Below are 141,827 nucleotides of genomic sequence, written 5' to 3'. Positions count from 1 at the left end.
CCCGAACGACACCTAGTGACAGTGTCCACACCACTCTCGGGAAACCCTGCGTCTCCGTGCCTGACGTTCTTGTTGGTGTCGCTCGCCAAGATGTCACCTGTTTCTGCCAGTTTCATTCCACAGTCATTTCATGCACGGTGGTGAAGGGATCTGGAACCATTTCAAGGGTTGCCCGGATTGTATACAGAAAAGGGAACGAGTTTTTAAAAACGCTTTCCAGTTTGCCCACGTTGCTAGACACGCAGCGTCGGTGACAGGAGGTCGAGGCCGGCCTAGCCCACGTTTGTCCTGGCACTGATGAGAAAAACGCTGCTACAGAGCTGGAGCTGCAGATGCGTGCCCGTGTGGTTTGTGTCATGCAGAATCCATCACGCATCTGAGACACCTGGTTGATTTATTACAAGTCATGCTTTGAAAGAGGAAGTTCAAAAGTTGAGATTTTTCCAGTGTGTCGACTCTGACCTGCGTGCTGTCTATATTTAGATGCTGCAAGGTGAAAGCCATCAAGATCAACAGCAGTGCTGCCTCCTTGTTCTTCGAGGGTCTGGCGGGGCACCCACTGGACAAAGAGCTAGAGGGACTCATTGGTCCAGAGCTGACCCAGCTCAGAAGCAACGAGTGCAGTTTTTGAAAGGAAAGGCTCTGGCCGGCACCCCGGCTCACTAGGCTAATCCTCCACCTGCGGCGCTGGCACCCCGGGTTCTAGTCCCGGTCAGGGCGCCGGATTCTGTCCCAGTTGCCCCTCTTCCAGGCCAGCTCTCTGCTGTGGCCCGGGAGTGCAGTGGAGGATGGCCCAAGTCCTTGGGCCCTGCACCTGCATGGGAGACCAGGAGGAAGTACCCGGCTCCTGGCTTTGGATCAGCGAAGCACCGGCTGTAGCGGCTATTAGGGGAGTGAACCAACAGAAGGAAGACCTTTCTCTCTGTCTCTCTCACTGTCTATAACTCTCTCTGTCTCTCACTCTCTCACTAGGCTCTGAGAGCAGACATTGGGCAGAGCATTGGGTTGCTAGCAGTAGCAAGGACACCCACATCCCACATCAGAGTGCTCAGGGTCAAGTCCAGGCGCTGCTCCTACTAATGTGCACTCTGGGAGGCAGCAGTGGGGTCCTGCCACCCGCGTGAGAGACCCAGGTTGAATTCCTGGCTCCCAGCTTCTGTGCGGCCCTGCCTCCACCATCACAGGCATTTGGGGATGTGAATGAGCAGATAAGAGCTTTTTCTCTCTGTCTCTGTCTCGCTCTCGCTCTCTCTCTAGTAAATAATTTTTTTTAATTTGTTAAATACATACGTGAATAAAACAGTCACAACCCAGATGTTTGTGATCCATTTAAAAATGTTTCACTGACTCAGCTTCTTTTGAGGTTTGATGGAAGAAAAACAAAAGGGCCCTGTTGTTTTCGGAAACTCGGTCCCTTTGTTTTGTCCGGAATCCTTGGCGACCTCTCCTTCCCAGGGCCATTAGTCTCACGGATGACACAAGGCAAAATATGTGTAAGATTTTAAAATATCATCCGCCCACTCACAGGAACCTGCGTGTGACTTCAAAGTTCTCGATACATTTGGGCAATTACTCCGCTCACTCAGAACTGAAATTTGTCCACTGAAGTTTAAAGGTTTCTTCACACTGAGATTTCTCTTAGGAAAAATTAAATGAAGCACTAATGATAAAAGTCAGCAGTATAGGTAGCCAATTTGGATTTTCAAATTGTAAATCAATTTGAAAAATATTAGCTGCAGGTTTCTCCCGGGATCACACTGTTAAAAATCCCATGTCTCCATTTCTATTTTGCCTCGTTGTCATAGGGTTTGTTGATGTTAATATTTTATATTTGCCAGCATTTGTATTTTCTTTTTAATTTTCAACCGAACAGCTTTATGAAGCCCTAAATTAGGAGTCAGTTTCCCTGACGCCATCACATCATGGGGGCAAACTATTTAAACTCCCCCGGTTTCAACCTCTTTACCTTTGGGGTACTAACATTTATCCAATATTTCTCAAAAGAGCGTGTGTGTGTGTGTGTGTGTGTGTGTGTCAGCCATCAATTCAGATGGCTGACAACATAATTCCTTCAGATTCAAAAGGCCAAATAGAAGGCCAGCCTTTTTGGGGTCCATTTGTACTGCTTGGACTATTTTTCCAGTTTCTTCTCTGTTCTAAATGGCCTCTTTCATAGAATTAGAAAAGTAGGGGCTGGCGCTGTAGTGCAGTGGGTTGAAGCCCTGGCCTACAGCACCAGCATCCCATATGGGCACCAGTTCAAGTCCCAGCTGCTCCACTTCCGACCCCACTCCCTGCTGATGGCCTGGGAAAGCGGCGGAGGATGGCCCAAGTGCTTGGGCCCCTGCACCCATGTTGGAGACCAGGAGGAAGCTCCTTGCTCCTGGCTCCAGCCCCGGTCATTGCGGCCATTTGGGGAGTGAACTAGCAGATGGAAGACCGCTCTCTCTGTCTCTGCCTCCCTCTATAACTCTTTCACATAAATAAAATAAATCATTTTTAAAAAAGAAAGAAAAGTAGGATTTCAGAAAAATGATTTTTTCTTTTGTATCATTTTAATAATAACTATATTAAGCATCCCTTTGCATGTTGGAAGAAACACACTTCAAATTATTGTCCTGAGGGTCTCATACACTCCCCTAGTATTTATCATGTGCCCACCATGTCCCGGACACTGGGTTTGATGCCCGGGGGCACTGCTGGGATCAAAATGCACACAGCCTCCACACTCTTGGGTTTTCCTTGCCAGTGCAGGAGACAAACACTAAAGTAAAGACCGCAGGCTGGTGCCGCGGCTCACTATGCTAATCCTCCGCCTTGCGGCGCCGACACACTGGGTTCTAGTCCCGGTCGGGGCACCAGTTCTTTCCCGGTTGCCCCTCTTCCAGTCCAGCTCTCTGCTGTGGCCCGGGAGTGCAGTGGAGGATGGCCCAAGTGCTTGGGCCCTGCACCCCATGGGAGACCAGGAGAAGCACCTGGCTCCTGCCATCAGATCAGCACGATGCGCCGGCTGCAGCGGCCATTGGAGGGTGAACCAACGGCAAAAGGAAGACCTTTCTCTCTGTCTCTCTCTCACTCTGTCCACTCTGCCTGTCAAAGATAAAATAAAAAATAAAAATAAAAAAAAAATAAAGACCATGTACACGGCCCAGCCATTGAGATGCTGCCTGGGTTGCCCACATCAGAGTGCCTGGATTCAAGTGTCTGCTCTGTTCCCTGTGTCAGTTCCCCGCTGATGCCCCCATTGAGGGGAGCCCAGAGGCAATGGCCACCCACAGAGGAGACCTGGATTGAGTGCCCGACTCCCAGCTTCAGCCTGGCTCAGCCCCAGCCACTGCAGGCCTTTGGCAAGTGGACTAGCAAATGGGAGCTCTCTGTGTCTGTACCTTTCCAGTGAATTGTTTTTAAATTTTTTAATTACATATATGATGCCATGTGTATAAACTGCAATAAATACCATAAGAACAGCGTGAAAGGGTGATTCAAGGTTATAAAGAAGAGCTTGGATCCGGTGAGTAAGGAAAGACGTTGCTGAGAAAGCAACAATTAAAGTGAGCCTTCAAAGATGAGGAGAGAAGAACAGGGCTATAGGCAGAGGGAGTTGCACATGCAAAGGCCCTGAGGCATGGGGCACAGCTTCAGAACACCGGTGTTCTTGGGGCACATCAGCAAGGGCCAGAGTCCCAGGTGAGGTCAGACAGGTGTCAAGGACAAGATGACAGGACGTTTGACAAAAGTATATCTTTTTTCCTGAGGGCAGTAGAGGTCATCAAAGGTTTCTAAGCTGGAAGGAGTGGGGAGTGACTGCGTCTCTAAGCTCACTTTGTCTGCTGTGTGGAAATGATGAGAAAGTCACCATGCAGAGTGAAGGAGCCCAATGTGGGAGACCCCGGGGCACCCAGGGAAGTCAGGCACAGTCGTTAACTGGGCATCAGGACGCAGAGGTGTAAATAAGAGTTGCAGAGGGATTCCATGAGCAGGCTGTGGCCAAAGCCTGGAAGGGAGGAAGGAGTGAGGGCAGTGTCGGGGCGACTCGAGTAGCTGGCCAGAGCAGGTGCGGTGGTTCCATTTCCTGTGAAGGGGAGCGCTGGAAGGGGGATAGAACAGAGGTGGAGAATTCCAGCACCCTGCTCTTGCGAATGATACAGTGAGGTCCTCGTGAGCCGTTCACGTCCAGATGCCCAGAAGCCAGCTGGACATTCGAACTTGGAGCTCAAGTCACTAGCACATGGACCAGGACAATGAGAGCGAGGAAGAGCCTGTGCAGGACAGGAGTCCTCAGCCGTAGTCACCCCAGCATCGGCAGCTCCAGGTGAACATCTGGTAACTTTCCTTTCCCTCTCCTGAAATCAGACTCAAACATCAAATGGCCAACCTACACACACACAGTTTCAAAGAGGGGTCATCCAATGCCATGGTCATATGGTAAGAAAGAAACAGAGCATTTGGGTGCAAAAATGCCCGAGAACAGGGCTTCTCTGCCTTCCCTGTGCGTCAGAAGCCCTGGGCATCCTGGGAAAATGCAGATTCTAAGTCAGCAGGTGCAGGCAGGGTCCAGTGTTCAGCATTTCTGACAAACTCTGTGCGACACCAGGGCTGTTGTTTCGTGGGCCACACGGAGGACTGAGGTCCTGGGAGGCAGAATGAGGAGGTCAGGCGTGCACCCTAGAGGGGCGTTTCCCGGTGGTGAATGCAGATCAATGCATTATGTTGAATGGGCGTCTCGGGTACCGTGAATAGCGGTGCCAAAGGTGACTTGGCCATGTAAAACAGCAAAGAACTCCCATGAGAATTCCAAATAAAACAAAACGCAGCTTCTCTTTGATTGTTACATTGCTTTATTTCTGGAAAACGCAGCCTGTGTGAAACTGGTTAAAAGACTTGGAGTTTATGTGTCCAATGGAGCTGGGTTCCAGGCCTGAGCCATTATAAAACCGTTTTGAGCCAGGCACAATTTTGCCCTCCACCCCCAAGGACCATTTGGCCGTGTCTGCAGGCGTGTGCGGGGCGTGGGCGCTGCTGGGGTGTGGTGGCTAGAAGCCAAGAAGCTGCTCAACGCCTGCAGTGTGCAGGACAACCCCACAACAGCGGGATTTGGCACAAAATCTTAACAGTGCCACGTTTGAGAAACGCTGGCCGACACAGAGACGCTCAGAAGCGGTGCAGGATGAGGGCTGGTCCCACCTCGTGTGAAACTGCCCCACACATCGCAAGGCGCCTGACGTCCCCAGGCCCCCGCTGTGAAATACCAGGGATGCCCCCATCACTGTAGCAGCCACAAAACACAGCCGAAGGGGGATGGTGCGACCCGACAGTGCAGTGGAGAGGGAAGAGGGACCAGGGCAGACAGGAAGGAAGGGGAAAGGCTGCCCCAAACCACGTGCCGGGGAGGAGAAGGCCTGGCGTGGCCAAACAGAAGTACGGAGAACTCTGTGCACCTGTTGGTGGCTCTGTAGTTAACACACAAATAATTACAGCTCTTGCCTGGCACTTCCTCACAGCCTCTACTTGATGACCATTACCCATGACTTTCTAGCTATGTAGTTAAAATTTTACTCCTTTCTGTTTTATTTCTACAGTAGTCACTCAGCAGATTAGCAGACACCCACACGCAGCAGCAATGCTGGCTTCAGCTGCCAACTCAGTGGCTCCAATGGGATGTGCTTTCTTCTTCTTCTTCTTTTTTTTTTTTGACAGGCAGAGTGGACAGTGAGAGAGACAGAGAGAAAGGTCTTCCTTTGCCATTGGTTCACCCTCCAATGGCCGCTGCGGCCGGCGCACCGCGCTGATCCAATGGCAGGAGCCAGGTGCTTCTCCTGGTCTCCCATGGGGTGCAGGGCCCAAGCACCTGGGCCATCCTCCACTGCACTCCTGGGCCACAGCAGAGAGCTGGCCTGGAAGAGGGGCAACCGGGACAGAATCTGGCACCCCGACCGGGACTAGAACCTGGTGTGCTGGCACCGCAAGGCAGAGGATTAGCCTAGTGAGCCGCGGCGGCGGCCATGCTTTCTTCTACTTAATCTGTTCTGAACAGTGAGAACTAAAAACACCAGTCCTCGTATTTCCTCTCCCTGCATTTTCTAGTTTTAGTTTTCTGCTGGAGTCTCCTCTTTAGACCTGGAGAACAGTAAGATTTGTTTCCTTCTTTTAAGATGGAATAGAGGCCGTCACTGTGGCACAGGGGGCTGAGCCAGCACTTGCTACTCTGGTTTCCCGAGTGCTGGCGCAAGTCTTGGCTGCTCTGCTGCTCATCCAGCTTCCTGCTGCTGCTCCTGGAAAAGCAATGAGTGATGGCCAAGTACCTGGGCCTCTGCCACCCATACGGGAGGCCCGGGTGGAGGTCCTGGCCTCCGGCTTCCGCTTGCCCGGGCCCTGACTGTTGTGGCCTGGGGAGTGAATGAGGGCATGCAAGGCCCTGCCTCTCTCTCTCTCTCTCTTTCTCTCTCTCTCTCTCTTTCTCTCTCTCTGACCCTTCCACTCGTTGCTCTTTCAAATAAATAAATCTTTTTTAAAGAAAGGCAGGGAATAACGAAAACAATGTGTGTATATTGAACCAAAGTGACCCCAACATACAAGTCCCCTCCTTACCGTGTGCTTCCGGTGCAGGGGTGTGACTTTCCAGGAACCCCCACTTCCGCCCCCCATGATGGGGTCTGAGGGGACTTTTCAAGCAGAACTAGCCTCGTAGCCAGCTTTTAACAGGAAACACTCACATTTGGAATTTAAAACCAACTGCACTGAGATGCTCTTGGGGAAATGCCTCTAAGTTATTAATGATGCTGGTGTGTAACTCTTTAAGGCATCACCAAGCCGGTATAAATGAGGTCAGAAGCCGTGGCTTAAAAGACCAGAATGGGGGCCAGCGCTGTGGCGTAGTGGGCAAAGCCGCCACCTGCAGTGCCAGCATCCCATATGTGTGCCAGTTCGAGTCCCAGCTGCTCCACTTCCAATCCAGCTCTCTGCCATGGCCTGGGAAAGCAGTAGAAGATGGCCCAAGTCCTTGGGCCCCTGCACCCATGTGGGAGACCTGGAAGAAGCTCCTGGCTCCTGGCTTCGGATCGGCACAGCTCCAGCCCTTGCAGTCATCTAGGGAATAAACCAGCAGATGGAAGACCTCTCTCTCTCAATCTCTCTCTCTCTCTCTCTCTCTCTCTCTCTCTCTGCCTCTGCCTTTCTGTAATTCTGCCTTTCAAATAAATAAATAAATCTTTTCAAAAAAAAAATCCCAGGCAGAACAGTCAAGGCCTTGATCAAATCTGCAGAGCGTCAGCGAAGTGGTCAGTGAGAGAAGATTGGTATCACGTCCACGTCGACATCGGGGCGGAGGAAAAGCCTCAAACAGACCTGGGTGAGACCACACCCTCCAGCCACGCCTCCCACAGGCTCCCTGTGGCCTGTTTTCTCCTTTTCCTTCTCTCTCCTCCCAGCCACCTGGCCATCCTTCCTCAACCTTCCAGACCTGCCGCGGGTCCCATTCACAGGTCGCTGGCTGCCAGAGGCCCTTGTCTCTCAAGTGCACACCTAAGGTCCAAGGAACATGGCTCCCGCACTGCTGCCAGGAACCCAGGCAGAGCGGGGCCTGGGTGAGCAGGCACGCTCACAGCCAGCCATGCTCTGCTCTTGTGTATATGTGTATATGTGTCTGTATATGTGTGTGTATGTGTATGTGAAAGTGTGTGTATGCATATATGTGTGTATGTGTATATGTGTATGCATGTATGTGGATATGAGTGTATTTGTGTGTATGTGTGTTATAGTATGTATATGTGTACATGTGTGTATCTGTGTAGGTATATATGTGTATATGCATACACATGGGTGTATGTGTGTATGTGTGTGCTGTGTACGCATGTATGTGTGTGTTTATGTGTGCATGTATCTATGTGTATACATGTGTGTATTGTATATGTGTGTGTGCATTTATATGTGTGAAAGTGTGTGTACAGGTGTGTATCTGTGTATGTGTGTATGTGTGTATATGTATGTTGTTGGAGTTTTCTTTTTGGTTTGGTTTTTGGTTTCGTTTTTTGAGAAGCAGAGAGGCGGATGGACAGCCAGAGCTCTCAGCCGCTGCTTCACTCCCCAGATGCCCACAGCAGACAGGACTGGGCTGGGACCAAACTCAGGAACCTGGAACTCAGTCCAGGCCTTGCATGTGAATGGCAAGAGTTCAACTATCTGAGCTGCCACTGGTGCCTCTCGAATCTGTGTTGGCAAGAAGCAGGAGTTAGGAGCCGGCCCGAGTCCTCCCACGTGGGGTGTGAGCAACCTAACCACCAAGCTAAAAACACCTGCTCCCCGGCTCTACTTTTTGGCCGTCATTTTTAAGGATCTATTTCTATTTAAAAGGCAGAGTGACAGAGACAGTGGGAGAAACAGAGAGGTCTTCTATCCAAGGCTCACAGGGCAGGGGGCGGGCTCAGGCTGAAACCAGCAGCCTTGATCCCCCTCTGGGTCACCACGTGGGTGGCAGAGACCATCATCTGCTGCGTTCCCAGGTGCAGTAGCAGGGAGCCGGGTGAGCAGAGCAGCCGGGACTCAGGGCCCCCCACTGGGGGACGGCGGCAGCTCCAGCAGCAGCTTAACCCCCTGCTCCACAGCACTGGTCCCGCTCTGCGTCCTGTCGGCTGTGGCCCCGGGGAAGTCACTGCCCTCACTGAGACCTTTTTCCTCTCTTGCTTTCAAATGAGGTTGTTTAAAGAGCCATCGGTAATGCATGCAAAGTGCCTGGAATTTGATAGATATAAAACAACTGGTTGCTAGTATTGCTGTTAGATGCTATTCCTTACCCAGAAATCATTTAAAATGTCTGGTATGCTTATTTTGTGCACAATTTCTCTACACCTATCGTATGTCATATAACTTTCAATCCTATTCTCGTAGAAACTTGGAAGCTTTCCTTTGCCAAAAATACTTACTATATGGAGATCTAAGGTATTTTTCTCACTTGAATGAGCTCTACCACGAAATAACAAAATACCAACCAAGAACTGCACTCAGATTGGGCTCATGGAAATTATACTATTTCCACCCAGTAACCCAAAGAGTCAACTGGGGGGTGGGGCGTCGCTGGGTTACTTTCCTGCCACTCACACGTGCACGTACTGTGGCTCGGGAAGTCCACACTTGGAGTTTAGGCCACAGAAACAGCCCGACATACTGAAAAGCTTTAAGTACAGAAACATCCATTGGTACAGGTGATTGAATAAAATTGGGAGAAAATTGCATGTGCGACATTAGAAGGAAGATTTAGGAAAAAAAGAATGGTTTAGTAAAGGAGGCTCATGGGGGGAGGGGAGGGGAGGGGAGGGGAGGGGAGGGGAGGGGGAGAGGAAGGACCGAAATAATTTTTGAAAAACACAAAAATTGGTTTTCTTCTGTTTCTATGAGTCTGACTACATATCTCATATAAGTGAATTTATATAGAATTTGTATTATACAGAATTTGTCTTTTTGTGACTGGCGTAACATCCTCAAGGTTCATCCGAGCCATACAGTGTTAGAATTTCCTTCCTTTCAAGGCCCGATGAGACCCCACTGCACGTTTTGTCGACCCGTTCCTCCGGCAGCGGGCACACAGAGTGCTTCTGCCTTGGGCTGTTGTCAATAACGTTGCTAGGAACGTGGTGGACAAATGTCTCTTCCACACATAAATGTTCTGTGGTTTCCATGTTTCAGAGGTGGGTTTTTTCCTCTCTCTTGGCTCCTGCTTTCTGGTTGTTCTCCAGCCTGTGCTAGGCTTAACCATTCCAGGATATTAGCACAGGAGAAAAGCAGGTGGGCACCCCGAGCTCCTGGGGAAGTCGCACCTCGGAAAGTAACACGTCTTCTCTTGTTCTGATTCCCCTTGCAGGACAAATGCCTTAGTTTCAACTTCCCAGCCTGGACCCCTCCCACGGAGCCCTTCTTCGTCGCACCACCCACCACCCGGTCCTGACATGGAGCTCCCTGAACTCCTCCTGACACCCTGCTCTAAGAAGGCTGCCAAAAAAAAAAAAAAAAAATCACCCCAGCCATTTCTCTTCATCCTCACTAACAATTTGGTAATGAATTATTGATTTCCACTTCTCTGCTTATGGACGATATTAGATTTTCATTGATAAACTGCAATGGGGCTGTCTCGTCTCCACGGTCCTCTTTCCACTGTCACAAGAAAACAAAGTGCCACTGAAGAAAAATAACGACCGAGAACGCTGATGTACTGATTTTGTCAGTTTGTAACAGGAAGGGGAGGGGAGCATAAGTCTTCATAGTTTAATCTCCAAGTGGGCTGCCCTCAATGTAGACATTTGGAAGCTTGCTTTTCATGGTAATGTCCATTTCCTATTTATAACCCCCCTGGGAACGTTTGTCTAAAGGAAATGTTTCTGTTCAGTGTAACAATTATGGTTGCACCTGGATTGCCCAGTCCTGCCCCTGCACTAGGGAGCCATTAATCACTGCAAAGTAGAAGAATTATTCAGTTAAACCAGAGTTTGAGCCAAGAAGCCCTCTGAACCATGTTCATCTTCTGTGAAAGTTGTTCCCGCAGCCAGGCTTAACCGTGTTGCTGCCAAAGACTTGCTTCCTACGCAGTGGAAGGCATCCATAGCGTCATCATCCTCTTGATGGGTTTAAAAGAGAATAACGGATAAGCTTGCCCACTGTCACGTGAGATCTGCGAAGTGGGAGAGATGGGGAATGTTGGGGGAAGCAGGAGATGACATCGCCGCAGGGTGGCGCGTTCAGCCCCCACCTTTTCTGGTGGTCTCTTGTTTATGGCTCTGGAACACAACTGGCTTCGGAAGCGACAGAAAGCATGAAATAGGGTGTCCGTTGTAAATGTGTTCCTGCAACTTTTTTCATTAAAACTTTAAGGGCCCAATTTTAATTTGTGGAATATTCCCGTTAATAATGAGATCTAATTAAGACATCCATTAAAAGCCCGTTAAAGTTAATTTAACGTAAAAATTCCAATAGAACTGTATTAGATTTTCTCCATTAAATTAACGTTATGGATTTTTAACGGATGTCTTAATTATACGTTATTATTAACGGGAATACTGTATTACACAGATTAAAATCAGGCCCTAAGTCAACTTGGAAAAGCTAAGAGCATGTTTTAATATTAAAAGTCTTGCATACCTAGTGCGCAGTTTGGAAATGCAGGGGTAGATATGTTTACTCTAGTTAAGCATTTTCTATGGAACTGAAAGCAACCTATAATAGAAAAATCCATCATTGCATTTAAACAATGAATTTCCTTATTCTCAAGGGACAAATAAGTCTGAATTGTGTTGCAAACTGCTACTCTGCTATGGGTGAAATATTTAAACTGTTCTAGGCACAACACTAGAAGCTAGGTGACTTTGAAACAAAAGAAGTAGTTTGTGTTGTTGCTTCAATTATAAAGATTATCCCCCAAAAGAATCTCAACAATGACAAAATGAAACCAAATATATCCTTTTTTCTCATAGAGCCTGCCTGTTGGAATGGTTTTGGAAATTTTGACATGATCCCTAAATTCAACATCGGGATTAAAAAAAAAAAAAAAACTTCTTATTTACCTCCTAGGGAAAGTGTTGCCCTTATGCCACATATAATAGCAAATTGCTTTTTTTATGGCATGCATAACCTAGATGGGAAAAAATATGGCGCTTCAGGGAAGGAGGGAAAAAGTAAATGAAGTTCCAGGAATGTCATTCTGAAGTAATGAGGCATGGACAGAAAATATACCCCTCACATCATCGGATTGAGATGGCAGTCGAAATAGCTTCATTGAAGTGTCAGCACTCATCCATCAATCAATCACCCACAAGGAAAAATAGCAACAGTACAACGGGGCGGCTTTTATGGGATTTACTCATGGGCATAGGGAATAGCGGCTCAAATGTAGTTCTGACATGAAAAGCAAGGTGCTGATATTATTTTTTATGATGGGAGGATCATAAAGTGAATTGAGAACAGCGAGGTCTGTCTTTGCTTAACCTATTCAACCAGAAATGAATGGAGCTCAACTGGAAAGGAGCAGTCTTCGGATGGGTTAGGGTTGAAGGGTGGACTCTGCTGAGCCCGTCCCTCAACAAGGAAATTCGATTAAAGGAAAATCAGTGCATTAGCACTGGGTTCTTGGAGCTGTTTTTATTGCTTGCTCCAACCCAGGGTTATTAGATAAAGTTTCCTGATTCAGGTCCTACCACCCATGTCCCAACACAAGCTCTGGAGCTCTTGCTCCCACTAGGGTGAGGAGAAACACAAGTCTCAACTCCTCCATGGAAATTCTCTCCCTTCTAAGAAAGAAAAATAAATAAATAAATCGTCTGCCTCAACACATAACCTACATGGTTGTGCTAGTGCGATTTCTGTGATAGGGTGGGGTGGGAGGCGAGAGCCGGAAATATTGATGTGTTCGCTAAGACTCTGGATGGGCACCTGGCAGCAGTGAATGGCGCTGCCCAGGACAGCTACTGCTGTTCTCCTTAGAAGACAAGATCTGGGCTGAAACCGAGATCGCTGAAGCTCTCAGAACGCTCCTAGAGACCAGGCCTGCCTACATTTGTGGCTTCCAGAAACTTCTGTCTGGAGGGAAAAAAACGCATGAAGCCAGGAGAACGTTTTTATCTGCTTTCATACCCTTCCCTTCCTTCCTCTGGAACTTCACAAGTAACAAGGAAAAGGACACGCAAATATCATGCGAATCACCCCAGCGTCTAGGTCCACGGCCCCACACAGCCCCCCCCCCCCCCGGGTGCCTGTGCGAGTGAGAGAGTGTCTTTCCTTCCCTGTTCCCCCTTCCAGCTAAGTCCCCCAACCAGCTGCACATTGGGATGTCCATTAAAAGTACAACATTCAAATATTTAAATTTTACATATCTGGCCCCATTTTGTAGTCCAGCAAATCTGCCATATATACAGATGTCACAAAGCCTGGCAACACAAGGCACAACAGAAAACAACTATTTATTGCGCAAGTCCATTCCACAACAATTCCCAGGCACCTGCAGCACTGCTGTAGGCACCCCGAGAGTCAACAGTGAATGTGTCACACAGCACCCCAGGTCCTAGGGACAGCTGACATCCAGACACCTGAGCTGGGAGGGCGAGGGGGAGAGAGCAGAGTTCACGTGGGGTCAAATCCTAGTACTTCAAGAATACAGAATTTTCCTTCTGAAAAGCATACAGGGAGGAAATAGCTTTAAAAATAGGTCAAGGCCTAAAAACCAAAAATAATCATGGAATCCATTGGATAGCACCGTCTCCACAGTATGTCTTGCAGGCCACCGTTTAGATTTCTCAAAACTCGCCCCCACTATGTGCCTGCTTGGTTGTTTAAATCTTGCATAATTAATGCCATAGGCAAAAGTCGCTGGACTTGGCTGACTTGTAGGGAGCAAACAAATGCAGTGACATACTTGGGAAGCATTCTTGCAACTCTGGTTAAGTAGCAAGGTGATGTATATGCAGCTGGCGCGTGTGTGTGTGCTCATGTGTACATACTAGGCTACAGCTGTATACGCTCCACTGTCCTCGTCCAGGGTCGATGTGGCAGTAAGAGACTGGCTTCCTGAAATTTTCACAGCAGATCCAAAGATCGCAGGCTTTACAAGGTGTTTGCATTTTGCTGCCTTTCCTTCTGTCATTTCCCAGGCTTTTTGATTCTGTTCAAACCTTTTCTTCTCTGTCAGGTTTCATTTTTTAAGCTTGTTAAATGTTTTCATTAAGGAAAAAAACATTAAAAATATAATTTTCACACTTTCCTCTCTTCTCTGCAACAAGAATAGTAGTGTGTAGATGCACCTAAAATAACAGTACCTAGGAAGTACCTAGAAGGCTTTAGCACACACACACACACACACACACGTGTAGTTCTAAGGAGTGATAAAAGTAATATCTATTTTGAACATGCATTATGCAAAAAAACGAAATTCAAAACTGAACTTCCGGTTAACCCCTTCCCTTCCCCTGCCCCCCCCCCCAGATGTTAAAATGCTAATTTAGTTTTCTCTCTTCTTCTGTGTGGCACTTTCTCAAAATATTGATGAAATACTTTATGCAAAGATTGAGCTGGAGAAAGAGATGGAGACCTGTTTCCGTTGTGGGGAAGCGTTAAACATTGTGATACTTGTGAATCATCCTTAGAATTTCTACAGGGGAATTTTACCTCTTCCTGCAAAGCAAAAGCCACTTATCTCCTCGAGTTTTCTGCGACAGATGCAGAGGCACGGGCAGATACACAATCTCCAGACTCTAGTTCATCCTCTTCCAATAGTTTTGAACAATGGGCTAACGGGCGTGGGTGTTTCTCCAAAAATTACTCATGCACAAGGCAGCCCAGAGCTTCAGGGAAAACTAGAAATGTTTTATGGATTAGAATAGGACTGTTTTAAAATCTTAGTACCAGGTGGAACGCTATTTCTGCAACAGGGTTCAGTCCATTTCTTTTGGAAAAATATATTCCAAGTGAAGTGGCTCTTCCAAGGAATGACATCCTGACTTGACACCCTTCGGCATAGAAATGATTTTACCAATAGCCATATGATTAGCATTAAGGCCTTTTACAATACAGTCTGTTTGCAAAAAGACAAATTCAGGGCATCCCTTGGCATCGTGTTTATTTGCTTGAAGCAGCTTTTGGGAGGACAAGTACCAGCTCTTTGGTGAGCACCCCCAGAAGTTGAAAAATTTGCAAAAAGAAAACACAGTGCTAAAAGAAATTCTAACCACTCCTTTCAACCCCTTTAGAAAACAAATTTCGATGTGTTCACTGAATTATCTTGAACCTGAAACCTCCATTTGGATGTCAGTCCCCAGGCGATGGCTAATATTTACAGAACTTGAACAATCACACGATTATGTCTCCAATGTGAAGACTGTGCACAGTAATATTTTCATTTTCTAAATGACTCGTGTAACATTCAGGAATTATTAATGTGGATGTATATTTTTAAGTACACAAAGTTCGACCAGTCTTCAGAGAAGAGGTAAGAAACTGCCAGTTCTACAGTGAGCTGAGAACTACAGAAATGTCGCAGTTTTACAATAGAGCATTTTGGCTTTATCTCAGATGCTAGAATGTGCAACTCGAGTCACAAAAGCTAACGCACAAAACCAATGCTCATTTGGCTCAGGGTTCTTAAATGGCAAATATCCCCAGTTACAATGTTCTTTTTGGTCTCTGATGGTGACCTTCTAATCCCTTCCAACGTGGATTCCAAACAGGCAGGCACTGTGGACGTAAATCATAAACCTCTTTCAAATCACGAACAGTTGATCGCACTCCGTCTTTTTAACAGTCAGCCAGTGCTTGCTCTGCAGAGTTCCTGTAGCTTGTTAGGAAATCTGGCACCAAACACGTTTACATTTTGTACTTGCCCCTTGCATTACCTCCAGATTTTGCATTATCGTTGTTTCATTTAGGAAGGGCGGTGGGGGAAATGGGTCAGAGTGAGTTGCAAGAGCTGCCGTCACCCTTGCTCTAAAGAAACTGTTTATTTGCCAGCGAAGAAAGGCAAACGCGTTTTTATATTAAGAGAGCAGACCAGTCGTTTTCAAAGAAAAATGACTGCTACCGTACTTGTAGAATGTTCCGTGCAAGCCACTAATTTTCTATCACCTGCATGCTGTATATAACACACCTGCCTGTATACCAGGAAGAGAACCCAGGCCGTGTTGCTCGTGTGCAGTGCAGCTGGGATGGCTGGAAATGCAGGCGTCCTGAGCATTTTTATACTGTACATATGTGTATATACTAACTATATCGCCATGTATGAACACAGATTTTGTTATATTTGCTTGTTTCTGTTTCCTACCAAACTGGCCCACAATGAGAGGATTCTTTTGTATAGAAAAAAAATATGCTTGTAATTTTTTCCTGATCATTCTCTTTCAATAGCTTATGAAAGAATTAGATCTGAGTTTACAAAGAAACTCTAAGAACCAAGTTTCTCTGTCTGCATGAGTCCTGCCCGTCCAATTGCTGGATCCAGGGAGGAGCCGCCGTCCGAATCCAGAGTTTTCCTTTCAAGGCATGCTTCCCCCGTGGGAAAACTGCAAATTCATCCACGTAGGATTATCCTCTTTGTATTTTATCTAATAGTGCCTGAGCATTTTTTTAATGTCTTCTTAGAGGAAGAATTCATAATTGTCAAAATTTGAAACATTAGCTTAATTTTGTTTTTATGACCTCGCGATTCTTCTCCTTATTTATTCGGCTGCTGTTGTAATGGGGCCCTAGGCCATTCCTGACATCGCCGCGTTCTTCTTCTGCATTAAGGATGTTTTTAAAATTACAGAGATTATTGAGCCAACAGGCTGTTTTAATCAAAACCATGTTTCACTTGTTTTTGATGATTATAAATTGTCCTTGCAATGAAAAAAAACTTTTCTGCTGGGAAGACTATACCACCCTGTGGTCAAACAGGTTCATCACAGACAGGCATCCACGCCCACTTACTGGGGTCTGGAAAATTCTTCCCGGGACTGGCCACCACTTCTTCCACTCCCAGCCGTCCTGACCACGAGTTCCCTTTGCGGTCACGGTGCGCAGGTCTCCGGAGGCTTTGCCACATCATCACTGCCCAAGACCACGAGCCGGCTGGAAAGGGGGGCCTCCCTACTTGGAACAAAAGAAGGGGTCTCCAGAAAGGGGGGCTCCTCCTGTCGCCCCAGCGCCTCCATCTGTCCTGCCATCCCTCCTAGTCGCGAACAAGCTGGCCTTGATGTCCCATCTAACCTAAATCAGGTCAAGAGAGACTTTCAGATCAACCCCTGATCGCGTAAACTTGACTCTGTCTGGGTGCGCTTAAGACGCATGCCTGTGTGCGATGCCACAGCACTGAAATTCTCTGCGGAAGGCGAGTTTTTTCTTAATACCATTTTATCACAGAAATAAATTCTGATGGTAGAGATGAAGAAAACCCTTAAATTATATCACAAAAGCCATTATTTTTTACATCTAAAGAGCTTTTTTTTTTTTTAAGGAAAATCATTCTACTTTGAGAACTGTAATTAAAGTCCTAAATAATAGAGACTACTTCTTTTAGCTATTGTGGAAAAATAACAACACACTCACCGAGGTTGTACGGAGCCCCTCGTTTCCATCAAAAAGGTTTCTATACGTATATTAGTTACATTTTAAAACATGATAACTCTTTCTTTTGTGGAGGGAAAAAAAGGTCTTTTTTTTTTTTTTTATTACCACTCAGCAGTTGTTGGAAATAGACTGTTCCCATCTGAAACCTTATCGTCATTCGCATCAGGAAACCCAGCTGCCGACGTTAAGGACCTGGGTGTGTTCAGTGATGATCTGGCTGGAGGCTGTCCCTCATCTTAATGCTGCACATATTGAACCACCTTCTGAAACCCAGCTGATACGGTAGAGCACAGACAGGCCTCTCAACACCATCCGTTTTGCAATCGGCTTCATTTCAGTCAATGCCGACTTCCGCTCTGGCCAACTGAAAAAAAAAATGAAAATTAAAGGAGAGAGAGAAAAAAAAAACACAGATGCACTTAAAACATGAAAAGAATTATTTATATGATAATAAAAATATATTTAGATTTTCAAAGCACAAGACTGAGTAGAAGTGCTCTTTTTATGCCTACTGGAGATGTTACTGGTAATTGTCTTTCTACATCAGGCTTAATAAATCTGTAATGACATTTGATGCATTGACTTCTGCCTATGTGTGTTTTTTAAAGATGGCGAGACAGAGCCGGCGCCGTGGCTCACTAGGCTAATCCTCCACCTTGCGGCGCCGGCACACCGGGTTCTAGTCCCGGTCGGGGCGCCGGATTCTGTCCCGGTTGCCCCTCTTCCAGGCCAGCTCTCTGCTATGGCCAGGGAGTGCAGTGGAGGATGGCCCAAGTCCTTGGGCCCTGCACCCCATGGGAGACCAGGAGAAGCACCTGGATCCTGGCTCCTGCCATCGGATCAGCGTGGTGCGCCGGCTGCAGCGGCGGCCATTGGAGGGTGAACCAACGGCAAAGGAAGACCTTTCTCTCTGTCTCTCTCTCTCACTGTCCACTCTGCCTGTCAAAAAAAAAAAAGATGGCGAGACAGGAGTGAGGTGAAGGAGGGGAGGCAGCGCCCCCCGCCCCAGCCTGCCAAGGAAGACCAAATGGGGAAAGGATTGGGGGCCACTTCCCAGCCTGCACTCACCCCATCGCTTGGTCTCTGGGCCGCCTTTGCACACCGCCGTAACTGGACAGCGTGTGCCCGAGGAATGCAGGCTTCAACTCGACAGAAGCAGGGGCAGCTGTCTCACAAGTCCAAGGGTGCCAGGCAGGGGGCAGACATGATTGTGATGGCCTGGCCTCCCCACCTCACAGCGATGGCCCCCCCCAACACCCAGCTTCTCTGGGTGCACCCCTCCACTTCCTGCAGTGTCCCAGGAGAACATGCGGGCTGCCCAAGGAGACACAGACACCCCTGAGAGAGGCACTGTGGCCCACGCACAGCCAGCTTCGAGCAGCTGCCATGTCGCCCAGCTGCATGGGATCCGTACTCTTCAGTGGTGGTGGCGATGGGATCCCCGTTGGCCCACTTCCCTGCCATGGCTCCATGTCGAGGCCATAAAATACGAGAGGCCAGGCTGAAGAGAGCAAGCCAGGGGAGGCATGGTGAGGCAGCAGAGGAGGAGTGTTGGGATTGTGGTGTGGACCAAACCAAATATTTACTGAGCAACTACTATGCTCTAGGTCTGAGGTCTCCACTGATAAATCAACGTGGTGATCAGTAAGAGGGCAGGATTGCGCGTCAGGCTGTGTTAAAATCCAGTCTCTGGGGCGACTTCTCCCAGTGACTGAAGCCAAGACTTCAGAAAGATCACTGTGGAAGAACGAGCCCAGGGAGGCAGAGGCGCCCCTACCCGAGAAGCCGCAGGAAGATTCTCGAAGGTTAAATAAAACCTGTGGTGCCACCGCGGGAGTTAGTTGCTCAAGGTAAATTAGAAGAAGCAAACGCACACAAGAACGCAGGCCTCCACCACCTCCTCCTGAGCCAGTCCACCCAGCCCCGTCGTTTGTAACTCAACACCTGCGTCCCTGCTCCTGCTATTCCCAGGACTCGGAGGTGCCTCCTCTCTGGTCTCTACCTCTCCCCCGGAAGCCCTCCAACCCCAATCTCTCCACTCAGACGCTGGACTGAAGTCTTACTAGGATCATGTCCTTTGGCTCTCGGCCGAGTGGGCACCTTTCCAGGGAGAAGTCAAATAGCAGCCTTCACCCCTTGTGGCCATCAGGTCTCTGACCCAACAACCTGCCATTGTAGTGTAAAAGCAGCCACGGAGGGTAATACATACATGGGTGTGGCTGTGTTCCAATAAAACTTTATTTACAAAAACATCTGGCCCCCACACCACAGCCTGCTGCCCCAGCTCAAGACCCTCCAACACCCAGGTCCCGTTTGTTTTCAACCAATTCCCTCCCTGATGGGAGAGTTGGCCCTAGATGAGGCTGCAAGCTGAAGGAAGTCAGGAATCTCCAAGAGGGGAGAGGAGAGGGAACCAGAAAATTAAGATAAAGGTAAACAAAGAGACTTGGAGAGAACCGTGGGCAGCGTCCCCTCTCCGCACAGCTGACGACTCGGGGAGGCGTGGTTGTCCCGCCCAAGGGGCGAGAGAGCCGGGCTATGTGTACACCACCTCTGCTGAGTGCTTAGGCGACGGCTGCTGCAGGGTTGGTGGGCTGCATCAGCGCCTGGCTCTCCCAGCCTGGCCACGGTAGGGGGGAGTGGGCGTCAGTGGCCAGAGAACGTCCGAGGCATCAAGCAGGTGCTCAAGCCGGGAGCAGGGACGATCGACGTGCAGGGAAATGGGCAGTGCTGGGGCCCCGGGCGGGACTCGGCATCGGTTCAGACTCTTCCCCAGGCCACACTGAGACCCCTGGCCTCCCCCTGCCGGCTTCTCTGTTCCCAGCCGCTGCTCATGCACCCAGTCCCAGCCACACTGCCCCCTTTCAGCTCCGAATGAGGCCGGGCTGGTCCCCGGTGGCAGCGTCAGTCACCCAGCCTCCTCCCTGAGCCTCCATCTGCACCACCCTGCCGAAGCCCCTGCAGCCCCAGAGACAAGCCTGTGCTGATGTCATTTGGCCGTGCTCGGTTTTCCCCAGAGGCCACCATCTGAGGACAGAAACCAGCGTCTCACATAAGCTCCCTGTGAGAGGGATCCGGCTGGACAAAGTGGGGGTCCTCCAAGCCAGTCCCAGATGAGTCCAACCTGTGATAGGTCTCTCACATTGCAAGTCTGAATCCGGAGTCAACAAACTGAGCCCATACATCACATGAGCAGGAGCTGGCGTTGTCCAGCAGGTTAACCACCCAAACAGGCGCCGGTTGGAGTCCCAGCTGCTCCACTTCTGATCCAGCTCCCTGCTAATGCACCTGGGAAAGCAGCGGAAGATGGCCCAAGGGCTTGGGCCCCTGCACCCATGTGGGAGACCTGGGTGAAGCACCTGGCTCCTGTCTGCAGCCTGACCTAGCCCTGGCCATTGCAGCCATTTGGGGAGCCAACCAGTGAATGGAAGATTTTCTCTATATATCTCTCTCTCCCCCTCCCCCACCATTCCTCCCTCTCCCCCTCTCTGTGTGTAACTCTGCCTAATAAACAAATAAATAAATAAATCTTTCTTTAAAAGCATCACAAGCGTAGTGTTGCCTTTTTTTTTTTTTTTTTTTTTTACTAAGTGCATGCGTTGCCTTTTCAGAATTGAGGAATTTCAACTGGTGGTGCAGCAGCCACGGTCACCTGCTGTTAGGCGTGGAAGTGTGCCGCAGAGCTGCAGCCACGGTCACCGCTGGACTGGCCCACGGTGAACAGACAACTCGACATACTGGAACGCAACGTCCTGGAAGACGCTCGATGTTTAAACAAGAATTTAGCACATTAGGAAGCTGAACTTTACAGCTGTGGGGAAACGGTGCCTCAGTATTCAACAAAGCAGCATTTGGAAAGTAGATAAACTTGCCAGGAAATAACGTAAGTTAAATGCCTATGCTACATATTAACTTTCATGTCAGATGAGTGGAAGAATTAAATCACAAAACTAGAGGAAAATTGGAAATGGGTAGCAGTCAAGGAAGTCATTCCCCACCTTACAAACCCTAAATTCTTGGACTTATTTCATTATTTAATGCAAGTAAGATATAATAATGAGCTTAGTAAAATGAAAACCTAGGAGTCAAAAAACAAGCAAACAAAAGGAAAACAAAAGGAAAAAAATTCAATACAATAAAATATCACAAGTTAGGGGGAAATTATTTGTATTCATATATGATTAATGGTGACTAATGTAATTCATTATATGAGTCATTTATCTCTAAGAAAGGTGAAGAACTATTCAAATAGAAACTTTGGGAAGAAATTTATGAACCAATAGTACAGAAATAAATAAATCCAAATGGTTGATGAATGTTTAAGAAAACGTCAAGTGACGGTAATGACCAAAGAGATGTATTCTTTAGCCGGCGCCGTGGCTCAATAGGCTAATCCTCCACCTTGCGGCGCCGGCACACCGGGTTCTAGTCCCGGTTGGGGCGCCGGATTCTGTCCCGGTTGCCCCTCTTCCAGGCCAGCTCTCTGCTATGGCCAGGGAGTGCAGTGGAGGATGGCCCAGGTGCTTGGGCCCTGCACCCCATGGGAGACCAGGAAAAGCACCTGGATCCTGGATCCTGCCATCGGATCAGCGCGGTGCGCCGGCTGCAGCGGCGGCCATTGGAGGGTGAACCAACGGCAAAAAGGAAGACCTTTCTCTCTCTGTCTCTCTCTCTCACTGTCCACTCTGCCTGTCAAAAATAAAAAAAAATAAAAAAAAAAAAGAGATGTATTCTTTTTTTTTTAAGATTTATTTGTTTATTTGAGAAGCAGTTACAGACAGAGAGACAGAGGACAAAGAGATCTTCCATCCGCTGGCTCACTCCCCAATTGGCTGCATCAACTGGGGCTGGGCAGACTGAAGCAGGAGCCAGGTGCTTCTTCCAGGTCTCCCACATGGGTGCAGGGGCCCAAGCACTTGGGCCATCTTCCACTGCTTTATCAGGCCATTACGGAGAGCTGGATCAGAAGTGGAGCAGCCGGAACTCGAACCGGTGCCCATATGGGATGCCGGACCCACAGGCAGAGACTTAACCTACTGCGTTACAGCACCAACCCCTAAAGAGATGCACTGTAAAACAAGGAGAAATCATTTTCACTCAACAAATTGACAAACGTGGAGCAGAACCCTCCCAGCGCTGGAGAGGGCCCAGGGGAAAGGCGTCTACACACAGTCTTGCCGGGCAAAAATGGATCGGAACTTCCTAGAGAAAGCATTAAACAGTATTTCTCAATTTCTCTAAAAATGCGTATCTTCAAGTGAGTCTTCTTCAGAAAACGTTGAAGAGGGGCCCTGAGGTGTATTTAACAATATTGTTCAATCATAATATTCGTGATAATTGGAAAGAACCTAAATGTTCTAACACAAGAGATTGATTAAATAGATTACGGCACCTCCAAGACAGAATGGACGCAGTCATGAAAATTCGTGTGCTCAAAAAGTGATCATACAAAGTACTCAACCCCGGGTCTAAATCCCTTCTGTGAAAAATGGGAATGAATGAATATTCATTTATTCCTTTCAGTGATGTGCTGCTCCAATAAAAATGATCCATGTAAAAATTAGTCATGGTATAGTTATTAAAAGATAAGAAGAAGATAAAAAGGAATACAGTCGGCTCTCTGTATCCACAACCTCCACATCCGCATATGGAACCAGCCACAGAGGGAAATATCTTCTTCAAAGGTTTAACTTGTTTATGTGGAAGGTAGAGTTACAGACAGAAAGAGGCAGAGACAGAGAGAGAGAGAGAGAGAGAGAGGAAGATCTTCCATCCACTGGTTCACTCTCCAAATGGCCATGGCGGTAGGGACTGGTCCAGGATGAAGCCAGGAGCCAGGAGCTCCATCCGGGTCTCCCACATGGGTGGCAGGGACCCAGCACTTGGGTCATCTGCTACTGCTTTCCCAGGCTCATTTGCAGGAAGGTGAATGGGAAGTGGAGCAGCCGGGACTCGAACCAGCGGCCATACGGGATGCCAGCACTGCAGGCGGCGGCTTTACCCGCTACACCACAGCGCCGGCCCCCACTTTGCATGCTCTCAAGTGACTAATGGCTGCTTCCTCACCCACACTGACATGAAGAGCTGGCGTGATAGCACCAGGAAGCCAAATCCTCTTCCTTCGGGCCTCACAAACGCCTCCGAGGGAGATGCAGCTTTCAGCCCTGTTCCTGGTTGAGATAAACGAGGAACAGAGGAGGCCAGGAGACTGGGCAGGGTCGAGCAGCGACCAAGTGGTGGGCTGGCTCCAGTGCTGTGGCCCTGGCCAGTTCTCTAGCAGAGCCCAGTAGGTTGTAGCCGGAAGGCCAAATCCAGCCCTCCCACCTGCAACCCCCGCCAGCTGTTTTGTTTTTAAATAAAGTTTTATTGGAACACAGCCATGTGCATTTGTTGACTTCCTATCCTCTGGGCTACTTTCCCCCATTGCAGCCCTCATGGCTCCATGCTACCGAGTGGCACCCTCTGGGTCACGTGGCCCTGACGTGACTGTCTTTTGTACCCCAAGGCCAGAGATATTTACTCTGGGCTTTTGACCAAAAAGGCACCTTGGTCCCCACTACACCGGCACTAGGTGGCCGACTCCAGTGGGACAAGAACCATATTGCCGCTCTACCCCCAACCGGCGACAGGCCCGCCCTCCCGCACCTGTCACATTCGCCGAGAGACTCGGCAAGCGAGTCCTGGCTCACGCCGGCGGCACAGGATTGTGCCAAGAACCATCCCAAACCCCCAAGGACCTGGGGGACCCTCTCGGCCCTCCGCACAGGGAGAAGCCTCAGGTCGCGCCGAGGCCCCGACCTCAGGGTGCGGGGTGAGGAAGCTCCTCGCACGAGGATCAGAGACGGCAAACGATGGCTTCTGCATGTGCTCAGCTCGCGGCAGCCTGAATTCTGTGGGGTCAGCAGCAGCACGTGTCTCGGGACTTGGGAGGGGACACCCCGCGGGCTGGCAAAGCCAACAATGTGACAGGTGAAGGTCTCTGAAGTAGGAGCTGGTGTCTCACCCCCCAACTGCGAAGATCGAGTCCCCTCTGGGGCTCCCCTGGATCCAGAACTGAGCTCCTCTTGTCCCGAGGGAAGCAGAAAGACTGTGGGAAAACACGGTGTCCCAGTGTGAAACAGCATGCACCCTGCTCCCCAGCCGGGCCGGCCCGCCCTCCCACTGCCCTGGGGTTTTGATCCTTAGCAGGCCTGTGACACTGCCTGGCCTGGCTCCTATCACTCCAGCATATGCTGCACCCCAGCCAAACTAGAGTGTCCAATTCCAGCACCCCAGGGGCTCTCCTGCCCCAGTACCTTTGCACATGCCCAAACCCTGTGTCTTCATTCACCCATCAGCTGCCCTTCAGGTAGACTTGACCCCCAGGCCAGGAAAGCTCCCTTGCCCTCCTGTCACACCCTGGACTTCCCTTTCACCAAGGCCATCACACCTGCAGGCACCTGTGCCCTGCCTCCCGCGTGCACCTGAGCCAGGGCCCCAGCCGTCTGCTCTCTGTGGCATCCCCAGGGCTGTGCCCAGTGCTAAGGCACAGTGGGAGCACAGTGAACGTGTGCTTCCTGCCTGCAGCTGGCAGAAGCCCTGATATGGTCTCCCTCCGCGTGTTCTCACCGCATGACAGAGAAACCGACTGCCACATGTGCCCAGCATGGCTGTGCGAGGTGACAGAGCAAACGAGAGCGAGCCAAGCATAACTTCCAATCCTGGCCCCTCCTGGGCAGCCCACAGCGGTTTCTTAGCTTCCTGCTCTCTGCTCACACCCACTATGCAGGATTTGTGCAGGGAGAGCAGAAATGGGCACGTGGACAGCTTGTGCTCACCCTGAACTGGAGTCTCTAACTCGCCGCTCGTGGTACAGTAACCCACCGGCGGGCACTTATCTGCGTTGCTCCCTTGACAAAAATTATCCGGTTTTAATTCTTTAACAGTTGCCCTAACACACGCATTTGCAACAGTTATCACTTCCAGAAAGGCAAAAATTTGTTCTTGGGAGATGAAAAATCGGAGCTATTAGAACGCTCCGTGGCATCCCGAGGAACCACAGTGCTCGGAGGTACCCTACATCTCCGGTACTGTGCGTTCACCGGGAGGGCGACAGGAAACAAATTCTAGAAGACGCTTCTCAGGGAGGCAGGCTTTGAAAAGTTGGGATGAGTTACTCACAGCTGGGTTACTGTTTAGGACCTTCCCACCTGCCACCAGAGGGCCTGGGTTCAAATCCCGGCGCCCGCTCCTGACTCCAGCTTCCTGCACATGCAGACCTGGGCGCCATGGGTCACGGCTCACCCAGGGGGGAGACCTGGATCAAGGCCCCAGCTCTGGGCCTCGGCCCCCAGGCTGTTGGGGGCGTTTGGAAGCGAACCAGCAGTCTCTCCACCCCCACCCCTGCTTCCTCCTTCTCTTTCAAGTATAGAAATAGCAGCAGGATCCCATGGAGCTAGTGGGATATGCGGAGTCTCAGGCCGCCCGGCCCAGCTGCATGAGCCGCTGTGGGGGCAGCGCCATCAGTGAGGCACTCTCCGCCCCCCAGCTACAGGTGTGCCACCCTCACCTGCCTCTCACAGCGGAGGCATCTGCACCCTGCCTGTTCCCACAGATCGAATCCCCAGCCCCGCTGCGAAATTCCCCTGTCAGACTAATTATACTTAGGGGTGTTCTGTGACTTGCTGTATTCCCAGAAAAAGAAAGAAAGATGAAGTTCTCTTTCAGGTTTGCAGGGTAGACAATGTCAAATATTTACAGAGCAAACATCACTGTAGAGGCGCCGTTCTCTGCCTGCTGATTAGGGCGCTGCCAATCACGGCTTGACGAGGGCGCCTGTCAGCACTCAAACCCGCTGTCATCTTGGCTGAGCCCTGCTGGGGCAGGCAGGGAGAGGGCTCTGCAGGCAGGCTCTGCCCGGGCGGCCGCCCAGGGCTGCTCACGCCCAGCTCTGCGCCAAGGGGTCGCCGTGCTCAGGCCTTTAGAGGAGGAGACCAGGGCCTGAGACAGGAGCACCTGCAAGGCTTGGTCCACCCACGTTGCCAGCGCTGGCCCGGGACACAGAGATCCACAGTGGGACCAGATCTGCAGGTCCATAGAGCGCCCAGCTTATGCTACCGATGGAGAACTAGGCTGGAGCCTTTGCAGTCTCAGGGTTGGTGTCACTCAGGAGTTTCTTGGGGCTGACCCGAGCTACTAGACACAACCTGCATTTCAGCAAGATCCCTGGGTGGTCACCAGGTGCATTGCACTTTGAGAAGCTGCCGTCTGCACGTGGTTACACGTCGGAACCAGGGCTAGGTGCTGCTACATGCAGATTCCTGGGCACCGCCCAGGATCCAAGCCATCAGAATATTTGAGGAACAGGGAAATGATATGAGGGGGTCTTCATGAAAAAAAAATATAGCTTGAAAACCTATCGGGGCTGGCGCTGTGGTGCAGCAGTTAAAGCCCTGGCCTGCAGTGCCGGCATCCCATGTGGGCACCAGTTCAAGTCCCAACTGCTCCATTTCCAATCCAGCTCTCTGTTATGGCCTGGGAAAGCAGTGGAAAATGGCCCAAGTCCTTGGGTCCTTGCACCCATGTGGGAGACCTGGAAGAAGCTCCTGGCTCCTGGCTTCGGATCGGCGCAGCTCCGGCCGTTGAGGCCAATTGGGGAGTGAACCATTGGATGGAAGACACCTCCCCCCGCCGCCGCCGTCGCCTCTCCTCTCTCTGTGTAACTCTTTCAAGTAAAATGAATAAATCTTTAAAAAAAAAAAAAAGAGACCCATACAAAGGCTCATGAAGTCAACCCCGCTGCTCCAAACAGTGGGTGATGGTGCACACTCCGGGACCATTTGGTGATGTGCAAATTAGATGCACGCCCTGTCATATGAATGTATGATGCACTTACGACTGCATCCCAGAACACGTGAAGCATTTCACACATACAAACACGCCCATATTCACGTGTGATTCCCGTGTTTTCCTCTGCTCACTAGGGAGCCCTTGCTCACTGCTCACTGGCTGCCACTGGGAACCAGAGGTGACTGTCGCCTCTGCCAGTTTTGCTCAGAGCCTCTCATTTCATCGTCGTCACAACTCCGCAGAGCTGAGGTCACTTGCCGACCTGAGATTCCGGAGGAGGAGACAGCGGCCCGGGGTCACTCACCTTGCGTGTTGCTGCGTCGGTGTTAGAGCCCGCGTCCAGCTGTGCCATCCGGGCCCTCAGCTGTGCTGCCTCCAGCCCCACTCTCTGTGGGCAGGGGTCGATACAAGCGACCCCCAGGACCAATAACCAAAGGCAAGGGATGCCTGAGAGGCACCACTCAGCCCCTATTAAACGCTAGGACCTGGGATGACTTTTAGGGCACGAAGATGACGGAGGCTAGCGCCTGCCCCCGCAGCTTATCTGCGCAGAGACAGATCTTTCCAGCACAACCGCACTGCCGCACGTCAAGGGCGTGAGGATGTGGCGCGTGCAAACAGAGGAGTGGCGCCGACGCAGCCCTGTGCCCATCCTGCTGCTTCTCTCCACTGTTACAGCCACGCCCTCTCCATCTTGAATGTAAGGGACCAAATCACTCCAACCCCCACTCCAAACCCTCCAGGGCCCTCATCTCACGCGTTACATCATCCCAGGACTTGCCCATAGCCACACGAGCCCGCTTCACCTGCTGCCCCACCACACGTCACATCCACCTCTTGTCCTGTCTAACCTCTTGGGTTCCCTGCCCACCTTCCCCCATGCCGAGTCATCCAGTCACAGGGCCTTTGCACTGGCTGATTCCTCTGCCCAAATAACTCCTTCTCCGGGTGCTGCTGTGGCTTGCTTCCACACTTCGTTCCCTTCTCTTCCTAAGTGCCTCCCTTTCTATCCCCTTAACCCACTTGAAAATCTTCACAGCTCCTATCACCACCTGGCATGATGTTCTGTAGTTACCTGTTTACACCAGTGGTTTCCTACTGGACAATCCTGTCTCCCAGGTGACACTCGGTAGTGTCTGGAGATGTTTTTGACACAGCAGGGAGCTCACCAGCTCCACACTGGGCAGGGCTGACGCTGAGAGCCATGGTTCACGCGGCATTCAGATCAGGGAGGGTGCCCGCCACTCAGCAGATGATCAGGAAGTGTTTGCGGTATGAATGAATGAATGAGTGAGTGAGTGAATGAGTGAGTGAACTCCCAGAGTTCAGAAAAGATACTACTCATTGCTCATCTCTCCACCCCTAACTCCTATCCGTCTTTCAGATCTTGGTTTAAATGAAGCTTCTCTGATTCACCTCTTGTAGACAGACAGACAGACACACACACACACACACCGGACGCACCATCTGACAGCAGTTTTACTTCCTCTAGTGGCACTGATCTGGAAGGATAATTTTTGTTGAATTTTCTGCTCTGTGCTTCACCCCCACCCAACTGTCAAGTCCATGAGAACTGAGTCCTGTCTGCCTATTCACCAATTAATCCCCAAAGTGTCTCCCTGGCAGGCTAGCCACGCCGTACCGTTGTACAATAAATGAAGATAATTTAGGGAAAAAGAGCTTTGAAATATGGCAACAAGTGTATCCACTGAACAAATGAATTTGTGGAAGTGTTATTTATTGAAATATTAATTAGTTGTGTGCAGCCTGCAATTCACAAACAGAAAAGGTATTTCCGTGGCCCTCACCCTCTCTAAGTAGCTGGGGTCCTGGCTCTCTTTTTGCCCTGAGAGAAGAAAAGCCTGTGTTCCCAGATAGAAGATGTTAGACATACCAGATCAGATTGTCCAGGGACAGAAAACTTCCAGGGGTGGGGGCAGGGAGCAAGGAATCATGGCCCAGCCCTAGGGACCAAAAGCATAGAGGGGCTGCAGTGGTGCCCAGCTCTCCCAGAAGGGCCGACTGCACCCAATAGAAGCCTTGCTAAGGGATCCTACTTGAATGTAGGCTGCTTGCTTTGCAGGGAGTGAAGACACTTTGGACAGTGGGTGTCTCAGTTTTTATTAAAATGCAGAAAAGACCAGTTTTCTAGAGTTTAGAAGAGTCTAGAAGCCTTGCTCAACTCTGGTGGGAGGAAGGGATTTTCCCTATAACTGAGCAGAAATACCCCTCCCTCTGCAGTAGCTCCATCCAATAGATGCATCCAATAAGATGCAAACCACGTTTTGTGTAAGGTTAAAACTTAGTAGCCACATGGAAATAAAAATAAAAACAAGTAGCTGAAATGAAATTCAATAATGTATGGATATTTCACAGTCCAATATATCAAAAACATTTTTTCAACATGGAATCATTTTGAAAAATACTAATAATTATTTTACAGTCTTTGTATTTGAAGTCTTCAAAATCCAGTGTGTATAGTATACTCACAGTACATCTCAATTTGGACTAGCCAGGGTTCAAGTGCCCAAAAGCCACATGTGCCTGGTGACAACTGTAGCAGAATGCTCAACTCTATGGCAGCACGACCACTGTGGCTTGCATGTCTCCCTGCAGGACGTTCCACTGCTATTATATCAGTATTGAGAGGTGTGCCCATTAAGAGACAATTAGACTCTTAAACAGATTGACACCATCATCCCAAGAGTGGGCTCGCCAGCCCTTGCTCTGTCTAACCCTCTCTGTGCCCTTCGTCCACGGGATGATCCAACATGAAGGCCCTCGCAAGATGCTGGCATCTGGACCTTGAACTTCTCAGTATCCAGAACAGTGAGCCAATAAACTTCTGGTCTTTCCATTACCCAGTCAAAGGTATTCTGTTACAGCAGCACACGACAGACCGTGAATGACTGAGGCTACCAGAAGTTAGGAGAGAGGCTTGGACCCCTCCTGGCACCTGCAGAGAGAGCAGCCACCTGCCGGCACCCTGCTTTTGAGTTCTGGCCTCCAGCGACAGTAGACTTCTGACGTTCTAAACCATCCAGTCTGCAGTTGGTTACAGTAACCCTAGCAAACTCACACACCACATAGCAAACTGCCCACACTTGAGCGACTTGAACAGCGAGCGTGTGTTACCCTGCAGTGTCTGTGAGTCAGGAATCCCAGCGGGGCCTCCTGGGCGCCTCTGGCTCAGCGGCAGTTGGGGGTGGTGAGGGCTGCAGTGTTCTCAGGGTTTTGCTGGGGAGGGGCTACTCCCAGGCACGGTCAGTGGTGCTGGGCAGGGCTCAGCTCACGGGCTGTCGGCTGGAAGCTTCAGTCCATTCCTTGACCCATGGGACTATCTTATTTTTTAAAAATTTATTTATTTATTTATTTGAAATGAAGTGTTACGGGGAGGAAGGGGGGGGGGGATCTTCCATGCCCTGGTTCACTCCCCAAATGGCCGCAATGGCCAGAGTTGGGCCAATTGGAATCCAAGAGCCAGGAGCTTCTTCTGGGTCTCCCGTGCGGGTGCTGGGACCCAAGGACTTGGGCCATCTTTTGCTTTCCCAGGTGCATAAGCAGGGAGCTGGGTCAGAAGTAGAGCAGCCATGGCTCAATAAGCTAATCCTCCGCCTGTGGCGCCAGCACACCGGGTTCTAGTCCCAGTCAGGGTGCCAGATTCTGTCCTGGTTGCCCCTCTTCCAGGCCAGCTCTCTGCTGTGGCCAGGGAGTGCAGTGGAGGATGGCCCAAGTGCTTGGGCCCTGCACCCCATGGGAGACCAGGAGAAGCACCTGGCTCCTGCCTTTGGATAGGCGTGGTGCACCAGCCGCAGCGGCCATTGGGGGGTGAACCAACGGCAAAAGGAAGACCTTTCTCTCTGTCTCTCTCTCTCACTGTCCACTCTGCCTGTCAAAAAATAAAATAACAAATGGATGGGTGATGGATGAATGAATGGATGGATGTGTGTGTGTGTGTGTGTGTGTGGATGCATGGGTGGATGGATGGGTGGGTGGGTGGATGGATGGATGCATGGATGAATGGATGGACATATGGATGAGTTTGAATCTCTATGACACATTTACTAGTCCTAATCCTGCCCATTTTCACAATAACTTTTTTTAACTTATTTTTTATTTGAAAGGCAGAGTTACAGAGAGAGGGAGAGACACAGAGAGAAACCTTCTATCTTCACTCTCCAAACAACCACGATGGCTGGGGGTGGGTCAAGCCGAAGCCAGGAGCCAAGAGATTCCTCCAGGGCTCCCATGTGGATGCAGGGGCACAAGCACTTGGGGGATCTTCCACTGCTTTCCCAGGCACATTGGATCAGAAGTGGAGCAGCTGAGACTTGACCTGGTGCCCCATGGGATTCCGCACTGTGGGCAGCAGCTTTACCCACTATGCCACAGCACCAGCCCCTGCAATAACTTTTAATATCAGGGTCATGAAAACATAAAACTTCCTATTTCACAGGCCATTTCTTAATTTGTATCTACTTGAAGCAGGATGAAAACAGTAGATGTGGATGTACGTGTGTGCAGTGTGTCCTCGTTTGCTCAGGTTTGTTGGCTTTCTTGAATATTCTGAAATTAAGTAGGCCTTCTAGGGGACATTAGTAAATATCTGGTCATAAAGTATCTTCAGAGAACCGTTTCCTGAGCGAACCACACCCGATAAAATCCTCTTGCATCACTGAAAGTCTTGTCTAGCTGTCAGGCAATGAGATCGTTTTATTGAAAAGACTCATGATGTAGTGAACAAAAGCTTAGGAAATAAACTCTAATCCCCCAAGGAACACTCAATATGACTCAACTCACACTAAAATATTCAATTTATGGCCTATATTGAATCCTGTGTCTATAATTTACTGCCCTAACTACAAGGAGTTTTTTTAATACAAACCAATTTCAATATGTTTTACTATTTTCCCTTGCCTCTGTTAAAGCAGAAATAACAAATTTTGCTGAAAGACTAGGAGACAAATGCAATAGAGATTCCCAGGGGTGCATCTTAAAGTCACCTAGTTTTCATCACCCTCTGACTGGGTGCCTATGATTGTGCTGGTGCCCTTGACACAGAAAATGGACACTCCTAACTTCACCGGACTTCCCAGGTACTTCTGAGAGACATCAAAGCACCACAGCTCTTAGGAAACACCAGTTTGTTTGTCCCAGAACCATTTCTAGGGGCACTTGCTGTGTGCAAGAGTCCTCCTCAAGGCTGGGTATACAACAGAGAACAAACAAGCAACAAAGACCCTGTGTTGAAGGAGCTGAAAAGAAGCAAATGAAATATACACTGCGGAGGATGATCCTGGGTCGGAAAAGTTCTCACCAAGAAGGTGACATTTGGGCAAAGATCTGAAAGAAGTGGAGAGAGAGCCATCCATACATCTGGAGGGAGACAGACCATGACTCGGTTTATATTTTTATTTATTTATTTATTTTTATTTATTTATTTTTTTTTTTTGACAGGCAGAGTGGACAGTGACAGAGAAAGAGACAGAGAGGAAGGTCTTCCTTTGCCATTGGTTCACCCTCCAATGGCCGCCTCGGCCGGCGCACCGCGCTGATCCGATGGCAGGAGCCAGGTACTTCTCCTGGTCTCCCATGGGGTGCAGGGCCCAAGCACTTGGGCCATCCTCCACTGCACTCCCTGGCCACAGCAGAGAGCTGGCCTGGAAGAGGGGCAATCAGGACAGAATCCGGCGCCCTGACCGGGACTAGAACCCGGTGTGCTGGCGCCGCAGGCAGAGGATTAGCCTATTGAGCCGCGGCGCCGGCCTATTTTTATTTATTTATTTGAGAGTCAAAGAGAAGAGAGAGAAGGCTCCTATCTGCTGGTTTACTCCCCAAATACCAGTGACGGCTGGGGCCAGGCAAAGGCCAAAGCCGAGAGCTGGGAACTGAATCCAGGTCTCCCACATGGGTGGCAGGGACCCAAGTCCTTGAGCCATCACCTGTTGTGATAAGGAGCCCCCGCACAAACCAGGCTCTCTGGTGGGCTGTGGGTATACCATGCCTCCAAACCTCCGTGTCAAACACCTGCCTCACCGCTGAATTCGTGCTGTACAAGTCAGACAGGTTGTAAGAATGACTTCGAGGTTTTAACCTGAGAAACAAAACACAAACAGGAAGACAGAGGGAAGGTTACGTTTCAGGACGAAGATCAGGAGTTCTGCTCTAAACTGTCACGTTGCGGATGCTGCACTAATTATCTGTTGCTGCAAAATAAAACTTCCTAAAACTTGGCAGCTTAAAATGACCGCTCTGTGTTGTCTCCCAGTCTCTGTGAGTGGAGAAATCGGAAGCGGTGTAGCCGGGTGGCCCCGGCTCAGGGCCTGTCCTGAGGCTGCCCTCAAGTTGCCGGCAGGCCTACGTCAACTGAGGGCTGGAGCGGGGACGCAGGCCCACCTTCGAGATGGCTGCCTCCCACGGCTGCTGGCAGAGGCCTGGGTTTGCTGCTGGCCCTCGGCAGGAGGCTCCGGTTCCCCACCACGTGGGTCTCTGTGCCCGGCCCACTGTGCGCTCCTGCTCCAGCGCAGGTTCTCCCGGAAGCCAGGCAGGCGTCGCAATGCCTTGAACGACCTAGACTCAGAGTCAGGACTGTCATTTCCACAGCGTTCTGTTAGTCAGAGCAAATTACTAATTCAGCCCACACTCGAAAAGCGGGAAATTAAGCTCCACTCCCTGAAGGAAGTTGTAGCAAAGAATACGTGAACATGTTTTTAAACCATGCCTGTCAGAAATTCAAACGGAGACATTGAATATGCGGTTGAATGTAGAAACCTGGCGCTCAGTGGAAATGTCTGGAACGGAGACACAGCCCAGGCGTGGGGGTTTAGGGTCCTTGTCGTCATCGGTGCCTCCTTCCCCAGTGCTGGTTATGAGCGTAAGATCTGGTGTTCCACCTGCGTTCAGATTCCAACTGGTGCTCCACTAGTTTGCTTGACCTTGGGCAACATGCGCAAACTCTTTTTTTTTTCTTTTTTAAAAATATTTATTTATTTATTTATTTAAAAGATAGAGTTATAGGGAGGCAGAGAGAGAAAGAGAGGGGGGAGGGGTCTTCCATCCGCTGGTTCACTCCCCAGGTGGCAGCTTTCCTCCTTTGCCACAGTGCTGACCCCAGCAAACTCCTTCTTTAAAAAAAAAAAAAAAAAAAAAAAAAAAAAAAAAAAAAGATTTATTTATTTGAAAGGCAGAGTTTCAGAGACAGAGACAGAGACAGAGGGATCTGCCATCCAATGGAACTTCCCAAATGGCCATAATCACCCAGGGCTGGCCAGGCTGAAGCCAGGAGCCTGGAACTCCAACTGGGTCTCCCATGTGGGTGCAGGGGCCCAAGCACTTGAGTCATCTTCTGCTGCTTCCCCAGGCGCATTAGCAGGGAGCTGGATGCAAAGTGGAGCAACCGGGACTCGAACCACTGCACCACAACGCCAGCTCCACGGGCAAACTCTTGCCGTCTCACTGCCCTTCTTTATAGAATGGGGGTAATGATAATATTTATTCTCAAAAAAAATACCTATCCTCATCCTCATGAAGCTTTGTTCCCCCAAAAAATCCTGAGAGTGGGCGAGCCGGCTCCACACTGTGGGACCAGGGGGAAGAAGGAGTGAGGTGAGCAAGATCAGCAGAGACCCCTGCAGACATTTTAAGGAGAGCAATGCCTTCCGAGTCCCCTGGGATTTGCGTGCCCGGGGGTTTGTCAAATCCTCCCCTGTCTGTCCCGAGCAACAGGTCACACAGCACGTGGCATCTGTGAAAGCAGTGATGGGAGTGGATTTTTGTAGTTAAAATGAAGGAAGGGTGGAGTTTCAGGGAGAAGAGGCAGCACCCTGGGAGGAGCCTGGCCCCACATTCCCCAAACAAACCCCGGCAGGAATTAGCAGAATTCGGAGAAAGCCTGGGGATCGGGGATCGCATCACCTTAGGCAGTGGGGGCCTCTTCCTGGATCCCAAGGGGCAGGGACTGCACTAGCTGTGAGCCGTGCTGTCATTACAATACCAAACACTTTCCCTACTATTCGGCCACCACACCCAACACGGAGTAGGCAAATTCACCTGAGTGCGGCCCTCTGATTAGGATCCTCTTTCATCCACAGGACTTGGGTCTCCTGGCTGAGAAGTGGGGAGGACAAGTGAGGACGATGAATGTTTCCAAGAAAACAAAGACGCGAGAGCAGTTTACGATTGCTAAAGTCAACACACGGAGCTATTCGGAAGGAGGCTTGTTCATTTTTTATAATGATCTTATGAGTGCCTGGGTGCTTTTAAGATCTATAAGAAGATATTAGAGAGTTTTAAAGCAAACACCTATGCTCCTGTTATCTGCTTATAAATAAGAAAAACTTTTACATAGTTAGCCAAGTTTATAGAATTGTTTGCATCTTTAAGCCATAGGCATGCTTACCTGTGAGAACCATTTTAAAAAGTTATTAAAAAGTAAAACTAGGGGCTGGCGCTGTGGCGTAGCGGATAAAGCCGCTGCCTACAGTGCCGGCATCCCATTTGGGTGCCAGTTCGAGTCTCAGCTGCTCCACTTCCCATCCAGCTCTGCTATGGCCTGCGAAAGCAGTAGAAGATGGCCCAAGTGCTTGGGTCCCTGCAACCATGTGGGAAGACCCGGAAGAAGCTCCTGACTCTGGATCGGCACAGCTCCGGCCGTTGCAGCCAATTGGGGAGTGAACCAGCGGGCAGAAGTCCTCTCTCTCTCTCTCTCTCTCGCGCGCGCGCTCTGCCTCTTCTTCTCTCTCTGTGTAACTCTGACTTTCAAATAACTAAATAAATCTTTAAAAAAAAAAAACTAACAGTAGACATAGCAATAGAAAAAATGCTAACAATAAAATTACAGTGGCAGCATCTTATGTACCAGAACTAGTTTTAAGCACTTTAATGAATGAGTAATTGCATCCAACTTTTAAAATAGACCTTCCATGAACCTGTTTCTCCTCTGATTTTATTTCCCTCCTTCTCCCGTAAGATAACTGATATCCCAAATTTGATAATTTTGGTGCCATGCATATGTTTGTGCTTTTTCTATTTTTATCCTTATGCAATATAAAAGGAGTATTCAAAAAAATCATGGAAAACATATATGTAGGGAAAAAAACTATGTATGCATTTCAAAACATTTTACACCAAATTGAACTGTTTCTTCATCCCAGTTTTTCCAGTTTTGAAGTCACCTGGCATGGTCCTGTCTCGTTCTCAACTTCCTGCCAGTGGCATCGTTCTGTACTGTGTGTTCTGCAGCCTCCCTTCCATGCCCACCATCAGCTTTTTTTTTTTTTTTAAAGATTTATTTATTTATTTGAAGGTCAGAGTTACACAGAGAGAGAAGGAGAGGCAGAAAGAGAGAGAGGTCTTCTATCCTCTGGTTCACTCCCCAGTTGGCCATAACGGTCGGAGCTGTGCCGATCCAAAGCCAGGAGCTTCTTCTGGGTCTCCCACCTGAGTGCAGGGGCCCAAGGACTTGGGCCATCCTTTACTACTTTCCCAGGCCACAGCAGAGAGCTAGATCGGAAGTGGAGCAGCCGGGACTCAAACTAGCACCCATATGGGATGCCGGCACTGCAGGTGGCAGCTTTACCCGCTCTGCCACAGCGCCGGCCTCACCATCAGCTCTTGAAGTGCATCCATGCTGATGAGCGTAGCTCCCACTCCTTCAGCCGCACAGTAACTTCCCTTCAACCAGCACAACAGAATGCACCTACTCAGGCTCCTGACTGTGAACTTCTGAGTTCTTTGCAGTGTTTGACTCCTGTCCACGTGTGTGAGTTTTCTAGATAACGTGCATAAGAGTGAAATCATTGAATCATGGAGTTGCCCAAGGAAGGCCTTTTAGCTTCTATCCCTAACATTTGCTATTATCAGCCTTTTTTTAAAAACTGTTTTTAGGGAAGGCATTTGGCCTAGCAGTTAAAACAGCAGTTTCTTTTTTTTTTTTTTTTTTTTAATTGTAGTTTTTTGTTTGTTTTTTTTTTTTTTTTTTTTTTTTTTGACAGGCAGAGTGGACAGTGAGAGAGACAGAGAGAGAAAGGTCTTCCTTTGCTGTTGGTTCACCCTCCAATGGCCGCCGCTGCAGCCGGCGCACCGCGCTGATCCGATGGCAGGAGCCAGGATCCAGGTGCTTTTCCTGGTCTCCCATGGGGTGCAGGGCCCAAGCACCTGGGCCATCCTCCACTGCACTCCCTGGCCATAGCAGAGAGCTGGCCTGGAAGAGGGGCAACCGGGACAGAATCCGGCGCCCCGACCGGGACTAGAACCCGGTGTGCCGGCGCCGCAAGGTGGAGGATTAGCCTATTGAGCCACGGCGCCGGCCAAAACAGCAGTTTCAACACTCGTAATCCACCTGAGAGGAGCTGGATTGGATCTGCAGCTCCTGCCTCCAACTTCCCACCAATGCAGGGCCTGGGAAGCAGTGGCGATGACCCACGTAGCTGGGTCCCTGCCATTCACATGGGAGACCTGGATTCACAGGTCACAGCCTAGGACTACTGTGGCAGGCATTATGGAGTTAGCCAGAGAATAGGACCTCTGTCTCTCACTCTCGCTCTCGCTCTCTCTCCCTCTCAAATAAATAAATAAAAATTTTATTGTGTTTATATTCTTAACATAAGATTTATTTTGTTGCTTTTGGCAGAGAGAGGGGGAGAAACAGAGAGAGAGAGAGAGAGAGAGAGAGAGAGAGAGAGAGAGAATCGTCCATCTCGTGGTTCACTCCTCAAATGGCTACCATGGTGGAAGGTAAGCCAGGTCGAAGCCAGGAGCTAGGAACGCCATCCGGGTCCAAGGGCAATCTTCCATTGCTTCCCCAGGAACATGAGCAGGGAGCTGGGTCGCAGAGTAACTGGGATTCGATTAGCACTCCCATGTGGGATGCTGGCATCCCAGACAGCACCAAACCGTACCACCAGCCCCAGTGTTACATTGTTTTAACATTTTAATTTCTAAAAGTGCTTCTTTTAGTTGCCAGTATCCTTCTGAGGCATGGGACACCATCTCACCAAATTGCTTAGCCGAGAAATCTCACGCCAGCCGTCTCCCAGGCCTCATCCACCCTGTCACCCCTCCGTCCCGTTCCTCCCTTCCTAACATCATGGACGCACTGCTCTTTCTAGAAAGTCCTGGCATCCATCTTTGCTCTCAGCCTTCGCCCTGCTCTGCAGCGTGTGCCCTGATGCCCCAGCACACAGTAGGGACAAGAAGCCTGCAATTTAAGTGCAGTCCTTACCCCGAAGGAGCCTCTGCTCCAGACAGAGAATATAACGCAAACCACATGTGTACTTGTAAATTCTAGCAGCCACGTTTAAAAAAACACAAGAAACAAAAGAAACTGGTTTTAATAATACAGTTGACTTAACCCAACATCCAACATCATTTCACCTTATAATAAACACAAAAATATATAAAATACGTTTTACAGGATTCTTTAAAACTGAATCTTCAAAACCTGGAGTGTATCCCACATTCACAGCCCATCTCAGCTGGAATTAGCCACATTTCAAATGTCCAAGAGCTATGTGCCACCAGAGACTACCACAGGGATGGCGGAACCATCTAGACTTTGTTCTTCACAGAGCAGTTCTCTAAACTGCTCGGGGCCAGGGCTGTGGCACAGCAGGTAAAGCCACCACCTGCAGTGTCCGCATCCCACATGGGCACCAATTTGCGTTCTGGCTGCTCCACTTCCGATCCAGCTCTCTGCTATGGCCTGGGAAAGCAGTGGAAGGTGGCCCAAGTCCTTGGGCCCCTGCACCCATGTGGGAGACCCGGAAGAAGCTCCTGGCTCCTGGCTTCAGATCAGCCCAGCTCTGGTCATTGCAGCTATTTGGTGAGTGAACCAGCAGATGGAAGACCTCTCTCTCTCTCTCTCTCTCTCTCTGCCTCTGTAACTCTGCCTTTCAAAGAAATAAATAAATCTAAAAAAAAGGCCGGCGCCGTGGCTCAATAGGCTAATCCTCCAACTTGCGGCGCCGGCACACCGGGTTCTAGTCCCGGTCGGGGCGCCGGATTCTGTCCCGGTTGCCCCTCTTCCAGGCCAGCTCTCTGCTATGGCCAGGGAGTGCAGTGGAGGATGGCCCAGGTGCTTGGGCCCTGCACCCCATGGGAGACCAGGAAAAGCACCTGGATCCTGGCTCCTGCCATCGGATCAGCGCGGTGCGCCGGCTGCAGCGGCGGCCATTGGAGGGTGAACCAACGGCAAAGGAAGACCTTTCTCTCTCTGTCTCTCTCTCTCACTGTCCACTCTGCCTGTCAAAAAAAAAAAAAAAAAACAAAAACAAAAAAAAATAAATAAATAAATCTAAAAAAAAAAAAAAAAAAAAAAAAACCAGCAGCTTCAACATCACCTAGAACCCAAGTTAAGGACCACCTCCACCAGAGCTGGCAAGGGAAAGGACAGACTGTGGGCCTGTGGAGACGCACAGGAGCAGTGATGTCTCCCAGGTGCAGGTGGGGGTGGTGGGGTTAGTTAGGACTGGAGAGGTGGATGTGCAAAGAAGTGATGGGTGGTTGGGTGTTCAACCTAGCAGGTGAGACACCTGTGTCCTTTACTGGAGTGCCTAGGTTCGAGTCCCAGCTCTGCTCCTGACACCAGCTTCCTGGTAACATGTACCTAGGGAAGGAGCAGGCGACGGCTCAAGTAGCTGGGTCCCGGCCACCCACATGGGAGACCCAGATGGAGTTTCCAACTCCTGGTTTTGGTCTGGCCCAGCTCTGCTATTGCAGTCATTTGGAGAGTGAACCAGTGAGTGGGAGCTCTCTTTGCCTGTATCTCTCTTTCTCTCCCTCTCCCTCTCCTTCTCTCTCTCTCTCTCTCTCTCTCTCTCTCTCTCTCTCTCTCTCCTGCTGTATTTGGTGGCAGAACCCATGGACACTGGACCTGCAGCTCAACAGAGAGCCCCACAGACTCTGCAGAGACCCTGACCTGGCCACGCCCAGATGCCACCTGTGCTTCCTCCAGACCCTGGCCTGGTAGGGTTAATGGGAGCAGAGTCAGCCAGGAGGCCAGGAAGGAGGCAGAGCAGAGCCCCTGAGCCCCCAGTCCATCTCTAATCACAATGATTGCTGCTGCCCAGTGATGAGCCACTGCCACCACCGCTGCCAGCGCTACAGAGCAGTCACCAAAGCTTGGAACGACTCCTCCAAGGGAAAAGCGAGACCCTGGCCCTGCACTGGGATGCACAGCAGCCTCTCAAGCCACACTGCACAAGGCCAAGGTCCCTGGCCCCCTGGGCCCCTAACAAGCAAGAGGGAGAGAGGAAGAGAGGCCCTTCCATGCGGGGACACATCTGCCTGTCCCTGTGTACACATGTGTGTGCATGTGTGTGTGTGTGTTTTTTGCACGTGAGCCTGTATGAAGGACGCTTAGGATTCAGATACAGTGGCTGTTGTGCACTGACCTGTGTGCTGGTCCCGTCACAGTTCCAGCAGCCCTGGGTCTCCATCCACAAACAGAGGGAGGGAGGGAAGCATGGCTTTGGTTTTATTCCTTATCAGAGCTTTTGTTTTTCTTTTTGTTTTGTTTTGTTTTGTTTGGATCATTCTCCTCAGGTGGCTACAACAAATAACCCAAATCACATGGCTAAAAGCCACAGAAATGACTCTCCCACAGTTCTGGTGGCCTAGAACCCCTAGAGCTAGAACCCCCAGCTGAATAACCCCCGCTAAGGCAGGTAGGTGTCCACACAGCGTGAGTTAGGGCTGAGAGCAGGAAGTAAAGCACCGGTGTGCACTGCAGAGGCTTTAAACTATGCCTTGCAAAATATGTTTCTAAAATTTTGAAACCCATGCATAATTCTTTTCTTTTTTAATTTTTATCTATTTATTAGAAAGGCAGAGAGACAGATGCTCCCATCCACTGGTTCACTTACCTGATGGTCACAACAGCGGCGCTAGGCTGGAGCCAAAGTCAGGGGCAGGAAACACAATCCGGCCCTCCCACATGAGTGGCAGGAACCCAATTCCTTGAGCCCTCACCACCACCTTCCAGGTCTGCAATTGGTGGAAAGCTGGAGTCAGGAACCAGAGTGGGGTGTTAACTCACGCCTGAAAATTTTTCACATTTTTCTCATCAAAAGGTAGAATCTATTTCCCTTCTAATTCTTTCTCTTTTATTTATTTGAAAGTCAGAGTTACACACAGAGAGAAGAAGAGGCAGAGAGAGTCTTCCATCCACTGGTTCACTCCCCAATCGGCCGCAATGGCCAGAGCTGTGCTGATCTGAAGCCAGGAGCCAGGAGCTTCTTCCGGGTCTCCCATGAGGGTGCAAGGCCCCAAGGACTTTGGCCATCTTCTACTGCTTTCCCAGGCCATAGTAGAGAGCTGGATCGAAAGTGGAGAAGCCAGGTCTCGAACCAGTGCCCAAATGGGATGCTGGCTCTGAGGGAGGCGGCTTTACCTGCTATGCCACAACGCCGGCCCCTCTAATTCTTTCTAATACAGTTCCCTTCTAAACCTGTGCACTTGAACATGGGCTGGACTCATTGCTAATCAGTAAGATACAGCAGAAGTGCTGCATTGCCTATTTCAAGACCAGACATGAAAGACAAGAAAGTCCCCTCTTTCTCGCTTTCTCTCTCTTCCTCTCTCTCCCTCCCTCCCATCACTTACCCTTAGAATCCAGCCACCATGATGCTAGGAACTGCATGCCGTGTGGGGAGCCCCTGAGCGAGAACCACGCCGTGAGCCCAGCCATCCCAGAATCACCAAATCCTCATATAGTAGCCATGAGTGATTGTAACCAAGACTGGAGAGCAGGGGAACTCTCCCCGGGAGAGCTGACTCAGAGCCAAGAACGCAGAATGAGGGGCTGAGCGAGGCGGAGAAGCAGCGCGGGCAAAGGCGCTGAGCTTGAGAGACTCCTTCCGGCAGCCAGTTGTCCCCAGATTTCGCAGGAAGCCAGAGGGCAGACTTGCAGGTCCACCGCTTCCACACAGGGCAGGATCTGGGCACAGCGGTGGAAACCTGTCGCTCCCCCTCTTCGTGGAGGAACGACACAGGACCCTGCGCTGTTCTTTTGTCTGCTCGGCCCTCCCCGGGTTTGCTGCTGGTTCTTCCCGGGTTGGCTACCGTCCCTTCCACCTCCGTGGAAGGGCGGTTCCCCCTGCCACTTTCCCCACTTCCGCGGGGGAGCGGCACACCGCCGGCCGGCTCTTTCGGGGGCTGCTCAGGTGTTCCTTCAGATAGATGTTCCTGGTGCATGTTGTCTCTCTCCTCCTTTATAGTCCTCTTCCACCAATCCCAACTCTGCTACCCACACGCCGAGTACGCTGCTCTCCTCCAATCAGGAGCAGGATCAGCTCCTGCAGGTCATCACTCAAGTTAGCGAGAGGCAGCTCCGTAGAAGTTGTTACTCCCTTCTCAGCGCCATATTGTGGGAGAGCAGATGCATAGAATAAGTCTTAATTCCAGTAACAATCTAGTCCAAGTTGCTCCCCACAGAAACCCACATCCCACATTGGAGGACTTGGGTCCGAGTCCTGGCTTCGTGACCTGACTCCAGCTTCATGATACTGCAGACCTGAGCGGCAGCAGAGATGGTTCAAGTAATTGGGTTCCTGCCACCCGCATGGGAGATCCAGATCGCATTTCCAGATTCTGGCTCAGCCTGACCCAGCCCCGGCCGTTGCAAGCACATCGGAGAGTGAGCCAAAGAACGGGAGGGCCCTCCCGCGCTCCACCCCGTCACCCATCTCACTGCCTTTCAAGTCAATCAATAAACAAAATGCACCTACAAGCCTAAGAATGTCATCACCTCCACAATCCAAAAGCATTCTGGAGACATCACTGTTTCAGAATCCCACTGCAGTCTCCCACACAGCTCCGGGTGTTTGGGCCAGTCTCGGTTTAGAAAGGCGCTCACGCCCCGCATCATGAAAACAATCCTTGCTTTTGCATCTCAAGGATGCTAGGCTTCAGTGATGATGAGAACTGCACCCATCATCTCTTCCTTTTGCTGTGCAATCAAAGCCCGAAATTAATGGCCCATTAACAATAAGTGCCCATGGGGGCTCCATCTCCATGGTGTGGTTTGAAGGATCTATGGTGGGTTCTGACTTCCGCCCGTCAGCACTTGCCAACTTCTCATTCCCTGTGTTGCCCGGTAGCCCGTCAGCACTGCCCCTTCCCAAGTCACATTGCTTATCTTTTAGGGGTGAGAAATGACATTTAGCTGCAAGAGCGTAGCTAAGTTCTCATTAACCAGAGAGAAGATGTTGGACAGTTGGCAAACCAGTGCTCCATGGTAAAAAGGGGAGGACAGGAAAAGGACAAGGAGATTTGGTGTCTGTGGTAGCCCCACGTTTATCCTTTTCTTGGGTTAGCAGCTTCCTGGTTTCCTCTAGGAGACCACTGTGCCCATTCTCCGTGGAGATGGCTTGGGTGTCACTGACTTCTCCACCCAGCGGCAAAGATGAGCGGTCAGTCCAGCCCGACCAATCAGAGCCCAGCATCTCCCTGGGTACTGTGACCCAAAATGAGCCAATGAGATTCTTACCTGGGACTTTCAGAACCCCCACTGGGAGGATGTAAAGGAATGGCTCTCTTTTTTAAAAAAATATATTTTATTTATTTGGAAGGCAGAGTGCTCGAGAGAAGGTGAGAGAGAGAGAGAGAGAGAGAGATTGTCCATCCACTGATTTCACGGCTCCCTGATCCCTCGCCCATGCAAAGCCTGCACTCCCCATAGCAGCAGCAGAGTTGAGTAGTTGCAACAGAGACCAGCTCGCCCACAAAACCAAATGTACCCACCACCAGCCCTTTGCATCTCAGGTGTTCTAAGCCTGGTGGCAAGACATGGGAAATGTGTGTCTGGAGACAGAAAAGCTGGGGACTTTGAGGAGTCTCAGGAGCACGTACTTAGACAATAGTTATGATGTCTGCGTCCCACATCCGAGTCCCTGGCTTCCACACCCTGCCCTGGCTCCTGGCTCCTGGCTCCAGCTTCCTGCTAATGCAGACCCTGGGAGGCAGCTTCGACAGCTCAGATGATTGCGTCCCCGCCACCCACCTGGGAGACCCGAATTGGGTTCCCCGCTCCCAGCTTCAGCTCCAGCCACGGCAGGCAGGCATCCGGGGAATGAACCGGTGGAGAGACGCATGCGTGCTCTATCTCTTCTGCTTCTCAAATTAAAAAAAAAAAAAAAAGTAAAGACGACTCACGTTCGGCTGCAGCAATTTTCATCAAGGTGATGTTACTCGTGACGAGCACCGCGCGTCTTCCTGTCTTCCTTTGCGGTTTGGCTGTGTTTGACTACCCTGCGTGGCTGATCTGATTGCAATCAACCCTTTGCGGCGTTATCACTCTGTGTGAGCCTAAGGGGGATCTACAGTTACACTTGGAAGTCTTCAGCCTGCTACCCGTCCCCATCCCTCTGTATACAAGCCAGATCCTCAGGCTTCCCGGCTACGCCCCGGGAGCCAGCCTGTCAGACCAGCAGCAAGAAAGGAAGGCAGCTGTGGGAGCTGGGGAAAGCAATGCACTTTCCAGAAACTTCCGGAAAGAACATCATTAATCCAGAGAGGGGGAGTACCTGACTTCACCATTAATGAACCATCTGCAAAACCTGGAGTCAGCCCCTCATGCTTTTCCACCTGGATGAATGACAAAAACTTTTAAATGATAAGGGTTTTACCTTCACTGAGTGTTTGCTATGCACCAGGCACTCTCCACTGGAGTAAATTAAGCCAGGATGTCTTCCCAACAGGGGGCGGTTAGTACCATCACTGGTCCCATCTCGAAAGACGGGGACACGAGGTTCCGGGAAGGGAAGTAACATGACCCAGGCGACACAGTCAGTAAGGATCAGTGTCAGGATGTGCACCTGGGCCCCAGCACCTCCACAGCACAGGGCACTTGAGTTGCTACTCCCGTTAGGATCAAGGTAGAAGCTGTCCTGCTTGTCACTCCCCCTCAAAACTCCTTTGTTGGGGCCAGTGCTATGGCGTAGCGGGTTAAGACACAGCCTGCAGTGCCGGCATCCCATATTGGCTCTGATTCGAGTCTGGGCTGCTCCACGTCCAACCCAGCTCTCTGCTATGGCCTAGAAAAGCAGCAGAGGATGGCCCAAGTGCTTGGGCCCCTGCCACCATGTGGGAGACCCAGAAGAAGCTCCTGGCTCCTGGCTTTGGATTGGCCCAGCTCCAGCCATTGTGACTATTTGGGGAGTGAAGCAGCAGATGGAAGATCTCTCTGTGTCTCTCCCTCTCTCTGTCTGTAACTCTGCTGCTCAAATAAATAAATAAATCTTAAAAAAAAAAAAAAAAGCTGCTTTGTTGAGGCTGGTGTTGTAATGCAGTGGGTTTAGCCACTACCTGCAATCAATATCCCACATGAGTGCCAACTCAAGTCCCAGCTGCTCCACTTCCAGACCAATTCCCTTAAAAGAAAAAAAAAAAAGAAGCTCTTCTGCTTCTCTGTTTGCTCTTTCTTTACATTTGTTTTATTTATTTGAAAGGCAGAGTTACAGGGGAGGGGGAGTGAAGGGGGGAGAGATTCCATCCACTGGTTCACTCTCCAGATGGCTGCAGAACAGCTATGGCTGAACCAGGCTGAAGCCAGGAGCTCCATCCAGGTCTCCCACATGGCTGTCAGGGGCCCAAGCACTTGGGCCATCTTCTGGAAATTCCCAGGCACAATAGCAGGGAGCTGGATCAGAAGTGGAGCTGCCGGGACTCGAACCAGCACTCTTGTGGGATGCCGGTGCCGCAGGAGGCAGCTTAACCTGCTGTGTCACATTGCTGGCCCTCTTCCCTACCTTTTCAACAAGCTGATAACAAAGCCCTGCCAGCTTGGATTTAGCCCAAGGGCCACAAAAATGAGTAAAACTCTGTACTATTCAGAGTCTAAAATTCCACCCAAACCCTTGGAGGTCGGATTTCTGCTAGCAAATGTTCTTCAGGGAGCCTTAAGCCGTGACCAGGTGTGACAGCCTCGTGTTGTTCCATAGGGACAGTAGCCACCCTCCAGAGTCAGGTCCTGTCCTCACAGTGTACAGCTGTGCTGAAGATGAGGTGCCTTGTCTTCAAAAAAGAAAAAAGCCAGAGTGGGGCCCAGCAGCTAGGCCGCCTGCGTCCCACACCAGGGTGGGTGCGATGCCCAGCTCCCGCCCCTCACTCCAGCTTCCGGCCAATGCAGACCTCGACAAGCCCCGGAGCAGGCGGCTCTGCGCAGGCGTCAGCGGACCCAAAAGCCCTTGATTTTGGATGGAGGAGGCCTGGGCCTTGTTGGTGGGACTCGTGTGTGTGTGTGCGTGTGTGTGTGTGTGTGTGTGTTTGCTTGGGGTAGATGGGTGCCCCACCCAGGAAGTGAGCTGGAAAGGAAGGGGGCCATAGGAAAGGGGGTCCAGGCATTCACCCTCCAGGCTGGGTTTGAAAGAGGTGACAGAAAGCCAAGGAGCCGGTTCACAAAAAAACTTCTAGAAGACTCAAAGCACAGGCAGTGAGGCTTGGCGGAACTGGCCAGAACGAGACAAATGAGGCTGAAATTCAGTCATTAAGAAACGCATTTGAGGGGCCAGCATTGTGGTGCAGTGAGCTAAATTGCCATCTGCAATACCAGCATCACATGTTGGAGCGCTGGTTCAAGTCCCGGCTGCTCCACTTCCCACCCAGCTCCCTGCTAATGAGCCTGGAGCGACAGTGGAAGATGACCCAAGTGCTCGGGCCCCTGCCTCCCATGAGGGAGACCTAGATGGAGTTCAGGGATCCTGGCTTTGGACCGGACCAGCCTAGCCCCGGCTGTTGCAATCATTCGGGGCGTAGGCCAGCAGATGGAAGATCTTCCTCCCTCTCGCTTTAAGTTTGCCTTTCAAGTCAATAAATAAATCCTTTTAGGGAAGAAAAGAAAGAAAAATATGTGGGGGCCGGCGCTGTGGCACAGCGGGTTAACACCCTGGCCTGAGGCAGAGGCATCCCATATGGGCGCCAGTTTGAGACCTGGCTACTCCACTTCCAATCCAGCTCTCTGCTGTGGCCTGGGAAAGCAGTAGAAGATGGCCCAAGTCCTTGGGCCCCTGCACCCATGTGGGAGACCCAGAAGAAGCTCCTGGCTCCTGACTTCAGATCAGCCTAGCTCTGGCCGTTGAGGCCCTCTGGGGGTTGAACCAGCAGACGGAAGACCTCTCTCTGTCTCTGCCTCTCCTCTCTCTGTGTAACTCTGACTTTCAAATAAGTAAATTAAATCTTTAAAAAAATTTTGAAAATAATATTTTTGGGGAGCCACTGCTGTGACACAGCAGGTTACAGCCCTGGTCTAAAGCACTGGCATCCCATATGGGCACCGGTTCTAGTCCCGGCTGCTCCTCTTCCGATCCAGCTCTCTGTTATGGCCTGGGAAAGCAGTAGAAGATGGCCCAAAGACTTGGGCCCCTGCACCCACATGGGAGACCCGGAAGAAGCTCCTGCTGCTGGCTTTGGATCGGCTCAGCTCCGGCTGTTGCAGCCATCTGGAGAGTGAAACAGCAGATGGAAGATCTCTCTCTGTCTCTACCTCTCTCTGTAACTCTGTCTTTCAGATAAATAAAATAAACCTTTAAAAATAATAATAATAATAATATTTTTTGAAAATCACTACCAAAAATACTACAATGAATAAAATTCCCAAATTTTAAATAAATGTAGAATCAGGAGCCTGGGGACCACAGGTGGCAATGAAATGGGGAGAGGCGCCTTCTTGAGCTTCCAGGGGGATCCTGCTCTCTCTGGTCCCTCAGGTCTTGGACTTTATTTTCTTAGGACGTGGACGTTTGAAGAGGCAGAAGCTGGGGTGGCCACTGTGCCACACCGGATGGAGCCACCACTTGGGACATCGCATCTCATATCAGAGTGCCCATTCTGCTCGTGACCCAGCTTCCTGCTGATGCACCCGGAGGCAGCAGATGATGGCCCAAGTCCCTGCCACCCCCGTGGGAGACAAGGTTGGCATTTCAGGCTGCTGGCGTTAGCCTGGCCCAGCCCTGACAGTTGCAGGCATGTGGGGAGTGAACCAGTGAACGGAAGCTCGCTCTCTCCCTCTCCCCCCACCCCTTCCCTTGCAGCCTTTCCAGTAGGTGGAAATAAACCTTAAAAGAAAAAGGCAGAGCCTTCTGTGGACGGCTCCTCTCCTCGGGCTCACTGGAGAAGGCAGGGCTGAGTGCCCAATGGGAGGGGCTTGCCAGCTTTGCTTCTGGGCCAGCAGGGACTCCCTGGGGACACGTGGGAAGAAGGGCGGTCCCTCGTGGGTCAGGAGCCTCTGTCACCTGGGCATCCGGGAGAACAGGCGTTCAATGGTTCTTTCAGTGAAGGCTGACACCCTTCCCCCGAGCAAGCTGGTGCAGGCACACGGAGCCGGACACCTGCTCTTCCGCACGGAGCCGCCGTGGGCGGGATGACGACAGGGAAGCCGGGGCCCAGGGTGCGGTGGCCGCGCAGTATGCAACAGCCCCTGTGCGGGGGAGAGAGGATCTCCGTGAGACCTGGGCAGGGGCTGGCCCCAGTGCCTCTACGTCTTCTCCCGCCCACCTCCCAGCGCCGTTTAGTCCCTTCTTCTCCCACCTCCCAGGGTCCTTGTGTTCCTTTTCCTCTGCTTTGGGGACCTCCCAGCCTCGCCCAGCCCACTGGTGGGGTTCAGGACTCAGCAAGTTCATTACTAAAATGTTTCTGATACAAAATAGGTGGGAAGCAAAGAGCAATGCACTCCAAGTCAGCACGGTGTAGATGACAGAGAAAACATCATTTGAAAAAAAGACCGGGCCAGCGCTGTGGCTCAATAGGCTAAATCTCCACCTGCGGCGCCGGCACACCGGGTTCTAGTCCCAGTCGGGGCGCTGGATTCTGTCCTGGTTGCTCCCCTTCCAGTCCAGCTCTCTGCTGTGGCCTGAGAGTGCAGTGGAGGATGGTCCAAGTGCTTGGGCCCTGCACCCCATGGGAGACCAGGAGAAGCACCTGGCTCCTAGCTTCGGATCAGCGTGATGCGCCGGCCGCAGTGGCCATTGTGGGGTGAACGAATGGAAAAGGAAGACCTTTCTCTCTGTCTCTCTGTCTCTCTCTCTCACTGTCCACTCTGCCTGCCAAAAAAAAAAAAAAAAGACCAAACAATGATCCCGGCCTTGGAATGCTGGGATCCAGAGAAATATGCTCCCTTCACTCTACACTTAGATTTTTCCCCCCAAGAAATAAAATGTAAATTTTAAAATGTTTTTGATTAGGGGTCAGCGCTGTGGCACAGTGGGTTAGAGCCCTGGCCTGCCGGCATCCCATATGGGTGCTGGTTCAAGACCTGGCTGCTCCACTGCCTATGCAGCTCCCTGTTAATGGCCTGGGAAAGCAGTAGAAGATGGCCCAGGCCCTCGGGCCCCTGCACCCCTGTGGGAGACCCAGAAGAAGCTCCTGGTTCCTGGCTTTGGATCAGCACAGTTCCAGCCATTGTGGCCATTTGGGGAGTGAATCAGCAGACAGAAGACACCTCTCTCTCTCTCTCTCTCTCTCAGCAGTCAGAAGACACCTCTCTCTCTCTCTCTCTCTCTCTCTCTCTCTGTTTCTACCTCTCTCTATAACTCTTTCAAATAAATAAAAAAAATACATCTTTTAAAAAAAAATGACTTGGGCCAGGTCTCCTGCCTCTGTCTCGTGCAGAGACGGTGTAGGGTCCGAGGCGGGAGGGTCGGGATGATGGGGCGTGCAGCTCTCCCCTCGGCCCCGTGTGGGTGTGCCTGCCTGCTTCCTTTCATTCTCTGTCCATTGCGTGGTGGTCAGCAATCCCAAGTAGCAGGACTGACAGTGGCGCTTTCCCCGCCCCTGGGGCTCCAGGCCGCAGTCTGAGGCTAGACGGAGGGCGTGCGGGGCCGTCACGCCCCACTCCATCCACGCCACCCATCACAGCGCGCAAAGCAACGACACCTAATACTCCTGAAACTTTCATTCCCCCAAAGTCTTCCTTAGCCCTGTGGAATGAGAAGCCGCCATGAAGAGGGTCCAGGACTAGGGACTGCTTCTTGCCCTCCTACCTCCTCCGCAGTGCCCCTCCAATATAAAAATGTAGAAATAAAAAATAAAGCCGGCGCCCCGGCTCAATAGGCTAATCCTCCGCCTGTGGCACCGGCACCCTGGGTTCTAGTCCCGGTCGGGGCGCTGGATTCTGTCCCGGTTGCCCCTCTTCCAGTCCTGCTCTCTGCTGTGGCCCGGGAGTGCAGTGGAGGATGGCCCAAGTGCTTGGGCCCTGCACCCACATGGGAGACCAGGAGAAGCACCTGGCTCCTGGCTTTGTATCAGCGCGGTGCGCCGGCCGCAGCGTGCCAGCCGCGGTGGCCATTGGAGGGTGAACCAACAGCAAAGGAAGACCTTCCTCTCTCTCTCTCTCTCTCTCTCTCTCACTGTCCACTCTGCCTGTCAAAAAATAAAAAAATAAAATAAATAAAAATTAAAAAAAAGAAATGAAAAATAAAATAAATGTCTTTGATTAGCCTTTGGCTCAGAAATGACCGAACAAAGAGAGAGACACCTCTTCCTTCACAAGAAAACCACACATGGCATTTGTGTGAACACCAGGCTGAGTCACACAGCCTTTGATTGTGACATGTTTTAGTTTATGTTCTGCCTCATTTCACAGAAGAGTTAAAGTAGAAGTTGGGACATGTTTTATGGAAATCACTATTTAGCGGAGACAGTACTTCATCACTGGGATAGCAGAAAGTTTCTTTGAGAACTGCATTTTCAGGGCGACTCGGGTGTTCTATGGAGGTGTTAGGTCAGAGGTCATGGTGTTCTAGGGAGGGGGTGTTGGGTCAGAGGTCACAGGTATCTAAAGGGGGTCAGAGATGTTCTAGGGAGGTCACATGGTGTTCTAGAGGGGGTCACATGGTGTTCTAGGGAGGAGGTGTTAGGTCAGAGCTCATGGTGTTCTAGGGAGGGGGTGTTGGGTCAGAGGTCACAGGTGTCCTAGAGGAGGTGTTGGGTCAGAGGTCATGGTGTTCTAGGGAGGGGGTGTTGGGTCAGAGGTCACAGGTGTTCTAGAGGAGGTGTTAGGGCAGAGGTCATGGTGTTCTAGGGAGGGGGTGTTGGGTCAGAGGTCACAGGTGTTCTAGGGAGGGGGTGTTAGGTCAGAGGTCATGGTGTTCTAGGGAGGGGGTGTTGGGTCAGAGGTCACGGGTATTCTAAAGGGGGTCAGAGATGTTCTAGGGAGGTCACAGGTGTCCTAGAGGAGGTGTTAGGTCAGAGGTCATGGTGTTCTAGGGAGGGGGTGTTGGGTCAGAGGTCATGGTGTTCTCGGGAGGGGGTGTTGGGTCAGAGGGCAGCAGACTGTTTCAGCGCAGGCCAGAGTAAACACATTATACCTGCTGGACATCTGGCCCATCGTCACCACTTAACTCCGCCTTTGTGCCACTGCAGTGGCCGTGGACAACAGGTGCACAAACCGAGGGGCTGGGATTTCATCAAACGGTACTCAGGAACTGAAGCTTGAATTTCATAGAATATTCACGTGTCATGCAGTACTATTATTTTTCCCCAATTATTTAAAAACGTGAAAACCACTTAGCTCGTGGCCGTACTGAAGCTGCCAGCAGGCTGGCTCTGGTCCCCAGGCCGACCTGGTCAAGCCTGCTCTGCGCACCAGTGTGCACACATCCTGGGACAAAACCCTTCCCTGGGCTGTCACGGGTGGCTGTGCACAACAGGAAAGGGAGGCGATCCTCGGTCAGACAAATTAAGATGCACCTGCTTGTGTATTTGCTTGAAAGAGCAAGGGAGAGACAGAGAGAGAGATCTCCCATCCTCTGGCTCACTCCCCAGATGGCCACAAGAGCCAGGGTGGGGCCAGGCTGAAGCCAGGAGCCAGGAGCTCCATCTGGGTCTCCCATGGGGGTGGCAGGGGTCCAAGTATTTGGGCCATCATTCTTTATTTATTTATTTTTTTGGACAGGTAGCGTTATAGACAGTGAGAGAGACAGAGAGAAAGGTCTTCCTTCCATTGGTTCACCCCCCAAATGGCCGCTACGGCTGGCGCTGCGCGGATCCGAAGCCAGGAGCGAGGTGCTTCCTCCTGGTCTTCCATGCGAGTGCAAGGCCCAGGCACCTGGGCCATCCTCCACTGCACTCCTGGGCCACATCAGAGAGCTGGACCTCAAGAGGAGCAACCGGGACTAGAACCCAGTGCCCATATGGGATGCCGGCGCCGCAGGTGGAGGTTTAGCCTATTGAGCCACAGCGCTGGCCCCTGGACCATCATTCTAAGCTTTCTCAGGTGCATTAGCAGGGAGCAGAGCCACCACGACTCGAATCTGCACTCCAACATAGGATGCCAGCATGGCAGGTAGTGGCTTAACCTTTTGCAGCATCATGCCAGCCCCTGGGTCAAATAAATTCAAAGCAATTCTAAAAGTAGTAAATTTCCATCCTCCATAATTCTTTAGAACGTTTGCTGGGTTAGTACGCACACTGACTCTCCGAGACAGACCTATTACTTAGAGGTTCCTCATTATCCTACTGCTAATAATAATAATAACAATAATATAGCAGTAGCTAAGGTCATTCGGGGATGACCCTGGAGCAGGAACTGTGCCGAGCATTTTGCAGAGATGAACAGACTCACTCTCCCCAGATTTAAGAATATTCTTGGAGTAAGAGTCATCACTCGCGTTTGATTCTGGAACATCAATGCACCAAGGAACAAAGCTTGGGAAACACGACTCCAGGCTCCAGTATAGGGCGTCCCCGGCACAGCACCGCCCACACTGCAGCTTCTTTCTTATGGGGGCCACGGCAGGCACCGAAGGCACCCCCGGCAAGCCAGGAGCACCCCCGCCCCGACAGGGCCAACCCACGATGTCTCCAGATACTGCCGGATCTTCCCGAGGACAAAACCTTTGAGGAGCGCTGCTGGTGAGTCTGGAGGCATGGGCACAGCTCTTTCATGGGGATTGCCTCAAAGTAATCTTGTACATGGACGTGTACAGACCTGGTCCTGGGACGAGCCTGTGTTTGGAAAGCAGTGAGGAAGCTTCTGTGATGCCCACATCCCACATCAGAGTGCCTGGATGCAGGTCTGCCTCCGCTTCAGATCCAGCTTCCTGCTAAGGCACACCCTGGAGGCAGCAGGTGATGACCCAAATAGTTAGGTGTCTATGGGAGACTGGAATGGAGTTCCCAGCTTCTGGCTTCTGCCTGGACTGGCCAAAGATGTTGTGGACATACAGGGAGTGAACCAGTGGATCAAAGATCTATCATCCAGGGGCTGGCATTGTGGTATAGTGGGTAAAGCCACAACCTGGAATGCCAACATCCCATATGAGCACCAGTTCGAGTCCTGGCTGCTCCACTTCTGATCCAGCTCCCTGCACGTGCTCCTGGGAAAGCAGCAGAAGATGGCCCCATCACTCACATGGGAGACCCAGAAGAAGCTCCTGGCTCCTGGCTTTGGTCTGGCCCACCATGGCCATTGTGGTCATTTGGGGGAGTGAACCAGAGGATAGAAAATAGCTCTCTCTCTCTCTCTCTCTCTCTCTCTCTCTCTCCCTCTTTCTCTGTAACTCTGCCTTTCAAATACAATAAAATTAAAAAAAAAAAAAAAAAAAAGATCTATCCTCTGATGCCTTCCCAGGTGCATGACCAGGAAGCTGGATTGGAAGAAGAGGAGCTGGGACTGGAACTTGTGCTCTGATTTGGGATGTGGGCATCCCAAGTGGTGGGTGTACCACAGTGCCCAGGCCTGGCCTTTCTTAGCACGCTCGCTCTCTCTCTGTCTCTCTCTCTCTTCTCTCTCTCTCTTTCCGGATTTGTTTATTAATCAGAAAGGAAGAGAGAAATCTTCCATCTGCTGGTTCACTCTGCAACAGCCAAGGCAGGTCCTGGCAGCAGCCAGGAGGCCAGAGCTCCATCGGGGCCTCCCACATGGATGACAGGGGCCAGGCACTTGCGCCTTCCCCCTGTGGGGTATCAAGGAGCTGGGCCAGAAGTAGAGCGGCTGGGACTCCAACAGGGCTCAGATGGGGAGCTTAGCTTACCACCCCACAATGCCTGTTGTCTTTTGTGTGTGTGTGTGTGTTTTAAGATTTATTTTATTGGGGCCCGGGGCAGTGGCCTAGTGGGCTAAGCCCCTGCCTGCGACACCGGCATTCCACACGGGCACCTGTTCATGTCCCGGCTGCTTTACTTCCGATCCAGCTCTCCGCGGTGGTCTAGGAAAGCAGTACAAGATGGCCCAAGTGCCTGGGCCCTTGGGCCCCAGTGAGAGAGCAGGAAGAACTCCTGGGCCCTGGCTTCGGATGGGCCCAGCTCCTGCCCTTGCCGCCATTTGGGGAGTGAACCAGCACATGGAAGACCTCTCTCTCTGTCTCTTTCTCTCTCTGGAACTCTGCCTCTCAAATAAATAAAATAAAAACACTTATGGTGTTTCTTTGAGAGGCAGAGTTCCAGAGAGAGGGAGAGGGAGAGAAGTGCCTGTTATCTTAACGCCCTTACACGGTTCCTCTCAAACCGGAGGCTGTAGACCTTTAGAATAATGAAGCCTTCACTGATTGGTGCTCTTTGAAAGCTGCTTTTTTCTTCTTCCGTAAAAGACCGCCCTGTCGTTGCACTCGTTTCTCCGTCTCGCCCCCCATCTTGGGAAAGGATGGGCTTCGTCAGCTGCAAGAGGTAGAATTCGCCCTTGCCTCTGACGGCCCTGGTTTCTAAAAGGATCCCGGTTCACAAATCCTCTAAAATCTGCAAGTCACCGCCCTCCCCCCCCCCCCCCCCGAAGTAAAGGTTGTCCCTGGCCGCTGGCCTCCGTCTGCATAGCTGCGGCCCCCAGAGAACAGGTGCGCAGGTCCGGCGCTGAGCGCGGGGTCATCCCCAGCACCCCGGCGCGGCTGCGCCCGCGAGCCTCCCCGCCCGGCACCCGCGGGGGTCTAAGCTGGCGCAGGGTCGCGTGCGCATCTGCTGACCCCCAGCCCCGCAGGGCTGAGACCCCGAAGGGCTGAGCAGGCCCAGCCCGGCTCCTCCTCTGGGCCCTGCAGGCTGTGCCCGCCCCAGGCCCGGCTATTCTTAGCTAACACTGCCTCCCGGTGGACAGAGGCTGCGTTAGCTGCCCGCGTCGGGGACCTGGCCTCGGAGCCTCCCTTGAAGGACTCTAAGGGCGGCTTCTTGATTAAAGTGAGAGTACGACTCCGGCCACCTGCGTGTGGTTCGCAGCGCTCTGCAGAGGGAAGGTAAGCCAGTGAGCTGCCCTGGCGCTGGAGCGTGAATCTGCACCCCAAAGCCCAGAGGGAGCCCCCTTGGCCTCAGTTTCTGGATCAGTAAAATGGACGCCGGTTGTGACATTGGGATGGAAAAATTAAAAGCAAAACACAGACTACTCCCCCCAGGCATAAAAAAGGTGTTCGCTGGGCACCCTTGGTCATTCCGTTCTTGGACGTAGATGCCCAGGCAGCAGAGCCTGGAGAGAAAAGGCGTCCTGGTGGCTTTTGTCATTAAGGGCTGCCTCAGCGCCTGTCGTCCGTTTACTCAGATATGTGGCCCTGGCAACCCCCGGGAGCGCTGCTTCCGTCCCGGCTGCCTTGTTCCTGACGCAGCTTCCTGCCGACGCACCTGGGCAAGCAGCCGAAGATGGCCCACGTGCTGGGGCCCCTGCGCACACGTGGGAGACCCTAATGGAGTTTTGGCTCCCGACTTCAACATCACCCAACCCAGGCTGTTGCAGCCACTTGTAGAGTGAGCCAACAGATGGAAGATTCTCTCTCTCTCTCTCTCTCTCTCTCTCTGTGTGTGTGTGTCTGTGTCACTCTGCTTTTCAAATAAAAAAATTAAATTTTAAAAAATCATTTCATATAGCTTTATAAAAATACACAATACAGGGACCAGCATTCTGGCGTGGCCGATTAAGCCATGGCCTGAGATACCAGCATCCCATACCAGAGGAGCGTGATTTCAGTCCCTGCTGCTCCACTTCTGATCCAGCTCCCTGCTAATGCACCTGGGCAAGCAGCCGAAGATGGCCCACGTGCTGGGGCCCCTGCACCCACATGAGAGACCGGAAGAGACTCCTGGCTCCTTCAGTCTGGCCCAGCCCTAGCCGTTGCGGCCATTTGGGGAGTGAGCCAGTGGATGGAAGATCTTTTGCTTGCTCTCTCTCCCCCTCCCTGTCTGTAACTCTGCCTTTCAAATAAATAATATCTTAAAAAAAAAAAAAAAAAAAAAAAACTCCAAAATCCACTCTGGTAGACAGCTACCTGCTGCACAGAACAGCAGAACTCGTAACACCTGCCGGATGTAACTCACTGCCCGCTAAGCAGCTTTTCCCGCCCTGCCCGCAGGCTCCCCAGCTGCGAGGAACCACCATCTGACTCTCAGCTTCTGTGAGGTTGACTTGGAAAGCTTTCTCTTTAAGTGGAAAACCCTTCTGTGAGCCGCAAAATGCTATGGAGGTGCCCTCCCAGGGGTCTCCTGGCCCCTGTGTGACCTCCAACCTCTGCCCGCCTCCCCGCCTCCCCGCCTCGCCCCAAGGCAGCCCAGGGTGCAGAGCTTCGAGCTACTATTTGATATTTGATCATTTCACCAAATTCACCAATAATGTTTTTAACAGATTTTTTTTATTTAAAAAATGAATACTTTAACAGCTTTAACAGAAAAAGCACAATCTTTTTTTTTTTTTTTTTTTTTTTTTTGACAGGCAGAGTTAGACAGTGAGAGAGAGAGACAGAGAGAAAGGTCTTCCTTCCAGGCCAGCGCCGCGGCTCACTAGGCTAATCCTCCACCTGCGGCACCAGCACACCAGGTTCTAGTCCCGGTCGGGGCTCCGGATTCTGTCCCGGTTGCCCCTCTTCCAGGCCAGGTCTCTGCTGTGGCCCGGGAGGGCAGTGGAGGATGGCCCAAGTCCTTGGGCCCTGCACCCCATGGGAGACCAGGAGAAGCACCTGGCCGCGGCGGCCATTGGAGGGTGAACCAATGGAAAAGGAAGAGCATTCTCTCTGTCTCTCTCTCTCTCACTGTCCACTCTGCCTGTCAAAAAAAAAAAAAAAAAGGTCTTCCTTCCTTCCGTTGGTTCACCCCCCAATGGCCGCTATGGCCGGCGCGCTGCGCGGATCTGAAGCCAGGAGCGAGGTGCTTCCTCCTGGTCTCCCATGCGGGTGCAGGGCCCAAGCACTTGGGCCATCCTCCACTGCACTCCCGGGCCACAGCAGAGAGCTGGACTGGAAAAGGAGCAACCAGGACAGAATCCGGTGCACCAACCGGGATTAGAACCCAGGGTGCCGGCGCCGCAGGCGGAAGATTAGCCAAGTGAGCCACGGTGCCAGCCGAAAAGCACAATCTTGACTACTGATTATGAAATGTAGTTGTCTTCATAGTAGGTAAGCCAACGCCGATGTCCCATCTGAGAAAGCGCTGGGAGGGGGGCCAGCATTGTGGTGCAGCAGGTTAAGCTGCCACCTACGATGCCTGCATCACATATCAGAGTCCAGGTTCAAGTCCTGGCTGTTCTTCTTCTGATCCAGCTTCCTGCTAAGTCACACGGGAGAGCAGATGGTGACCCAAATACCTGGGCCCTTGCCACCCCTGTGGCACACTCAGATTGAGCTCCAAGGCTCCTGGTGTCAGCCTGACCTGAGCTCCAGTTGTGGCCATTTGGAAAGTGAACCAACAGGTGGAAAATCTCTCTCGCTCGCTCGCTCTCACTTTCTGTCACTCCATCTCTCTGTGCCACACTACCTTTGAAATAAATAAAAATAAATCTTCTTTAAAAATCACAGAATAGTGCCCAGCAATGTGGCACAGCAAGTTAAGCCGTCGAATGCAGGGCTGGCATCCCACGTGGATGCCGGTTCAAGGGCTGGCTGCTCCACTTCCCATCCAGCTCCCTGTGAACACGCCTGGGAAAGCAGCAAAAAGTCCAAGTCCTTGAGCCCCCGCACCCACGTGGGAGAGCTGGAGGAAGCTGCTGGCTCCTGGCCTCAGCTCAGCCCAGCTCCGGCTGTTGCAGCCATTTAGGGAGTGAACCAGTAGGTGGAAGCTCTCTCTGTCTATCTGTCCCTCCTTCTCTCTCTCTCTCTAACTCTGCCTTTCAAATAAAGAAATAAAATAAACTCTCTAAAATAAAAAATAAACCTAGGGGGCCGGCACTGTGGCACAGCGGGTTAACACCCTGGCCTGTAGTGCCGGCTTCCTATATGGGCACCATCCCATATATGCTCCACTTCCCATCCAGCTCTCTGCTGTGGTCTGGGATAGCAGTAGAAGATGGCCCAAGTCCTTGGGCCCTGCACCCACGTGGGAGACCTGGAAGAAGCTCCTGGCTCCTGGCTTTGGATCGGCATAGCTCTGGCCATTGCAGCCATCTGGGGAGTGAACCAGCAGATGGAAGATCTCTCTCTCTCTCTCTCTCTCTCTCTCTCTCTGCCTCTCCTTCTCTCTGTGTAACTCTTTCAAATAAATAAATCTTTAAAAAAATAAAAAATTAAAAATGAACCTAAATAATGAAGAATATGTGATAATGAATCCAATCTGGATTCTATGCATCTTTATATCAACAACGTGGTAAAAGATGTCCCCTCTGCTTCTCCGTCCCTCCCTCCCTCTGGGGGCGGAACGCAGTGACACCTCACCTCTATTTCACTTTCCAGCCTCTGTCGCCTGTCATCCTCGCGGCTGGTGACCCCAGATTTGGGTTTGGAAACTTGAGCATGGCCTGTGTGTATTAACTTAGGCAGATTCTAAAAGCACACATGGAGGTGTTGTAGAGGGAGGAGGTGTTGTAGAGGGTGGAGGTGTTGTAGAGGCTGGATGGGCTCAGAACAGCGAATAAGTGCCTGGGGCCCAAACATGATGTGGCCCCCATCCACCTCTTTTCCAAGCAGCCCCAGCTCTGCCTCCCTCCCAGCATCTCGGAAGGGCAGGGCCAGGCACCAGGACCTGGGGCCACCAAGGCTAACAGAGCACGCTCCGCACTCACAGAGCCCAGTCTTGTGGGCAGGCGTGGACACGAAAATGCCCAAAAGCCAAAAACTAAAAGCCGGGGAAAAGAACCGATCATAGCATACGCAGGACTGCTCAGTAGCTGTCCGACTTCATAACTACTAACTTTTCAACTTTTAGAATAAACCAATTTTTAAAAGATTGATGGATTGATTTGAAAGGTAGAGTTACAGAGAGAGAGGGCGAGAGACATCTGGTTCACTCTCCAAATGACCTGGACTGGACAAGACTGAAGCCAGGGAGCAGGAACTCCATCCCGGTCTCCCACATGGGTGGCAGGGGCCCAAGACTTTGAGCTATCATCTGCTGCCTTCCAAGGCACATTAGCAGGAAGCTGGATTGGAAGTGGAGCACTCAGGACTAGAACCGGTGCTCCGATATGGGATGCTGACGTCACGAGCAATGGCTTCACCTGCTGTGCCATAATTAGTAAGTGTGGACCGTGTTCTGAAGTTTCCAGAACCTAAACCCCGTGTTGCCAGACATGGAGATGCACAGATGAGAGGCACTGAGAAGTGGAACAGGGCAGAGTGAAGAAGCAGGTGCACCACATCGCCCCACCATCCACGTGTGCAATGGATAAAAGCAGGGTGGGGACCCCACTCTCACTATCAGACAGCAAGGAGAGGCCAGGACAGGGTTCAGGGGGGTGAGACACCCCCACTCAGCCACAAAGGCAAGCAGAGGATCGTGGGTCTGACTCCGAGGCCACTGGGGAACATCCTCCCCCACTCACCCTGCGTGGGCGTGAGAGGCAGGAAGGCTCAGGTTCCATCTCCCAGCAGACAGGCAGCCCCGCACAACAAAAACTCCCTCGCCCCAAATGCCAGTAGCGCCCCCATGGAAAACCTCAGCCATGGGTGAGCTGGGGGTTGCGGCAGCAGGCAGGACTGGAGAGGCGCAAGCTGGCCACAGAGCACGTGAGCCCAGCAGGGCCAGGACAGCAAGCCTGGGGCCACGCAAGAATGCAAGACTCTCCTTTGCCCTTCTAAGCACAATTTGGCCGTTTCAAGATAGGATTCTAGGGGCCGCCGCTGTGGCATAGCGGGTAAAGCCCCCGCCTGTGACGCCAACATCCCATATGAGTGCAAGTTTGTGTCCCAGCTGCTCTACCTCTGATCCAGCTCCCTGCTAATGGCCTGAGAAAGCAGCAGAAGGTGGCCCAAGTGCCTGGGCCCCTGCACCCATGACGGAGACCTAGCCAGCCTTGGCCATTGCGGCCATCTGGGGAGTGAACCAGCTGATGGAAGATCTCTCTCCGTGTCTCTCCCTCTCTGTAAGTCTGCCTTTCAAATAAATAAACAAATCTTGTAAAAAAAAAAAAAAAAAAAAAAAAAAAAAAAAAAAAAAACAAGGATTCTGTGACCCTCTACCTACGCGGCAGCTTCCATGGTCTGAGAAAGACAACAAAGGTTCTCAGGGCACACACGGTCTCGGTGCTTTGTTTGCTTGGACGTCCAGACGCTCGCTCTTGCGAAATCACTCTTGGCTTCCGGGACAGACCCAGTTGGGGACTCCAGAGCAGCTGCAGGCTTTCCAGGGAAGAGAGCTCAGAACCAGAATGCTGGCAGCCACATGGTTCCTGGCTGCTCTGCACGGAGGGCCCCAGTTTCCGTTTACCTGGCGACGGGTGCCACCAAGTGGCCGGGATGCGAGCTGGAGCTTCCGTCCACTCTGAAAGAAGAAGGTTCTTGGAGAAGTCCTAAGGCTGTCGAGGCGCCACTGCAGAGTTGGTCCATACACTGGAACTATGGCTAGCACAGTTTTAGATCTGCAGAATTCAAATTTGCATAAAACAAGACCTCGCTGCGTTAGCAGGGGTCCAAACAGGCTCACGCGACTTCTGGGAGTCCCCACGTCTCGTCCCCAAGTCTCGTTCCTGGTGTTATCTGGATCGTAAATGAGATGAGGCTGTGGGACTGGCCGTGGTTTATGATTGTTTATTTTATGTCAAGAATCAGCAAAAAGCAGTAAGGAAGAGCCGTGAGGGGGCTGCATTTTCCGATTCGCTCCACCTGCCTGCTCACCTTTGAAACCCAACGGACGCTTGCTATTCCGCAGCCCGACACGCTTCCGTGTCGTCCTGTTGGTCTCAAGACAAGGCCCAACCTCCCTAACCTGCTGTCCCGCAGCTCCCCAGCCCCCTCCAACTCTTCCCCGGCAGGAAGCTCTATCAGGAAGTCCCCTGCCGGTGGCCCCCCGTGTGGGCCTGGCTGCCTGCAGCCTGAGTTCAGCAGGAACTGCAGGTGCACCCCATCTCGGGTCCTGGTGCAGGCCTCAGATGGGGAGGCTCTTCTTCCAGGAAGCCCTCCCGACTCTCCATGTGAGGGTCAGGTGAGGTCTTCCACAAGCAGGAATCAGGTCCCCCGCGGTGGGAGGAACCAGCCCTGTGGGTGTCTCTGCCACAGGACTGCCCAACCTCATCTGGAGGGGACCTCAGTGACCCAGTGACCCCGGGGTCAGACCCACGCCAGGAGCCAGGAGTGCGATCACATTCACCCTCGGCTCAGCCCCCAACAGTCCTTCCAGCGGCCGACGGGGACCCCTCGACAGCCCCCAGGCCTTCTCACTGCTCCAGAGCCCAGCAGGGCCTTTGCACCTGCTGTCCCCTCTGCCTGGGACACTCCTCCCCTATGTGCTTCAGCACCCCCCACCCCAAACTTTCCCCAGATGTCATCTTTTCAGCGAGGACTTTTGCTGGAAATCACACACACACACACACACACACACACCCCAGCCTGTAGCGTCTACACAGTTCCCATCATCTGTGGCCTGCAGCCAGATACCCTCACCGACTGCTCCCTAGGGCCGAGGACTTTGGGCTTTTCATACAATGGGTCCTCGGGCGCTGACGAGCAGGCCCTGTTCTCATGGAGCTCACAGTCCTGGCAAAAGAGAACCCGTCTTTGGCAGGCTCCACGAGCGGGCATCTCGCGTTGGCCCAACAATCTGCGGGAGCTTGCTATGTGGGGCTGCATCAAGGCTCCGTGGCCAACCACGCGTGGGTCTGAGTCCTGGCCCTGCCCGGGTCAACCTGTGCCCACAGCTGCAATACTGGGTGGTCTGGGCCTCAGGGGCGGTGCTTACACACTGACCACGCTGGTTGTAAGGTGTAGCAGAGGGCTGGGCGCTTGCTGCAGCAGGTCAGATGTCGCTCGGGACACTCACATCCCATATCAGAGTGCCTGGGTTTTGTCCCAGCCCTGTTGGCAAATCCAGCTTCCTGCTAGCGTGCAGGTGATGGTTCAAGTAACTGACTTTGGCCTGGCCCGGCCCTGGCCATCGAAGCCACTTGGGGAGTAAACCGACAGATGGAAAATTTCTGTCTCTGTCTCTCTACCTTTCAAATAAATGAAAAGGAGCAAAAAAAGATGCTTTTTAAAGTGTAGGGACCAGCACTGTGGTTTAAGCCACGGCTTTTCATCCTGAATCGGAGTGCCAGTTTAAGTTCTGATTGCCCTGCTTCTGAACCAGCTCCCTGCCAACATGCCTGGGGAGGCAGTGGGGGATGTTGGGCCCCTGCACCCACATGGGCAACTAGGATCGAGTTCTGGGCTCCAGGCTTTGACCTGGCCCAGCCCCAGGTGTTGCGGGCATTTGGCGAGTGAATGGAGGGATGGAAGACGTCTCTCCAACGCACAGGTGGGTTGCGCCTGCTGGTGCCTTTGGTGCGACCGAATCACGCAGAACTCAGCCTTGTGCCAGCAAGGCCTCTCCCTGTTACTGTGCTTCTTTGTGGGCTGCTAGTGCCAGGGCTGCCGAGCACATGGCTGTGAGCAAGTCCCACAGTTTCCTTCTCCGTTCTGTTCTTAGCAGGCTTTCAGGCCGTTTTAAAGAACCCACCGAGCAGTACTGTTACGCATGTATCACCATCATTTCTCTACTTTAGAAAATCTGGAACCAGAATCATCATCTTCATCGTGTAGCACACACAAGGGCGTGGCTGCGGTGTTGAACTTGCACCTTAACAGAAGCTTGGGGCAGGCGTGGCGGGGGGGTGGGGGTGGGGGTGGGGGTGGGGGTTAAGCCGCCAGCCACCTGGGATCCCCCAGCAGAGTGCCAGTTAAGTCTCAGCCACTCTGAGCTTCTGACCCAGCTCCCTGCAAACGCCCCTGAGACGCAGCTGATGATGGCCCAATGACTTGGACCCCTGCCACCCGCGTGGGAGACCCGGATGGAGTTCCTGGCTTCAACTTGGCCCAGTCCTGGCTGTTGTGGGTATTTGGGGAGTGAATCAGATGGAAGATCCTTCTCAGTCTTTCAAGTAAAATAAATTAACTCCCCAAAAATTTTTTTAAAAAGTCTCTGGATCACAGTCATCCCGTTTGGGGTAGGGGTGAGCTCCCCATTGATTCGAGTTCATCATCTTCAGGTCCCACAAGCCACACTAAGCCCCAACCTCTCCCAGCAGGTCTCAATGGAGTGATTTTGGAGTGGGGTAGGGGGTGGAGGAATGGAGGTGGGAGACAGGAAAGCAGGGGGAGGTAGAGAACAAGGGAGAGACTCCCTGCCCGCAAGACAAGCCCCCACTCCTGCTTCCTCCAGGGCTCGACCCCTCCTTCCCGGGATATTTCATTTTAACTTGCACCTGCCTGCCCCACAGCCCCGCTGCAGGCTAGTGGAGAAGGTCCTGGCAGCCCCAGTCCTCCTCCTCCTTTTTTTTTTTTTTTTTTTTTTTTTTTTTATTAAGCTGGGTTTGTGGCATTACCAGAAGTGCCCATAAACTCCAAGCAGTGGGGCTGCCTTACTCAAGTACAAGGTCCTGGCCCTAGGTTAGGATCATAAAGGCTACTTCGTGGAACTTTTGATTTATGAACAATGTTAGATATTCCAATAAAATTGTATCAACTGTCATATTTCCTGCAGCATTTCAAATAACACAAATGTTCATCTTGGAAAATTTGTCCCAAAGTGGAACACCAACAGGACATTTCTTGACACTAGCGCCACCTGGTGGTGACTCTGCACAGAGCTCAGTAAAATGGCAGCTTGGTCAGCTCCACGGGGAAAACAATTTCAGGCGTTCCCTTGTCCCTTCAAGAAGGAACCCTCTGACACAGCAGGCAGAGGCGCGTTGTGCACCTCACACCTCACCCATGCAATCAAATCCTCAGTAGTGCTTCAGCTAAACTCACAGAAACACCTGCTACAATGCTATCTCACCCATGAAACCGTGGCAGCCAGCTACCGGCATTGCCCCGTGTCGAGAGCAGAGACCGAGCTCATCCCTGGAGGAGTCAAGGCAACTTACTTCTCTGGGCCTCAGTGTCTTTGTAAATGGGGAGAACCATGAGATAACGCATGGAAATCGCAGGCCACCTCTGGCAGATAAAAGCAGCACGCTTTTATATAAAGTTGGGAGAAAAAGGGATAATTTTCAAAAAAGCTACAGGACAAACCCGTTTGTGTTGCTCATAATGGTAAACAGTAATATTAGGGTGTAGAGAAATATCTGGATAGATCCTAACTTCTTAGGAGTTGTGTTGTTTAAAAAATTCATTTTAAAGGCAAAGAATGATAGAGGGAGAGAGAGGACATGGAGGGGGCAGGGGAGCGAATCCTCCATCCACTGGCTCACTCCCCAGATGGCCGCAACAGCCTATGATGGTCCAGGATAAAGCCAGGGGCAGGGAGCTCCGGCCAGGTCTCCCACACGGCAAAGCACAAGCACTTGGTTCATCTTCTGTGGACTTCCCAGGTCCAGCAGGGAGCTGGATCAGAAGTGGAGCACCCGGGACTCAAACCTGTGACACGTAGATCCACTCTGCCCCTCTGGTCGACCTCCCCACCATACCCAGTCATCCTCCAACCTGAACGTCACCCTCCCCAAGGCTGCCCCAGCAAGAGGACACCTGACCCCTCAGAGTCCACACTGGGCTCTCACCCAGGCCTACAGACCCAGCCCAGGGGCCTCTGCGGTCCCGGGGACACTTGGGGCATCACAGTTGAGGGAGAGGGGCACCTGGCATCTGGTACTGCTGAACGCTCAGCAGTGCATGGGACAGCCCCCCTCACCCCACCCCACCCCGAGAATTATCTGGTCCTAAAGGTTAACAGTGCTGAGGGCAAGGCCTCTGCTCTCTGTCCAGGCCTTCGAGTCAAGGCAGCCTCGCTGGACAAGGTTTCAGCCAAGGCTCTTTGCTCCACTGCCACTTCTGTCTCGTAGAGGTCTGTGACTGACAGAGCCGGGCCTGCCCCGCTCAACCCCAGTCCCCGCTGGCTTCCTGGCCAGCACGACTGCAACCTGCAACGTGCAACGCTCGCCGGTGGGATGCACGCCCCAGGCACCCAGCACGAAGCCCACGGCGGCAGCGCTTAGGAAAAGCTCAGCAGAAAGTCCCAGGGAGGGTAAAAGCCAGCAGAGGCCCCCACCCCCGCCAGGCTCCCATCTCTAAGTTAGGGTCCTTCCCAGTCCTGTGATGTGAGGGGGACAGCGTGTGCCTTCCTACAAAGCCAGCAGCCCTGTGGGTGCCCCCCCCCACCCTGCTCCTTCCCATCCAACAGCGGGGAACAGAAATGCCCTTGGAGATGCCTGTGACTCAAAACCAAACTCACTCTGCACACAGAAGGCAGGGAGAGGGTGAGAAGCTGGACCTCGTGGACAATGCCTGGCCTTCACTACGGAGCCACATGCACATTCATTTACCCGGGAATGAAACGACATGAAGAGGAGGAACAAGGCACTTGGCAGTGGCTCCAGATGGAAGGTCCCGCATCTCGGGCGCACACAGAGCTGCTGGCCGGCCCCAGAGATGCCCGGCTCCAGCAGGCTGGGGAGGCAGCACCAGGGCCGCTCCCCCGGGCCCTCAGCAGGTCTGGGGGAGCCTGACAAGCTGCCTTTCTGCCCATCTCACCAGGGGCCACCACTGAGAGAAACCCGAGCGTGTCGTTTAGTAACCCCAGACTGTGACGTTAAATAAGAGGGAGGCTTCAAAAAGCTCATCAGGAGAGGGAATCTGTCCATTTTCTGTCAACCTTGTGAAGGGTCCTGCATGCCAGATACAGGTGGGGAGTCACTGTTAACGTCATCAAACGATCAGACCTCTCAAAACTGGAATTGGAACACAGCAGTGTAATTCACTGGAGAGATTTTGTTTCATGTATTTTATTTATTTGAAAGGCAGAGACCTCTTGTCCGCTGGCTCAGTCCCCAAATAAGCAGGCCAAAGCCAGAAACGTGCAGCTCAATCCTGGTCCCCCTTATGGTGACAGGGACTCAACTCCTTAACCTGCTGCCTCCCAAGGTGTGCATCAGCAGGAAGATGGCGTGGAGGGCAGCACGAGGACAGGAACCCAGGTACTCTGACATGGACTGAGAGGGACAGAGGTCTTCTGTCCCCTGGGCCACTCCCCAAAGGGCTGCAACAGCCAGAGCAGGGCCAGGAACTCCATCTGGGTCTCCCACGTGGGTGCCAGGAACCCAAGTCCATTGGCCATCACCTGCTTCCCAGCACGTGTGTGTGTGAGCAGGAGGCTAGAACCAGTGTCTAGACTTGAACCAGGCATTCCAGTATGGTTGTGGGTATCCCAAGGGGCATCTGACCAATACACCAGATTCCCTGCCCAAGTGGTTGTTTTTTAAGATGTATTTATTTGAAAGGCAGGGTTAGAGAGAGAGGCAGAGAGATCTCCCAACCACTGGTTCACTCTGAACTGGCTGCCAACAGCCGGGGCTGGGCCAGGCCGCAGCCAGGAGCTTCTTCCAGGTCTCCCATGTGGGTGCAGGGACCCAGCACTTGGGCCATCCTCCGTTGCCTTCCCATGAGCATCAGCAGGGAGCTGGACTGGAAGTGGAGTAGCCGGGACTCGACCTGCGCCCATGTGGGATGTCGCTGCCACTATGCCGATGCCTCCACTCGCTACGCACAGCCCCCGGCCCCAAAGCTGTCTTTATAAACAGTGAACCCGGCCCCAAAGCTGTCTTTATAAACAGTGAACCCAGCCCCAAAGCTGTCTTTATAAACAGTGAAACAAATCAAGCAACCGGGACCACAAGAAAGACCAAAACTCAAGACTGCAAAACACCAAATCTATATTTACATCCACATATAATAACATAACTTTAAGCTGAAATATATCATAAATAAAACAAGTAAATGTCTACTGTTTGACAACTTAAGTATCAACAATTAAAATAAATCAAACTGGAATGAAATAAATACATAAACAAAAATCCAACGAATTGTACCTCTATTATATGGACTGCTGTCTCAACGAAATAAAAACATACAAAACCAGTAGTATCCCGATAGTTAATACTGATGGACAGTACAAAGGGCTGTGGAAAATTTAAAAAACTGATATTTTTATGTATTCAGAATGTGGCTACAAAGGAAACATGTAAAAGCCCCCAAAATTTCAGCGTAACACAAATGGACTTGTTTTCAAATAGATTTGGTGATTTTTTTTAAAATACAGGTTTAAATTTCAGCCCTCTATTTATACCCCTCTTTTAAGATTTACATTTATAGTCACAGCAAGCTCTCTGGAACACTCGTCAGATTAGGCAAAGAGTGAGTCGATCATCTTGCAAAATGTGTTAATCCTCAAAAATAGGCTATAAAAGTGCAAAACTATGAACACAAAATCTAGGTTATGTACATATGGCTCAGCTTGTGAACAGGAAAACAGGCATAGTGTACAGGTTCCTGATACAAAGCACTTCACTGCAATGCCAGCAGACTCAGCTCACACACCTCCCAGTAACACGGGAGCGGAGACTTCCATCCAGGACGCCCCACGTTGCATAATGAAACAGAATTCGGATTCTTTGAGGCCTCTCCCCATGCTCCATGGAGAAGCGCAGGGCAGGGGAAATCAACAGTGCAAATTTACTTTTCAGAACAGTTTCTTAATAAAATATCTTGTGGCTTACTCAAACCACGGGCTGAGCACACTCAGCCACGGACAGAGTTTCCAACAGCCACAGCTGGGCTGACCAGAGGTGACAGTGGGCCCAGCTGGGGTCTCGGAGCTGGGCCCCTCCGCTCCGCCCTCAGAATCAGTGTGGCCAGACACGCCAAGATTTCCAAATACAAACCTAAAGTTTGCCCAAACAAAAAAATCTTCCATTCCCTTTAAAACTGCTTCCTTCTCAACGTCTGTAATTCACATTGTATATTTTAGCACTTACACTCGCCTATGTTTACTTAGCCAAACACCCCTCCCCCCACCAAAGTGAATTTTCCAACAGAAATGATCAATTTGATAGAAAACAAACTTAAGAAACTGCAAGCGCAGTTGGGTGTGGCCCCTGGCGCGAGGCTGCTCTGCAGAGGTGCCACGGCCCCGGCCCACAGCCCCCACGCCGCCAAGGGCCACGGGGAGGCCGGGACCAGGACGGCCTGGGCGCACGCAGCAGCCGCGAGGGACGAGGCTTTCGTTGACAATTTTGTTAAGACAACAAGGGACTGTGGACGATTCCACATAATACAGATCATTGGGAATTGTTTAAAAAATACATTTAAATGAAAGCACAAATGGCAGAAACTGCTCGAAGCGACGAGCTACACGAGAAGGGGATACACACAGCACTGAAACGAGCAGGCTAACAACGGAGATATTTACAGTTTACCTGAGGTGCAAGCGTCATAGACTCTCCCCCCCGCCCCACCCCCACCCCAAATGATTTCTTTTCAGCAGCGCTCAAGTATACAAAAACTCCACTTATTTGGTCAATTGTTAAAAAAAATATTATTCAGGGACAAAATAGAGATCTCTGGTCCCAACTGCTCCAACTAGTTTTTATTGCTATTTGGTACAAAAGTTAACAGAACAACTTTACAAAACTGTAGTGTTCCTTTTATGTTCCTTGCGTGTTGTATGTACAGTGCGGTCACAGCTTATTTCAGTAGCTTTCACCATTCGCTTTCCCAAAGGATGGACTCAAATCCGACCTCACGGCGCACGCGCCTCCACCCATCGAGACCTGCGAGGAGAAAGGTGTGGACGATGAGTGAGACGAAAAGGCAGCGGGCAGCGAAGCTTAGGAAGAGGCTCTAGAAGCACAGAGAAGTCCAGGGCTCTCAGCAAGGCCAAGGGTGCGTGTAAGCCCAGCCTTGACCAAGTCAGGACTGGGCTGAAGTACAAACGCCACTACCCGGCGGGTCAGAAGGCACGGCTACCACCGGAAACTGAACGCTTACACAGGAAGGAAGGAATCGGTCGGGCCAGTCAACGAGGCAAACGTGACCACAAGTAACTTCTGTCACCCAAACAGGCCAGGTGTCCACAAGGTGTCCACCCTCGGGCTCGGCCAGTGGTGGACGAGAACACTCATGTAAAGTGCTGGGCTGCGACAAAGCTCACAGCAGGTGACAGAATGCAGGTGGGGAGCAGCTCTGGAGCAGAGAGAGGTGGTCAGGCAGAGATGGAGGGAGAGAAGCCCAGAGCTGAGAGACAGAGAGACAGACAGACAGACAGACAAGAGACAGAGGTTGGGGCTGGCACACGGCCGTCATCTGTCATCTGCTGCCGCTGTCTGCTGCGAGAATCCACCAGCAGTTCCTTGGGGCAGCGCGTGCCAACGCCACCCACCCACTCTGCTTCTGGGACCCGGGAGTGACTGTCAGAGCCCCAGCCCCTGGGAACAGCACTCGGGGCCCCGCGGGTCCCACAGCAGAAACCCTGCCCTGACCACGAGCCGGCCAGCAGGTGCTCAGGGTCTCTGTGGCAAGAGTTTTAGGGACAGAGCTGTCCGCGAGGCCGGCCGTGAGGGGAAAATGAGCAGGTTCTGTGACTCGCTGCTCCAACTCTGAGTCAACTCGGCAGACACAGCCTGCTCTCGGGGACCGTTCTGATCATACGACAGGACAGGAACCAGCGGGTCCAAGTGAGCCTCTTGCTTGCTCTGGGCCCAGGCTCCTGCCCCACGCAGGCACGGCCCATGCCACCACAGCAACCTCAAAGCCACCACAGGGAACACGTGCACAAGTGGGGAGGGAAGGCAGTGGGAGGGCCCCCAGTAAATGCTGAGTCGGTTCAGTCGCTGGGACTGCCGGGATGTTTACTGTTCGCATCATCACTGACAGCCAAAGACCCTGAGCGCTCCAACATAAATGCTAAGATGCCCGGAAAATATTGTAGTTACAGGCACTTTTATTTTGTGTTACAGTGGACAAGCTAGATGTTTATTTTCAAATGAGGAAAACCTGTACAGTACATATTTAATTGAAACATATGCTTACCTTTCCCCCCAAAAAATAGGAAATCAAGTTTTTTTGTCATTTGGTCGGTAATGTGCGTTCCCAATAAAATTCTCATAGTTCCTCTTCTGCAGCATACTGCTGGACAGGTGCTGATACGACACAGGCCTCTTCCCTGATTGGAGAGAGAGAGAGAGATCGCTTAGAGTTACCGTGAGGCCACAGGGACGACGCGCGCACAGACTCAGAGGATGATTTTCAAACTTCCTACCGCAGGGTGCAACCACAACACACACGTCACACGGACGTCTGCACACTTATAGAACTGTTTGTATGAGAACATCTATTAGCACAGTTTCCTTAAGTTCCCAGGTCTCACTAATAAAGATTTAAGAAGCTAGAAGAACATGGCAGCATAAATTTTTTTTTAAATATTTTCATTCATTTGAAGGGCAGAGAGACAGAGACAGACAGAGCGCTCCATGTGCTGGTTCACTTCCCAGGCCAGAGCCAGGAGCCAGGAGCTCCATCCAGGCTTCCCCAAGGAGAGGCAGGGACCCAGCATGAGCCTCCCTGCTGTCATCACCTGCGGTCTCGCAGGAAGCTGGGATTGGGAGCGGAGCCAGAACTTGAAACCGGGCACCCGGACACAGGAGGCAGGCACCCCATGCAGCACCTGTGCCACAACACCCACCCCGCCTGGAATACTTTAAACACACACACAGCATAAACCCGAACTGTGAAGAGGAGCGACACCACGACAGAAGATTCCACTGCAGCGCAGCCTCCGCTCCCGGCCCGCGCTCCGACTCCTGTCTGCTCTACGCACCCTGGCAGGGTGGGAGGCGCACTGTGATCAAGACAGCAGGCCCTACTCCTTTCTCACAGGCCCTGGATCTGCAGTACATGGAAGCCGTTCTTCCACCACGAGCTATTCCTGGCAGACCAAGGGCATCAGGCCGACCGACGTCACGACAAGAAAACAGCACAGAAGCCAAGGGCTGAGGCGGATTTGCCTCTTGGAGCAGGCACTGCGGCTACTGGAGTCCCCGGGCACTCCCAGGTGAGCTGCCACACGACGCCACTGCCAGGAAACCCTCCCACAGCAGCCCCAGGACTGGCAGCCCACACACACCCTCTTCCCAGAGATGGAATCCACGGGACCCCACAGCAGCCCCAGGACTGGCGGCCCACGTGCACCCTCTCCCAGAGATGGAATCCACGGGACCCCACAGCAGCCCCAGGACTGGCGGCCCACGTGCGCCCTCTCCCAGAGATGGAATCCACAGGACCCCACAGCAGTCCCAAGACTGGCGGCCCACGTGCGCCCTCTCCCAGAGATGGAATCCACGGGCTGCTTCAGAGGCCAAGAGCAGCTCAACCCCAGGTCGGAGCACTAAGACCGTTCCGCAGCCCCCGGGCTCACTGCTCCTCAAAGCCACAGAGGGGCCAGGGACGCCCACACGGCATCCACGGAGCACCCCTCAAACACTGCCCAGCCCAGGGCTGCATGTGACTCAGTCATACGACACACGGTTTCAGCCACTGATGGCGTGGAGGGGAGGGGGTGACAGGACACTGGAAGAACCCAGGGACGCGTGCTGCACACCGCGCATGTGCAGACGACAGAGAAGCTAGGATGAGGGGAGCGGGGGGCACTCCGTGGGCCCTGGGATTCCAACAACAAAGCCAGAAGGGAAAGAAGGGATCACACCACAGGCACTCAACCACTTTCCCCATGATCGCTCCCACAGCAGAGAGAGAGATCACAGGCTCAGCTGCGGGTAAGACTGAGCCAAGCCCTGACCAGCTAAGCTCTGCGGGCCCACCAACCACTGTGCTAAGTGTCCCCCCAGGGTGTGGGTCTTGGGCGGCCAGTGCAACTCCAACACTGCGCCCGATGCAATACCTTCTAGAGCCGCGCTGGAGGCCGGGCCGCTGGCAGGTGCGCACGAGTAGAGCGGGCCAGCGCCGCTGTAGGGCTTCTGCACAGCCAGCACACTTGGAGACTCCCCCTCAGCAGAGCCCAGGAATCTGGGCTTGGGGGGCAACACCGGCAACGGCGGGCACATGTACTCCTGGGGCAGCAGGGACGTGATGCCCCGGACCACGTGGTACTTGGGCAGCTCGTAGCCCCTCCTGTAATTGGGCCCGGGCAGGTCAACGTCAAGTGTGACCACGCCAGACTTCAGCCTTTTCGGGAGCGGCTCGCTGAATTCCGCGGTTGTGGTGCTGCTTGCATTCCGGTTACAAAAGTAGTCTCTTCCCTGAGGGGCCCAGGGGCCATCGCTCTTGGGCGCACACTCGCTGGAGCCGCTGGAGCCGCCGGAGCCGCTGGAGCCATTGCCGCCGCTGCTGCTACCGCTGCCGTGGGCGGGCTGAGCTGGGGCCACGGGCAGAGGCTTCAGCTTCGCCTCGGGTCGTCTCGTTTTCTCCAGTGCAGGACCAACACTGGTTTTGGAAAAGCCCTCGGGCTGCTGCGGCCGGGGGGCGGCAGCGCTCTGCGGCGGCCTGTGCGACTTCAGGTTACTTGGGGCTAAAGTGCTGGAGTCTGTCCCTGACGTTGGAGGGGCTTTGGCCGGCCCCGAGGGGCTCTGCTTCGTTTTCTCTGGAGGCAGGGGCTTGGGCTGCGCTGGGAAAGCTGACCTGGGCCTGGGCTTGTGGAAACCAGACAAGGGAGGCACGTCTTTCCCCAGCAGGGCTGGCGGGCACCCAGTCCGTCTACTTCTAAGCAAAGCCTTGTTCCTACAGTTTTTGTGAATATCGGGATTGTACTTGTGCTCCAGTCTCTGGTGCATCATTAAAACCTCGGGGTAAAATGTCCTGAAGGTACAAAACGGGCAGGTGATACTTGGGATTAGATTTTTACTCAAAGCAATGGCCGGGCAGCTGTGCAGAGCACTGAGGGACAGGTTCAGAGGCTTCTCCTGACACTCCAGGCCAGTCTGGCACCTGCCAGCCCCTGTGGTATCCATTTTCGTCTCTGGGTGGCCGCCATCGGCGCACCGCGGGGCGCTGCTGTCTGCGGGAGGCACCCCCACTTCCGCTCTGCCGACAGGGTCGTCTGCCTGAGCTTCCCCTGCCGACCTCTTTTTCAGCAGATCCACGAACACAGGGGTGGGCGCTCTGTCCACTGTCTCAGCACTGCCACTGGCTGCGTGCTTACTGAAATCCTGAGTATCTTTGTGTGCTGGTGTCTGGACAGGACTGCCCAGAACATTCGGAAAGACAGAAGGCATCTCCTTAAGCTGCTTTGCAGGTGGACTGCCTTTAACATCTTTGGCACCATCAAAAAATCTTTTCAAATTTTTGGTTTGTGCACCGTCAGCGGCCACGAGCGCATCTTCCGCCTCCTGGTTCTTGCCGTCGCTCTTGCCCTCGGCGGCACCGTCCGCCTGCTTGTCCTTGTGGTGCCTCTCCAAGTGGTACCGCAGAGACGTCTTCTGGGCTGCAGCATAGTCACAGAATTCACATTTGTACGGTTTTTCACCTACAACAAGAAATGTCGCTACATTACAGAAGTGAACGTAAAGTTCCAGCACAGACCTCCGGGCACCAGAAAGACCCGTTCCAGACACCACAGCGAGCACGCTCCCCCCGCCTCTGTGTGGGCTTCTCCCGAGCTGCTCACTTCTCACCTACATAAATACTGGATATCTGAAATACGGCTGTGCAACAGTCACACTTTTAACTTCCTTCATCTCCATAAGAGCCCTGGGGGACGGAGCAGTCTAGGGGCCGGCGCTGTGGCACAGCAGGTTAAGCCAGCACCCCTATGGGCTCCAGTTCAAGTCATGGCACTCCGCTCCCCATCCAGCTCCCTGCCTATGCGCCTGGGAAAGCAGGGGAGGACGTCCCACTGTGGGAGACGTGATGGGGCTCCTGCCTGCGGGCTTCAAGCCTGGCCCAGCCCGGCTGCCGGGGCCATCTGGGAATGAAGCAGCAGGTGGAAGCGTGCACGTGCGGTCTCTTCCTCTGCCTTTCAAGTAAGTGAGTCTTCAAACAAACACAGCACAGAAAAGGGGGTATCATTATGTCACTCTCAGAGCTCAGAAAACTGGCACACAGAAAGGCTTCAAGGGCTGGCCACTTGGTGCAATGGTTAAACGACCGAGTGCAACACCCACGCTGCTTCTCGGAGCGCCTCCCTGGCGGTGCCGCTCCTCTGCTCCCGTGCCGGCTGCCTGGAAGGTGGGGGATAATGGCTCCAGGAATTCGGTCCCTGCCACCAACATGGAGACCTGGATTGAGTGCTGGGCTCCTGGATTCACCATGGCAGAGCCCTGGCTGTTGCGGGCATTTGGGGAGCGAACCAGTGTTTAAAATTGTCCCTTCCTGCCTGTCCGCCTTTGAAATATGAAAATAATTTTTTAAAAATAAAAGTTTTTAAAAATGGTTAATTAACTGGTCAGCTAACAGTCTGATGAAATTCGAATCCACACATCCTCCTAAACTGTTAATATTCTAGCTGCTTCTACTACTTAAAGAACAGATTATTAGGCCATATATTCTCATGAAACTACAAATTATCAAAATATTAAAAATACGTGGCCACACAGCGTGACAGAGGTCTGGGGCAGACCTGTCCGGTTCCCCACACCCCCCCGAGTTCCGGGTTTGTTCAGGCCCTGACCCAGCTTCCCACAGAGGCAGACCCGGGAGGCGGCGGTGGCGGTGACGGCTCCGGTGCCTGGGTCCCTGCCACCACGTGGGAGCCCTGGGCCGAGATCCCACAGCCACTGCAGGCACCTGGGAAGCCGACCAGCAGATGAGCGCGCTCTCTCTTACGTCGATAAATTATTAAAAATACTCAAGTGAGAAGGAGTGGTTTACTGATGGTGAGCGTCGGGATAAAGTGAGCGAGCAGCGGGCTGGCAGAGGGGCTGGACCAGCGCTGGTCGGGCTGGAGCAAAGGCGCGGCGCACAGCTACACCGCGACTCTGAACCAGTACATGCGTTAAAAAAAAAAATCAAAGTCTTTACCTGTATGCGTTCTGAGATGAATATTGAGGTAATAATTTGAACGGAAAAACTTTCCACAATAACTACACTCTCTCGAGGACGTGAGATGCTTTATTTTTCCTCCGTCATCATTTTTATCTTAAAGCAGAAAAAAAAACATTTACGTAAGGAGACGGCCGAAGCACGTGGATTAAGGCATGCTTACACCTCCCGCCTGGGATCGGCTCCAGAAAGCCTGAGAACCCTCTGCCGCCCCGCGGACAGCAAGCACACCGTCTGCCCTCATCCCAGGAGAGGCCTCGGCACAGTGGACCCGCAGGGCCCGCACACAGGCACTCCGACGCCACGCACAGCCAGCTTCTTCAGAAAGACAGAAAACTGCACCGACACAAACCGCAAACCAACCCCACCTCCGGCGGGAAACTCAGCTTTTCAACTTGAGATTAAACATGCCACCACTAGAGGGCAGCAAGCACAACCTAATCTGCGACAGGAGCGCAAGCAAGGCATTGGGCAAACACCTAGGAAAGTTTGTCAAATTTTAGCCAGGTTTTGGGAAGTACAAAGTCTGACAAGTCACAACCTGTCCCCCAGACGCCGACCTCTGAGTGCAGGATGATCAATGCAGGGTGCGAGAGCCCACTGGGGACGCTGGCCCGGCCAACACAACTGGACGTGTCCCAGGGCCTCAGCTGAAACACCCCTCAAAGGACATGAAGATATTTCCGGAAGACATCACCTCTTCCACGGCACTGTGGAGGGGCCCTCTGACTTCAGCACCCTCCCTCAGGTCAGCAAGGCTCAGCACAACGGAGGGCAGCCTCGTGGCACAGCAGGCAAAGCAGCCACCTGCGACCCCAGCACCCCGTGTGGGCGCGTTCACGTGCCAGCTGCTGCACCTCAGATCCAGCTCCCTGCTCATGTACCCTGGAAAACAGCGGAAGACGGCAAGTGCCTGGGCTGGTCACCCACACAGGAAACCCTGATGAAGCTCCTGGTTCCTGGCTTCAGCTCGGCTCGGCCCAGCCCTAGCTGTGGGGAGTAGATGGACAATCATCTCTCTCTCCCTCTCTTTCAAAAAAAAAGGATTCAGCATAATTAATTGAACTGGTCGTTTTGTCTTGCAAAACTTGTTATGTCCGATTAATTGGCCTGTTCCCTGACCCTCCCTCCACATTGCACATCTCAGACTGCTCACAGATCACTCATTTTAAAAAGCAGCTTAGGAGCTGATTCAAGTCCTGGCTGCTCCACTTCCAATCCAGCTCTCTGCTATGGCCTGGGAAAGTAGCAGAAGATGGCCCAGGTCCTTGGGGCCCTGCATCCATGTGGGAAACCCAGAAGAAGCTCCTGGCTCCTGGCTCCTGACTGGGGCAGCTCTGGCCATTCCGGCCATTTTGGGGAGTGAAAGAGTGGATGGAAGTTCTCACTCTCTGCCTCTCTGTAATTATGCCTTTCAAATAAATAATAAATATTAAAAAAAAATAAAAAGCAGCTTAGAAGCAGGCCTTGGTGAGCCTTCAGGTTTTACATTAGGGCAGGACTGCACCGTCTGCACTGCACCACAATTCCTATGCAGGGAAAAAGCACCCACATCTAAGACAGGAAAGACCTAAGAGCTGACACCTTTAAGGTGTCATCTGCTTTTGATCTTCCTGAAAGTCTGAAGAAAGCCAGGCTGATCGTACAGAAGATAAGTCTAGACAAACTCTGGAAAACCAATTTCCTGAGTAGCGAATGCCCAAGCTTGCTTCCTCACGCTCACGCCCAGCCAGAAGGCTTTGCCTTTGCACCTTGTCACAGCTTCCCACTTCCAACTATGCGTCCGGATTTCACCATGCCGCATCATGCAAGATAAAGGCATCGCCTAACTTTGGGACAGCAAGGACATGGAACCCGCACAGCTGCCTGGTCCAGGCGGCTCTGTACTGTAATGGGCTGGGAGCTTTTCACCTCCAGCCTGCTGAAACGCTCCCTGGCAGGTGGAAGGAGGGTCAAGGAAGCCATCTTGCAAACAAGGAAACTGGAGCAAAGATGGGCTGAGCAACACGTGGTGAGCCAGAGCACCACAGCACAGCGCCGGGACGGAGAGCAGGGCACCCTACCACGCCCAGCTGTTCCACCCCACCTGCAAATGACCAGCCACTTCCTGCCTCACATGCCCCTGGACAGAGGGCATCACTCGGACAACAAGCTCAGTGGTTAAGTTAAAGCCTGCTTTATGTCATCGAGCCACCGTTAAGTTTTCCTAAATTCCTGAAAACTGAGGATTTGCAGTGTGCTCAGAGCTAGGTTTCCTGTACCCCAAGGAACACAAAACATTATAGGGGCCGGCACTGTAGTGCAGTGGGTTAACACCCTGGCCTGAAGCGCCGGCATCCCATATGGACGCCGGTTGAGTCCTGGCTGCTCCTCTGCCAATCCAGCTCTCTGCTATGGCCTGAGAAAGCAGTGGAGGATGGCCCAAGTCCTTGGGCCCCTGCACCCATGTGGGAGACCCGGAAGAAGCTCCTGGCTTCGGATTGGCACAGCTCCAGCTGTTGCGGCCAATTGGGGAGTGAACCATTGGATGGAAGACCTTTCTCTCTCTCTCTGCCTCTCCTCTCTATGTAACTGACTTTCAAATAAATAAATAAATCTTTAAAAAAAATTATAAATATGAAAGAAAAACTACTGCCCTCACATCAAACATGTCAAACCATGATCAGAAAGAAGACCTGGGCACCAGCTTCCATGCAGGTGCAGAGTTCAAGGTGCTGTGGTCAGGTTCACCAGGGCCCACACACACACACAGTCCCTGGAGGACTTCAGTGAGTGAGGCTGAGAGAGGACAGGGCATCCGTCCCAACTGACAGCCCCTTGTGTGAGCGACCATGTCCCGGAGACCACCCCATGCTCTCATCATGCACCTGCTGACTGTGCCCACAGGTGAGGGCTTTTTGTAACTGCTCTTAAGCAGCAGAATCCTTTCTTCACACCATGTCCTGTGGCTGGAAGCTCAGCCGGCCCCAGGGATCGGCCACGTCAGACTTCACCAAGCAAACGGAATTTCTTCCAAACAGCCTGGTGCGTTCCCATTTCCTGTGTCTAACAGGCAAATCGTCAGAGCTCCTGGTCAGAGGGCACCAGCCTCCAGGACAGAAAGGACGGGCTGCCCCTGCCTAACGCTTCCTGTTCTCGCTCATGCCCAGTAACTCCTGTGGCCTCGGAACCCCCCTGGGATCCACACGTGGGAAGCCAGCCCCAACAGACACAGAGGGAGCCACAGGAGCTCAGGGCAGGGATGGGGTCTCTCGGCCATCACAAAACACCGGGTGGGGTGCCAGAAGCCCTGCGCACCATGCCCTGGCCTCTGCCCTGCGGGTGCCAGCATGTATGGGCACGCACAATACCACACACAGAGCTCTGACCACCAAGAATGTCACTACACATCACCAAACGTCAACAGAGGGCACCATCACCCAACTGTGAAACACCTGTGTCCCCTGAGCAAACAGACCACAGAACTGTCACCAACAGGGAGACAGACACCTCCACAGCCAGGGTCCACCCTGCAGCCCCTGTGTGCCCGGGACCCCGGGGATCAGCTCACCCAGATGGAGACCCTCGGGAAGGCCATCCTCAGAGCCATCCTCGGAGCCGCCTTCGCCTCGGTCTACGGCTCCGCCCTCGTCCAGGCTGCTGGCGAGCTCGGGCGAGCACGTGCCCGGCTGCCTCCCGTCCAGGGCCGAGGTCGGCGAGCCCGCCTCGGCCCTCCTCTCCTTCCTGTGCACCCGCGAGTGCAGGACCAGCTGGTGGTAGGTGCGGAAGGCCTTGCCGCACTCGGAGCAGTGCGTGGGCTTCTCTTTGCTGGCCGACAGCTTGGCGTCCACGTCCCCAGGGGCCCCGTCGCCGCTCGAGTGCCTGGGCTTCTCCTTCTCCTGCGAGAGCCCCGCGCAGCCGCCTTTCGCTCTGGACTTCCCAGAGCCTTCGGACTTGCCGCCGCTCCAGATTTCTCCCAGCTCTTCTTTCTCTGAGCACGAGTCGTCGTTGTCGGTGCTTCCTTCCTGCCCCGACTCCTTCACTTCTTCCTGGGCCACGGCGACCTTGCCCTTGGTGGCCAACTGCCAGGCCTGGTAGGTGGTGAAGGGGTCGAGCTGAGGGATGCACTGCACCTGCTTCTGCACGCGCTCCGGGTGCGCTTTGGGTCTCAAGTCCAAACACTGCAAGAACTCTTCCCTGGGAGATGGCGCGCCCTCGGGCTGGGAGGCTGCCTGTGCACTGCTGGGGCAGGACGTAGTGTCTTTGGTGTGCACTTTGCTATGCTCTATTAGACTCTCTTTGTTTGGAAACAGGAATCCACAGACCATGCAGATCTTGTAAGGCGACGAGATGCTCCCGGCCGCGTGCGCCTGGACCACCTCGTTGATGGTCACCGGGCTCTCCAGGCCCTGCTGCGCCTTGTTCCTGGCCCCCGACTTGCCGTTGTGTGTCCGCATGTGGTTCTTCAGGAACCACGGCTCCTTGAATCGTCTCCCACACAAGCTGCACCCGTAAGTGAAGGAGTCCTTGTGTTTCTTCATGTGGGCCTCGACGTCGAAGGCCACCCGAAACGCCTGCCCGCACACCTCGCAGCTGAACTCCTCGTTCTCCTTGCAGCTCTTGTCCTTCGGGGGCTCGGCGCGCACCTGACTCTTGTCCAGCGGGCTCAGGTACTCTGCTTCCACCCGCAGCACTGCGGGCTCGCAGAGGGTGGGCCGATGCTGCGTCAGGACGTGCTTGTTGAGGTCGTCGGCGTGGCCGAAGGACTGGCAGCAGAACATGCAGTCCAAGGGCATGCAGCCTTCCATCTGGATGACGCTCCTCTCCGTCGGGGCTCTGAAGGGCACGGCGGCGGCCCCTCGGAGCGCCACGGCGTCGTCCATCTCCACCTGGGTGCCCAGGGGGCTGCCAATGACCTCCGGCCCATCCATGTACACGAGGAGGGACTGGGTGGGCATGTTTCCTGTTGCCTCAGGGCTGGGCACAAGGTAAGAGTCGCGAGCTTCCTCTGGGGGGACTTCTGGAGTTGGAATAAGGCCACTTGTAACAAGACTCGTCACTGCCACCTCCAGCAGCCCCGGGTTGCAACGCCAGAGCGAGCGACCAGGACGACAGCGCAGGGAGACCGTGGAAGTTTCCGGAGGCTCGTGATGGAGACTGGCACTGGTCCTGTCCACAGACAAGGCATGCAGACTCCCCAGGGTTTTGATTCAAGTATGAGTCAGCACAAAGCCCTAGTTCTCGTCTCCATTGAGCAGGTGATTCAACTGAGCAGCAAGTCAATCCCAGCGACCCGGAGACGGGGTTTCCAAAACCTAGGGAGAAGCAGAAGTGGTCAGCTATGCTCAGAGCAGAGAGGCACGGGGGTGACTCACGTGGTCCCTGCCGGGTCAGAGAAGGGACCCAGCTCAGGTGCTTCACCTCTAACACACGCAATAATGCCTCTTGGTCAACAAGTGGTTAACTGAACCACGACCATCTCATTCAAGCTGGCACACTTACTGCATCAGCAGAATTTCATCTAGTTAAGAAAACGTCGGCCGGCGCCGCGGCTCACTAGGCTAATCCTCCGCCTAGCGGCGCCGGTACACCGGGTTCTAGTCCCGGTCGGGGCGCCGGATTCTGTCCCGGTTGCCCCTCTTCCAGGCCAGCCCTCTGCTGAGGCCAGGGAGTGCAGTGGAGGATGGCCCAGGTGCTTGGGCCCTGCACCCCATGGGAGACCAGGAAAAGCACCTGGCTCCTGCCACCGGATCAGCGCGGTGCGCCGGCCGCGGCAGCCATTGGAGGGTGAACCAACGGCAAAGGAAGACCTTTCTCTCTGTCTCTCTCTCTCACTGTCCACTCTGCCTGTCAAAAAAAAAAAGAAAGAAAGAAAGAAAACGTCAAGACGTGGCGTTCTACCGATCTCCCTCTAAAATATGCAACTTTTAGAATGCAACTCTTGAATTCAGCTAAACAAATCTGAAATGCCACTAACACACACATGAATACCCTACAAACAGCCTCTGCAAATTTAATGACCACAAGAATTACAGGAAATGACAATAAAACTACTTCAGGTAAAATTTTTAAAAGCCAGAGCCTGGAATTGTTTCACACACAAACCAACTCACCTACAACAGACACAAGTACCCCGAAACAAGCCCGAAGACCACACTCACAGGTCTACAACACTGCACTCCCCATCCAGGAAACGCAGGCTCCTCGGAAGGAGCGGCCATGGGAACCCGCACTGTCCTGGTCCTCGGGGCACCTGCACCTCCATCCACGCCCCCAGCCCCAGACTGCCTCCCACCAGCACCAACACGGATAAGGAACGAAGCGTGCACACACACAGCTGCCTGGGGAGCGCACACACTGATGGTAAAATCCTCAACATGGCCTAGTCCTTCACTAGAAAACGGCACCAGCGGGGGAGGGCCAGGTGGGACAGGGATTACTTGATTCCACTCTGCAGGCTCTGACCTAGAAGCTAAGTTTCACTCCTGGAGAAGAAGTAGCCCTCCAGCCAACACCCTGCCTCTTTATGGCACACATAGGAAGGTTTTCTTAGAAGTCCTAAGTCAGCAAAGTCCACCCAAGGAAACAGACACGCACACCACCCTCACCACAGCCCCTGACAAAACCACACCTGCTGCTTCCGTGCACTTCCTCCAAGAGCAAGGCCTGTGGGCTCAGGCCAGAGGGGGAAATCGCTCTTCCCCTTCCTTGAGATTCCAAAAAAATAAAACAAAAATTCTCATACTCTCTTGTTATCTTCAGTTCTGAATAAACTAGATCTTTAGCTGAGCTTTTCTAAAGGAGACTACAGAGCAGAGATTAGGGAGTGAATGTTTTATCTTAATTTCTCTCTTTTCTTTGTTGCAATCACAATGGAAGACAAACACCAGCTTGTGTGAGCTCATAGAACATTCCAGACACCTGGGTTCTAGTCTGGCTAAGTCACAGCCCCATCTTCCTACGGCGACTCCACGCAGCTGCTTGGACTCCAGGCCCTTACACTCTCAAACTCTAAGGTTTGAGAACAGAGCGAGACACTTTCAACAGCTCTGCTCATCAGGGCACTAGGTGGCATTTGGATCTGAGACTGATCATTTGGGTGCCCTACAGTCATTTACTCATTCAACAAGTATTTACTGCGTGCCAATATCCCAGGCAGTGTTTTAACTGAAGAACTAACAGCATACACTAATCAAATGGACACCTCTGATTTCACTGGCCAACAGCAAAATGAGACATGGAAACCAGTCCATCAATTTTGCACAAAGCCACATAGACTAATCTCAAGTTGATTAAGAACTGCCACTTATGATGTCCTTCCAAGTGTTAAAATACCCTTTAAGAAAGATGGAGGGCCGGCACCATGGCTCAACAGGCTAATCCTCCGTCTGTGACGCTGGCACCCCGGGTTCTAGTCCCAGTCGGGGCGCCGGATTCTGTCCCAGTCACTCCTCTTCCTGTCCAGCTCTCTGCTGTGGCCCGGGAGGGCAGTGGAGGATGGCCCAAGTCCTTAGGGCCTGTACCCGCATGGGAGACCAGGAGAAGCACCTGGCTCCTGGCTTCGGATCAGCGCAGTGCACCGGCCGCAGCAGCCATTGGGGAGTGAACCAACGGAAAAGGAAGACGTTTCTGTCTGTCTCTCTCACTGTCCACTCTGCCAGGAGAGGAGAGGAGAGGAGAGGAGGGGAGGGGAGGGGAGGGGAGGGGAGGGGAGGGGAGGGGAGGGGAGGGGAGGAAGAGAAGAGAAGAGAAGAGAAGAGAAGAGAAGAGAAGAGAAGAGAAGAGAAGAGAAGAAAGAGAGTGAGAGAGAGAATGAGAAAGAAAGAGAAAAAGAAAGAGAAAGAGAGAAAGAAAGAGAGAGAGAGAGAGAGAGAGAGAGAGAGAGAGAGAGAGAGAGAAAGATAGATGGAGGCTAGACACGTGGTGTAACAGGCTAAGCCACTGCCTGCAGTGCCCACATCCCATATGGGCACCAGTTTGAGCCTCAGCTGCTCCAGTTCCGAACCAGCTCCCTGCTAATGCACCCGGGGAAGCAGCCAAGGATGGCCCAAGTGCTGGGGTCCCTGCACCCACATGGGAGACCTGGACAAAGTTCCTGGATCCTGGCTTCAGCCTGGCCCAGCCCCGGCCACTGCAGCCATTTGGGGAGTGAACCAGTGGATGGAAGATCTGTCTCTCCTTCTCTCTTTCAAATAAATAAATATTTCTTAAAAAATTTTTTAAAATGGGCCCAGCGTCGTGGCGTAGCATATAAAGTCACCACCTGCAATGCTGATATCCCACGTGGGTGTCTCAGCTGCTCCACTTCAGACCCAGCTCCCTGCTAATGCACCTGGGAAAAGCAGTAGACGATGGCCCGAGCACCTGCCATCCTCGTGGGAGACCAGATGAAGCTCTGGCCCAGCCCTGGCCATTGTGGCCATCTGGGGAGTGAACAAGGAGATGGAAGATCTCTCTCTCCCTCCAACTCTTTCAAATAATTTTTTAAATGACATAGTGATAACAGCAAACAGTGAAGGGTTTTCTTGTTTATGTCCTTATTTGGCAAAATCAAAGTTTCCATATCAGGCTTCAACATTATTCTTAGAAATCTGACTTATCTGTAGAAGCTCCAAAATTTTGGAAATTCCACTTTTCTGCAGACTTGTTTGTTTTCCAGAACAACTACACCAATCCTACATCCATCCTCTGGATTAGAAATACGACGTTGCGGTATCCCTGCCAGGAGTCCTCCTGGCTCAGGTAATAGCACAATTTAGTAATAAGTCTGTATCTTAACTAAGATTGATTTAGTTTCAATTTTCAGCTGTGAAATTTTCGAACTCCTAGGTTAAGCCAGTCACCATCATTCTCTACTTCTCTGGCTGAGGAAAGGGAGCCAAGGAAGCAATGAGAAACCATCTTAGAAAAAGAGCAGGGGCCAGCTGCTGCCTGTGACATGGGCATCCCACGTGCATGCTGGTTCCAGGCCCAGCTGCTCCACTTCCAATCCAGCTCCGTGCTAATGGCCTGGGAAAGCAGAAGATGGCCCAAGTGCTTGGGCCCCTGCACCCATGTGGGAGACCCGGAAGAAGCTCCTGGCTCCTGGCTCCTGACCCAGCCCCAGCTGTTGTAGCCATTTTCAGGAATGAACCAGTAGATGGAAGCTCACTCTGTATCTCTGCCTTTCAAATAAACAAATACTTTTAATTAAAAAAGGAAGGGAGGGAGGGAAGGAGGAAGGAGGAAGGGGGGGGGGAGGCAGAGCCAGTGCTGGCTAGGGAGATGAGCAGGTGGGAGATCGGCAGATTGGGCCACAGGGTGTCCCGGCCCAGGGGGTCTGCGTGGATGGTGAGGTGGGAAAGGCGGCCCTGCCAGCAACACTGCAGACCGCTCTCCTCCAGAGAGCCTCGGGGACACATTCTCATCTCCAGGGCTGCACCCTGCGTCCTGAGCTGTGGACACGCACCTCACATGCGGCCTCCCCCACCTCCCAGCACCCACGCAGCACCACTCTCCCTCCTCTATCACAGCCTGGCCATGACTGCCGGCCTCTGCACACTGCTGTCGTCCTGGCCGCCTGCACTCATCTCTCTGTATCTCTCCCCCACCTGCTGCTCTCGAAAGGAAGCTCCTGCAGACAGGAGCGGAGTTTGTTGGCGCTGTGCCAGTGGCGGAACAGGATCGGCCCTCCAGGATCACCTGGTGAAAAGACAGCCCAAACCTGGGGCAGGTGGCACGCCAACCAGAACTGATCTGCTATCGATTTTAACTCCAAGGGTCATCAGAACTGCCACTTGTGGCACAGGGGGTAAACCACTGCTTGGGACCCCGCCTTCCCCACATGTAGTGCCCGGTTCACCTGCTGCCCACTCTGCACTTCTCATCCAGCTTCCTGCTCAGGAGCCCGGGAGGCGACAGAGGACAGCTCAAACACTCTCGTGTGAGACCCACCAGAGTTCCTGGCTCCTGTCGTCAGTCCAGCCCCACCTGTGGCAGGCCTCTGGGAAGTGACACAGCAGATGAAGATCTCTGTCTCCCCTTCTCTGCCATTCTACCTTTAAATACGACAGTGGCAACAACAGCTTCCATAGGGCTTCCGTGGCTGCCACCTAACTAGCATCCTCTGCAGCTTTAAGCCTCTGATGGAGAAAAATCCTAGTAACCACACCGCCAGCTGACCAGCCCAAGGAAACTCTGCATCACTCGGACTTGCACCCCGTCTTCTATGACCGAGGACAAGTGGCGCTGTCCATGCCCGGGCATCTGAGTGCCTGACCTGACGTCTACAGCACAGGCAGACATGCTCTTCCTTAAACTCTAAAGCGGTGATTAATAGCTTCAATGAGCTCTACACCACTTCAACCAATTTGCAGAGCAAAACTCTTTAAGCGGCTGTAATAATAAAGACTGGAATAACAGAACTGGTCAGGATGGAGCCCCAGGAGAGTTACTGACAAGCCAGCACCCCAGGTCTCCAGGCAGCGCGCAGAGGCTGTGCAGAGACGGGCAGGGAAAGCAGCACACCGCACTCCAACAACCTGAACGCTCTTGCCCCGCACGTCCAGGGATGCTTCGGAAGACGATTCTAAACAGTTGAAACATTTTTAAATCTTCACTTGGTGACAGCACTTAACCTGCAGCCACCATTCCAAGGCACTGTGGCAAGCCATTATGCAACGTAACTTCGTATTCCAAGAACGCTAGATTTAATTTACACTGATTCCTTATATTTCGTCTGTAATTCAGCATCGCTATCTGAAATCCAGTAAGAATCATCCTGCTAGAACTGCCTGTAAGGCCTGTCTGATGCTTTCCAGGGGTCACTACTCAGGCTCTGCCTTGTGACAAAGGCCACTGGGAATTCCAGCACTACCTGCAGATGCTGCCACTGGCACGTTATGCACACTGCTCCACACTTTACAAGGTGGCAGCAGCTGCCCCCCTGCCAACAAGGGCTAGCACCTGGGGCCCTGCTCTTCACACAGAGCAGTGAACACTGCCAGCCTGCAAAGATGCCGCACGCCTTTGTTTGAGCTCAACAGGTTATCTTACATTCTTTTTTTTTTTTTTAAGGTTTATTATTTATTTGTTTGAAAGGCAGAGAGGCAAAGACAGGAGAAACAAAGACACAGACCCTCCCATCCACTGATGCGCTCCCCAAATGGTCACAACAGCCAAGACTGTTCCAGGCTGGGGCCAAGAGCCAGGAACTCTGAGTCTCCCACATGGGTGGGCCAGGGACCACGTGGGCACTTGGGCCACCCTCAGCTACATTCCCAGGTCCATTAGCAGGAAGCTGGATCCGCTAGGAGCAGCCAGGACTTGAAACCAAGCAGCTACAGGATTCTGGCATCTCAAGCAGAGAATTAACCCCTTGTGCCAGCCCCCTATCTTAGAGTCTTGATATGGAATATTCTTACTACAGTATGCAGCAAAAGGCATTCAAAGTTATCAAAAACTGCCAAAAACACATAAACTTGTATTTAGACAGGTAATGTGCAGTATTCCTACAAACCCACTTTTTCCTCAAGCTACTAAAATGCTAATAAATACTAAAATGTTAGTAAAGCATTCAACTTAACACCGCCACTCCATTGACTCATCTGTGTCCTCAAAACCTCAAAAGTATCTCCGAGATCTGATCTGAAAACTTGGTTTTCCCTCTGTATTTTACACATGCTAATCGCTTCTTAATCTAACAAGTGGAGAAAACTCTACATAGAGGTTACAGGGGCAGCCAAAACCTGCAACTTTAAATCCTTCATCGCTGCTTCAGACAACACCAAAGTCACACCCATGAGCTAATGGGTCATTTCCCTACACCGGGCGGGCGGGCAGCAAGGAGAAAGGAAAAGGTGAGAACACGCCCCGTCCGTCCGTGTTCAGATGTTCAGTGCCACTGCCCAAAGGCAGTCAGACAACAAGGGCTGCTCAAAGGCAAAACCTGGGAGGACCCTGTAGGAAATCACCTCATTTTCTTGAGACTGTATTTAACTGTTCAGCCCTACGAAGGATCAGAGGCCAAAATACTATAAAAATATAATCGCATTAGCATACCTCAGCATTCCTCCCTCAGCAGTGAGCGTCTGTTAAGGGATCTTAATAGGAACTTAAGACACGGCACGTTAGTTTTAGTTTCAATATTATCAATATGAGCAGACACTGTGATCTGCAACCGGGCTTTCACAATCTCCATCTTGATCTGAAGAAGATTTGTTTAAATGTTTAATTAAGCAAGACGAAGCACTCCTAGTAGTTGAGTTTCTACTATTACTGCTACTTAACCAGGATAACCTTAAATATTTTTAAAAGATTTGACATAACTATCACACACATACAATTTCAGCAAACTTAAAAAATAAACTATTCTGTCTTACTGCTTTAACTCTACATGTGTGTTCACATGTGGGTACATAATACATACATACATACATACATACACACACACACACACACACATAACCGTATACAGATAACACGCATTCCACTCAGGCCCAGCACTCTGCCACTCTAAGTTAAAAAGGAGCTCAGAAGGCACTGCCTGTCCAAGGCATGTGATCTGCCTTTAATTTAAATATTCTCCTCCCTATATTTTGCTGAAAAGATAACTAAGGTTGCAGATCTGGCTCTTTCAGATGTTTATTTTCAAAATTGGGGGGGGGGAGTCTCAGCTAATAATATAATCATTATTCAGACGATTTATATGGGAAATTGAAAAAACTTCTAATCCACTGATTTAAAAAAAAAAAAAAAAAAAAAAAACCTCCTTCGGAGGTAACCAAATCGCCTTAAGTTATTTTGAAACAGGTAGGACAAGTAAAAAAATCATTTCTCCTAGCGCTGACTCACGAGCAGAGTTGATCTGTAGTCTACAGGGCCTGTCTACCCAACTACATTTTACATTCCAAAGGTCTGTACAAAAGCAGGAGGCCCACAGCAACACAACACTAAGAACCCATTACACACCATTACACGACTCCAGGGCGGTTCTTAGCCAGGAAGCAGGGGTGCCGTCGGTCCCAACAGCCCGGGGAAAGCTTAGAAACAAAGGCTGTGGAATTAAACTAATTCTCTCACACAACTTACTCAGCTGTCTTTTCAGGTTTGGTAATTTTATTTCTCAACTTTATCATAAAATTACCAAACTGGCCCCAAACTTCCAGTAACTCAGTCGCTACCCGGAGCAGGAAGTACTGGGGATGTTTGGAACAGTCAGATTCTCGAATGTAAAGTTCTTTAACGAGCATTCCAACGTGAATGCAACAGCGTACTGGCTCCCAGGGGCTCCCCCAGCTTATCTGGAAGCGGTGTGTGTACCAGAACTGAGCTCACTCGCAGGAGCTGTGGATTTTAGGAAAGCGAGGTCCCGGTTCTGCCACTTCCTTGAAGTCAGATTTCTATCTCCCCTCGTGGTCGCAATTCAAAAGCCTTTGCCCCACATACCACTGCCGAAGTATCTGACCGTGTTATTGGTGTGGGGGGCGGGGGCAGGGGACAACCCAGGTCACCACCATCAAGAAGCAGGCCGTTTTGGGGAAAGTTTCCACGCTGCCCCCAGATGAGGCCGTCACGTTGCACCCGCTCGGGCTGCTCGCACCCTTTCCTGCTGTCTTTGTGCAATATTCTTCCTTCCACGTGCATTTCAAACCAGCTATCGCCCCTCCCCCCAAATCTGGAGATGAGGTGTGCAAATCAAGCCTCCCCATTGTCCCAAGTTTCATTTGCATGCTGTGGCTACTAAACCCGGTGCTGTTAACCCTTCCCCGGAGTCCGGCACCCCGCATCCCTGGGATTCTTGTACTATCACTGGGATTCCATTGCGGTGGCTCTTGCAAGGCCCCTTTCTCCTCAGTACCTCGGGAATCTGCCATATGCACGAGAGCCTCCTTACGCACACTCTGGGCCACTGAAGAACTCGTCAGTCTATACAACTGTCTCTTGTTTTTCATTCCTACTGTGTAATAACCTCAATGCTGTGGCGTCACCTTTCCCAGTCACAGGGATTAAACTCAAACAGTAGGAAGTCAGGAGTGAACCATTAAAAAAAAAACCAACTCCATTATAGGCCATATTAGCATACTCGAGGTGGAGCACTCTGAACTGTATGGGGGGGGGGGCAGAAATACAGCCTCACATAAAACATCACAAAGGCCCACTCACTCACTTTCAGAAGAAAGCCAGCTACAAGGTGCTTCCTGAAGGCATTACGTCTTAGGCAGTCAAGAGTCACTAAAGCTACTCTGAAGTTCTTACCGACCACGACCGCGCCTGGGCCCGCTGTGAGCCGAGAGCGCTGCCTCACCAAGTGGGAAAACAGCCCGTCTTCTGGGACCCCTGAGGCTCTCACCCAGCATCCTGGAGTTCAGAGCGCTCCAGGGCTGGGGAACGGCAACCCCGCTGCGGCACGGACAGACGGTTTCGTTAGAAATGCTGCCCAGGGAGGAGCGCCCTCGCCACCGCCAGCCACTGCGCTCCTTGATTATTTCATCAGTTCACAGGGCGACCTCTAAAACAGCCCAGGGAAGGGATGGGGGCTCCCGCTCCTCCTCCCCCGGCGTTCCAGGGCCAAAAATGGAGGCGCACAAAGAGAATGCAAATCCGCCCCCACCTAGAAGGAGCCACTGCCTCCCCCCACCGCCCGGTACCTGGAAAAAAGGAGGAAAAAAAAAAATCCTGTGCCATTAACGAAATCGAAAGACTCCTCAGGGTGAAGGGGAAAACTGGGGGGAGGGGTTTCCACAAGTTTTTGCCAAGTTTGCACTAGTTCCTTTTTTTTTTGAGTTAAGAAGTGAAAGGGAAGCAAGCGAACCCAAGACAAGATAACTGCTAAACTCCGACCTCACGAGTTACTAAAAACCAGCAAAGGTCAAACGGGAAAGGGTCGCGAAGATAAAAGGCTCGGAACACGCCGGGCGCCCAAGTTCCGCGCCCTCGTCCAGGGAGAGGCCCGTCCCTCTCCCCACTTCCTCCTCACCCCGAATCTCGCCGGCCCCGTCCACACCGCCGGCCGGGCACCCCGGCTCCGGCCCCCTCCGGGCCGAGGAGACGCCCGCCTGAGGAGACGCACGCACCGGGCGGCGCGGACACCTCGGAGCCCCCGCGCGCGTCACTCCACGACAGCCCCGCACCCACGCGCCCGAGCGCCGTGAAACTTCGCGTCCTCGGGACTTCCGCGGGCCACGCACTCGGGTGGGGGTGGGGGTGGGGGTGGGGGTGGGGGCGGGGGTGGGGGTGGGGGCGGGGGCGGGGCGCTCAGCGGAGCGGGGGCGCCCCGACCCAGGTGCGGGGCCCGGGACCCCGGCCCCTCGGGTGGGGGCGTCATCTCGTGTCAGTCACTCAGCCGCCTCCAAAGCGATGAAGACGTTAATTGAACCAACCTGAGCGGCATCAAGACCCGCGCTTCCGAACCTGACGGCCTGGGGGCCCCCAGACCCCGCGGACCGGAGGGGAGCCGGCCGGCACGCGCCCCGAGCCCCCCGGGCCGCGGCTGCAGGGCCACCCCGCCCCCACCCGCCGCGGCGGGGGGAGGGGCGCGGAAACACTCCCCTCCCCGATGCACCGCTCACTGCCCCGGGCGTGGCCAGGCCACGGGGGTCCCGAACTCGCCCACCCCCACCCGCTCCGAGGGGGGCTCGGGCCCGCGACCCCCGCCCGGGACCCCCAGCAGCGCCCTCCCGGCCCGCGCACCCCGGGGGCCCGGGCCCGCGCGCGGACGGCTCCTCCGCTCGGCGCCTCCTACCAGAAACTTCCCTTTTTTTTTTTTTTTGAAAAAAAAAAAAAAAAAAAGGAAGAAAGGAAAGAAAGAAACACTTTTCGGCTAACATTTCCATCCTGCCCGCCCCGCCGCCCCCAGCCCCGGGAAGCCGCCCCGTGGGAGCCGCTGGGGGCATCCGAAGTTGTTGGTTTTTTTTTTTTTTCTTTTGGCCTTTTAAATCTTTTTTTAAAATTAGAGTAGAAAATGTAAAAATAAAGGGAAAATCCACCTTATCACACACCTCCAGGAATCGCAGCCCCGTGCGCAGCCGCCTCCGGGGATGGGCAGGCGCCCCGGGGCTCCCGGGGACGCGTTTGGGGGGCGTCCGGGCCAAGGGGGGGTGGGCGCGGGGTCGGCGGCGAGGCCCGGCCCCTCCCGCGGCCCCCGCGGACGCGCCCTCCGCCCGGCCATTGTTCGCGGGGGACGCCCGGGAGGACGCATTGTTTTGGCCGTTCCCAACTCGCCCCGGCCCCTCGCGGGGGACCCCCGCGGCCGCCCCCTCCCCAGGCCCGGGCGGCCCCCGCGCGGGGCCACCCAACTTCGGCGGACAGCGCCCCCGCCCCTCAGCCCCCCGGGCTCCCGCGCCCGCCGAGGCGCCGACCCCCGCCCGCGCCGCGCTGGACGTGGCGCACGGGCGGCGGGCGGCGGGGGTCGCCGGGCCGGCCGGCCGGGGAGGGGGCGCCCGCGAGGGCCGGGCCGGGCGCGCCCCTTTACCTGCGGCGCCGGCTCCTCGGCCATCCTCGCTCGGCGGCGGCCGGGGTGAACTGACACCGCCGGGCGCCGAGGTTTGAATGAGGAGGGCGAGGGGAGGGGGCGGGGAGGCCGGCGGGAGGGGAGGCGGCCGAGTTTCGCTCGGCCTTTTGTGCGGACACCTCCCGGCCTCCGCGCCCGCACCCGGCCCCCCGAAACACACGGGGGCCCCGCTCCGGGCGGCGGGCCGCGCCATGCCCCGGGGGGCGCCTCGGGGACCCTCCCCCGAGGAGCGAGCCCCCCCACCCCCACGCCACCCCCGCCCGGAGGGTTGGGGGCCGGGCTCACCTCGGGCGCGGGGCTAAGGTGAGCGGGGCGGGGGTGCGCACGGGGGGCAGAGGCGCGGGCGCCCCCTACTCGTCCGCGCGCGGACAGTGCAGGCGAGGGGGGTCCCTAGAGCCGCCGGGTCGCGGCGCGTCCGGCGCAGGGGGACTGTTGGGTCAGAAAGTGTTCAGGGAGCAGCTGTTGCGCCCTCCCTCGGCCCCGCCGCTCGGGAACGCCCCGCCTCCAGCCGCCACCGGCCGCTCGGGGCCGCCCCGGGCCCGCCCCCCCGAGGCCCACGTGACGCGCGCCGGCGCGCCCCTGCCCCGCCCACCGCCGCAGGCTCCGCCCCGGAGCGCGGGCGCGCGCCCGGCGGCCGCCGCGCATGCGCGCGCCTCGCCCCCGCCCCCGCCCCCGCCGCCTGCCTCCCGCCATCCGGCTTAACGTGGCCGGCTCGCGCCGCGGCCGTTCCACTGACAGGTAGCCGGGGAGGGGGCGGCGAGCGCAGTGCGCAGGCGTGGGCCCGGCCCTCTCGCCGCCTCCCCCTCCCTCGCAAGGTGCGCCCCGCGAAGGGAGGGGCCGGCGGCCTGAGCTCCTGGGTCGCCCAGGCTCTCAGACAAAAAAAACCTTTACCCCGCCTTGGGCAGCACACAGCTGTGCACGGAAAAAATAAATAATAAATAAATAAGCACTTTGTCTGATTTTCTTCAAATGTGGAGGAGGCTGGCTGAAACGAGATCCTTAAGATTTTCCCTCAAATTGGTGTCCTGTAATTGTTTTGATTTTGTTTCCTCGCCTGGAAGGCTGGCGCTGCTATTACAACTCGGATTTCTGAGTTGGCCCAGGTTCCAAGAATCCACTTGGATGAAGCCGGGCTTGCAGTGGGGACCAAAAAATAAAACCCAACCCAGTAGCCTCTCCCGGCCCCTGGGCGCCCCCAGGGCTTCCCGGCCGTCCCGTCCTCGGAGAAGCGAGGGCGGACGAGGGACGCGGGTCCAGGGTTCCACAGCCCGCGCGACGCGCCCACACTTCTCCACGTCAGGATGCAGATCCTGCAAATGTGCATGGGACGCCCGCTAGAGAAAACAGCCAAGGTCTTGGTGCTGTATTTTTTAAACTGCCCTTCGGTCGATCCCTGCTGGAGAAATTTAAAACAACCAGAAAGGCTTTGGGAACATCTATTTCCTAGAGCAAAAGACAAAAAAAAGAGCCGGAAGTGATGAGCTCTGCGGGGACAGGGAATCGAGGCGCCGGCCTCGCGGGGCGGGGGTGCACCGGCATTTCGCACAGACCCACTCAGCCCACATATGGCCTGGTTAGTCTTTTGTCAAAAGGAAGTGAATCGATTACTCGCTCACACTTAATTAATGAGCAGCGCCAGAAGTGGGCTCTTAGGCCGCACTGATTTTCTGTTTCACTCAAGCCCTGGGATATTATTGATCCCTTTAGCGGCAGGGCTGGTTTTCTCCGGGGAGCTGGTGCCCGGAAGCCACCTTGCAAACACGGCCTTCGCTCACCCCACGCCGTGAGCACGAGTGGCCGTGGGCCGCGCAACCTGGAGCCCGGGAGCCGGGCCGCGCCCGCCAGCCTCGCTCCACTTGTTAATGCATAACCTTTGAACTCCGAAACCGCGGAGGCCTGAAAAACCCAAAACTGAGCCCAGAGGAGCGGTCCAGACTCGGCGGCGGGAAAGGGGGAATGATCAAATATTTTGACAAACCGAGAACAATGGGGCTGCGGGGTCCGGAGACCCCGGCCGCCCCCGCAGCGCCGTCCCAGAGCTACCATTTTGTGTGCGAGATAGCATCACCCCGGCTGGGGACGGCCCTGACCCGCCCTGGGGAGGGGACGGCCCAGGAAGTGCTCGCCTTTCAATCCGAAGGAGTTGTATTGGCTGATCTGCCCGCCCAGTTTTTATATGCGAGCCCTAACGGTGGAGCAAAAGGAATCACAAAGAACCAGGAGCAATCCTGGAGACTCGCCAACCAAACTGGGAAATCGTTGCGAAATCCTGCGGGTGCCTGGCCGCTGAGCCACCGAGGGGGCGACCCGCCCCCTACCCCAGGTTCACTTGGAAGGCAGGTGTCGTTCACAACCACGTTTGAAAAAAAAAATGGCAACTCTGAGTACACCGGGAACGCTAGGTTTCGTGGTCCACGCCGAGAACGCCTGCTACGACCCCAGGACACGCACACTGGCAAGGGAACCTTGTTCTGCATCACCCCTGGCTCCGCCCACGCAGAAGCCGGCTCGGCGGGCACCCACCGGGCCCGACTGCCCCCAGGGAGTCGGGAGCCACTGACACAAAGAACGGACCCAGGAGCAACCTCCTCCAAGGCGAACCGGAGCCCCTGCACTTGGGACCCCCAGAGAGGGCAGAAAAGCACCCCCTGGCCTATCAGCCACACTTCATCTGTCACAGCCCTCCCTGAGACGTGCTGAAAGTCACGCCATTAGCTCTGGTTTGATCCTGCACTTAGTCCCCATCCTGTTTTCTATCCGGATCCTGCCTGTCCCAAGATTCCCCCATCTTAGCAACCAGGACGGCGGCAAAAGACAACCTTTCCTATTCGCTGTAGTTAATATTTATTGGAATCATCGCTTGAGCCTCAGCCTTAATTAGAACGGAATGCGGTATGATCATCATTTTTCCCGCGGATCACTACTAGACAAAAACAATTTGGAAATTGTGTAAACCCCTGGAGCTGAACGAGTGCCAACAAAGATACTGGGCGTAAAAGAATTCAGTGTTCGGAGCAGGAAACCTGAAAAACTACAGTGAGGAGTTAGCAGGAAAAGAGGAGAAAGGCAAACCTGCCAGTCTTTGCAAAGTACAAAGGACATTCGAGAAGGACGCAGGGGGAGCCCTGTTCACAAGACCCAATGCACTCAATTAAGAAGGGATCACAAACACCAATCTTGTCTCCTCTACATTCAGGCACAAGAACCCACACGAGTCACCTCTGAGTGCCCAGACTCTATAAAATATCACAATGATGTCCGATTAAAAACAAATATGCAGAAGTTACCTTTCAGAAGTAAAAGCGGTGTCTACAGCTGGAAACTCCCTCTCCAGGTAGCCACCAGACCACCTGGCTAGGAACAATACTGGAGAGATGTGACTGTTGGTTTTTACAAGCAAACTAAAAAGGGTGGGGCCAAGAGGGAGGCTCCTATCAAATAGAGGTTCTGGTACAACCCCGGCTAGATTGGATCAATCAGTGGGAATCTTTCATTTTTGCTGGATCAGTCCCGATGATACTTTTGATGCAGTGCCCTTCCCCCATCCCCGCAAACACAGCTTACACTTATGTCTTCTAATATTCTAGATGGTTCTCCAAGTTTCCAACATGTCACTGTAAACTATCTTAGAAATCCCAAGGGGCGCATGGAACGAGGAGCACCTCTGGAAAGCTCTCAGCACCCCCGAGATATTCCAAACAGGGAGCTTTGGGAGGAGAGAAGGACGGGCAAAGAAACCACCATTTACTGAAATCCCGTTAGGAGTTGATCATCTGAAACCCACAATGCCACAAAATGTGAAAAGTTTTGAGCTTCAACATGAGAGATAACAAGCTGAGAATCCCACACCTGACCTCCCGTGACCACAGTGAAAAAACCTGGGCACAGTAATATATATTTATATGTGTATATATATATATATAAAAGGCCATTTGTATAAAGCCTTTGGAATATAAATGGATTTCCTGTTTACTTGTGGGTCCTATCCCCAAAATATCTTATTCTGTAGATGCAATATTCCAAAATAAAAGGTCTGAGATTGGAAACAGTCCTGGTCCTGAGCATTTGGGAGGGGTCTTCACCTGTGCCACCATCCTCTCAATACATGGAACCATCTTCCTTCCACGCACGTAAGCCAAACACTCTAAGTCAAATTATGATAGTCCCTCGTCATCTCCCTCCCCCCACACACACAATTCAGCAAGCCCTGAAGTCCCTCTCTTAGCCTATGTCAACAACAGAGCCTAGTCCTCCACTTACCTTCATCATAACGCAAGCCTGCCACAAGGCGTGACCACCGTCTTCCTCCAGACGAGCAGAGAGCAAAGTGTGCCCAGATTTCTCCCAGCTTCTTCCTTTCTAGGTTTGCCTTAATGTCTTCTCCGCCCATAACCCAAGAGGCCTTTTAAGGAGGATATCAAATCCCGTCACCGTCACCGCCCTACTTAATGCCTTCCTATTGCCTGGAGGGAAACAGAACAAACTCCACAGTTTATCTCATCAACCTGGTGACCACAGCCCCTGCCTCACTCTCCAGCTGCGAGTCTTGGCACACTCTTGGCACACACTTGGCGCCCTGACCTTGAGCTCGGGCCTGACCTGGCGCCCTCAGCCCCGTGCCTCCCTTGGCCTACCACCTCCGTATTCTCTCCAGGGAAGCAGCTTTCCTGCCTTTCCTAAAATAAATAATAAATAAATAAATAAATAAAAAGTATGGGGCTCTAATAGTCCACTGGGTCATTACACATTGAATATCTGTACCTCAGATATAGACATCTACAATTAAAATAGTATAAATAAATATTTTCAAAATAACCTAATTCTACCTCTTGAGAGCTGCCTAATCCTAGATTATTCAATCTCTCTTGGGTTTCACTTTCCTTATCTATAAATGAGGGTGCTAAACATGATGAAGTTAAGTATAACTGTATTACTTACATAAATCATAAAATGTTTATATCTCTATGGGACTTTGCAGAATTCAAGGAGACTCACTGTACAAAACTCATAGAGTTTTGGGTACCTGGTCCTGCTGAAGACCTGGGAGTTGGAACAGGAAGCAAAGTAACTGAAATCTACCAGGAGGGAGACAGTTTATTTGCAGGCCTGAGACACTGGGGAGGACACTTGCTGTGTTAGATTGGGCCCCCAGGAATCAGGTAGCATATTCTATGCTGGGAGCCAGCACATGTCCCTTTCAGAGGGGACCCACAAGGAGAAGGCCTGAGGAGGAAAGACCTGGAAGGCAGCCAGTCTCATGAACAGGGGGAGTAAGGAATGGAGGCAAACGGTGGCCAAGTGCAGGACTTGGTACGTGGGAGCGTCCTCCTGATTTATCCCCATCCTCACCTGCTGGTTCTTTCTCCTCTCTTGGGCCCCCAAATGTTGACGTAAGTGCCCCAGGTCCCACGGCTGGCACCTCTTTTCTGTTCGGGGAATTTCCTGCTGTTAATTACAGTCATGCCCAGCAAAACTGCCCCCTCCATTCCCAAAACACATTTCCAACTGCTGACTGCATCTGCCAAGTCCAAGGTCCTATCTCCGTGCTGTTCTTCCGGCAGACATATACAGGGCCACTTCTCTGAGCAAGCCACACACTGATCTCGTCAAAAGTCAGGCCTGATTATGTCACGGCCCTGCCTAACCGCCCCTCCCCCAACGGCATGTCTCAGAATAAAAACAAAATCCTGATAACATGGCTGGCATGTTCACGCAGGCCCTGCTAAAACTCTGGATTGTTTTCCAAGAACAAGCCAGTGAGAGGAATGCAAGTAAAAAGTGAAAGCAGCATTGAACTTCAGGACCGGCTCTCTTCCTCGGATGATGGACCTGAAGGTGTCACAGTCCTTTTACTGCAAGCTGGCATTTTCCTCTCTCTGTCCCAACAGGACAATCCCAGAAGTCAAACTCCTGCTGATCCACCTGCCCGGCGCCCCCACCCCTAATCTCGTCAATCTCTATCCCTTTAGTATTGCCCCTTCCTGAAAAAGAGTAAGCTGGACCTCAGGATGGCCAAGTAGCTGCCTGAGATCACACAGCTAGCTTCATTTTCCTGCCTCTCATCTGACCCCAGCTCTGTCACCAACCAGAAGTTCCTTAGGTCTAAAAATCAGCACTGGCACCTATCTGTTTCCTGAACACTCAGCACTCAGCTGTGCGTCCTCAGGGGCCAGGCTCAACCCTCCTCCCTCACCTACCTCCCCTCCCGGCAGCTGGAACTACTCCAATTCCCTGGGCTTGCCCTGGGGCCAGTCTCCTCCCACCTCCCAGTCACTCCCACAGTTCTTGGTGTCTCCGTGTCCCTGGGCCTCTTCTCCCATACACTGCGGAATCTCCTTAGAAAGTGGAGAAGAGAGGCCACAGATGTATGTCCTAGCAATTAGCAGAGCGCTTTGTGCCCAGAGCTAGCTGCCAATAAATGTTTGTAAAGTTAAAATGTCCTGGACATTGTAGCAGTCTCGTTCCACAGGATACTTCCCTTGCTCCTGGCTCAGCAGTGGGTCTTACAGATCCTGTCACTCCAGGATCTCCCAAAGGCACCCTCTCCCTCCACACCCACTATCCCTGAATCCTAACCCGTGCCATGATCTCATAGCCCATTCTCCTCTGTCTTCTCCAGAGCGCAAAATTCTGTTCCCCAACCCACTAATAATCACCCTGCTTACTTTCTTATGTGAAAATCTCCTGTTTTACCAAAATCAGTCTTTGTTCCGGTTCCTTCTTACAAGGCAAAACCACACCCTGACTCCAGCCAACCTTTCAGCCTGATTCATTCAATAAATATGTATTGACTATTCTTTCTTGTAAGCATGTGTCTAGGTAGTAATTAGAAAGAGGCACAAAACAAATGGAATTCCTGCCCTCGTATAGCTTCTATTTTAACAAGAGAAAGACATTAATCAAATTTAAACACACATAAACAAACATGTAAGTACAGTACCTACCCTAGAGAAATCATCACTTATATGCACAAAGAAGCATACACAAGGATGTTCACTGTAGCACTGTTTATAAACATGAAAAAATGAGAAACAGCCTACACGTCCACCAAAAAGAAAAGAAACCATACTATAGCCACATTTTGGGACACAAACACCAGTTGTAAAAAAAGCTGTGCTGCATTTATTCATGCAAACAGATCATCAAAAGGAAAAAAAAATCAAGCTACAAAAAGGTAGCACATTCTTGTTTTAAAATACACACAAATATTATCTAAAGGAATCCCTATCTATTGTACATATACACAGAGCGAGACCAGAAATTGCTGTGTAAATACATCAACAAAAGCTGGGGAGGCTCACACCAAAAGTTATAAATTCTCTAATATGGACAAGGACACTTGTTGGATGCTAAATGCTTGCTCTTTTTATATGTAAAACATTCAGATTTTTATATGCAACCCATAGAATTAAAGATCCGTTGCCTATAAACATATAATTACATGAAACAAGCCGGGCACAGAAAGAGAAATATTTCTGATCTCATTTATCCATGGAATCGGAAAACAGAGGGCTCCCGGCGGGGAGGAGCTGAGGCGGGCTCAGGGGCTGGGGGCACCGTGGGGAGAGGTGAGCCCTTAGCAGCAGTAAGTCCTGCAGCTCCGTCACACAGCGCGAGCGCACTTCCTCACAGCGCCTTGTCGACTTGAAGACTGCTAGGCGAGATTTTAAATATTCTTAACCACACACAAGGAAAATATATCAGATGGCGGATATATTAATTAGCTCGATGTAATCCCTCCACAATGTATACCCCTATTAAACCACACTGTACCCTACAATGTATATAATTATTATTTGTCAATGAAAGTAAATTAAAAAAAAAAACACCTACCATTTCACAGTGTTAAAGGGTCTGGGGAACAAGAAATGTGGAAAATTGTTCATGTTTCCATAATTCTAGACCTAACTCTCTCCTGGCTGTTCTGGCTTCTGCCCCGCCCTGGCTCCCCAAAGCGCAAACTCAAGCAAAGCTCAGTCTGTAACCCCCAGCACCTGGCGGCCACCTCCTTCAACCCCTCTCTCCGCTGTCCAGTGCTCCTTTATGGGACACGGGCTGGACCGCGCCTGGCTCTGTATGTGGGCATTTGTCTCGCTTGTCAGCACTGCCGACTCCTCTCTCTGCTGGAAAGGTGCCCAGCTCGCAGGAAGTACTCCGGCGTGATCCATCTCCTTAGCTAAACGTGCCCCTGGAGTCCCACAGTCACTCACTCCCTTCCTCTCTCACTCACTCAGCACATAGGTGTGACGCACCTGCTGTGTGCCAGGCACTGCTGTAGGGGCTAGGGAGGCCGCATGGTGGGTTAGAGGATAAGTGCTATGAAGAAAGAAAAAGAAGGGCCAGGAAGTGTGGCGGGGTTGGTGCTAGGAGTGATGTTAAATAGCCTGGTCCAGCAGGTGGGGGATGGCCATGCCGCCATCCCATATGGGCACCAGTTTGCACTCCAGTGCTCCACTTCCGATCCAGCTCCCTGCTAAAGGCCAGAGAAAGCAGCAGAAAATAGCCCAAGTACGTTGGCCCCTGCCACCCACACGAGACTCAGATGAAGCTTCTGGCTCCTAGTTTTTTTTTGTTGTTTTTTTTTTGTTTTTTTTGTTTTTTTATTTTGACAGGCAGAGTGGACAGTGAGAGAGAGAGACAGAGAGAAAGGTCTTCCTTTGCCGTTGGTTCACCCTCCAATGGCCGCCGCGGCCGGAGCGCTGCGGCCGGCGCAGCGCGCTGATCCGATGGCAGGAGCCAGGAGCCAGGTGCTTTTTCCTGGTCTCCCATGGGGTGCAGGGCCCAAGCACCTGGGCCATCCTCCACTGCACTCCCTGGCCACAGCAGAGGGCTGTCTGGCTCCTAGTTTTGGCCAGGACTGGGTCAAGCTGCTGTGGCCATCTGGGGAGTGAACCAGTGGACAGAAGATCTCTCTCTCTCTAACTCTGACTTAAATCTTAAAAGCAAAAAACCTGGTCTTGCAGAGGTTTCACCATGGAGACCTCAGCCAAGTTCTAAAAGGGTAACGGGGAGCCACGAGGTGTTCTGGAGTGAGAGCATTGCAGGCTGGGGAGGCAGGTGAAAACCTGGGAGCAGGTGAGCTGGTAGGTGACGAACACTGTGACCACATGGGAGACCAGAGCACTGAGCCTTTGGATTTTATTCTGAACGAACCTGACACTGAATAGTAAAATGAGCAAAATGACAACCTGGCTCTGCGACTGAGCAGCTTATGAAACCATGATATAACCAAGAGTACTCCTACAACAGTCACGTCACGGAAGCAGTGTCCTTCCCCGAAACCACGCAGGTACCGCGGCGAACGCACACTTCCAGGTCGCTTTGACAACAGCGGCAACAGTAGTCATGGTAAGAAGAGGAACGACAAGGGGAGAAAGAAGGCGACTTACGGGGGCCCCGCACGTGCTGGAGGGCCAGCTTGGGGTCTGTTTATCCATCCTGTTAGCTACTCCCCTGGAACCTGCTACGCGGGCACTTCCCAAAGTTTACAGAAAACAGAATTCATGGAGACGTTTATATTGGTACAAAAACATTTGAAATACTTGTGTCGTTTTCACAACATGCATTTTCGTGAACTTTTTGAAGAACTCTCATATCCATGGGTTTCAAAATTATTTTGTACTCAGCACGTTGTGACTGAATGGGTAAGGCTGCCGCCTGCAGAGCCGGCATCCCACGTGGACCCCAGTTCTGAGTCCCAGCTGCTCCACTTCCCATCCAGCTCCCTGCTAATGCACCTGGGAAAGCAGCAGAGGATGGCCCAAGTGCTCAGGCCCCTGCACCCACGTGGAGACCGGGAAGAAGCTTCTGGCTTCTGGCTTTGGCCTGGCCCAGCCTGGGGCCAATGCAGCCATTTGGGGAGTGAGCCAGTAGATGGAAGATCAATCTCTCTCTCTTTCTCTGTAACTCTGTTTTTCAAGTAAATAAAAATAATTCTTAAAAGGGGGGGAGGGGCTGGTGCTGTGGCATAATAGGCTAAGGCTCTGACTGTGGCATTAGCATCCCATATGGGTGCAGGTTCATGTCCCAGCTGTTCCTTTTCCAATCCAGCTCTCTGTTATGGCCTGGGAAAGCAATGGAAGATGGCCCAAGAGCTTGGGCTCCTGCAACCACTTGGGAGACCAGGAAGAAGCTCCTGGCTCCTGGCTTTGGATCAGATCAGATCAGCTCAGCTCTGGCCCTTGCAACCATGTGGGGAGTGAACCAGCAGATTAAAGAGCTTTGTCTGGGGCCAGCACTGTGGCGCAGCTGGTTAACACCCTAGCTGTGGTGTGGTGGGTTAACACCCTGGCCTGAAGCACCGGCATCCCATATTGGCGCCGGTTCTAGTCCCAGTTGCTCCTCTTCCAATCCAGCTCTCTGCTATGGCCTGAGAAAGCAGTAGAAGATGGCCAAAGTCCTTGGGCCCTGCACCCGCATGGGAGACCTGGAAGAAGCTCCTGGCTCCTGGTTTCAGATCGGCACAGCTCCGGCCATTGCCACCATCTGGGGAGTGAATCAGCAGATGGAAGATCTGTCTCTACCTCTCTGTAACTCTGTCTTTCAAATAAATAAAATAAATCTTAAAAAAAAAAGAGCTTTGTCTCTGTGTCTCTGTATGTCTGTCTGTAACTCTCAAATAAATAAATAGATAAATCTTTTAAAAAGAACCCGGAACTCTAAAAAAATTATTTTGTAGCAAAAAAGAAGTCCTCTATCCATTTTCCTACAAACCTGAAATTCTTCATTTATTTAGAACCAGCTACAGATGAGGAGACGGAGGCTGTCAGAAGCTAACTTTCTGCCTTGCTGCCCTCTCTTGAGCTTCTACAACCAGAACGGAGTGGACTCTTAGCGCCATCTGATCCCAAAGCTGCCTCTCACCATTCTCTTTGTCCTAAGTGGTTGCCCTTGGCCTCAAAGGCAACGCGATAACCGTAGGGGTCACGGATGGAGAACTTCCTCCAGGCCAAGCTCCAGACGCCCTCCTTGGGGTGCCCAGGCAAGTCAGCATCCGTGCCTCCCCCCTTAGAAAGCACCTCTCAGAGCCCCGAAATTGCAGGGGTTCAGAGGCTGAGCACTTGAGACCAGCTCCTTTCTGGGCTCAAACCAAGCCTCCGTCACCCAGCTGTCTCCTTTGCCAGCCGGCCTGAACCGTCTTTGCCTCTGTTTTCCCATTTGCAACAGATGGAGGTAACACAGTGCACTAACAAGTGTATTTGGGAGGAATAAGTCGGTCCTCACTCCTAATACACGTTAGGAAGATGGGGCACACAGCAAGCACTCAAGTAAGACACAACAAACCAAGGTGGGACACCCACAGACATGTTCGTAACCCAGGCAGGGTGCTCACCAGCCATGGGCCGGAACAGGAAAGCAAAGGTCCTTCTGGCAGGTAAGGGAGCCTGGTTTGTCCACCCTAGAATCCCAACAGCTGCATCACCAGCTAACCGCCCACCGTTAGACAAAGCAAGTCTTGGAAGCCCCTACCTGGATCTGGGCAATCCTGGAGGCTGGTGGCAGGCGGCTCTGTGTCCCTGGGGCTTCTCCTCCACACTGCAGGTCCCGGAGGCCTGAGAAGGGGGCAGAGCCAAGGTGACGGAAGCGTCCCCTCCCTACCAGCAGGTATGGCCCTGGGGGAAGGCTGAGGGGAGAGGGGGCGGCACGCCCTGATGGGCTCCCGGTGATGTGTTTAGTAGTCCCACAAGTGACCCACGGCCACACCCCTTCATCCCACAGCTCCCAACAGAAGGTGCAGGTTGTCCCAGATGGGCAAAGCAGCCATTAGAACCCTCGGCCTCCCTCACTGTCTCACATGTAAAAGGGGTCAAAGAAAGCGGACTAGGCAGGGCGGTGCTGGGGGGACCTGAGCCCCTCACAGGAGCCCCAGATGGACCTGCACCTGTGACCCCTCTGAGGCCAAGAGGGACAGTGGTCTGGCTCTCTCTGGACACCTCCCCTGTCCACCCCAGCCCTTCAGTTTCACAAATCCTTTGGGCCCCTCTGACAGCTGTGTTTTTAAAAATTTGTGGTTAGCACATCTTGTTGACATATTTTCAGGAAGCTCAAGTGGGCATGGCCTCTTAAAATATTTTAAAGGGATGATGTTTGGGTCCCACTGGATGGAGGCAACACTTGGAGCCGGGGGAAGGCATGGAAACCCCCAGAAGCCACCAGGGCGCACAGGACCACAGTCCCGGAAACTTAAACCCAAAGGGATAAAAACCTCAGTGTCTGGGTTTCTCTGGACCCCCGTGCTAAGTTGTGATCTCCTGCATTTTCTTCTGCACCCCCCCCTTGCCCCATCCACACAACAGCCAGCCTTGTTCTGTCTCCCTGCCTCAGAAACAAACAAAAAATCAGTCACCAAACCGTCTCTAGACCAATAGGGTTTGAAATGTTCTGATGTTGCCTTTTTTTTTTCACACCGATTTGTAACCGATAAGATTTCTCCCTCCCAGAACACTGAAGCGCCCTGAGCAGACAGAAGCGGTGTCTGAAGAAGCTGTGCTCAAAGTCCGCAAATACAGAAGCAGCGCGTCCCCAAGGGGACGCAGTGGACGCTGGCGCTGCCCGGGCCCTGCCACCCAGCCCCCCCCCGGGGGGGGGCGGCGAGCCAGGAAGCCCCTGCCCCCCAGAGGCCAAGCCGGGGTGCAGCGCTGGGCTCTGCACCGGTGCCCCTGGGCTTTGGGCGCCCCCCCTCCTCCGGCTTCCCGGCGGGCTCGCACACGGGCCTCGCAGCAGGTTCACCCGGCTCCTCCTGGCTCAGCCCGGCCCGGGGCCGTCGGGCCGTCTGCGCGCTCCCACAGCTGTAGACAGTGTATGCACTTATTTATTTCCGGGGACCGGGGCCCTGGGACACAGTAAGCGAGTCAGCCTCTTGGAGCCCTGAAAGGCCCTGGCTCTAAACCTTTAATAGCAGCTCTCTCACGCCCTGGGAAGTGGAAGTGGAAATGGGTACAGTCCTTTTGTAAACAGCTCAGGAGACCGGCAGGGGCCTCACAGATGTTGGAGGCAGAAGTGGCCCCCGGAATCCAACAGTCCAGGGGAAGCAAAGTGTTCAGGGACAGAGAGATTCAGGGGAACAAGACACACACACACACACACACACACACACACTCTGATTTGTGGGGAGACGCACAAATACAGGCATGAGTCATCACCCAAGGTGGCACCAGGCTGCCACTCAGCCACTTTGCAATCAGAAACTTTGGGGAAATGGGTAAAGTAGCAAATGGAAAAACCCAAGAGGCGAAAGCGGATTTTTAACAAACTATAAATCTTTTTATTAGTGAGCATAAAGGTAGGCTGTAAGCACCCAGAACAATGCAAATATTAAAACTGTTTCTTCTTACCAAGGACATTCTAATGCGGACTGAATATTATGGGATACCAAACAACGGCTCATTTCACCAGCTGTGCTAATGGCATTATGGATTACTAGGGGAATTGGATGTGGGTATTTTCACAGACCTCTCTGAAGCAGATGGGAGAAGAATAGGATATATAGGAATTTACAATACTTTAGCAAAGAAAAAAATGGGAGAAGTGAAGCAAATGAGGTTAACTTCTTGCCCTTGTAGAACTGGGTGTTCCACGTCCTAATGGGCTCCCGGTGACAAAGTCTGGGCTGAAGCCCCACAAGTGACTAGAAAAGTTACTACTTTTTCTATTCTCTATTTTTGTATCCACTTCAAGACTTTTATTAAGAAAAAAAGTTCTAAATGGTTGTTTTCAATAGTGGTCCATACACGACCTGTTTTCCACTTCCTGTTTTTCTCCATTTCTCATCATATGCCTGGATTACCTATGAACTCAAACAAATGAGCATTCATTTTACCAAAAAGAAGTTTCTAAAAACGAAGAGCTTCCCAGTGCCACGGAGCTGTTGCATTGCTGTGTAATTCTAGTGAATCCCCAGAACGCTACCATAAGCCTGTGTTCCTTCCACTGTGAGCCCATAAATGGTCTAAATCCTCTTTGGGGAGGGTAGCAGGCTCCGCTGTAAATACGAGCATGATCAGCTGATAAAAAGGCCAGCTGCAAGGAACCATTTTAAAGATTAGGAGCCATTTAAACACCACACACACACACACACACACACACCCCACCTCTTGCCTCTCAAACGTGAAGTGGCGAGATTCTCTGCTTTTTAATTCTGCCGTCCCATGCGATGGCCCTGCGAGCAGCCAGCCAGGCAGAGCTCAGCACGCCGGCCGGCTCAGAAGGAAGGCTCCACATTCCTTAATTAGCAGCATCAGAAAAGCTCCACTTCCGGCAGCAGGCTCCCGGCCAGCCAGCTACTCAGCTGGCTCCGCACAGCCCAGAGTTCATGCAGGGGATTTTCAAAACTCTGGGGAGGCAGATAGTGCTGCTTCGCGTGTTTCCTTTTGCTTTGCTTTCTTGTACTCTGTCTCAGGCTGGTCGGCTTTAAACTGCTGCACTCCAACTTCTGCAGGTTGAAGATGACCCTTTGTATGTATTTCCTTGTTTCCAAGGAGACGCTGTACGTAGGAGGGGTCACAGTTGGAGGCAGACTGGATGAACACTTGACCAACTTGAAAACAGCTTTCTTGGGTGTAGTCAAGAAGTTTCTTTTTTAGTAAAACTCACTTAAATGAAATCTGTGATTTGTATTAAATTCCCTGGCAGTTTTCCCTGAGGAAAGATTCCAAACAAAATTACACGGTTTTCCAATGGGATAGATTTGATCATATTCGAAAAGGCCGTGGCAGCAGGATTACAACCTCAATTGAAATGTCAAATTCTCGGGAAACGTTTTCTCGTTGTAAACATTGGATTTCGCTGTTGTCACAGTTACTTACTTGGAACGTCAGAGGTTTTGAAGAAATGAAATAATGCTAAACTGACAATTGACAGATCTGACAGACAATAGTTTTAACTCTTTGGAAGATTTTCGTCCTTTGAGGGATCCTGAATCTGTTCTCCTGTGCATGGTTTCATTTCTCCCTTTTCTTTTTTGAAGAAATTATTTATTTTCACTTTATTTGAAAGGCTCAGAGATGGAGAGAGAGCGCATTCATCCCGTGGTTCACTCCCCAAATGTGCATCAGCCAGGGCTGAGCCAGGCCCAAGTCAGGAGCCCAGAATCAATGTGGGTCTCCCACATGGGTGGCAGGGGTCCAAATACTTGAGCCATCTCCGCCTCCCAGGATGAGTCTCAGCAGCGAGCGGAGACGGGGCTTGAACTGGCTCTTGCACCCATTTCGGGGTGAAGCAGTAGGTGAAAGATTCTCTCTCTCTCTCTCTCCTCTGTAACTCTGCCTTTTAAATAAAGTCAATCTAAAAAAAAAAAAAGCCATAGTTTGAGTCTATCCCTGACTCGGTTTACCTTCACGCTCCTGAAATTCCAAGACACTATGACAGTGATGATGATGTCATCTTAGTGGAGACATAATATGTCATGGATTGTTGTTCTTCTCAAAAATGAAGTTTGCAGGGGCTGACACTGTGGCGTGATGGATTAAGCTGCCATCTGCAGCACCGGCATCCCATAAGGGCACCTGTTCAAGTCCCAGCTGCTCCACTTTTGATCCAGCTCTCTGCTAACGCACCCAGGAAAGCAGTAGAAGGCGGCCCACGAGTTTGGGGCTCTGCCACCCACATGGGAGACTCAGAAGAAACTCCTGGCTCCCAGCCTTGGCCTGGTGCTGGCAGGCATTCCAGCCATTTAGGTAGTGAACCAGTGAACCAGTGAACAGATCTTTTTCTCTCACTCTCTCTCCCCACATTCCCCGACCCTGCCCCATAACTCTGCCTTTCAAATATATAAGTAAAATCTTTAAAAATAAGAAAGTTTACAAAAAAAATCTGTTGTGGAAAATGATCCTTAACCCAAGCAGCTAAGTCTTCTTTCAAAGTCAAACACATCAAGGTTGAAATGAAATCATTCTTATTAATACTGGGAGGATATTATTCATATCTCCCAAGTAGGGGGAGTTAGGCTTTTGACAAAAAAAAAAAAAGTGATATTTGAATTCACTCTCAAGTTTGTCTCCTTCCACTCCTGTACGTTACAAAGATATTTCTGCCTTCCTTTTATTCCCTGTTGTGAAGGCTTTTCTGCGGCTCGGGGTGTCCGAGGAGAAACAGTAACATTTGAACCGGTGCTATCAGAGCTTCAGGTGTGCCCTGGTGCCCTGCTCCTGCGTAAGCCAGTGCGAATGCGCTCATCTGGCCTGCCTGGCACTCAGGGCGTGGGAAGCGTCCTAGCCCCGTGTAGTGGTTCGGGCTCAGCTCCTTTGCCATCTCACTGGGCCTGCGGCTGTTGCCAGGGCTGTTAGATAGCGACGTTGAGGCCTCCTGGCCGCGTTGATATTTCCCTGCCTATCACTGCATCCCTAGTTGGAGCCTTCCCTTAGTCATGGGCTGGCCGTTTGCTCGGATGTTCTCAGTCGGAACAATATTTGAAGATAACAAGTGGTTATTTAGACAGGAGTGGGAAAAATATATGCTTCTAGGACAAAATAAAACTTTACAAAGAGTTTTTTTTTTTTTTAAATCATAAAAGTATAGATGCGCTTTCTTTTTGAGGGCTTGGGCTGGCTTTTGCTATTTTCTGATTCTGAAATTTTAGCTGTTTTTAAGAGCAGAGAAATGATTTTTTTTTAGTCTTTCCTAATAACATTTGAACGCTGAAGTCTTTGGAAAACACATTTTCTGACCAGCTAGCAACACTTAATATCTTCTGTAGTTTCTAAGATTAAGGAAGCAGGAGAAAGCCAGAGAGATTTGGCAAACCAGGATGCAAGAATCTGGCAGGGACTTTCTCGAGCAAGAGTATATGGGTTTGAATTTATTGGAACATTTGAAAGCAATTAAAATGTTTTTTTCCCAAAAACTTATTTTTGTCCTTTTTAAAAACACACATAGGCATCTAACTGAAAAGTACCAGTACAAAGATAAATGAACCATTAAGCCGATTAAGCCAAGAAGCACCTGCCGGGGACTTTGTGGTGTTTTAGGGTGGGGCATCTGTAACCCACCCTCAGGCTTATCATAGGTGTCAAGAGAAGCCATTTAAGAAAAGCTAATCCCATCTTCAATGTTCCAATCTAATTCATCTTTATTGTCCTAACCCAGACTGTCCTGTGTAGGGTTAAAAATACCATCTTCCAGGAACCGGAGGTGTGACACAGCGGATTAAGCTGCCATCTGCAGTGCTGGCATCCCATATGGGTGTGGCTTTGAGTCCCCGCTGCTCCACTTCCAATCCAGCTCCTTGCTAATGAGCCTGGGAAAGCAGTGAGAGATGGCTCAAGTGCTTAGGCTCCTGCACCCACGTGGAGCTCCTGGCTTCCGGTTTCGGCCTGGCACAGCCCCTGCCATTGCTGCCATTTGGGGAGTGAACCAGCAGATGGAAAAATCCTCTCTTTCTCTCTCTCTCTCTCTCTCTCCCCTTTCTCTTTGTAATTCTGACTTATAAATAAATCCAATTTTTAAAAAATCTTCCCAATATGGGAAAAGGCACTGAAATTATTTTTGTGCAATTAAGCCTCAAATGTGTGCTAAGCAATGTAAACAATGCAGGAGAGGCCACAGCGATGAATCCCAAGTGTTTGGGGAAGACATTGTCATCAGGTTTGTGTACCTGCCATCTTTCAAAGGCAAGAGTTTGCGAATTGTAGAGGATGCACTCTGCATTGCAATGCATAATCCTTACAAAGTACTTTTTGACTTTTTATGATTAGAAAGCCTTGCTGTTCATTATTACACATTTGAAAGCTTCAGGAAAAAAAAAAAAAAAAAAAAACCACGAGCCCACCACGTAACAGACAGAACAGCCACTGTCCTATCACGCCGTCTTCCCTTGTGGCTTTTTAAAACGCTGGGACTTACTGGTGTCCTGTTTGCTGCACCTGCTAACATACAGTGATCATTTTTCTCATGGGTGGCCAATAATGTAAGCTTCTTATCATATCTTGGTTTTCTTGCTTTTATAACATTTTGTAAAATATAAGTGCTCAAGAGCCCCACCTCCCAGCCCCTCTTGGTTGAACAAAATGGCTTAGAACACCTCTGGAAAGTGAAGCAAACAAACAGACAAAAAAAGTGGTTTCACTGACAGTTGAATTAAAATCCCAAGTAATGAGCACCAGGCCAATGAGACTTTTTTTTTTTTTTTTCTCTCTGATTCTTCAAGGTATTTCAGAACAAAGTATCCATCCTGGAATAGAGGCCACACAGGAGATATTACATTTTAATGGGCACCCCAACTGACAAGCTAATGATCTCCTCTAAACAGCCCCCACCCCCACCCGGCCATGTGGCCCTCCTGAGAAAGGGAGAGATGGGCCAGTCTGGGCCGGAGCCAGAGGAGCCCAGGCTTTGCTCTGTGTACCACATTTTCAACTTCATTAAAAATAAAAGCATATTTTCAAACTTTTGTTTATTTGTTTGAAAGGCAGAGAGACAGAGACAGATCTGTCGTTTTCTGGTTCACTCCCCAGTTGCTCACCATAGCCCTGGGCCACATAGAAGCCAGAAGCCAAGAACTCCATCCAGGTCTCCCACTTAGGTGGCAGGGGCCCAAGGACTTGAACCATCACCTGCGGCCTCCCAGGGTGCATGTTAGCAGGAAGCTGGATCAGGAGGGGAGGAGGGACTTGAACCCAGACACTCTGATACAGGATGTGGGCATCCCAAGAGAAACTGAATAGCTGTCTACAATGCCCACCTCGTGTGTATGTGTGTGCTTTCTTCCTTCCTTTCTTTCTTAAAGATTTCTTTCTTAAAAGATTTATTTTTATTTATTTATTTATTCATTTATTCATCTGAAAGAGATACAGAGAGAAGGAAAGACAGAGGGAAAGATCTTCCATCCTCTGGTTTACTCCCCAGATGGCACAAGCCAGGAGCCAGGAGCTTCCTCCAGGTCTCCCACGTGTGTGCAGGGCCCAAGCTCTTAGCCCATCTTCTGCTGCTTTTCCCAGGCCATTAGCAGGGAGCCGGATCGGAAGTGGAGCAGTCGGGACACGAACCAGCGTCCAGATAGGATGCCGGTGTCGCAGGCGTTGGTTTGACCCGCTATGCCACAGTGCTGGCCCTTAGTGTGTTTTTCTTAGGTACAGTAACACACTATGAGCATCTAAGGGGATCAAGTTCATTAAATACGAAACATCACTTCAGTGTCTTTTTTTTTTATTTATTTATTTGAAAGGCAGAGTTACAGAGAGAGCGAGACTGGGAGTGAGAACGAGAGCAAGAGAGAGAGAGAGAGAGAAAGCAAAAGAGATCTTCCATCTGCTGGTGCACTTCCTCAAATGGCTGCAATGCCTAGGCTGTACAGACCAAAGCCAGCAGTCAGGAACTCCATCCAGGTCTCCCACGTGGGGCACTGGGGCCCAAGCACTTGGGCTGTCTGCTGCTTTCCCGGGCACATTAACAGGGAGCTGGTAGGAAGCGGAGAAGCCAGGACTCAAACTGGCGCCCATATGGGATGCCGACCTCACAGTAACCCGCTGCGCCACACCGCCAGACGCCCTCTATTTCCAAGTACATAGATTTCTTATCAATTTCTACTTCACAAACAGTAGCTGTAAGATAGAACACCTGTTGCATTTTGTCCATGAGTAACTTCTGAGAAAAGTCTTAGTAACATCCCCAGTACCAGACCACGCACCGTATAGCATAGACATGCCTTACTCGTATGTGAAATGAATCTTTATTCATGGTTTCTATTCCAAGGGTTTTTCACTCATTCTCTAGACGTGTCAGAGCTCAAGACAGGACACATTTGGCAGTTCAGGTAAGTCAGTGCTTGGGATGCTGAATCCCATATCAGAGTCAGCTCTGCTTCTGCTTCAGCCGCCTACTGATGGGCACCCTGGGGGGCTCCGGTACTGCCACTCACGTGGGAGCCTGGTTGATTTCCAGGCTCCTGCTTTCAACCTGGAGCAGCCCCCAGCTGTAGCAAGCATTTGAGGAGCAAACCAGTGGATGGAAGATCTCTCCTCCCCCCAACTCCCACTTCAAGTCAATAAAGAAATAAATAAATAGTTTTTAAAAGAATGGCGAGTCTGGAAGGTGGACCAGGGTATGTCTCGCTGCACTCCAGAGTGGCAGGTAGTGAAGTGCCTACTTCAATAGCACTTCCTTCAGCTCAGCCCAGGGGGCTTCCTGCTGCTGATACACGCTGGGGGCTGTCACCACTCTGGGCCACCTGGGAGATCAATGTAGATGTTCTTCCAAGTATTTGTCTCAACTCCCTCTCTTCCCAAGTATGGCCCTGGCTCACCCTGTCTTCTGGAAATATTTCCACCTGACACAATCAATTATAGGCCAATGAGCTTCTTCCGGAACACCAACAGATAATCTGCATTTACATAGATGGAAAAAAAGAGGCACCATTTGCGTTTTCTTTCTAAAGGGACAAGTGGTTCTGGTTTTAATTCACAGGATTCCATGTTGCAAGATTGTTGACCTGATATCTAGCATGAGAACCAGGTAGGCAGGCCTCTCTCTGCCTCTCCCTGATGCCTTTCAATAGAACTGCTTGTCTGGGGAAACAGGCAGGGACCCACACGGTGATCAGCCCAACGACCCAAGCAGGGGACACTCTTGAAACCGGAGCAGTAACCGAATCAGCCCTGACCTGACACAACAGACACGACTGACAAAAAGTTTGATTGTGCAATTTTCTCGGTAAGATGACCTAAGGCTGGCTCTCTACGTACTAGAAAATGTTTTCAGTGCATTTTGGATTCTTCCACACTCAGCATTTTTGGCTTGTGAACTGTTGTACCTTATTATGAGATTGTATTTTGAGAACATGTGGTGAAAGTTGGGATTTTTTTTCTCTTCCTCCCCCTTTTTTTTTTTTTCCTCTTCTGCTTTAAAAACAAGATAAGCCTGTATGCAAATAGAGTTCACGGTAACCACAGCAACATTCTCAACTTTATTTATTGAATTACAGACTCTTCCTTCACCCGTTTAAGCTCTATTTGCATACCATTGTCATTAGAAACATGTATTCCATTAATGAGTCATTTGAGATGTCTTCTGCCTGTGTTGATAGCTCTGGAGCTGGATTCTACCCTGCCCGGGCTGGAAGAATGGGTGTTTTCTGTATGAAAACTTCACGATTGTTTATGTGGAGGGAGAAAGAGACAAGCGAGAGGAACTTTTTTAAAAGAAAAAAAAAAAAAAAACGCTACAATTGAACTGTGGCCCAAATGAATTTAGAGATAATAGTTGAAATGTGTTTAGTTATGTATTTCATACATAACTAAAGAAAAAAATAAATGAACTTTATTTGAAGAAGTAAATGACAGTTATTGTCCTCTTGTGCTTAAACAGAACTTAGTTTCTCGAAGAAGAGCAATAACTTTATAGGTTGGCTATTTTTAAACGGAAAAAAACAAGAAGGAAAGAAAGAGAGAAAGACAACCTCAATGCTTTTCTCAGAAAGAACAGGAAGCCTAGAGGAGGAAGTATGTGACAGTTTATTTTTCAACGAGGACACGTTATCAAGTGAATGAAATTCCTCCGGAGGCTATAAAAACGAAGATGGGCGCGCGGCTGTGCTCCCACGGCAGGAGGGTCTCCCCCGTATTGACAGCCTTTTTCCAAAGCTGTTATTAATGAAAGCCAATTATTGCACTTTTCCAAAAGGAAACACTGAGTCATTCATGAAATGATCTAAGATTTCGAAACTTGCTTACACCATTTTTTTTTTTCTCCTCCTTTCCTACCTGCTGCCAAGAGCGGGCTCGGAGAGCCAGGGAGCCCGGGACTAAAGGAGCTTTACTGGAGTGGTTTATCAGACCCGCGATGCCCTGGGGGGCCGGTCCCACCACCACAGCCAGTTGTGAGTGCCCACCGGGGTGCTGGTGTAGGGGGCCTGGTCCCTGGCTCGAGGACCTGTGATTAACTGGTTCTGGCACAACGATTAGCTGGCCATACCCCTGGCCTGCCTCCAAGTTTCTTGTGGAACAGCAAATGGGCGTGGGCTCCGGCTAGGCAGGCCCTGCATGTTCACTGCCGGGGCCCTGCAGAATCTGGCCAGCCCTGGGCTGTAGACAAGAACGTGTCCACCGGTGGACCAGGAAAGCCTAAGCTTTAAACCGTGTCCAACAAACGTGTGTGCGGGGAACGCGCCGGCAGTGACTTGGCTGCAAGCTGGCGACAGCTTCCTCCCTTTCCTGCTGCGGCACAGCGATTCTGGGTACTTCTTTTAAAAACACGATTTGAGGTGAATTCCCTGAGAGTGAAGCCGCTGAGGCTTCTCAGGAGGCCGTCAGTGGAAGCCGCTTATTTTAAAAACAACTGTAGGTCCATGTAGATAAATAATGTAGACAAGGAAACCGTGTTTTCATCCAAACAATACAGAAACACTTGGAATCATGCCTCCTCCACACAGCACCTTATGTTTGCCTTGTGCTGCTAAAAGGATTTCCAAGATACAGTCTCAACTGTGACTCTGCCATGTAGTGGGGGAAGCAGAACACCCCATTTCAAAGATCCTTAAACAGGGGCCAGCACCGTGGCAGAGAAGGTTAAGCCACTGCCTGTGACACCGGCATCCCATGTGGGCTCTGGTTAGAGTCCAGTCTGCTCCATTTCCAATCCAGCTCCCTGCTGTGACCTGGGAAAGCAGCAGAAGATGGCCCCAGTACTTGGGCCCCTGCACCCACGTGGGAGACCCAGATGGAGTTTTGGGCTCCTGGCTTCAGACTGGCCCAGCCCCAGCCTGTGTGGCCATTTAGGGAGTGAACCAGGAGATGGAAGACTTCTCTCTCTCGGTTTCTTCCTCTCAAATAAACAGATGTTAAAAAAAAAAAAAATTCTGAAACAGTGGCTCAGAAGAGAACTTGACCTTGCTAAGTTCACAAAGTTAGTCTTTTGCAGAGTGCAGACTTGCAGCCAGGGTCAGATAAAGAGCTGGTCCCAGGAGGCCAGACCTGGATGTTCCCTTCTGGTGCCTGAAGCCTCTGCTTTCACTCCCACCACTTCCCAGGAGTGCCAGTCCTGTCCCTGCTCCCCACTGGAGGCTGGGGGGGGGGGGTCCTTCTCCCCACAGAGGAAGCAGGTGGTCTGGTCTGGCATTCGGATGCAACGTCTCCTTTCCTTGCATTTGTTCTGATGTGACTGTTATCCCTGCACGCACAGGATCGCTGGATTCTGCAACCACAGAAGCGGCACTTGTAAACAAAACAAAGCAAAGCAAGCCTGTCTCATCCTCCAAGATGTTACACGATCCCCAGTGAATCTTAGTTTCCTCTGTGTGTATGTTTCACATTTTCTACAATGATGTTGGGGTTTGTGGTTTTTTCTTTTCTTTTCCTTTTTTTTTTTTTTTTTTTTTGGTCCTTTAGGAGGAAAAAGTATTAAAAAAAAAAAAAAACAACTCTGTCTTCTCTTTTTGTGTGTGTGTAATTCACAGGCTGGGCTTTCTGGTGCATCATGGGGGCCTGGAGCTTCCTGGACAGCAGGGGTTAAAGGCGCATGGGCTCCAGGGCGGCTTTCTCCAAAGAGTTCTGTAAAACACCTGCGAGAGGAGATGGCACAGCTTGGAAGGTGGCGGGGTGGGGGTGGGGAGGCGGGGCTGGGGCCCTGGGGAGCTGGGCTTTATTGCGAGGCTAGCTCCCTTTCCACTGTCTTCCACTCTCCGGGAGGATTTCATTTTCAAAACATGCAAGAGAAAACTCTGGTCTTTAGGAAACGATTTCTCTTCCTCTGCCCCCGCCCTGCCCCCTCCCTTGGCCCCAAATCCCTCGCTGGCAAGCAGAGCTTCCTTATCTCTGATTTGCAGGGCAGGAGCCCTTCTGGGGAGCGGGCGTGGTCAGCCTCTCCTCCGGATGGTGGCCCACGTTTCTGGAAACGCTCAGCAGGTCCCCAGCACCATTCTAGGAGCGTTTTTTTTTTTTTTTTTTGGTTTTGTTTGTTTGTTTGTTTATTACAGGCAGAGTGGACAGTGAGAGAGAGAGACAGAGAGAAAGGTCTTCCTTTTGCCATTGGTTCACCCTCCAATGGCCGCCGTGGCTGGCGCACTTTGGCCGGCGCACCGCGCTGATCCGATGGCAGGAGCCAGGTGCTTCTCCTGGTCTCCCATGGGGTGCAGGGCCCAAGCACTTGGGCCATCCTCCACTGCACTCCCTGGCCACAGCAGAGAGCTGGCCTGGAAGAGGGGCAACCGGGACAGAATCCGGCGCCCCGACCGGGACTAGAACCCGGTGTACCGGTGCCGCAAGGCGGAGGATTAGCCTAGTGAGCCGCGGTGCCAGCCCTCTAGGAGCATCTTGTAGGGCGCACTTCCTCTTTGCTACAGGCATGTGTGGTCCATCCTGCTGGCACCCCCATTTTACAGAGAGGCAGACTGAGGCACAGAGAGGTTCACTAACTTGCCCGAGATCACACAGCCCAGCACTGCTCTCTGACCCATTTCTCATGGCTGCCTCCAGGGAGCTGGCAGCCTGCAAGCCTTCACCGGACTCTCCCTGGCTGGGATTAACTCTCTGACCTCTGACCCAGAGGCTGAGGCTTTTTAATCCTAACCAGAGCGGAGGTGAGTCAGGGAGAGGTAGGTGGGCTAGGGAGCTGGCCCGCAGCGAGAAGGAGAGGTGTGTGGTGTTGACCCGGGCCAGCGCCTTGTTTTTGCCCACTAATATTTCCTTTAAATCTATGAGCCAACTCAGCTGTTGCAACACACACAGTGGTTCCGCAGCCCAGTCAGGCCAGCGAGAGAAGAGCCCGTGTGTTCCAGGGTAAGAGCTGGATGCTTTTGAACAAAAAGATTCCTTTCAATCCATCTCAGCGCTTACAAAACTTCAGTTCTAGGACATTAAAACCTAGAGATTTTTATTCACTAACCAGAGGCCTCAAAGTGACTAGCTTAGAAAAACAGCCATGAGCAAGCAAAGTAGCAACAAACAAAACCCAACACAACAAAGCAAACCAAGTAGGAGAGAATTCATTTGCTTAATTATTTTGTCTGGTTACTCAGATAGCCACAAATAAAAATTCTGTTTACTCTTTTGTATATTTTACAATATATATTTGTATGTTGTATAGATATGTTTCTTGCGTATCTTTCAATGTGTAAGACACACTTTTCAATCTTTAATAAACATGTGTAATATGGCAACTATGTCCTCTTCAGAAACAAGGTTGAATATCCAAAAACTAAACCACAAGCAGAAAGAAATATCATTTTTCACGGAGATTTTGCTATTGTTCAGTGCCTTCATTCTGAAGCTAAATAATCATTCATGATGAAATAAGCGAGTCAAGTCATCGCCACATGGAACTCAGAGCATTCCCTGGAAGCTTCTGGACCAAATCCCTAATTTTAGTTTTATCCGTAGATTTATTTCTTCCTCCTTCTAGAAGGGAAGTGAAAGAGAAAGACTCGGTTTTTATACGTACACACACACAGCTCAGCACACCCCACTGGAGCAGGCAGGGCCAGTGTAACAGAGAAAGAAAGCTGTTTGCGGCCACAGCTGAAGTATGCGGACTTCCACGGGTCGTTAAAGCTCCTCTTTATTATCTAGTTGTAAACACCGAGGGACACAGGCAAATGCTTATGACAAACACCTTGGATCAAACTCTCCATGCTGTGTGCTGAATAGACCTGTGGCCTTTCATCTGTGAGAGAATTCAGTGTGAATCGGGGGGGGGGGGGGGGGGGGAGGAGTCAAGACTTTATTGTACAGAAGCGTTCGTGAACTTGTACATTTTTATGGAGCATAATAGACCTGCTCCCTCCTTATCCAGAGGGATATGCTCCAAGGCCACCACTGGATGCCTGAACCCAAGGATAGCACAAACCCGGTGCTATACCTAGGAAAAAGATTTTCTATACCTAGGAAAAAGTTTCATTCATAAATTGGGAACAATAAGAGGTTGACAACAATATAAAATAGAACAATAGATTATAATAAAAGCACTAGCTTCACCACATTCGAATGTACATACAGTAAGAGGTACGGGACACCAGCACTGTTACTGACAGCTGATTTGATAAGTGAGACGGCTACAGAGTAAGCAAAGGGCAGCTCGGGCAGCACGGGAATGCAGTGTGGGTGCACTGGACAGGGGGTGATTTGGGTCTCTGCTGGGCTGCTGCTCAGAATGGCACCCTATTTAAATCTTAGGAATTCTTCCTCTGGATTTTTCCATTTCATACTTTTCAGATTGCAGTTGACCGTGGGTTAACTGAAACTGTGGAAAGTGAAACCACAGATCGGAGGGGGCCACTGGAGAAGCTAGAAAGAGGAAGACCTTTCTAAGCAGAGGGAACAGAATATGCAAAGGCCTGGGGGTAAGAAGAAGCGTGAAAATTTGAAGAACTGGAAGACAGAAAGGTTAGGGAAACTCAGCCTGGGAGGAATGAGCAGAGGCAGGAGCCACCCAGTGCTAGGCTGGCAGGCGCGGGAGAAATCACGGGTCTGTGTCTTCACCCTGCCTGGCCTGATTCTTAGTTTGCTTAAAAGAGGAAAGAACCCTCCCGATGCACTGGTTTTGTCTTACTGATTGGCAAAGTGTTCGTGAATGTCCACTTTTAGTTATTATTTGTAATGCTGTTAACCATTTGGGTTTTTGTTGATTTCTTGGAGCTCAGGGATACTTTTTAAATAAAGGAGGATGAAACCATCCCACGTTTCTGCCTAGAGAATGAACCAACTTCCTTGTCTTCCAGAAGTTCTTGTGGTTCCTTTGATGGCACAGCAGGACAAACGTGTTGTCAGCACATGTCCCGTCATTTGGATGGTTCTCTAGAGCTTTAGGACTGATTGTGAATTGTCCTGAAGATTTCAGCTTCTAAATACTAAATACTATTTAACCTTACAGATTAAAGGTCTTTGGGGCCAGCATTGTGGTGCAGCAGGTAAAGCCACCACCTGCAACACTGGCATCCCAGATGGGTGCTGGTTAGAGACCAGCTACTCCACTTCCGATCCAGCTCCCTGATAATGAGCCTGGGAAAGCAGCCGAAGATGATCTAAGTCCTCGGGTCCCTGCATCCACGTGGGAGACCCGGATTAAAACTCCAGGCTCCTGACTTCGGCCTGGCCCAGCCCCAGCCCTTGTGGCCATTTGGGGAGTGAATCAACAATTGGAAGACCTCTGTCTCTCTTTCTCTCTCTCTCTCTGTAACTTTGCCTTTTAAATAAATTAAAAAATAAATCTTAAAAAAAGATCTCACTAAATAAATACTAAAAATAAAATAAAAATGTAAACAGTGGTTATATTGGTTTAAAGTTCTGGCTTGTTTGTTCGTCCAGGAGCCAGGAACTCAATCCAGTTCTCCACGTGGGTGGCAGGCAGCCAAGCACTTGGCCATCATGTGCTACCTCCCAGGGTGCACTTCAGTAGGAAGCGGGAGCGGGAGCAGAGTAACCAGGACTGAGTCAGACCCTGCAGTATGAGGTGTCGGCATCCCAGGCCCCACCTTAACGATCATGCCAATTGCCTGCTCTCGTTAAATCGTTTTTAAGGAGTTTTTTTTTCTATCATTGTTATTGTTATGCACAATTTCAAGCAAATGCCAAAAAAAAAAAAAGTATAATGAACCTTCACCTTCTGTTGGTGTCGCTTTCCTGAAATCGGGTCATTCACAAAGAACAGAGCTGCACGTCTGAGCGTCAAGGTCCCCGCGTCTGGTACAGGCTTCCTCGTGAGTTACTACAGGGCAGGAGCTGGATGGGCAAGAAAGTGAGCCCAGCCTCAGCACTGTTTTTGTTATTATATTAAAAATCCTACTTTTTTCTTCAATTTTTATTTATTATTTTTGAAAGGTATCGGGTCAGACAGAGGGAGACCTTCCATCTGCCGAATCACCCCCTATGGCTGAAGCAGCCCAGGCTGGGCCAGTCGGAAGCCAGGAGCTCAGAATTCAGTCTGGGTCTTCGGTGTGGGCACCCAAGTACTTGAGCCATGGTCTGCTGCCTCCCAGAGTGAGCAATGGCAGGAAGCTGGAATCCAAAGTGGAGCCGGCGGGGGGGGGGGGGGGGGGCAGAGTTGTAGCACAGTGGGTTAAGCAACTGACTGCAAAGCTGGTATCCCGTATCAGAGGGCTATTTCTTTTTTTTTTTTTAATATTTATTTTTTATTTATTTGAAAGACAAGAGTTACAAAAGGGGGGGGGTGGATCTTCCATCTGCTGGTTCACTCCCCAAGTGGCCGAAACAGCTAGAGTTGAGATGATCCAAAGCTAGGAGCCAGAAGCTTCTCTGGGTCTCCCATGTGGGTGCAGGAGCCCAAGGACTTGGCCCATCCTCTGCTGCTTTCCAGGCCACAGCAGAGAGCTGGATCGGAAGTGGAGCAGCTGGGACTTTAACCAGCCCCTATATGGGATGCCAGCACTGCAGGCTGGGACTTAACCTGCTGCCCCACAGCACCAGTCCCCAGAGCATCATTTCAATTGTTGGCTGCTCCATTTCCGATCCAGCTCCCTGCTAATGCGCCTGGAAAGCAATGGAAGATGGCCCATGTGCCTGAGCCTCTGGCACTCACATGGGAGACCCAGATGAAATTCCTGGCTCCTAACCTCAGCCTAGTCCAGTCCTGGCTATGAACCAGCAGGTAGATCTATGTCTCTGTCTTGTCAATCTGCCTTTTAAGTAGATGAAAATAAAAAAAAAATTTAAAATAATAAAATGTATATCTACTTAATTGTTTTTTTCCAGTATTTATTTTGTTGAATTCAGAGGCAGAGAAAAAGAGGAACAGAGTTCCTACTGAGTTCCCAGCACCTGGTCGGGGCATTTGGGGCGTCACCAGTGGATGGCAGCTCTTTCTCTTTCTCAAATTAACGAATTAATTTAATTTTATTAATTTATGTATTTGAAGGGCAGTTACAGAGAGAGAGGGAGAGATAAATAGAGAGATCTTCCACTTGCTGGTTCACTCCCTAAATGGTTGCAATGGCCAGGGTTGGGCCAGGCTGAAGCCAGGAGCCAGGAGCTTCTTCTAGGTCTTCCATGTGGGTACAGGGGCCCTAGCAGTTGGGCCTTCTTCTGCTGCTTTCCCAGGTGCATTAGCAGGGAGCTGGACCGGAAGTGGAGCAGCCGGGTCTTGAACCAGAGTCCAAATGGAATGTTGATGTCGCAGGTCGTGGCTTTACCCACTACACCACAGTGCTGGCTCTAATTTTTAAAACTACACACAGGGAAATCAATAATATCTGGAAGAATGCACTCAACAAATGGCCAGTCTTTATTTCTGGGAAGTAGAGTGACCCTGTTTTTTGCTGACTTTTATTTTATTGTTACGTTTCCCCTGTGAGCAGGGCTTTTGAATGAGGGACAATAGCTGGTGTTCATTGCATCACTGTGCCCAGCCTGGAGCCGAGACTCACTTGGTTAGGTCACAGAATCCTCGCGACAGTCCCGCCAGGTCACCAGCATCTCCATTTTGCAGCAAACACTCAGAAAATTCCACGACTTGCCTAAGGTCTTGTGGTCAGTGTTTGGTCAAGCCTGGATTCCATCTCCAGTGGCCCATCAAATGCACCTGCATCTCACCACCTTGCACCTGGGGACAAGGCTGTCACTCAGCGGTTACCACCGCTCCCGCCTCCTAAGTAGTCTCCACCACTCCACTCCACAGCCCCTCTAGCCTTGTTGGCCCAGCGGTGCCCTTCCTATAGCTCACGGCTGACTAACTCCACTAGGAGAGAACTTTGGAAAGTTTGTGGGAACAGGAGTGAAAAAGTAACTTGAGGGGCCTGCGTTGTGCGCAGCATTGTAAGTCGCTGTGTCGCCAGGATACCCTGTTAGTGCAGGTTTGAATCCTGGCTGCTCCGCTTCCTGCTAATGCACCTGGGAAAGCAGGGGATGGCTCAAATACTCGGGTCCCAGTCACCCACGTTGGAGACTTGAATGGCCCCTTGCTCCAGTCTGGCCCAGCCCTGGCTGTCAAGGCCATTTGGTGAATGAACCTGTGAATGGAAGCTCTCTCTCTCTCTGCGTGTCTCTCCCTCTCTTCCACTTCGCTTTTCAAATTAATAAGCAAAGTCTTCAAAAAAAATTTTTAAAAACCCTAAGTTTATTTTGTTGCACAAACATTGATATCAATGCCTATGAAAAGTCATCAAGAAGTTCTCGAACAACGCACACGATAAAAAAAATTATGCACACATGGATTTCAAAATATTTTGCATCATATATTTAATTCCATTTTCCATGGAGTTTTTGAAGTCCTCCTCTCTCTGTTTTTGAAAAGATTTATTTTATTTACTCAGAGGTCACAGTTAGCAGAAAGAGAAGGAGAGAGAGAAAGAGGGAGAGAGATTGATCTTCCATCCGCTGGTTCACTCCGCAAACAGCTGCAATGGCTGGGGCAGGGCCAGGCTGAAGCCAGGAGCTGGGAGCCTCCCTAGGTCTCCCATGTGGGTGGCAGGGGTCCAAACATTTGGGCCATCTTCTGCTGCTTTTCTTTTTTTTTTTAATTTTTTAAGATTTATTTTTATTTGAAAGTCAGAGTTACACAGAGAGAGAAGAGGCAGAGAGAGAGAGAGAGAGAGAGAGAGAGAGAGAGGTCTTCCATGCACTGGTTCACTCCCCAAATGGCCACAACGGCCAAAGCTGAGCTGATCTGAAGCCAGGAGCCAGGAGCTTCTTCTGGGTCTCCCAAATGGGTTCAGGGGCCCAAGCACTTGGGCCATCTTCTTCTGCTTTCCTAGGCCATAGTAGAGAGCTGGATTGGAAGTAAAGCAGCTAGGTCTTGAACTCGTGCCCATATGGGATGCCCATAAGGGTTGCCAGCACTGCAGGTGGCAGCTTTACCTGCTACACCACAGTGCTGGCCCTCACCTTTTTTTTTATTATTTATTTATTTATATTTTTTTTATTTTTATTTTTTTGACAGGCAGAGTGGACAGTGAGAGAGAGAGACAGAGAGAAAGGTCTTCCTTTGCCGTTGGTTCACCCTCCAATGGCCGCCGCGGCCGGCGCGCTGCGGCCAGCGCACCGCGCTGATCCGATGGCAGGAGCCAGGAGCCAGGTGCTTTTCCTGGTCTCCCATGGGATGCAGGGCCCAAGCACCTGGGCCATCCTCCACTGCACTCCCTGGCCACAGCAGAGGGCTGGCCTGGAAGAGGGGCAACCGGGACAGAATCCGGCGCCCCGACCGGGACTAGAACCCGGTGTGCCGGCGCCGCAAGGCGGAGGATTAGCCTAGTGAGCCGCGGCGCCGGCTTTTTTTTTCTTTTTTAAAGATTTATTTTTATCTGTTTCTTTTCCCAGGCCATTACAGGGAGCTGTTGAGCAGCCAGGACTTGAACTGGTGCCCCATTCCTGCTCTGCACAGTGCCGGCCCCAGGCAGTCCTCTCTTGTATGTCAGGTGCACTGGGACATCTTAATGCACCCAAATAGAAGACACAAATGTCTCCTTTATGGAGGAAGTAGTTGGGAGTTTGGGAGGGGAGATAAAAAATAAACAAAGTAGTAACTTAAATGTAGAGGAAGGACAGTGGTGATGAGCTGTTAAGAAAGGATAGGATGAAAAGTGACTATGTGTGTCTGGCAGAGTGTGTGTGTGTGAGATTTGGGGGAGAATTCCAAAGAGGTACTGCCTAAGGCAGGGATCAAGAAACTGGATGAAGCTCCAAGTGCAGCCTACTTTTTTTTTTTTTTTTAAGATTTTATTTATTTATTTGAGAGGTAGAGTTATAGACAGAGGGAGAGACAGAGAGAAAGGTCTTCCTTCCGTTGGTTCACTCCCCAGGTGGCTGCAATGGCTGGAGCTGCGCCAATACGAAGCCAGGAGCCAGGTGCTTCTTCCTGGTCTCCCACGTGGGTGCAGGGGCCCAAGCACTTGGGTCATCCTCCACTGCTTTCTCAGGCCACAGCAGAGAGCTGGATTGGAAGAGAGGTAGCCAAGACTCAAACAGCGTCCATAAGGGATGCAGGCGCTGCAGGCGGAGGATTAACCTACTGCGCCACGGAGCCTGTTGTGTTGTTTTTAAAAATGTACCAGTTTACTTATTTGAAAGGCAGAATGACAGATAGAGAAGGAGACAGAAAAAGAGAGATATCCCATCTGCTGTTTCACTCTCCAGATGCCTGCAACAGCCAGGGTTGGGCCAGACCCAAGCCAAGAGCCCAGAACTCCATCCAGGCCACCCAGGCGTGGCAGGGGCCTAAGCACTGATCATCATCTGCTGCCTCCTGGGTCACCAGCAGGAAGCTGGGGGCAGGACTCAGGCCAGTACTCGGCATAGGATTTGGGGTCCCGAGCGGCAGCCTAACTGGCTGTGCTGCATTGCTGTCTCCTACAACTGACTGATTTTATGCAGCTGCAAGGTAAACATGTTGTTTTTTTTTTTTTTTTAATTTTTATTTATTTGAGGTCAGGGGACAAATGGATCTCCCATCACACTATCCAAATGCCTGTGGCAGCCAGGGCTCAGCAAGTTCAAAGCCAAGAGCAGAGGAATCAACCTGGGTCTTCCACGCGGGTGGCAGGAACCCAGCACTTGAGCCGCAGCTATTGCTTCCCCGGTGGGGGGGGGGGGGGTCTGCATTAGCAGGAAGCTGGGAGCAGGATGCAGACGTGGGAATTGAACTTGGGCAACCTGGTGTGGGATGCAGCGTGTAACCCACGCCTTAGCCACTACGCCAAGCACCTGCTCCTGGGAATGGCTGGCAAAAAGGCAAAGGAAGAATATTTTATGACACTTGAAAGCTAACTGAGGGGCTGGCATTGTGGCACAGGGGGTTACGTCACTGCTTTTGTCGCCAGCATCCCATGTTGGCGTGCCTGTTTGAGCCTGGCTGCTCTGCTTCCGATCTGGCTCCCTGCTAACGCACCAGGAAGGTAGCAGATGATGGCTCAGGTGCTGGGGTTCCTGCTCCATGTGGGACACCCAGATGGCGTTCTAGGATCCTGGCCTTGGCCTCACCCAGACTTGGCTGTTGTGGCCATTTGGGAAGTGAACCAGCAGACAGAAGAGCCCACCCTCCTACCCCTGCTGTGCGCGCGCTCTCTCTCTCTGACTTTCAAATAAACAAATAGATCTTTTAAAAAAAGTTAAGTGAAATTTCATTTCAGTGTCCATATATAAGGTTTCACTGGAGAACAGTTATGCTCATTTGTTTACCTACCATTTACGGTTGCTTCTGCCTGACAATGGCACAAATGAATGTTGTCACAGAGCCCTGTGGCCCACAAAGCCTAAAATATTTGCATTCTGGCTCTTAAATGCTTTACAGAGAAACTTTGCCGACTCTTGCCCTAAGGTATCATTTGAAAAGAAACCTGAAACAGGTGAGGGAGCAAGTCTTGTTTATTTTGTTCTTTTTTGTTTTGTTTCTTTTTCTTTTCTTTTCTCTCTCTCTCTCTCTTTTTTTTTTTTTTTTTTTTTTTTTGTTACTTTGAGTGCAACTCCCATAATTATCTGCGATTATGGCTAAGCCAATGTCACAGCGAATGCAAAGGCTCCGAGGCACCGTCCTGTCCAATACATTCTTGGCGAGACAAGGGGCTCATTGTGACTGGAGCAGCATAGAGGAGCACAGAAAGCCAGGGCAGGGGGCACCAGGTCAAGCACAGTGTACCCCAAGGCCTTTGGTCCCGGCCTAGAGAGATGGGAGCCACGCAGCCTCCAGGCAAGGGGCTGACTGCTCTGGCTTATTCCAGCAGGGCTCCCTGTAGGAGCTGTAGGAGCAGGCTGAGAAGAGGGCAAGCATGGAGGCACGGACGCCAGCTACGAGGGCATTGGAATCACCTCCGTAAGAGATGATGCTGGTTTGGACCAGGGAGGTGACGCAGGAGCTGGGGTTTATCTAGTTGGATTCTGGACACATTTGGAAGGCAGAGGCAATGTTTCCTGTGCATTAGACCTATGAGGGAGCAGCAAAGGTTGACACCAAGGTTTTTGGCCCAAGTCAACAAGTTCTGGAGTTTTCTTTAATGGAACTGGGAAGAGTGTGGGAGGAGCAGGCCGGGTGGAGGAAATGAGACGTTCAGTTTGAATTACGCCAAGGTCTCTCAGCTGGGCACCAGCAGGTGTCCAGTATGGAGCTGAACATGGGAGGCGGGTCCAGTGGGGGGGATCTGTGAGGTGTGTGGCTGTCCCTCCTGGTTCCAGGAGGCCCCACAGACACCAAGAATCACAGGTGCTCAGGTCCCTTGGAGTAAATGATGTGTATTTGATATAACACAGGCCCACCCTCTCATAAACTCTGAATCATCTCCAGATAGAATCTCTACTGGGGTGGGGATTATAACGTCCTTCATGGGCCATACACAATTATCAGCTTAAAAATGAGCCTGCTGGGGCTGGCGCTGTGGCATGGCGGGTAAAGCTGCCACCTGCACTGCTGGCATCCCATATGGATGCTGGTCGAGTCCCGGCTCCTCCACTTCTGATCCCGCTCTCTGCTATGGTCTGGGAAAGCAGTAGAAGATGGCCCAAGTCCTTGGGGCCCTGCATCTGTGTGGGAGACCCAGAGGAAGCGCCTGGCTCCTGGCTTTGGATCCGCGCAGCTCTGGCCGTTAGCTGAGTGGGATAAGAAGTTGAACAGCCGGGACTTGAACCTGCACCCATTTAGGATGCTGGCATTGCAGGTGGTGGCTTTACTCACTATGCCACAGAGCTGGCCCCAAAAAATAAATCTTAAAAAAAAAAAATGAGCCTGCTGTAGATGTATTGAAGTTCAAGTAACCACTGTGTTTAGGAGAAGGCTTTGCTCCCTTCAGGCTTCAACACCAGCCACACATACAGGAGCAGAGGGTCTTGGGAGCCCGGCACTGCCTCTCCCCCGAGGAGGGTGAGATGGGACAGTGCAGAATCTGGCCACGTTAGCTCGTACCTTGAGGACAGGCAGCCACAGGGCAGGGCGGGGCGGGGCGGGGCGAGCTCCCCTACCGGTTCCTTGCTTGCTTGCTCTCACCCTGCAGAGGAAGGGGCTTCCTCTGGGCTGTTTGGCAAAACAGGTTTTGGTATTTTCCTGGGAGAGTTTCCAGGGATATCCAAGTTGCAGCCAAAGTGACCTTGTGCAGGTCTCTTCCAAAGAGAGTCAGTCAACTCTCGGCTACTAAAACACAAGCCCCGTGGAGGAGGAAAAACAGGTTTTAAACACTTAGCAGTTATGTTGGAAATGCAGGATTCAGAATGGCAGCTTGTTGCAACAAGACAACGGGGGATTTTTAGCGCAGGGAAATGGGTTTGTCTGGGGCTGTGACGGTGGAGACTTGTCATCCTGCCTTTGTCAGAACTCAAGAGTCAACCCCCATGCAAAGTGCGGGCTTTGGTGAATGATGATGCATTAACATCGGTGCGGCACGGTCTCGCCAGATGTTACTAGCAGGGGGAAGCTGAACGGGTGGGGGTGGAGGAGAGGCGAGCGGATGGGAACTTTCTGCCCTCTGTTGAATTTTCTGTAAGCTGCTCTAAAAATAAAGCCTGTTAATTTAAAAATAAATAAGTGTTTAAAGGCACGCTGGTCCGTAAGTACAGAAATCGGGGAGAAAATGGTCCCTTCATTTCTATGCCCCAGGAAGCGGAAATAGGAAGAGTCTGAGACGCGCCAGCCTCCCCAGAGTGAGATGGAACACGATGCCAGGCACCACTCGTTAACTTGCAAGGGATCCCTGCTCTCGAGTGTGAACGCTACCTGGCCCGGCCGTGCTGCTGTTGCTTTTGAATGCGAGCGGTTTTGTGATCCCGAAGAAAGCACTGGAGCCTCGAGACTCCTAAAAGACACCATCAAATGTTTCAGCAACCGACAAACCTCAGACTTCCTGTATCTCAGTAACTGGCCGTTCCCCTTCCTCCTTCTTTTAATTTGTTAATGATCTGTGCGACCACGGGCTCCGCCGGTCCCAGGTCTCTAAGTAGATCAGTAGATCAAAGGTGAGTGTTCGCTAAGTAATCAGTGTAACTTCACCCATGCAGCCAGCTATTAAAACAGACCTGTGGGGTTTCTCAAGGACAGCCGCCGTATTGATCTGGCAACCGAAAACTCCTGCAGGCACCTCCCAGGGCTGATGTTTCCACGTCATCACTGCTCCTTACTCCGTCCCCAGGCGGAACCCGGGAAGGCTGAGCCCCCACCCCCACGCCTCTGCTCCCGCTCAGCCCGGAGCGCCGCTGTCGCCTATGAGACAAGGGAGGGGGACTCTGACAAGCACCCCCCCCCTCCCGATTTATTTATTTTCCTGTGCACAATCGTTCCTCCCAAATCGTGACACCTTTAGGTGGCCTTTTATTATTTATTTATTTTTTCCCTCTGAACAGCACATTTCTTACGTAATTTGTTTTGCACTTCTGCAACGGAAGGAGGAAGCTTCTCTGCTCACGTTGTTAAAATCCAGACAAGGCGCCCCGCGATGGATCCCCCTGAGCCCTGGAAGGGAGCGGCGCGCCACAGCCCCGTCACCTACGCGGCCCCGCGCCGGGCGGGCGGGCAGGTGACTGTCGGTGTCACCCGCACAAAGCAGCCAGCGCCCCGCACCTCCCCTCCATCTTCAGGGACCCCGGCCGCCCGCCCCCGCGGCTTGGGTCACGCTGTTTCCTCTGTCCCCGGAACAAGATGCTGGGACTCATCCTCCATTTTTAATTGTTTAAAAGAAATCTGCAAATTTGGGGTTTGTAATGAGCACATCTGTCCAGATGGGCCTTTTAATTTTGCACTTACGTTTTGATTTAGGCCAAGGTGTGGGAGAAGTGAACACCGGACGGATCTATTGGGAGTAAAAAGATGGCAAACAAAACCAGAGAAACCAAAAATGAGAAATCAGTATTTTGTTTCCCTCTCTTCTGCTGAGGGCGGATCACAGCTACCCCCAGGGCAGAAAATGCAGAAATTCATTGTTCTTGTGGATAGTAATGCAAAGTGTGTTTCTCATCTTCCCTTACATTTCAAATTAAAAATCCACTCTATCAAGGGGACATTATTTCACAAGGTGAGATTCAACTTGTCACTTTTGCTCCACTCTGCACAGGTGCAATCGGGTTTGATCCATGGGTTTCAAATACAATTTCTAAATTCAGAGAGGGCTGAAATATGACTACTGGGAGTGCCTTCCTCCATTAAAAGATTAAAGTTATATTTTACAACTGCATTGAAGTAAGTATGAATACATTTTTATTAAATATGAACAAGTTTTCCTCAACCTACATTTTCCTTTCTGATTTTAATACACATTAACACTTGTTTGTGGGCCCCTAGAAGTACTATGAGTCCCTGGAATTGAGCCCAGAGTGTCTAATAAACAATACTTCCTTGAGGGAGGAGCCTTCATAGCCATTCAGATTAAATAATCATATGGTTCTGAGACAGGTTTTTCTAACTTGAAGAAAACTGATCAAAAGGTATAAAGTTCCAGTGAGACTGGAGATATAAGTTTTAGTGATTTATTGTTCCCACATGATGACTCCAATTAATAATATATTGTACACTTCAAAATCGCTGAACGGGTAGGTTCTAAAAAAAGATTTAGTTATTTATTTGAAAGGCAAATTGCTACAGAGAGAGAGAGAGAGAGAGAGATGATCTTCCATTCCCTGATTCACTCCCCAAATGCCCATAACAGTCAGGCCTCTGCCAGGCTTCCGCCAGGAGCCAGGAACGCCATCCTGCTCTCCCACATGGATGACAGGGGTCACGGCACTTGGGCCGTCTTCTGCTGCCTTCCCAGGAGCAGTAGCAGGAAGTTGGGTCAGAACTGGAGTAGCTGGGGCTTGAATCAGCACTCTGATATGGGATGCTGGGGTAGCAAGTGGTGGCTTAACTCATTGTGTCCCAATGTTGACCCAAAAAGAACAGATTTTTCACATTCTCACCACCAAAATACAAGTTGATGGATATGTTAATTAGCTCCACTAGCTCTTTCTACAATGCATACATAAATCAAAATATCACATAGATGTCTGCAATTAGTATTTGCCAAAAATCAATTAATTGTCACAATTATGAAAACTATTTGTGTACTTATTTCTTTTTTATTAAATATTTATTTGTTTATTTGAAAGGCAGAATTACAAAGAGGCAGGGGCAGAGGCAGAGAGAGAGAGAGGTCTTTATCCACTGGTTTACTTCTTAAATGGCCACAACTGGACTGATCCAGAAGCCAGGAGTCTGGAGCTTCTTCCTGGTCTCCCACGTGGGTGCAGGGCCCAAGCACTGGGCCACCCTCCACTGCCTTCCCAGGCCACAGCAGGGAGCTGGATGGGAAGGGAAGCAGCCAGGATGCGGTGCTGCAGGTGGAGGCTTTGCCCACTATGCAACAGCACCAGCCCCTGTACTTATTTCAGAAAAGGAGAACACCTAGGGCCAGCATTGCGGCGTCTGGCCCAGCCCTGGCTGTTGCCGCTCTCTGGGGAGTGAACCAGTAGTTGGAAGATCTCTCTCTCTCTCTCTGTCTCTCTCTCTCTCTGTCTCTCTCTCTCTCTGACATTCTGTCTTTCAAAAAATAAATAGTTCTTTAAAAAGATAAAGATAAAAAAACTTAATGAAAATAAAAGGAAACTGAGTGTTAGCCATTAGGGGAGTATAGAGAAATTGTGGTGTTTTTATTCAATGGAATGTTACTCCATCATTAAAACAGGCAAACAAACAAGCCAGGATTGTCAACCAACCTAACCACTTTTTATATTTTTATTATTTTTTGTGTTTATTTATTTTAATCTACTTGAAGGGAGAGAGAGAGAGAGAAAGAAAGAGAGAGAGAGAGAGAGAGAGAGAGAGAGATCCTCCATCTGCTGGTTTACTCCCTAAAGGCAGCAATAGCCAGGGCTGGGCCAGGCTGAAGCCAGGAGCCAGGAACTTTATCCAGGTCTCCTACATGGGTGGCAGGGACCCAAGTTCTTGGGCCGTCACCTGTGTCTCCCAGGGTGCACATTAGCAGGAAACTGGATGGGAAGCAGAGGAGCTAGGACTTGAACTGGATTCTCAATATGGGGTGGGGGCATCCCAAGTGGCAGCCTCACCTGTTGAGCCAAAACCCACAGCCCCTAAGAAATATTTTAAATTAGGTTTTTCCCCTAGAGTTAGTGAAGATATGTGGCAATGGCTGTCATATATTTAGTGAGTGAACTAGTGTGGAGCTTTTTGGAAGGCACATGATTGACAACCTTGGAAATGTAAACTATGCATAATCTTTATTTCACAATTCCACTTCTTGTGATTTATCATATAAATTCCCACAATTGTACAAATATATCAGTGTGTAGATATTCATGATAACTTTGTTTACAACAACATAATGTTTAAAAAGAAATGGATATTTGTGGGGCCGGCACTGTGGGCGCAGCTGGTTAACGCCTTGGCCTAAAGCGCTGGCATCCCATATAGGCGCCGGTTCTAGTCCCAGCTGCTCCTCTTCCGGTCCAGCTCTCTGCTATGGCTTGGGAAAGCAGCAGAAGATGGCCCAAGTTCCTTGGGCCCCTGCACCCACGTGGGAGACCCGGAAGAAGCTCCTGGCTCCTGGCTTCGGATTGGCTCAGCTCCGGCCATTGTGGCCAACTGGGAAGTCAACCAACGGATGGAAGACCCCTTTCTCTTTCTCTCTGCCTCTCCTCTGTGTAACTTTCAAATAAATAAATCTTTAAAAAAAGAGAAATGGATATTTGTGAATGGATTGGTTATATAAATAATGGTCTATCTCTACTGGAATACTACGTAGTCATTAAGAACACAGTACACATGGCTGGCGCCGTGGCTCACTAGGCTAATCCTCTGCCTTGTGGCACCAGCACACTGGGTTCTAGTCCCGGTCGGGGCGCCGGATTCTGTCCTGGTTGCCCCTCTTCCAGACCAGCTCTCTGCTGTGGGCCAGGAGTGCAGTGGAGGATGGCTCAAGTGCTTGGGCCCTGTACCTCATGGGAGACCAGGATAAGTACCTGGCTCCTGCCATCGGATCAGCGCAGTGCGCCGGCCAAAGTGCGCCGGCCATTGGAGGGTGAACCAACGGCAAAGGAAGACCTTTCTCTCTGTCTCTCTCTCTCACTGTCCACTCTCCCTGTCAAAAAAAAAAAAGAAAAAGAAAAAGAAAAAAAGAACACAGTACACATGTAATGAATGACACATTGGCCAAAATTGCATTGTTGGCTTTTTTTTCTAAATCAATAGTTGTTTTTTTTTTTTTTTTTTTTTTTTTTTTTTTTTTTTTTTTTTTTTTTGACAGGCAGAGTGGACAGTGAGAGAGAGAGACAGAGAGAAAGGTCTTCCTTTTGCCGTTGGTTCACCCTCCAATGGCCGCCGTGGCTGGCGCACTTTGGCCGGCGCACCACGCTGATCCGATGGCAGTAGCTAGGTACTTATCCTGGTCTCTCATGGGGTGCAGGGCCCAAGCACTTGGGCCATCCTCCACTGCACTCCCTGGCCACAGCAGAGAGCTGGACTGGAAGAGGAGTAACTGGGACAGAAACCGGTGCCCCAACCGGGACTAGAACCTGGGGTACCGGCGCCGCAGGCGGAGGATTAGCCTAATGAGCTGCTGCGCTGGCCAATAGTTCTTTTTTTTTTTTTTTTTTTTAAGATTTATTTATTTATTTGAAAGGCAGAGAGAGAGAAAGGTCCTTTTTATGATTCATTTATTCTATTTGAAAGGCAGAGTTACAGAGAGGCTGAGGCAAAGAGAGAGGGAGAGAGAGAGGGCAAGCTCTTCCATCCACTGGCTCACTCCCCTAGATGGCTACAGCATCCAGAGCTGAGCTGATCGAAAGCCAGGAGTCAAGACCCTCTTCCGGGTCTCCCATGCAGGGGCAGGGGCCCAAGGACTTGGGTCATCTTCTACTGCCTTCCCAGGCCATAGCAGAGAGCTGGATCGGAAGTGGAGCAGCTGGGACTTGAGCTGGCATCCATATGCAGGCAGTGACTTAACCTGCTTTGCCACAGCGCCAGCCCCAATCTACGGAATTTTAGAACCTGCGAGTTTTTGGAGTATGTATGAAACTTGAATTAATCTGACACTTTCTGACATAAGCTTGACTTCCAAGTTTCCACTCAAACTTTTTTTTTTGAAAATTCATTTTATTTATTTGAAAGGCAAAGTTTCAGAGCAATCTTCCATCTGCTGATTCACTCCCCAAGTGGCTGCACGACTGGGGCTGGGCCAGGCTGAAACCAGGAGCCAGGAGCTTCATCCCAGTCTCCCATGTGGGTGCAGGGGCCCAGGTTCTTGGCCATCCTCTGCTGCTTTCCCAGGTGCATTAGCAGGAAGTTGGATTGAAAGTGGAGCAGCCGGGACTAGAACCGGCACTGGTACGAGATGTCAGTGTTACAGGTGGCAGCTTTACCTGCTGCCCCACTGAAATTCTAAGCTGATTCGAATGTTCAGGTTCCCCCCACCCCACCCCCCTGGGTATTTTCCATACATAGCATTGAGTGGAGGGAAGGTTGAAATGGGAGTTAGAAAGCCTGTCTTCTAGAGCAGTCATAAGAAATTGGACCAGTTATTATGTGTCTGCTGTAGGAGCAGGTACTTACAGAGAACGGAGCACGTGTGTGGGGGTTGATGTGTTTTATAGACATTGGCTCCCTTAGTCCTCATGGTGACTCTCTGAGGCAGGTGCAGTACTATGATAGTCTCCATTCCTAAGTCAAGAGTTGTGGATTCTGGGGACAGCGTTGTGGCTCCGGGGGTTAAACTGCCACTTGCAACGCCACCATATTGGACTGCTGGTTCAAGGCTTAGTGGCTCTACTTCTGATCCAACTTCCTGCTAATGACCTGGGAAGGCAGTGGAGAATGACCCAAGTGCTGGGGCCCCTGCCTCTCATGTGGGAGACCTGGATGGAGTTTCTGGCTTCTGGCTTGCCTACCTCCTGGCTGTTGTGGCCACCTGGGGATGGGGGTGAACCAGTGTACAGAAAATCTCTCTCTCTCTGTCTGTCTCTGTGTGTGTGTGTGTGTGTGTGTGTGTGTGAGTGTGTCTCTGCCCTTCACATACAATAAATACATAGAGAACTCAGAAAAATGAAAAGAGTTGAGGATTTTGAGGTGAGTGTTTGGCCTAAGAGTTACTAAGCTGACAGCTGTCTTGGCGCCTGCGTCCCACATCAGATTCAAGTTCGTCCCTGACTCCTGGTTCCACCTTTTTCTAACGCAACCTCTGGGAGGCAGTGGCGATGGCTCAGGTAACTGAGTTCCTGGCACCCAAGTGGGAGGCCTGGGTCCAGTTATCCACCCAGCCCAGGAGTATTGTGGGCATTTGAGTGATCCGGTGCATAGGAGCTTTCTCTGTCTCTCAGCAAAAGCAAACAGCAAAAACAAAAACAAAACAAAACAAAAAATCCAAACTTATAGTAAAGTCTCTACCGGCATTCGAGACTGAAGGCTATTAAAAAAAAAGGAGTTGGGGGTTTCAACCCAGGTGGTCTAGGCCCAGCGTTCATGTCATAGCCACTGTGTCCTCAGGTTATGTAGGTTGCCACGCTGGCCTCCTAATTGTCACCTACCCAGAGTCTTGGTCCTCACCAATGCATCGCATTCAATTTTTGCCGCAAGAATCATTTTTCTAAAGCAATTCTTGTCCCTCTCCTCCTTGGAGTCTCTAAGTGGCTCCTTATGCAGGCTGCATGGAGTCAGGTCTCAGCCCAGGGGCTACACTCGAGGCCAGCCTCCCACCGCCAGTCCTCTCCGTACTCGGGCACTGGCAGCTGCACCCAGCCTGCAGACAGGTGCTGTTTGTCCCGCACAGGCTAGACACTCTCCAAAATCCTAGAGGCCAGGGAGGCCGCCGCACGCATCGAGAAAGGGGCCCCACTTAACCACGCAGGCCAAAAGGAAGCGGGGGCCCTGTAGCTCTGGAAAGAGCCCAGGGACAGAGCAGCACCGTCGCACACCTCGATGGAATCTTGGTTTGCACAAATCAGCTGCACAACACCTGTTTTGGATCAGAGGGAAAAATGTGAATATGGAGGGATAAGAAATGGCATTATTGACATGAAAAGGGGAATCATTAATTCAGTGAATCTCTCTTCGGTAGAAAATACACAGGTATTTACTTATGCATATGGAGTCAGATGCTTTTAATTTTTTATTATTTAGCTCTATTTTCTAACTTTCTAAAAATATGCACATGCTGGAATTAACAAAAGATTATTTAAAATTATTTTTTATTTAAGAGACAGAGACATACACTGAGCTCTCGTCCCCTGGTTCACTCTCCAAATGCTTGCAGTGGCCAGGGCAGGGCTGAGGCCAGGAGCCAAGAACTCCATGAAGGTCTCCCACGTGGGTGGCAGAGATTCCAGCACCAGGCCAGGGCCTGCATTAGCAGGAATCTGGAGTCAGGAGCAAGAGCCAGGAAGTCAGCCCAGCTACTTTGATGTGGGATGCGGGTGTCTTAACAGCCAGGCTACATGCCAGCTCCAGGAGATTAATTTTTAATAAAAATAAAATAAGAATAGCATGGAGAGTTTACATTACAGAATCCAGGTTTCTAGCTTATTTTGAAAATTCTAAGATGTCCTGCACTTCTTTCCAGCTCCGTCACAGGGAGATAGCGTCGATGGGACATGGCCCTATCTGGGTCCCTCAGTCAGTCATTTGCTCCTCACATTTGAAATTTTTCAAAAAACTTTATTTGAAAGACACAGTGATAGATGGGGGGGGGGGAGTCTCCATCTTCCGGTTCACTCTCCAAATGCCCCTCACAGCGGGTGCTGGGCCAGGCTGAAGCCAGGAGCCAGGAACTCCTCTGGGTCCTGAGTACTTGAACCACCATCTCTGCCTCCCCAGGCACATTAGCAGGCAGCTGGATCGGAAGCACAGGCAGGACCCCATCCCAGGCATTCAGATATGGGAGGGAGGCGTCGCAAGTGGAGGCTTAACCCACTGTGCCAAAGCGCCCGACCCCATCGAATATGCTTTGAGAGCTTCCCCCGTGGCAGCACAGTCCTGGGCCAGAGCAAAATCCCTGCCTTCGCCCAGTTTCAGGGGACTTAGATTCTCCCGGGCGAGAGAGCAAAGAGCAGTTAAAGGAATGATTATCTAACCCGGGTTTCAGGTGGGAACATTACCATGAAGAGAGAAATCAACGAGGGGTGTGGTTTCACTGAGAATGCAGGTGAGTGGGTACGACTGAGATTTGCGACCGAGGACGGAGCCGGAGGAGGGAGTTGGTGCGTCTTCAACAGGCATTGAGACTTGAAGTCCAGAGGTGTCCCACGGACAGGAAATGCGGCGTCACTGGTTCTCCAGGACGCTCATTCTCCGATGCTGCAGGTGCTGTGGCCCAGCGGGTTAAGCTAGGTGGGTGGCGTTCAGAGCTCCTGGCTTTGGCCTGACCCAGCTGCAGCTGCTGTGGGCACTTGGAGAGTGAATCAGTGATAGGAGATCTCTCTCTGGCTCTCTGGCTCTCTACATCCCTGCCTTTCAAAGAAATAAGAAAGCTGAGACTTCATATAAATATATATATATATAAATATACATATATGATAGTCATGACGTAGCATTCAGAGCAAATTGGCAAATAATGAAACTTTAGATATATTTTCAATTTAAAACAACTCCGATGCACATTTTTAAAAAGATTTATTTATTTATTTGAAAGTCAGATCACACAGAGAGGAGAGAGGCAGAGAGAGAGAGAGAGAGAGAGAGAGAGAGGTCTTCTGTCCGATGGTTCACTCCCCAATTGGCCGCAATGGCCGGAGCTGCGCCGATCTGAAGCCAGGAGCCAGGAGCTTCTTCCAGGTCTCCCACATGGATGCAGGGGCCCAAGGACCTGGGCCATTTTCCACTGCTTTCCCAGGCCATAGCAGAGAGCTGGATTGGAAGTGGAGCAGCTGGGTCTCGAACCGGAGCCCACATGGGGACGCTGGCACCTCAGGCCAGGGCATCAACCCGCTGTGCCACAGCGTGGGCCCCTGATGCACTTTTTTTTAAAGATTCATTTTATTTATTTGAAAGAGTTACAGAGAGAGGTAGACAGAGAGAGCGAGGTCTTCCATCCACTGGTTCACTCCCTAGATGGCCACAACAGCCGCAGCTGTGCTGATCTGAAGCCAGGAGCCAGGAGCTTCTTCTGGGTCTCCCACATGGGTGCAGGGGCCCAAGCCTTTGGGCCATTTTCCACTGCTTTCCCAGGCCATAGCAGAGAGCTGGATCAAAAGTGGAGCAGCCAAGACTCGAACCAGCGCCCTTAAGGGATGCCAGCACTGCAGACGGCGGCTTTACCCGCTACGCCACAGCGCCGGCTCATCGAGGTGCTTTTTCAGGAAGTAGTTATGTAATGCTGGAAAGCCACTCAGCTCACGGTGTTTACACGGGGTCAGGAGAGCCCAGGTTGGGGAATGGATGAGGACAGCAACTTTGCCAATTTGTGTTATTTTTGAAGCCACAAAAAGATCACAAGATGAGATGTAAATCCATTCGGCCGATTTTAAACACTGTCATGTGTCTTAACAGCCAAACTCCTGGTAGAGTTATTTTTAGAACAGAGACAAAATAAAAGAAGGCCCTGGATACGGTTGGTGCATTACGGAGTGGAGACAGAGCAGGAATGAGAGGAGGGAAAGAACAGAAGCCTCAGCTGAGTACCAGCTACAGGACCCACCCCCGCCAGACTCCAGCCTGGGCAGGAGGACGCTCCAAGTCCAGGACACTCCAGGGCATTTTGCTTTTCAGGGAGGAATGTTAACTTGTGAGCAGAGCTTAACCACAGACAACGTCCCAGAATTCCCAAGAGAACGGCCAGCTTTGCTGCCCCTCCACACCACACTTAGAGGGGCAATCTGGCTCCCGGGCTGTCCTGTGGCTCAACAGTGGGCTGCCCCACCGTGCCGCCCAGCACTGGGAGCTTAGGCTCATTTTCACTATGTGCAAAATTAATTGATTAATTTAAGAAGCAGAAAGAGACAGCTCCAATTCGCTGTTTCGTAGCCCAAATGCCTGGGACAGCTAAGGGCTGGGCTGGGCTGCATCTGGGAGCCTTAAACTCAATCCAGGTGTCCCAGTGGGGTGGCAGGGACCCAAGAACTGAAGCCATCACCTGCTGCCTCCCAGCATGTGCACTGGCAGGAAGCTGGAATCAGGCACAGAGCAGGGACTCGAACTCGGGCACTCTGACCAAATTCCAGCCCTTTCCTAGGTTTTTTTTTTTTTTTTTTTTTTTGGTTGTTATTTATTTGAAAGGCAGGCCATCAGAGAAAGAGAGCACTGAGAGACAGAGACGGAGATCGTCCACATGCAGGCTCACTCCCCAGTGGTCACAGCAGCCAGATCTGAGCCGGGCCAGAGCCAAGACCCGGGAACTCTCTCTAAGTCTATCATGTGGGTGGCAGGAGTCCAAGTACTTTGGCCATCACCCAATGCCTTCCCAGATGCAATAGTAGGATTGGAAGCAGAGAGGCCAAGACTCTAACTCGCACTCCAATATGGGTGCTGGCATCCCAAGTTGTGGCTTAACCCACTGTGCCACAAGGTTGGCTCCCGTTACTGTTGATATAAGACAAAAGGAAACAAAGAAAGCTAAGACTTCTAGCCTAAATGATACACTTAAAATGCATATATAAAGCAGTTTGGACATTAGTCAGTCGTTTTGCGTTAACCTCTGTTCCTTTAATTAGTGCAGGGGAACAGTGTTAATAGTGTTCATTCAACCAACATGGTCTTGCTGTATTTAATTTTTTTGCTTGTCTATGCAAACACAGTAACCCCAAGAGGACAGAAACCTGCTCACAGCTGTGTGGCCAACCCTGGGCACGTAGCATGTCCTTGGGTCCATTAGTCCAGAGGAAATAGAAGCTGGTTTGAATCTAGTAGCTGGTGATGCAATGGGAAGCGACATGACTTTTCCCGTGGCCTCCTGCAGTGTTATGTTCAGTCTGCAGACTGTCCATCATCAAGAGAGCGGACAGCAGGTGGGCATTGTGGCACATCCCATAGCAGAGCTCCTGGGATGGAGTCCTGCTTCTACTCCCAATCCAGCGTCCTGCTCATGTGCCTGGGAGGCTGCAGATGATGGCCCAAGAACTTGGGTCCCTGCCACCCTCATGAGAAACCTGGATGGAGTTCCTGGCTCCTGGCTTCAGTTTGCAGGCATTTGGGGAGTAAACAAGCAGATGGAAAATCTCTTTCTGTCTCTATCTCTCTGTCTCTTTGACTTTCAAATAAATTAAAAAAAAGAGAAATATTTCCAAATATACTTGCATGATGCCATTAATTGTAAAGTGAATATTGATTTTAGTTACATTAAAATGTAAAAAGTAAAGTGTACTTTAGAATTGATACAGTATTGGACCAAGCTCATTGTGTACAACTAAGCATAAAATGTGTGCACTAAAAATCTATTTCCAATTGAGTCAGTGTTTAAATCAGCATGTTGGGAAGATTTGACTAGTCCATAAATACCGAAATTCTGGGATCCCTGAGTACCCAGGCTCGTCTTGTTCAGAGTGATTGTTAGAAATGAAAGAATCAGCTCAAGCTACCATGAACAGGAGTTTGTACTCGGAAGCAGCAACAGAAACTACCTGACAAGACACTTGCAAGTGCCATGGAGCAAGGTGGCTGGAGGCTACACTGATAGAAAGATAAAGGGGGCCTGGGTAGACATTTTCTCGTTAACGCCTCTGTGGGTAGGAGCCTCACATTCAGACTGCTTGGGGGGCTGGCACAGTGGTGTAGTAGGTAAGCCACTGCTGGCAGTGCTGGCATCCCGTATGGGCGCCGGTTCGAGTCCCAGCTGCTCCACTTCTGACCCAGCTCTCTGCTGTAGCCTGGGAAAGCAGCAGACGTTCCAAGTGCTTGGGACCCTGCATCCATGTGGGAGACACAGAAGAAACTCCTGGTTCTTGGCTTTGACCTGGCCCAGCCCCTGCAGTCGCGGCCAATTAGGGAGTGAACCAGTGGATTGAAGACCTCTCTCTCTCTCTCTCTCTGCCTCTGCCTCTCTGTAATTCTGCCTTTCAAATAAACAAATAAATCTTAAAAAAAAAAAAAAAAAGACTGTTTGGGACACTCTTATCCCATAGTGGAATGCTGGGTTCGAGTCTCTGTTCCCGATTCTAGCTTCCTGCTAACATGCACCCTGGGAGGCAGCAGGTGATGGCTCCCCGCCACTCAAGTGGGAGACCCAGATTGAGTTCTGGACTCTCGGCTCATTCACAACAGCCGGGGTCTGTTGTTGGTGTGACTTTTCCCATGTGGGCTTGGGTGTGGGTCCTTAAAACCGATCCAATCAAGCCAGCCCTGCGCTTCAGGAGGGCGTCTCAGCTTGCTCCCACAGAGAGAGCATTCATGGAGAGCACGCACCCTTTCAAAGCCTTGGCTTGTGGCAGTCCATTCACGTCGATGACGCTGAACTTTAGAAAGGCTGCGCATTTTGAATGCCGTGATTGTTTCCAGGTATTTTATGAGGCAAGGGCTAGCACAGACACTGCTGTAGCTAGCAAGTTACTTCCCTGCTTCCTGAGCTAACTCCTCTCAATCACTCTGCATAATTTTACATACATGTACACACATATAACTTTTTGTGTATGAAACTTTACACTTGAGTCACCTTAAGATAGCATCACCATCCCCCATGTGCCCTCTGGTGCTTTGTTCAGTTAAAGGATAAACCTCAGCATTTATAAAATTTAGTAAATTATAGCACGGTACCTTTCCGGTAACATTCTTTGGAAGAAAGCAGAGGGAAAAAAAAGTATACCTCGCATGCTGAATTCACTTCTCTTTCCCCTTTTTAAAGATGTGTTATTTCGGCAGTTGAGAACAGGTGCTAATTCAGTTCATTCTGATGTGAGAAAGATCAATGTGCATTTGAAACTCCTCCTTCAGAGCAGAAAATTGTAAGCGTTGAGCAAAACAGAAAGCAGTGTCCCTTTCTAAATATAGCAGCGTCATATGACCACACTGGTCTTTGTACTGGTGCATTAGTATTAGACACACTGGGGCATGCACATAGCATATAATTACTCTAAGGAAGAGCAGTAGGACCAAGTAACCCAGAAATAAGCCCTGGGCTTATGCTTGTTCTTTTTGATCTAAGGAAATAGGCTAGAATGTTCTTGGGACGTCCCCAGTCACATGTTGCCATTTGGGTAAACTTTCCCACTACACACAGAAAACAGTTCTTCCATCTCTTTGTTTTATTGTTACAGCAGTCAGAGTTTAAACACTTTTCACACAGTAGATTTTTTTTTCCAGCTTGCTTCTTTAACTGAGCGGCTTCAGACTGAGGCTAATTCAGTTTTGTTGGTTATCAAGATCATTCATGAAAACATTATGTACTTCTCAATTTAGATCCCCTGTAATTCACCTCAGTGAACATAGTGTTTTCTTTGTTTCTTTTTTTTAAAGGAAGCTGTATTGGGTAATGCGGGCATCTATCCTTAAAACTTCAAATCCTTTTCTAAAATTTTTTTTTATTTTTTAAAAAGTGTTTCAGGTTTACTGCATTTGGGGCACAAATGAAAAGATTTCGCTGGGAATGAGGCGTGCAGCAGCTGTCCCAGCATTTCGTACGTTCATCTGCAAACTCGGATTCTTGTTGTGACATTTCCATTTCGCAGGAGGGAGATCTTGCTGGCACACCAGGCTTGCACCGCCGTGGGTAGGGCTGGGGGCTGGGAGCTGACGCAGATTCAAACGGAGAGGAGCCCTGCCCCAGCCTGCAGGGAAAGCCTTTCTCCTGCCGTGCAGCCTGGATCTAGGTTTGCCGGCCGGGCCCAGGGGAGGGAAGGCAGGAGGAGGAGGAAGTGGCTGGGATCGCTGCCGGCTCTGAGGAAGAGGGGCCTCAGCTGGCCGCTAAAAAATCAATTTACAAAAGAAATAAATAATGCGCTCAGGCACTCAGCAAGTTGTGGACCAGGACGGAGACTTCGGTTTTGGGGTCTTCGGGTTTCTCCTTGGAAACGGAACTGCCAGGCTCCTGGGTCTGGCCCCACCCACCCTGCACTGTGGCTCGCCTCAACCCTCAGGATCTGCAGTTTTTCATAAACCTTTTACTACGAACTACACTGTGCAGTTTTACAGTTAAAATGCACTTTTTTGGTATTATTATGAGAGAACTTCAAAAAATTCATTGAATAAAAAGATAAGCTTACTTAGGGGAAAAAAGATTTTTTTTGAGATCCAGGCATAGCTCTTTTTCTGCTACAAAACATTTCCAGAAACATTTTGAAGACCCCCCCCATCACACTGTTAAATTTATTGTTAAAACACTGTGTATTCTTGACAAATCAAAAGTCTCAAAAAAAAACATTCAAATACTTTTCAAAACAACCCTCCCAAAGTGAAATGAAAAATTGACGTGGTCTCCATGACCTTTGCTTGTCTTTTTTTAAAAAAATAATTCAACAAACTGCCTTTTTGGAATGTCCCTCAAAAAACGATACATTGTATCTGCACTGACTTCCCTTGGGGTCTTTGAAGCAAAAGACAAAAGTGCAGGGAAGCTGGGTGGCCCTGGAAGTTCACGCCCAAAGAAACGCGTTCTGCTCACGGCACAAGCTTGGCAGAGCCGGGAAAACAGCTTTCTTTCTGAGGGACCTGGAGCC

At 51.2% G+C, this 141,827-nt stretch overlaps 2 protein-coding genes and 1 long non-coding RNA gene across 30 annotated transcripts in view; 1 reads left to right on the top strand and 2 right to left on the bottom strand.

The window, feature by feature from the left end:
• Positions 1–17,652, top strand: part of TSHZ2 (teashirt zinc finger homeobox 2) — a 481,149-nt gene extending 463,497 nt beyond the window's left edge. For all 15 annotated transcript variants that reach the window (XM_070051679.2, XM_089307009.1, XM_089307015.1 and 12 more), the window contains one exon: positions 9,854–17,652. Coding sequence is in view for 2 of the 15 variants with exons in the window: in XM_089307017.1 (XP_089163143.1) it covers positions 9,854–9,855 (2 nt within the window). In the remaining 13 variants the exon portion in view is untranslated. The remainder of the gene's footprint in view (positions 1–9,853) is intronic.
• Positions 17,653–66,827: 49,175 nt separating this feature from the next.
• On the bottom strand, positions 66,828–105,866 carry ZNF217 (zinc finger protein 217). Of its 14 annotated transcripts, XM_089306999.1 has the most exons (8): positions 105,516–105,851; positions 102,895–102,977; positions 95,686–95,888; positions 78,508–80,251; positions 74,937–75,053; positions 71,863–73,443; positions 69,996–70,128; positions 66,828–68,737 (listed from the first exon to the last, which is right to left on the bottom strand). In XM_089306999.1, exons 4-7 carry the CDS (start codon positions 79,892–79,894, stop codon positions 70,019–70,021), a joined length of 3,195 nt encoding a protein of 1,064 aa, XP_089163125.1. In that variant the 5' UTR covers positions 79,895–80,251; positions 95,686–95,888; positions 102,895–102,977; positions 105,516–105,851; the 3' UTR covers positions 66,828–68,737; positions 69,996–70,018. The 14 variants fall into 14 exon arrangements, with proteins under 14 accessions (XP_089163125.1, XP_008272380.1, XP_089163127.1 ...); XM_008274158.5 differs by lacking the exon at positions 95,686–95,888 and having other exon boundaries at positions 105,516–105,866; XM_089307001.1 differs by lacking the exon at positions 74,937–75,053 and having other exon boundaries at positions 105,516–105,852.
• Positions 105,867–122,982: 17,116 nt separating this feature from the next.
• On the bottom strand, positions 122,983–127,404 carry LOC149123312 (uncharacterized). The gene is made up of 2 exons (XR_016215737.1): positions 127,290–127,404; positions 122,983–123,228 (listed from the first exon to the last, which is right to left on the bottom strand). It is a non-coding gene; the product is annotated as an uncharacterized LOC149123312 (long non-coding RNA).
• Positions 127,405–141,827: the final 14,423 nt, after the last annotated feature.

This window comes from Oryctolagus cuniculus, chromosome 11, assembly GCF_051225735.1.
Source record: "Oryctolagus cuniculus isolate XC-2025 breed Fujian yellow rabbit chromosome 11, ASM5122573v1, whole genome shotgun sequence".
Lineage (NCBI taxonomy): Eukaryota > Metazoa > Chordata > Mammalia > Lagomorpha > Leporidae > Oryctolagus > Oryctolagus cuniculus.
This window is presented reverse-complemented; position numbering and strand designations above follow the sequence as displayed.

Bases quoted from the DNA above. Each gene is read 5' to 3' on its own strand.
- ZNF217 (XM_008274158.5), bottom strand. From the start codon at position 79,894: ATGCCCACCCAGTCCCTCCTCGTGTACATGGATGGGCCGGAGGTCATT. The intron at 75,054-78,507 runs GTGAGCTGATCC...TTCTGCTTTAAG, and splicing joins TCCCGAGGGTCTCCATCTGG to ATAAAAATGATGACGGAGGA. The intron at 70,129-71,862 runs GTATTGCATCGG...CTCTCCAATCAG, and splicing joins CTCCAGCGCGGCTCTAGAAG to GGAAGAGGCCTGTGTCGTAT.